General features: G+C 43.1%; 1 protein-coding gene and 1 non-coding gene across 7 annotated transcripts; both read right to left on the bottom strand.

The window, feature by feature from the left end:
- Positions 1–355: 355 nt before the first annotated feature.
- On the bottom strand, positions 356–94,915 carry IARS1 (isoleucyl-tRNA synthetase 1). Of its 6 annotated transcripts, none has more exons than XM_018914946.3 (34): positions 94,776–94,795; positions 90,341–90,460; positions 89,697–89,853; positions 89,128–89,247; positions 86,374–86,456; positions 78,688–78,805; positions 76,004–76,151; positions 74,741–74,828; positions 70,902–70,962; positions 69,286–69,381; positions 64,765–64,887; positions 63,248–63,339; positions 58,862–58,960; positions 48,741–48,867; positions 43,955–44,028; positions 42,326–42,520; positions 37,337–37,423; positions 36,564–36,647; positions 33,012–33,159; positions 30,209–30,329; positions 26,422–26,513; positions 25,649–25,726; positions 25,139–25,260; positions 22,411–22,513; positions 22,199–22,282; positions 18,271–18,445; positions 16,645–16,748; positions 16,267–16,362; positions 15,264–15,440; positions 11,690–11,801; positions 10,615–10,740; positions 5,964–6,107; positions 4,888–5,040; positions 356–948 (listed from the first exon to the last, which is right to left on the bottom strand). In XM_018914946.3, exons 1-34 carry the CDS (start codon positions 94,787–94,789, stop codon positions 866–868), a joined length of 3,804 nt encoding a protein of 1,267 aa, XP_018770491.1. In that variant the 5' UTR covers positions 94,790–94,795; the 3' UTR covers positions 356–865. The 6 variants fall into 6 exon arrangements, with proteins under 6 accessions (XP_018770491.1, XP_018770488.1, XP_018770489.1 ...); XM_018914943.3 differs by lacking the exon at positions 356–948 and adding an exon at positions 93,117–93,206 and having other exon boundaries at positions 4,721–5,040; positions 94,776–94,915; XM_018914944.3 differs by lacking the exons at positions 356–948; positions 94,776–94,795 and adding exons at positions 93,117–93,206; positions 94,500–94,674 and having other exon boundaries at positions 4,721–5,040.
- LOC115484128 (small nucleolar RNA SNORA84) lies at positions 92,434–92,564 on the bottom strand. The gene has a single exon (XR_003944858.1). It is a non-coding gene; the product is annotated as a small nucleolar RNA SNORA84 (small nucleolar RNA).
- Positions 94,916–121,896: the final 26,981 nt, after the last annotated feature.

Genomic DNA, 121,896 nt, shown 5'->3' with positions numbered 1-121,896 from the left:
GGCTCAAACCTCCAGGTGAACCAGGCAGAACCCCCCCAGCAGTGCCAAAGGTGGGCTCTGCCTTCCCCTTCCTTCCAGCAGGTACAAGAGTGAACACTGAGACACTGACAAGCTGCACTGGGTATTACAAAAACCAAAACCCCAACTGTTCTCAGTCTGAAACTGCTTCTGCATCAGAACAACTCTCCCCCCAAGCCCCCAAACCTGTCAGCACCACAATGCAAACAGCCACTGGTGCTCAGCACTGTCACATCTCAGGTTTCTCTGGCTGCTCCTGATCCACATGGAGCTCTAAGAGGTCTCTTCTTCAGAAATCCTGAGGAAGCAAACTACTCTGAAGTCAGGGAAGCAAGAGTCAGGAGATGAAGCAAATTTATTGTTCCAAGTGTTGAAATTAGGGAGTATTTGCAATCAACAGCCACACACTTGATGAAAACCCAGCAATTATGAATGAACACATCCAAATAACCCTTAAATAAGTTACAAAGCTGTTGTGGGAGGGTGGGAATATATCAGAGAGCCTTGTAAGTAAGCCATGGTTTAGAAAAGATGCCCTCTGCACAAAGGACAGGCAGAGAACAGCATCACTGAGGTACAAGTCCCATTTCTCTCAGGCAAATTACTGCATAGATATCTAAGGTTTCTGAACAGCTTTTACAGCATATTAAGATAACATAATGAAAATACACTGTATTCGAAACCAAAGAGCAGCATATTAGACATGCACTGGTAGAAAACATCCTGTGTGCCACTAGAGATGTTAAAAGTACCATACACAACTTGGATGTTCATCTAAAAGCATAATAATTTCCTTTGACTTCATTTTCTCTGGAAAAAAGTCTACATGGTCAGAAATTTGGAATTCTCAACATTCAGCTGTGGTGGGTATGACATGAACATAGAGGGTCTTCATGTTCAGGTTCTTCATGGAAACATCCTTTGTGATCTCTGAAAGAAGGAAGGAAAGGAGAGAGAAACAACAGTTAGTGCTTTTGCTTACCAGGAGAACTATGAATTTTCTTTTTTTTTAATTTACTTTATTCAGACATTTTTCTGGTTGCACCACAGTGGGACTGGGACAGAAACTTCTCAGCTCAAAATTCCTTCCTGTTAAAAGCCCAGGGCATGAAAGGAAGGGTCACCACATGTCACCAGTGTCCCTGCAAGAGCAGGAGAGCCTGTTTTATGTTCCAAAGTAGAACGTTTTGAAAGTCTACATCAGCCCACAGCTCTCACCTTCACATCCTGACAGAGCAGCACCTAGTTCAGCAAACTCTAACACCATTTATGAAGTCAATATGAACAGTCCAACACAATGCACTGAAAGCCAGAGTCCCTCAAAAACAGTTTATATGTAAAGCAAGGATTGTACCAGTACCTGCTGAAGAGCTACTGCTGGGATCTTGCTAAGTATGCCTGAAGACTTTCTTAGCATACAGGGTAATTCCCTAAGTCTTCTGACAGCTACATGCTGTGTGGGAACAGGATTAAGTCCCAACAATCCTCTGAAGGACAGAGCATGCTTCCAAGAGGCTGACTCAGGGGTTGTAATTACTCAAGAAACACAAACACAGAGTAATCCCACTTGTGTCTAGGGAAAGTCACCTGCAAAGCTTGCAGGAGCTGGAAATCTTTCACTATTACCTTGTGAAATGTGATTTTTTTTCCCCCAAGAAGCCTGGTGCTTGCTGACTTTGCTTCCAGCAGCCATCAGCTGCCCCAGGGAGAGCAGAGTGTTTGGAATTCTGGGAACTACAGCCTTGCAACAAAAGTCCCCCCAGTATCAAACACCCCTGAGGCCTCTGCACTAAGAAAGCTCAGAGAGATAAGAAACTTGGCAGGTGTAAGCAGAGAACACTGGTGAAACCCAGATGAACAAGGACTGGGGGCATGGTGTCACTCTCACCCCAAACCCCAGCAAACACAAGATAACACAAAGATCTGGCACCAGTGTTAGCACAAAGGACCCATCAATAGCACCCAGACTGGCTGGGGGTTTTCAGGAGGAACCCTTTTGCAGTGTCCTGCCCCATCCTGCTTAGAAAAATGTTTCATTTTTAGCCTAAACACACAGAATCTTCACTGATTTTAAAAGCCATCTGTTAATTAGGGAACTGAGAAGTCCTCATGGATCACAGTGTTTTCCAGGAGTCCTCTTCCATTGTAATACTACCCTTTAAGCAGCATGTCCATCCACAGAGCTATAATCCAATAGAGCAATTAGGGCTGTACTCCCTCACTACCCTTCCTTCCCAGGAACATGTTCCACCAGGATGTAAAAGAGTCTGAGCTGCAGAAGCTGCCAAACCAATTGTGAACTTGGGTCTCCAATCTCTTATCACAGATTTATTTATAAGATGCTGAAAAATGAGGAACTTAGATGAACCTATTTCCAACTGTATTTATCACAATAATTAGTCTTAAAACCTGGAAATTTGATTTATCAACAGACTGTAGGGACACCTTCCTTTCTGTGCCAGTGGCTCCAAGGAAGGGCTTTGCAGGGAGCATGTGAAGTGTCCCCAGCATCCCCAGGGTGGAACCATCAGGTCCCTGGAACCTCTGTCTCTCCAGCTCAGGAATAAGCAACACTCACCACTTGAACATTTCTTTTTGGAATGTTTTCCAACATTTCAAAGGGGGAGTGAAAACCACATTTGTTTCTGCAAAGCTGGTGAGTGTCTGTGCAATAGACAGCAGATGCCCAACATTTATAAAAATAATTCTTCAAAACCAGTAACTCATTTTCCACCAAGTGATTGTTTTTCCTTTTTATTGAACAGGCACCAACCTTCCAATTCCTGGGTTATTTTCATCAAACATTTCAAACTGTTAACAGCAAATACATTTTTATTTTTAGAATAAACCACAGAAAACCTACTCAAGAGACTGAACTTTGTTGTTCTGAAGGTAAGACCTTGAACAGATTGATCAGAAGATGAATGGGAGATTACAAAGCTGCAACAATGTAGATAAACATTAATTGACCTAATGTTTTCTAGAGGCATCAAAGTCTTTATATGCAGCACTCATTTGTCATACAAAGAGATGTGAAGATAAAATACAGCTATGCCAGTGTTTAAACTTAAAAAAAGTTATTCAAGGAGGTGAATGCTGAGAATTAAATCTGAAATAGCAGAAGTGTGGCTACAAGGCATTAGCTGCACAAATAAACCTCTGGGACCAAGCTCTCTGTGTTCTCAGTTTAAAAGAGACCAAATCTGTTGTTTTGGCCTTGGAGGAGTTATCAAATCTGATCTTTCACATCACTGTGAATTGTCACTTCATAGACTTTAATTAAAGTTTAAACAGTTCTAAAGAATCCATGCTACAAATGTAACAGTGATTTAACCCATTTCCCTTTCAGGTGAAGGCATTTTAAAAATCCTCACTTCAACTGAGCCTTAAAAGCTGTTTTGCCTGTCTGTACATTTTCCTGTCCTGTCAGCTCCTTGCCTCTTTCAAAACTCTGCAGTTTCCTAGAGTGTTTATTTCAGAGTCTGAACAGAATCATCTGGTGCTGAACCAAAGAGGAACTGTGCCTAACATCCCTTGCGCCTGAATCCCTGAATCCCTGAATCCCCAGGTGGGCAGGGCTGCACACAAAAATACTCTTCAGTTTATGCAAACCAAGTGTGGTCCATCTTCTTGGTTTTTACCCTTGTGCTGAAACACTCCAGGCTCCAGTGCTCTGTTAACACCACTCAGCACATTATTTTTGGCATTTGCTCAAACTATCACTAGAAAGTTTCATCAACATCTGAGATCCATTTGAATTACAAAAATGGCTTTTGAATAAATACACTTCAGGTCATACGAAGTAAAAACAAAAACAAACAAACAAACAAAAATCCCACAAAACAAAATAGCCAAAAATCCACAACACCCCTTCCTTGCTCAGATTTCAACGTATCCCACCTGAATCCTCATGGGCAGCTGAGTGACCCCAGCTCTCAGCAGCTGCACCAGAGCTGCCCCCTCCTGCCCTCCCCACTGACAGCAGCTCCTGAGGAAGGCAGTTTGAGCAGGATGTCCAACTTGTGGACAGGTAATGTGTGATAAGCCAATAACTGTCATGGATCCCTCCCCAACAGCCTGTGTCACATCACTGTGACACACTGCAGTCAGAGCCCTTAGCATCATTTCACTCAGAGAGCTGAATTCTCCTGGAATTCTCCAGGGATCCCTGTTTGGAGTTGTCTGGGTTTTTACCATGTAGTCTGCAATCCATTCTCTCTGTCAAATGAAGGCCCCAGTCACTCTGGTCCAATTGTTCAGCACCACAGATGGCTCAAGCTTCAGTCACACCTTCCTCATGAATCAGAGATTTTTGTTTCCCATCTGTCAGTGGGTTTGGGGGTTCTTTAGCATTTCAGACCTGTGAGCATGTGCTGAAGCTTCCTGCTTCCCAGGTAGCCCAAATGGCTGTGCCCTACCAAGTCTGACCTACCCACACTGCTCTAACAGAGACCCAACACTCTTTTCCACCCCCTCCCATCCTCCAAGACAATGCAGCAATATGAGTATTTCAAGTTTGAACAGATTCTTAAAATATTCCTACTGCAGACTCACTTCCAGGAGGAGATTCCCTGTTCAGTCACTCAGCAGGGCACTGCTGACTGACCTTTAGTGCAGGAGGAAAAAGCTTTCACAACAACTTGCCTTGGCCATTCCATGAAGGGAGTGCACCACAGCTTACAACTTCTACATCTGTATGTTTGCTTAAAGGATTTTGTTATGCCAATATTGAATTACTGGGCAAAATTACAAACCAGTGTGTGAACAGTGTGGATTTAGTAATTAAACTGGATCTCATGTTACATGAGCTGCTCCTCAACAATAAATTCCAAGGATTCTCAGATGAGCAAACCAGAAGTTTGTGCTTACCATGAGTCAGTGCTTCATCCAGGAAGAGCTTTAGCCTCCTGCTTCTGAGCCCAAAAACCTTTGCTGTCTCATGCAGAAGAGCTTTGTAGGTTAATCCATTCTGACCAACAGGGTTTTCCATTAGGAGAGTTCCCACTGTTCCTTTCTGGCATTCTGGACAAGATAAAACAGCTGAGTCACTACTGGTGAGAAATGAAATCACTTCATTTATCTGAGTAAACTGAAATTTAGGATTTCTTCTTCCGTTTCACCTCTATTTCTTCATGGTACTGAGAGACAAATTAGCAATACCAACCCACAGATATTCTGTAAGTTCATTAATTATAGAGCCAGAAATGTAAGTGATGACTGACAGCTTGACCAACAGAAGAAAACTTCTTTGCATGGGTCAAGAGGGTAACACAGACTCTGGGAAACATGAAATATTTCAAGAGGACATAGAAACCACTGTGTGCAGAAGCTCACCAAGCACCTACTTATGATCAAATCCCCTGTAAAAAAACCACATCTTTGGCTCCTGCAAGCTCTGCTCTCAGTAGTGTCAGAAAGGGCTCATAGCAGGGCACAGGGTAAGAGCAAGTTACTGAAACAACTCAGCTGCTCCCACATGAGCTTTCAGAGTGCCAGATTGGCAGGTGGGAAACAGAATTACACACACATATATTTATACACCAGACCAGATGAATAATACAATTCCCTTGGCTTTTAAATAGCAGTAAGAAATGTTTCACAGGCTGTTTCCAATGTCTTGGTAAAGAACTGGCTCTTCATTCAAACTTGGTCTGTTTTAGACTCAGCCTTTTACAAGAAGCTGCACAGGTGAGCTGATGGTCAGAAACAGGGAAACAATGCCCAGGGGCTCATGTTTAACTGCTGCCCCTTATCTCAAACTGGCTCTCCTTTTTCTCTCAGGAGAAGAGGGAGAAAAGCTAAGTACAAACATTGTTTTTATCAGAAAGTAAACACTAGGGAAAAAATAACCAAAATCCCCATGTGCCAATGAAAAGCTAGAGCTGTGCAGCAGAACCTGCCTGACAGCAGGCCAGGCTGGAGGAGCAGCCCAGCAACTCACATACCTTGTGGCTTTGCATTGATCAGCTGCAAGTTGATGTACTGGCAGAGCAGGGCACTGGGGGAGCTGGGCAGGCCAGGGGCTGACCCTGCTGTCACGTGCAGAGTCCTCCCACTGAGGCCCAGCAGGTCTGTCTGCTGCAGCAACTCTGCAACACAAAGGGACACCAGTCAGGCCAGCCAGGAGCTGGCAAGGAGGCTCTCACTCCTGCCCCCACTGTCTCCTCTTTCACCATCCTGCCCTCCAGAAAGAGCTTCTCAGTTGGAAAAGTGGCATTTGTGCAGAAATATTTGGTTTTAATAATAACACAAAGAGGGTGCTTCGTTTGCTGTGGAAATTAGCTCCTCTATAACATTTCTTATGCACTTAGTGACTTATGCAATAAAAACAGTTAGCTAACTTCAACCAAGCAAGAAATGATTCCCCCAAGCCAACCATTCAGTAGCCATTATGGGCTACTTCCATGAAAGCTGACTGCAAGTCTACAAGCCTCCCAAACAAGAAGCTTAAGAGATTTTCAACAGTCTAGAGGAAAAAAAAAGTCATAGACAACTTTTTTTACCAGCTTCTTCCCTCTGAATTTTATTTTTTTTAAATGTAGAAAGAGACAAATTTTATTTTCTATTTTCTATCTTATCTCATTATATGGAAAGCTGTGATCATTGCTTGCACCCAAAGCAGCACTGGGAACGTGCTACTATGCAACATCAGGATATTTATTAATAACAACAACTATTAAATATATTAAATTAATATAATATTAATAATAAATTAATTACTATATTAGGTATTGATATTAAATATATTAAACTCCAGAAAAAACCAAACCAAACAATTTCAAGTCATGGCTCATGAATAAAGCCCCCTACATGAGTGTTTGTGTGCAATGCCAGCACAGCTCATGATGCAGCACATGACTCCAGGCAGGCAGATGGAGAGAATGAGGGAGACCCAAACCTGGAGCCCCATCTCCAAGGACATCAGAAGCAATCTCTGGAAGTGCTGGGAGGAGAAGCTGATGAGGTTTCTGTGACAAAAATGAATCCTGCAGCACTGCCTGAGCCTTGAGGTCAAACAGAGCCACTGAAGAGCAAGGTATTAAAGATACACAGGAGTAACATCACTCTGTGCTGCAAAGAGCTCCAGAAATCAAATCCAGGGAGAGCTGATGCATTTAATTTCTTGTCAGAACTGTGTGTTCCTGTACATATGGAACAGGCACACCTGTCAGCTCCAGCCAACAGGTTTTCATTCCACAGCAGCCTTATCCACATGTCAGGCAGCCTAAGCTGTACAAAGCTCATTTTCTATAGTTCACCTGAAAACTTCAAGGGGAATAATTTATAAATGGACACTTTTTGTAGGTTTATAAACTTATAAATTAAAAAAATCTTAAACTGACCACCCAGCCCCCCCAAAAAAGCCCCTAACACCTCAAAAAACCTAAAAGATGAGCAGCAATCACAAGCTCTCAAAATTCTGTCAAGTGCCACACAACAGAGTGAGATGCACTGGGAGCATTTACAAGATTGCTCAAGGAAGCAAAAAGATCTCAGGCTTCACCTAAGATTCTAAAATGTGTGTTTTAAATATCAACTTTTATATATTTGTATATAAATATCTCCAAATTTAAATTTAACAGTTTAAAGAAAAAAGAAACCAAGAACCAAGCACTGCTCTGGCCTGTCTCAAGCACAGGAAGGGGATTTGCTTTTGGTTTTATTTTCAGCAAAGTGAGAAAACAACTGAATTAACAAGTGGAGAGGAATTACCAAGATTCCATCCAAAGGAAGGGAGCCAGGGGCAGGTTTTTCCTGAACCAGCACCATTTGAGGCCATGGGAAGAGAGAGCACAGGGGATGACAGAGCTGGGAACACTTGGCCCCAGGAACTCCCAGTCTGCCATTCCCCAGCTGGCAGCATCCCTGTGGATCCATGCAGGGCAGGGAGGCAGAGCTGCAGCAGTGGGGGTTTGCCCAATTAACAAATGAGCATTTGGCATTGCAGGAGCACTGACATTTGCCAGGGAAGAGCTCAGGCACAGGGCTGTCAGAGGAGTCTGTTCACAGAGCCCTCTCACAAGAGCAAGAAAAAATGGATCATTTCTTCCTGGATATCAACAGACTTGAAGGCAAGCAGGTATTACAAGTGCTCATCAAAATCACTTCAGAAGTCAGTTCTCCCTGCAGTGGGGTTTAAGTGCTAATGCTCTCCCCTAAGGTACCTTACAGCCTCACAGCCTTTTAAAAAATGAAGATTAAAAAAATCAGCCATCTGAAAATCAGAAAGATGAAATAAGGCATGGATCAAAAAGTTTGTAGGGGGATTTTTGCCCCACCTTCCTTGCCCCTCCCTTCTTTTTTAAGCCCTCCATGACCTACAGATGCATTTCTTCCCATAAACATATTGAAAGTGTTTTAAATAAATCTTTTTCATTATGGGCTATTGCCATGAAAGCTGAGTGCAAGTCTACAAGCCTCCCAAACAAGAAGCTTAAGAGAGTTTTCAGCAGTCTAAACGAAAAAAAAGTCACAGACAATGTTTTTTACCATCTGAGTCCAGCTTCTTCCCTTTGACTTTTTTTTTCTTTTGATGTAGAAAGAGAAAAGTTCTATTTTCTGAAGGTCAGTACAAGTCCCAGAGACTTGTTTGGGGGGTGCAGTTCCTCAAAATACCTTGACACACTATTGGGGAGGAAATGTTTATCTCATTCTTCCAATGCTGCACTGAAAAGCAGGGACAGGACCCATCTGAGAACTGCCTGATCCTGTGCCACAGCACAGCCCTAAGGAAACCTTCATTACAATGAGAGAACAAGATAATAAATTAGTGCAGGTCCAATGGACAGCCCTAGAAACCACAGGAAGGGAATGAGGAGGCAGAAATATGGTTTTACTGGGTCCCAATTTTATTAACACATGTGGGAACTAGTCAGAAATTACTTGTCTGGAGTGCACAACCTTTCTCTGCAATTCCTCTGGGACACAGCAGCTGATTCCAAGCCCTGCTCACCCTACAGAGGCCCTGGAGTCACCATCAGACCTCACCTGAGGTTACCCACACCAGAGCTGAAGGATTGTATCCAAAGCAAACACTGGGATTCTGGTTCTCTTCTCTGACACCTTTCAGGACTGTTTTCCTGGCACATGCCTTGAGCTGTGACTCCCCAGGGTACCACACCTGCTGACCAACACTCGTCTGAGATGTGACACACTGCCACAAAAGCCAATTTGATGATCTGATCTTTCCAAGGGAATTTCCATATGGTGAATAAGTGGCCAGGGAAAACACCCTGCTCTGCCCAGACCACTGACATACTGAAAGGTGAAAATCAGCATGCCAAGATGGAACCCAAAATGATTCCTAAGGAACAAAAGTGACATGGAAAGGAAAGGAATAAAGCCTTTGTTACTACAGCAGAAGAAGAAGGAAGGTTTCAACTTTCTCCACTTAGGACTTCAGATTAATGGATTTGTGCTGCATCTTTTTGTCCTATAAATGGCAGAAAAACCCCAAATATTGAATCAAACTACTTCTAAACTTTGAGATGGGAGTTTCCCAACTCTTCTGGGCCTTTTGCAGGTCATCTCTTACTATCTGTGGTGACAGTGAGCAATACAGGTACAGACCCCCCTCTGCAGGCACAGAGCACACTGTTATCCCTCCTACTTGGAAAGGATTTCAAGGAAAACCATTTCCTTCTTCAAAGCACAACTGGAACTTGAGGAAGATGCTGAAGGATTTCCCCTCAATCCCCTCTGACTGAAAGCAAAGATTAATCCTTTTGGATGACAGGACTGAGGACTGTGTTCAGCGGAGCTGAGCACAACCTGAAAGATTTATCACAGGGAGCTAATGGATGGGAAACCCCCCAAATCCTCCTAGAAATATTCTCAGGACAGGACAAGGAAACTAAGGACTGAGATGGCAACAGTGACACACAGACTATTTCTTCAGGGTTGCCACTGGTGGACATGAACTGGTGATCCTCAGCAGCCCTGGGGGCAACCAAATCAGCCAGCTCAAGTAGCTTCCCCTCAGATGTGCTTCAGTAATATTTCTATTTAAAAAAAAAACTAATAAAAGGTTTTGTAGCCATCCAATTAACATTTTTATAGTGTTTTGGAGGTTTTTTTTTACATTCTTGTGCCTTAAAGTTCAGTCTGCAAAAATATTCAATAGGTTTTTCTAAAAAAAGAAGAAATGCAGAGCTCCTCAAGGTTCTCTAGGGTGGAAAGGCAACATTTTTCTTCTACAGATCACAGTTTGCATTCAGCTGAAGTTCTCACCCTGCCTACTGAGCCATTAGGGAAAGCATGGAAAGGCTGATGGCAGCTCGCCATCCAGATCCAGCACAGCCTGGGCCCAGTGGAAACACTGAAATAAATCACATTTTGTCCTGATGAGAACTGCAATGGAAGCAAGATAACAGATGAGCACCATTTAGCAGCAGCTTTTGGAAACATGTTGATGTGACTATAAACACACTCTCATAAGCTAAGGACTATAAAATGGAATATTTCCTTACCCATTTTCTTGTCAATTTGATATAGCTAGCTAGATAGATATAAATTACACAGTAAATAATTATACAGTAAATGACTCCTAGCTGGTGCTAGAAAGACTTTCAATTTTCCTTGTCATACTCCATTTACCTGTGTTTCCATTAAAAACTGTCAGTTTGGAATTTTTAAGACCAAAAATGCAGGAGACAGCATCTACAAGTCCAGTGAAGTTCAAGGTATTATCTCCTTTTGGATTTTCCAGCAGCAACACACCATCTAAAACCAAAATAAAGAAATTAAAATGCAGTTTGGAAGCAATATCCAAGTTCTAATGATTTTCTAATGATGCTAATTACTTCCAGTGAGTTTCTAAGCCAATTTAAAACTGGTAACATTGCATCGTTCCAGATTTTTTTAGTGGGAAAGGGGAAAGAAAACAGAGAAACAGACTGATGTGTACTTCAGATTTATGGTGCAGAAGTTCTATTTGCTTTTATTAACAAGGCAGTTCCCATTTGTGTGTTACTAAGGTACAACCCAGCCTATAATTTAATATTAGAGGTATTATACTGGTTTAAAGCTGAGACTGTGCCCTCTGAGATGGTCACCAGCTTTTCCAGCTGGATTTCTTCTGATCAGGGAGCAGCTCTGTGATCATGTCCACCAAGGAACACTCATTTCCATCCATAAACTGGCAGCACATGCAGGAATAAACCTCCCCAAGTGCATTCAGTTTTCTCCCTCCTTAATAAGTAACTCACCCTTGTAACAACATCACTGCACCATGTCCACTGCCCAAGACACTCAGGCCATTAGCTAGTTTTAAGTATTCTTTTCATCTCTGTACTTCATATCTGAGCTTTTCAAACCATGTCCTCCACATCCAAGCCTCACCTCCTGCACAGTGCTACAGCAGGGATTGCAAATTCTCAAGCACAGCCCAAATCCAGAGAGTGCATCCCCCACAAAGATACTGACACACAAACTCTCCCTGCAGCAGGAGTAACAACTCCTGTGCACACAGGAGTGTTTCCCTCAGAAGAAATCATGGACAAGTGTGGTTTTGCTTTGAATAAACTTATTTTCAATAATTATTTAAAGCTCCTATTGGAGGGGAGGCTGCACCACCTTTCAAATGAATTCAGGCTCCAGTATTCACCACTCCATTTCCAAACTCTCCCTTCCAGCAGCCCTGACAAGCCAAGCTGGGGATGTTCATTCCTACCTTGCTCTGTCCCATTGACACAGACTTTGAGGTTGACATAGGCACAGGCTGGGCCAACAGGCTGGCACAGCCCCCCTCTGACCAGTGTGATTTCCAGCTCTGATCCCTTCAGCTGGGGAAAGACAGAGATTAGCTTTATTTCAATACTGCTAATTAAACAAACACAGCAAAATATTTCCTTTCAATAAACAACGCTAAGATCTTGCCTTGTTGTATTAAATGTGATTTACCATAAAATAGGGATATTTCCTACATCAGCCTTCAGTGACAGTGCTTCAGACATCAATCTGCCTGTACCAGATGTCAGGAAAGCAGGGAACAAACAGCCTGATTTTCACAAGTGATGAGCAGTAGTGATGACACCCTCCCAAAATACAATCCCAAAGCAAATCTGCCTGAGAGGAACACTGTTCCACAGAAATTCAGATTACTGACCAAGCCCTGCTCTCAGTCAGTGTCTGGAGAAGCCTCCACTAACCCTGGGGGAGCACTGAGCACCCCCTGGGTCACAGCTGCCTTGGTACCACCAGCCTTTGAGTATGTCCCCAGGAGGCACCAGTCACCCTGTCAGACCTGGAGGCACTCCAGGAAATCCAGCATGGATCTTCCAAAAAAGATCCAGAAATCACCCATATGAACAATTGGTACTAAAAGACCATTTAAGCCATTTTGTTTTGCAAATTTAGAGATGGTCTTTGGCAAGAGACACAGTCCAAAGGGTGACAGACAAATCTGGAAGTGTCATTCTTTACTGAAGTCCTATTACAAAGTAGGGAAAACCACTTATGCAGCAACAAATGCCATTCTGTGTTTATCCATTCTACCAACAACCCAAAATTCATTTTTCAAGTACCTACTTTTCTGCCCCAATAGTTTCTGAGAAACTGCTTTTTCTGTTGTTGTTATGGCTTGGAGCAAGTCTTTGGGAAAGGAGCTCAGAATTAAAGCCTTGTATCATAAATTGATCCAGGATAATTTCCCAGAAGCAATGACTTGAATGTAATCACAATAAATGTAAAAAGAACAGAGTGCATTTCATTTTTGTTCCAGTCCTCACACATATTCAACATCAAGTAGACTCCTGAAACTCCTCTGAATAACTTCCAGAAATTTGGTGCAATGCTCCTGCCCCAGCTGCCTTAACTGACACACTCACAAGAAGGATTTCTCAGGAAGGACTTTTTCATGTCACTGCTCTGGATGTGACAGAGGAGCTGCAGCAGAACAGAGTCAAGCACCTGCCCTAAGCAATCCATCTCTGCAGGCTCAGCAACAGAAACTCCCAAGGAGCACTTGACAGCTGCACTGGAATCTCAGTCATCTGTTTCCCTCTGCAGCATTTATTCTGAAGTCTAAGTGTGTGACAAACACTTCAGAGGCACAGAAAAGGCTGCAGCAGGCACAGAGCTCCTCCACAAGGAGTTCTCTGGGGTGACTATCCCTGTCCATGGTAGGGCTGGAACTACATGATCTTCAACCCAAACCCTCCCAAACCCAACCCATTCTGTGATCCTATAACAAAATAATAATGAACAAGTGCATTAGTTCTGTTCTCCTGTGCCTCCATTTCCCACACAGAGACTGCATTGCCTCAGCACTCAGGACTGGCAGCATTTTGTAGGATCCTAGGGAGGCTTGGTTGGAAGGGGCTTTACCTTGGTGACCATCTCATCCCACTCTTCCTGCCATGGGCAGGGACACCTCCCACTGTCCCAGGCTGCTCCAAGCTCCATCCAAACTGGCCTTGGACCCTGCCAGGGATCCAGGGGCAGCCTCACCTTCTCTGGGAACCTGTGTCAGGGCCTCCCCACCCTCACAGGGAACAATTCCTTCCCAATCTCCCATCCATCCCTGCCCTCTGGCAGTGGGAGCCATTCCCTGTGTCCTGTCACTTCGTCCCTTGTCCCCAGTCCCTCTCCAACTCTCCTGGAGCCCCTTTAGGCCCTGCAAAGGGCTCTGAGCTCTCCCTGGAGCCTTCTCTCCTCAGAGAGAACAACAAGCCCAATTCCCTGCCCATGGTTGTGTCTGAAACATTCTCCCTGCCAAGGTTTCAAGGTGGCAGGAGGCCCTCTCAGCTGGATGCCCACAATGAGACAACTGAATTTCTCTAAACTGAGCTATCAACACCCCACAGAACTGGCTGGCAGAACAGGGCCATTTAGTTTAGTAGATTTTCTCTGTCTGAAATTCAACATTTGTGCAAATGCATGGCCTGACCTACAAACCTCTCCCAGGGTCACACACTAGCTCATCATCTACACAACTGAAAGGACTGCCTGGTTTTTGCTGACATCCAGATGACAGCCATCAGTTCTATCCATAAAAACCAGGTCAGGTGCCTGCTGTCAGGGGAGGATTTCATGTCCACACACAGAGCATTATTTATGACTAAACCAATACAGTAACCTTTCCACAATGGCTTTCTTCACTAAAATATACTAAATTAGATTTAGGTGAGAGCAAGAGAAGTGAGGGGGAGATCCATACTTGCACAGGCATTAAAGTTTTCATGGAAAGCAACAGTGACCAGCACTAAAGCTCAGGTCCAGGTGGTTTGAGGCAGGCAATCACAAAGGTGATTCCCAGCACTGTATTTCCAGCTGCTTTTACATTCCAGTTCAGATTTGATGTTGTCCATCAGAAATCTCAAATAAGTATTTAGAAGAAACTTTAAGATTTTCAGTGATTTCTCAGCCACAGTATTTACTCAGTGTTTTCCCCCTGTCTGTCACTAGATGAAACTGGTAGTTTTGAAAAAGGCCAAACAGGGCTTTGCTTCAAATCTACAACTTCAGAAGTGCCATTAATAACTATAAAACATTTCCTTTACACACACTATTAAGACAGATGAAATGTGCCCTTTCCTTTCAGCTATTCCCTGCCTTCCCAGCCATTCTGTAAATCAAATTTCAAGTCTGATGGATCCTACACTCTTGTGTGAATTAATCTTTGTGGTCCAGCAGGACATTTATATTGAAGAACAGTTAATTCACAGTTCTGCTAGGAATGTCTTTTGAATAGAGTAAGTTTCAGTAAAACCATGGCAAAACTATCATCAAATATGTCAGAAGCAACAATCAAAGAAAACAACAGAAATTGCTGCTGATTTGAAATATGAAACTACACTTTTATAACAGAAAACTTCAGCAACACAGGGCAGAGGAAGAAACATACTTAAATATTAAACAGGTTGGGCTTAAGCCAAATTTAGTCTCGAAGGAGTAGTTCTAGTACAAAAGACCATTAATCTAAGAAAATCAGAGCAACAACATTTTGGCTGTTCAAACAACACACTAATCCAAGTACAAATAACTGTGTATTAAGTTCAGACAAACAACTGCCTCAGCTGTTTACTTTGGTATCCAAGCAGCTTGATTTTCAAAATCACCACGCATACAGAACCCAACTCCTTTCTTTTATAAACCAAGAAAGATGAATACAGAAAGTTATAAATAGAAAACAATATCTGCTCTAACCCACAAATAAATATTGACACCATTATTCTTTACTGGAGCAGCTTGTTGGGTTAAAAGCAAGTAAGATGAACCATGCAAGCAGTGCTTTTCCTCCTTACTTGGGTTGTTTCCTGGATGAGAACTTCCCTTGAGGTAGGCACTGGGTAAGGCTTCAGGTCTGCCTTTATTGTGGCAAAAATGAACTCAGCATGCTGCTGGATGACAGTGTCCAGGTATTCCCCCTCTGGCAGGGCTCTGTAGTACACTGTGATCTCATCTGTGGGGACCAGGTTCCTCTGCAGGACACACAGACACCATTACTGACAGCAAAACCACACACCAAGACAGCAATACTTGTCAAGTTAAAAAAGTATTTATCAAGTAGTTGTTAAAAGCTTCCACAAAAGACTTAGAAGAAAACAATCCTTCTACAAAAACACCAGGGAACTTAAAACATGGCAGTTTAGGCAAGATTAAGTATATTGATATTCATTATAGTGAAAATAAATTATGGTTTTGTCATTATAGAACTGAATTTAAATCCAGTAACACATGTGAGAGTTTTCATGGCCACAATCCTTCCTGGTTATATTTTATACAGAAATAAATCCTCAAGTTTTATACAGGTAGAAAACATTAAAATATATAAATCTACATAGGTGTAGATTATATATATATTTAAAAATACTACACAGGTATGTATATGTGTGTATATGTGTGTGTATACATATATATATATATATATATATATATATATATATATATGTAAAATCTACACAGAGCTTTTTTTAAATATACATAATGTAAAGAATATCTGTTTTGGTAGAATTTATAATTTTTCAGTCTTATGCTGAAGAAAGCTCCTTTCCAACCCAGACTTTTCTATGAGTCTATGATTTATGCAGCCATAACTGCACTGATCTTTTCCAAAATAACATGTCTCATGAAAATTTCCTCTACACATCATTTAGAGCTCTTGCAAGGGAATCCAATCAGAAAGCCATACATGAGGAGTACACAATACAGGGCTTCATGTTTAATTAAAAATGCAGCCTCTGCATATTGCCCAGACTGTTGGAAAGGGAATGGAAGTGCCTTGTCCCACCCTGCTGACTTGCTCACCTTCTTGCGGAGCTTCTGGATGCGATTGATCACTTCCCGGGCCACGCCTTCATCCACCATGGACTGGTCTGGGGTCACATCCAGCAGCACCAAAACCTGAGCAAGTGCACAAAACATTGATGAACGGGTGACAAACTGGAAACAAGGTGGAAGTAGCACTGTCAGGAGATCAGGATGCCTTGAGAGAGCTCCTCACATACAAAATATAATGGAGGAGAGAGCGTTGAACAACTCCAGGATTCACACACTCCTGGAATGTGCTGAACTACCTGAACTAACAAACCCAAGACAGCTTTTACCTCACCATTTTCCTACTGGTTCCTGAGGAACTCTTCCCTTAATCAAAAAAAGAAAGAGAGGAAATAGCCAATAACATACCTGAGCATCGGAGTGTGCCTCGAACTGGGCAGATCCCTCTGTCATCTGGTACATGAGACGCAGATCTTCCCCATGGAGTTCATGTCCTTCCACAACAATGCTGCCTGCAGGGTTGGCAGATGGAGAGCATCTCTTACCATCCAAGTAAAACCCCCAGTTTTAAATTCAGAGAGCTTTAACCAAGTATCAGCCTTCAAACACGTGCAATGTATGTATTTGCAATGCAGTCAAACAGCAGTTAAGCACTAGTAAGCAGCAGTGAATTATCCCACATTTCCATTTTTCACAGAAGCACTTCTCCAGGCAGCAGAGCTCACTAAAACACAGGCACTTCAGCAACTGCTTGTGTGGAACCATCTGAATGGAATAAAACTTAAAAATAACCTGTATACTCCACCAACTCCAAACTTCCATTTAAGCAGTTTGCTAAACAGATATAGCTGCAAAATTCACACCCACTTGTAGCTCTGGAATCAAATTAGAATAAAAGCTGCTGCACAAATACTCAATTCCAATCTGATTCAGTCTCACAGAAAGCTTATTCTCTGCTTCATCTTGGCTTTACAGTAGCACTTAAAATCAGAGAACATCCTGAGCTGGAAGAAACTCACAGGGATTACTGGATCCAAATCCTGCACAGACACCCCAGCAATCCCACCCTGTGCATCCCTGGCAGTGCTGCCCAAACTCTCTGGAAGCTCTGGCAGCCTCAGGGCTGTGACCATTCCCTGAGGAGCCTGGGCAGTGCCCAGCACCCTCTGGGGAAGAACTTTTTCCTACTATCAACCCTAAACCTCCTCTGACAGAAAGGAACAGTTTAACAGGAGAACAGTTTAAAATCAGTGTCCCTGACCATTTCTAAACTTTTCTTAATAATAAAAAAAAAACCCACCAAAAAACCAGAAATAATAAATGCAATTTTCCTCCTGGTAACAGCTGAAGAGGGATAACAAGAGGGAAGCAGGCCTTAAGCTCCCTTAAGCCAAGGGCATCCTAGCCTGCATTAGGAATGGTGTGGCCAGCAGGAGCAGGGAGGTCATCCTTCCCCTGTACTCAGCACAGGTGGGGTCACACCTTGACTGCTGTGCCCAGTTCTGGCCCCTCAGGTTGGGAAGGACCTTGGGACACTCCAACACATCCAGAGAAGGCAACAAGGCTGGAGAGGGGCTGGGAACACAAACCCTGTGAGGAGCCACTGAGGGAGCTGGGGGTGCTCAGCCTGGAGAAAAGGAGACTCAGGGGTGACCTTATCACTCTACAACTCCTGAAAGGTGCCTGTGCTCAGCTGGGGTTGGGCTCTTTCTCCAGGCAGCACTGACACAACCAGAGCACACAGCCTCAAGCTACATCAGGGAAGATATAGGTTGGATATTAGGAAAAAAATTTTCACCAAAAGAATAATAAAGTACTGGAATGCTCTTCCCAGGGAGATGGCAGAATCACTGTCTCTGGATGTGTTTAAAAAAGGACCGGACCTGGCACCTGGTGCTACAGTCTAGATGAGGGGTTAGGGCACAGGTTGGACTCGATGATCCTAGAGGTCTCTTCCAACCTCATCATCCTGTGATTCTGTAAGCCCCCAGAAGGATACCCCACCATCCCTGAGGGGTCTGCCCCACTACAGACCTGTCTCCTGGAACCTCTCCAGCTGCTCGCTGCTGAGCTCCTTGATGGCAGCCATGAGGGGCTTGAAGGCGCCCTTGAGGCGGCGGCCCAGCACGGTGTGCTCGGGCTCGGCCCGCAGCCGCACGCCATAGCGGGCCTTGTCCGCGGACAGCGTCAGCGCCCGCACGTTCAGCTCCTGCAGGGACACACAGCACACGGCTCAGCTCCGGGGAAGCTGCAGGGGTCAAGGTGCAAGGTTTGTACAGGGTTGTGTCGATGGAGTGAGTCGCTGGGAGAGCCAACAAACCCAACCCTGAGCCCACCCTCGGCAGCAGAGCCCGTCCCCACCCTCAGCCTCCAGGGTGTTCTGTTATTAACAGGCAGCTCCCGCCTCGAATCAGCCCTTTTGATTTCCCCCTCACAACTGCCCAAGCAGCTAAACCCATTCCCTCTGTGGGCAGTGGCCTGGCAGAGCTCAGCAGAGGAAACTCTGCTGGAACAGTCCTTTCAGAACACACAGGAAATCATTGCCAGCCATTTCATGGCTGAGGTTGTACAAAATGGCCTCATTTTGTCTCCTCCTTACCTGCTCATTCCAGCTCCTCACTGCACAGAAAACCACCCAGCTCAGAAAAGCTTCTGGCTGTGTCCTGCAGCCAAAACAGCTTTATAAAACCTGCAGGGACTTTAGGAGGGGCCCCAGACACTGCAGGAAGGCGTGTGCCCATTTTTCTGAGTTGCACATGCAGATTTTGTTCCCATATCTGAAGGGAACATAGCGGTGCTGTGGGAAGTTTTACACAACTGACAGAGAGGAACAACGTTGTTTTCGTATGGAGAAAGACCAAGGCTGGAACTCTTCGGAGAGAATATGGCTGGGGTTGGAAAACACGAGGCACAGACCTGCACGTACATTTCACTGCAATCCAGCAGGTTCTGTCTGCCAGGCTGCCCAGTACTTGGAGCATTTGGTGTTTAATGCCCACTGGATGGTGGTGAGAGCTCCCATCACCATCCTACAGCACCACCAGGTGCACCTGGCAAACCAGCAAGGCTTTTAGGAAGCAGAAGTAAATGGCAGCATCAGCATGACAGGACTAGCAAGTAGCCAAACGTCTGGATTGAGAAATAATGTTTAAATACAACCTCTGAGCTGCAGCCTAATTCCCTAGGAAGTCCTGCTGACATGAGGAGCCAAGAACACAACTGAATCTAATTTTATTTAATACATCTTCTAGGAAATCTAATGAAAATTATGCACTTCAGAAATTCAGTTTCAATGGGGTGCTGCTGGAAATGAGCCCACGAGTTGTAAATGACAACCTCGTGGGGGAAAAGAAATAATAATCCAAAAAATAGCACAAATTGAAAAATTACTTTGGGCCTGATTAGATAAATCAGAGAAGCCAACTCCATCAGGACAAGTTTTCTGTACTAATTAGATTAGGAAATTATTCTTTCGTACACATTATCCATTTAAAAACCCAGAAAGAGTCTTAGAAAAACAGGCAAATCTCTATCTCAGGTCTGTTTACATCAGTCTCAGAGCTTTGACTTAAAATAATTCTTAATTTTATCTTCCTAATTGCTTAAAATTAGCTCCTTAACACATCTTTCAAGTCTCCTGGGGACATACTGAGGCAACCAGCCCTTCCCATGACCAGCTGAAGAGCTGCACATGGAATGCCTGAACACACAAGAGCCTTCAGCTGGTGCCATGTGCCCCAGCAATGCCCAGTCCTCAGAACAGAGACAGAAATGTCAGAAATGCTGTGCTTCAGCTGGGCTGGCCTCTCTAAGCAGGCAGCCTAAAAAGGAAAATAAGTCCTCATTATGTAATAGTGTGAAAAATGAAAAACTGCTGGGCCCCCCAGCCACAGCTCCTGTCAGATAATTCAGCCCTGTCACAGGCTCAGTCCCTGGGTTTGATGGAGAAGTCAATTTTCTGTTTTACAGCAGCCCTACACAGGGCTGGGGGTTGGAGGAAATACAAAGGTTGGATGGAAACAAGATTCTGGCTGTTTTACACAGAGAAAACCCTTCCCTGGAAGCAGCTGGGAAGAAAAGTCCTGACCCAGGCTTGTAAAAGGCCTCAAATAGAAATGAATAAAATGCAACTGTGTCCAGTTGCTAAAAGCCTTCTGGGTTTATTTCATTTCACGAGCTTGGCTATTTTTGCATGACAACTCTATAATCTGGCAAGTTCTAATATTAAAATCCATTTATTTAAATGACTTGCTGCGTTCTGAAGATGAGAGAGGAGCACTGCAGATCAAAGACTACAGCTCTTTCTGAAAAAGCAATGAATGATATTTCTGAAGAATTGACAAGTATATTTTTCCCACTCTTTTGTCAGCAACTACACGAAATTAAATGGTGTAATTCTCCTTACCCATTACCTCTGGCATCTGCAAATTTACTCCTGGCAATCATTGAAGGTACTAAAGCTCTGAATAGGCAGGAGGTTGATGAACAAAGCTGCAAATGCAGCCCAAGCAATGCTGCCCAGCCTGCCTGTAATCACTGACCTCTTTAGCTCTGCACCATCCAGTAAACAACAGGATTGATTGCCATGCAGTACAATAAAACACACACCAAGCTCCAGCAGCAGCTTGTTGAATTTTAAGACACATAATAAAACCAGGACAATAGACAGCACTTTGTGTTTGTGCTTCCACAAAGGCATCTGAGTTTGTTTTAGCTCATCTCTCCAGAAGAGACACTTTTGTCTGCAGTAGCAAAGGAATGCAAATCAAAACCTACTAATGTACAATCCAATTATGTAATAAATTAAAAATTGTTAGCTTCTTTTGTTACCTTTCATTAGCTGTAGAAGCTGACAACAAATTCTAGCAACCACTCTTTTGGAAGTAATTTGAGGAAGCCAACCTCAATTCCCTTAAAACTGGATTCTCTAGAATTTAAAATCCATTTTTCAGATCCAAAAAATGAGACGGACATTAGCCTAAATTTCACAGAATTCTGCTGTTGAAGAGACTCAGATATTGAAATTATTATAATTAATAATAACAGCAATTGTGAAGCGAGGGATCATAACTGCCAAGTCTAAGAGCAATAATCAATAAGTTAACATGACAGAAAAGCTTTACAGTCCCACTTGCAAATCAATTACTATTTTTTAATATAAAATTCCTCTAGTGAATAATTCTTAGGCATTTAAGTCCCACAGTAACTAAAAGCAAGCAGCATACAGCACTGATGTAGAGGTCCTGTGCACTGAGCTGTGACTTCCTGAGCCAAGGCTCATTCCCCCAGAAGAATTTTTCATAGATGTGTATTTAGGCTTGGGGAAAGCTCATGTTGCTGGAATTATATGTACCACAAGTTTCAGAGTCCCTCATCTCCTGAATTCTCTGACTGACATGGCTGCTCTCACCAAGACAAGTGAGGTGAGCCGATCCTCTTTGGGAAGATGCACATTTTTGTTCTATTTGTCAAGGTGAAAGAGCTGCCCTTGACAATGGCAACCTCAACCACAACAGGATGACATATTTTAGGCAGAAGTGCTGGTACAGATGCTTCACTGAAGGGAAGAAAGGATCCTTAAGCTGCCAAGAACAGGCACAGGATAATGAACAAGCACAGAAATGGCCACACCATTTGCACAAGAGAAAACCCCCTCAAATCCTGTACTGCCAGTGCTCAGTGGGAACAGAACAAGAATTGTGTCACAGATCCTTGAAGATGGATTTCATGGCTTTAGAAAATGCAAACAGGTCAGATTCTAGCAGCCTCTCAGTCCAGTGGGGTCAGTTTGTAGGATTAAGTATTTCTCAACACTGAACTGCCTTTGGCACGTGACCCACTGACACCCCTTTATTACAGCTCTGCTGGAAATTCATTTCACCTGGGAGCTGTTAATATGGTCAGCAGAGGAGGCTGTGCAGGGAACCAACAGACACAATCCCCTTCAACATGATGTTCTTACCTCGAGTACATACTTCTCTAAAGACCTGATGTTTTCCAGAGCCTCTGGATCCTGGTGGATAACTACCACTTCTTTCAAAGGATACTGGGGGAAAAAAAAACGAAAAAAAAAACAAAACAGAAACTTAACTATTCAGTTTCCCAGGTTCATCCCAAAGTTACAAAGCTGCTGCACATTCCCAAGGTATGAGAGGAGATGTGAGGAGTTCTAACCTTGACTGGGATGGTTTTTCTGTCTCTGATCACTCGTCCCAGCTCAATCACAGACTGCAAACAAGAAACGGCACTTTCAATTTTTTTGTCGATGAGATCCTCCCTAGATTAGAAAGGAAACATTATAATTGCTGCATTTTCATCACATCTCTTTGAGCAGATGGAAAACATTTTACCCCCTTCTCTGACATTTCCTGCAACAGACCCAATTATGCCCTGGTTGGGGCAATCTGAAAAAGGAACAAACAGGCTTTTCCTCTCTCTTTGTGGAGAAGATGAGGAGGAAATAACTTGCTGAAAACAAATAGCAGAGCTATTTTTACATCTTTTGTTAGCACCTCTCACAAGGTGCAGAGGATTGAGTCATACAACCTGCTCTGGTAATAGCCAATAAAAAATACAATTTACATTAATAATATCATAAGAAGATGCAGAAAGATATTATAAATAGGGTAAAGATATTATAAATAGGGTACTTATAGCAACAATGAATTCCCTATAACAACAATTCACTGGATCTCAATTTATCCTCTTTTCCAGAAGCTGCAGATATTTGAGCTTGATGTTTCAGAGTTTTAACATCTTTCTGGGCTCAATGATTTCAATACCCTTCCATTTTGAGGCTAGGCAGGATTCAGGGTTTTTTTTGGGGGTGGGGTGGAGAGAGAATTGGGGTTGAATTTTTTGGCCTTTTTTTCCTTTTTTTTTTTTTTTTGAGGCAATTGACATTTACATCTTGTTTCAAATGTACAAGCAGTGAAATGTTCTGAAAATGTGTTTCTCCTGATTTGTTGAGTAGATGCACTAATTGGGCAGCTCCTTTAAAACCACTCAGGTATCAAAGCAAGAGCAGAGGTATTGGTTAAAAAGACAGAAATGAATAAAATTAAATGAACACAGACAGTTGCTGTAATCTAGGGAGCAGAAGTACTGGGATGAAAACCACAACTCCAATAAGGACTGGCCAGAAAAACAGAGCTGGTGAAGCAAAACTTATAACTGAAATATGCCCATTGCAGTATTAAGACTTTGAGTTGGTTCTACCTCTTTTGAAGCTTTTGTTCTTCCAAAAGCCAGTCCCTGAGGATGATCCTCCAACAACTGGGAAATGTGGAAATTACAAGATGGAATATTTTGCTCCCAGAAAGCTTCATACAGGATTATGTGACACTATTTCAATATCACTGAACAAGATTGCAGAGCCACAACATGAGAGTATTTTTCAAAGACTAAAGCAAATCCACAAAATTTAGTGCAACCCATCTGTTCACTGAGCAACCAAGCACAACCTCAGTGGGGTTCAACACAGGTGTTGAGTCAAGCTCAGCTGTGAAAGTGGCCAAGTCCTTCAGCTTTATCTGCACTCCCCATACTGGTAAAGTAAATTTCTGTAAATGCATCCAAAATTCTCTCTTCCTATTAATTGACAATATTGTCCTTGTGCTGTATCAGAAAACTTTCAAAGTAAATGCAGTGATGTGCTTTGCAACTCCAAGTGAAACTCCAACAATACTCTGGATTTGAAAAGGCTTTTTTCTAAGGGACAAGGGAACAACTGATACACAGGGGATCCAATAAATTCCACAAACTAGTAACAGACAAAAACTCAAACAAAATGCAATACAGAGAAAAGTGGTGCAAGCCTCAAACACATCCCACATTTGCACGATGCAGCAGCAAGTCAGCACCAACTGCAGTGAAGAGTGACTAAGCCACTTTTAAATGCCTGTGCTACACCCATGCCTGAACTGAGTCCCTGCAAACAGCTCCCCATCCTTCCCTGACTCCCTTCCACAGGAGCCCAGACCTAATCCTGGCAGCTCCCTGATGAGGGTGGCACTCCTTGATTACATATTCTTCACAGCACTTGCCCAGGGAACAGAAAATCAGCACCATCATCATGTCAATCTCCAGCTCCCTGTTGCAGTAACTCTCACTATTAAAGCTCTCACAAAGACCATACACCCTCCTCAAAGCATGCAGCAGCCATAAAAAGACACACCATTAGAGAAGGCTTAAATTTTTAAACTGTGAAGTATCAAGGTCAGGTCCCCTGTCCTTGAGGGTTTTCACACTGAGCTGCAATGCTGAAGGGAAGCTTTTTCTCCTGTTTTCAGGTACCCAGAGCAGAGAGTGCTGCAGGAACTAAATCCACGGCAATAGCAGTGATCTCTCTGATCCTTCAGGGCCTTTCACAGTTAGGCACTACAGCTTGAGCCAACACACAGTTTGAGGAGGTAAAAAGGATATTCCTGCCCACCATAAGAAAATCTTATGAATTGGGAACATGCATTCCTCCTAATTGCTTTCCTTCCTATCTCCAGTCCTTTAAGCTAACACAAATCTACTGCCCAAATACAGAGGGAAAATTCTCGCTAAAATTGAGGGTGGAGTGTGAAGTGTACTGCAAGCAAAATGTTCTCCTACAGCAAAGAGACTAAAATTGATCGGATCTCAATCAAAAAATATAAACATCTTTTCTCTGTGCCCAGAGAAAAGAACATGTTCACTAGCATCCAAAAGTTTTTTCAGAGACAAAGGAATATTTACATTATTAAAGCAGTTTGGTTTCTTGTTATGCAGTTTTAAACACAAGTGAGGGAGCACTGTTCTGTGAAATCAAAAAAAAAAAAAAAAAAAGCACCTAACCCATAAACCCCAAAAATGAACAAAAATCCCCTAACAAACAACCAAACTCCAATTCTGCCACCTAAGAGCTGCCTCTTACCTGACTTGGGGGAGCATGAGGTAGTGAATGCTCTCAGTGTTCTTCTCCTGGACCGAGGCTGGATCAATGAGGGTTTTCAGATTCTGGTACATCAGCTCAGTGATAAATGGAGTATATGGTGCCTGTAATGTTGCATTCAATCACCAGCTTTCCTTTATTGCTTGGACATTATGAATCAGTAATACCATGAATTACATAAGGGCAGTTCAGCCAAAACAATGCTTACACAGTGTCTGCAACTGGGATGTTACTCAAAATGCAGACAGAAATAAATAATGGAATTCAGACTCCTTATTTACCTCCTGCCTGATGGTATTTCAATGTTATTTCTGGGCATCAGGGAAGAAATTATAATGTGTCCTTATCAATTAGGTGATACAGGCCTTCTTTTTACAACCATGGGGCAGATAAGCAAAGAAAAGGGTAAGATGGAAAATGAACTGTGCTACAAAGATGCTTCTATATTAACTGCTTTAAAGTATTATTGAGGGTGGGCTGTGATTCCCTTACCATGAGTCTGCACATGGAGAATAAGACACTAAACAGAGTTTCCAAGGCCATAATGCAGTCCTCAGTCCCATTCTCGCCCTAAATGAAGAATTCACCAAGACAAATAGTGATTTTAGGATCAGGAAATGCTCTTCAATAAGCTTCAAAAGATTCCTATCTTACTACAATACACTTGTTTTCCAAACTGTATTAACTTTGGTTGATTCCACTGAGCAAGTGTGTCACAGACATATTTTATGAAAAATCCTTTCACCAGGATTTTTTCTCCTGAGAAGCTGAGAGGCCTCAGAAATGAAATGCAAACAATGATTATCTGCTGCTGTGGAATGCAACAGGTGAATCTTTGATTGGTCTCATGTGGTTGCTTTTAATTAATGGCCAATCCCAGTCCAGCTGTCTCAGACTCTCAGGTCAGTCACAAGATTTTATTATCATTCCATTCCTTGCTAGCCTCCTGATGAAATCCTTTCTCTATTCTTTTAGTATAGTTTAATATAATATATATAATAAAATAATAAATCAGCCTTCTGAACATGGAGTCAAGATTCTCACCTCTTCCCTCATCCTGGGACCCCTGTGAACACCTCCACACAAGTGCAACAGAATTATTGGGCATTTTGGTTGGTTTTGCCCACAAAGCAGAGAGAACAGTGAATTTTTGTGCCACTCTCAGCATTTCAAGCCAAGATCTTGTGTGGAGCTGCCATGAATGCCATGGCCAGGGGCTGCCAGGGCTCTGCTGCCAGGACAGGAGTGCAGCAGCTGATGCCTACCTTGAGCCTCCTGCGGTTCATCCTGACGTACCAGTTGGTCAGAACATCCACAAACTTCACCAGCCGGGGCACCACCGTGTACAGCCTGTAAGCTGCAAGGGAAAATGGGGCCTGCAGGTCAAATCTGCCCTCTGCCAGCTCCTCACTTACAAACCACACCATCCTTTACAGTCCTGGTGTTAAACACAGCAGAAAGCTCCAAAAAGTGACTAAATATTGATCACTTTACAGCTGCATTTTGAATATCACAGCATTGCTCTCATGCTCAAGACAAACACCTTCCCCCCTCCCAAACTGCTTCCCTAATCCCACACAAACAGACATTATGGGAGCCTTATGCTTTTATCTGACTGGTAAAGAGGATAGTGGATAAGAGACTATTAATGGCAGGAGATTGGGCAAATCCTCCCTTTGCACATGCTGCAAACACAGCCAAGGCACTGCAAGTTGAACAGAAATTATTGCAGAACCAGAAAATAAAATTTTCTTAATTACTGCCAACACTTCCTCCTTTTGATTTAAAATGAGACACCTACTTCAACCAAGTCTCCCTGAATTAATTACAGCTTTCCACTATTTTTCTAAGTAACAGTAAATGTGAAGTAGCAGCAAGGCTGATGAGGTAAGAGATAAACAGAGCTGCATTTTCAAGTTCTGTGTAACTGAAATCATGGAAAGCTGCCAGCAGCAAGGTCATCCCCAACATCACTACACAACAGGGAAACAAATTTCAGCTGTTCCTGAGAAAACTGGGGGATAAGGGGGACAGACCTCACACAGGACTCAATTTTCTAAGCAAAACCTTGTATTTAACTTCTCTAAAAGCCAAGAGCTTCCTGAGCTCCATTCTGAAGCAGTTTCATTAATCAAGCAGCTACTGAGTAAAATGGATCTTGGCTTTAAAAGCTCCACCACACTTTCCACTGTGTTTTGTAGAGCAGAAGTGTTTTTAAAGGCAGAGAATGGGGATTTAAACCAAAAAAGGAAATGCCCAGAAGATTCACACCATGGTGGGGAAGACATTATTTATGGGGGAATTTGTACTTCTAAAAAACCCTAACCTTTCCTCTAGCTATGCATTATTTAGTTAGGAGACCTGTCATAAACAAAATTTTAAATAATCAAAAACCCCACCCTTCAGAGACAGTGCATCTTTAACAAAATACAGTATTAGCCTGGAAAAATGCATTTCTGTTCTCAACAGCTGTGACCAAATTGTGAAATCTGCTTTTTGTGACTCAGGAAAGAGCCATGGATGTACATGGGGACACTACACACTTCTTTTCATTTCAGTCATCAGGAGAAAAGATGTTGTACTAAAATAAGTGCTTGTATTGGGCACTTTAGTAGGAAATAAAAGCCTAATAAGGCTTATTGATTTTTGATACAGAATTTTAACACCCCTGAAACACATCAGGTTTCACCACAATGTAACTTGTGCCATTTTCCAGGAATATTGGGGATGGGGCTGGGCCTCCTCTTCTCCAGCTGCACACACTCCTGGAAGGCAAAGCCCTCCCATGCAGGACCAGCAGAGAGCTCTTCCCCCTCTCTGGAGTTTCTCCAGGCTCTCCCAAGCACCCCAGAGCTGGAGGGGGCCCAGGCTGAGCCCCTTCCCTGCCCCTCAGCCCATGCAGGGGAGGTCAATGCCACACTGACCCCAGCTGCGCTGACACTGCCACCTCTCCAAGTGCCAGCAGAAACTGGGACAGAATTAAGTTGGACTTAATGGAAGGATTTTTCCAGAGGCAGGAGCTGGGTGTAAAATTCAGCTCCACTCTCAGACACTGGATGAAATGGAAGAAGCAGAGCCCAGCTGCAGCATTTCCCTGGTCACTGGGGTCTCCTCAGCACTGCCAGGTTCCAACCTGTGTGTTCTTACACCCCATGACCTCCAGCTACAGGAATTGATATTTTTATTTATCTCCTTTATTGAACATTTGACATTATCAGTCACCATTATAATCTTCCCTTGTCTCTCCCTAACATTCTTCCTACTTGAAGTGATACAAAGTAGAAAATATTAAAAAAAAAAAAATCCCAAAATAGGTTTGCAAAAGAGATTAGAGTATCATGTCACAGTACACAAATTCACTTCATCTCATTAAGATCTGCCTGACTGAATCCAGAGTTTATGCAGAAAAATAAATTGAAAAATTCTGTTCATTAATCCCTTCCACATGAGACTGCCACTCTTTTGCTGAGCACATGATGTTATCTTCATCTAACACAAGACAACAGCATTTCCTACCAACACTACTGCCTTGGAAGTCTTGGCATTGTCATTTTCCAGCAGAAACTCTTTTCTCCTGCTTGGGAGGGTCTTCTTACATTATAAAGATGGTCACTGACACATCCCTTTTTGTCAGCTTCATCTTCCTCTCACAAATCCAGAGCAGAAAATTCAAGTTTCTACCCCCACATTCACCTTCCTACAAATATTTCTGTTTAAACCATGCACTGATCCAAGATCCCAGGTTCACAAACTCACAAATGAATTTTCTGCCGTCCCTCAGAGTTATTTTCCTCTTCACAAGCAGCACATAAACTTGCACAGGCTCTGCTTATTTTTGTTCAGCAACACATGAAGCTCAACACAAACCACCATCGAATTTCAAGGACAACAACTTGCAGGAAGAAGCCACATTTTCATCAATCAGAGCCAGCTTTTATCATATTGCTAGGCTGGGAAGCTTGAGGATTCCTTCTTCCTTTAATGAAATGTTCTTAGATGAGCTCAGTGCATTCTGCTGGTACCAAACAAGCTGGTTGAGCCCCCCCAGCCAGCTAAACTGCCCTGCTCTTGGTGAGAGTGACCATCACAGCAGTCAGGGGAAACAAGAGGGAGGGCAGTGCAGGACTGTCCTGTGTCCTGCTGAACTCACATCTGCCATTCAGCTATTCCCTTATTACCTGTCATCCCACTTAGCACCTTCCTTCCCAAGGCCAAGGCTGCTAAAATTCTTCTGAGGGCAACTTAAGGCCACAGGTGTTAGGGGGGTTATTTGTTTATTCATGAACAGGAGTGACAATGGCCAAAGCCACCTTCTTTCCAATACCTGGGCTTCCAGTGCCCTCAAATGCACCAAAACCTCTTCAAATCCCACAGTGACTTGCTCTGCAAGTTTATCAACTACCTCAGGGGGTTCTTGCAGCATCCCCTCTTTGCAATTAAGTGTCCCAATGGAATGTGGGCATAAAGAGGTATGGGATGATGAAAAAGACATCATGCAGGAAAAAAACCTGGACAGTATCCTTTACAGCTATCCTAATACCATCCACTCTGCTGCACACTCTCCCACAGCATAATTCCAGAAAATCCCTCCCCATGGAACTATACCAGGGAAAAATTTATTGCCAGTGTTCGTGTACCCATCAAAATTATTTTATTCAGCTGACTTGAGCACTGCCCATTTTATCCCTTTTTTTTACAGTTTCTCCAAATTCTATTTGGCTTCCTTTTCACTGCTGTCTTTCAGTGACTATTATAAAATTATTAATTGCTCCAAGCACTGCAGACGTTGTTACAGCAACAAGCTCCATCCCTGAGCTCACAGGATTAGCTGTGACAAAAAAAGCCTCATCACTTTTTGAAATCTCATGAACAAGCATAGCAAAATCTGACTTAACACCCATGAAAGAAGCATTCCATGGATGATGGTAGCTGGTTAAAGATTTCCTTCCTTTTATCAAAGTCTCTCACAGAATTTGGGAATCTCTGTATGGAAAGGCAAGTTCTGCAATCCAACATGAAACACCCCCAGACCCCCTGAGCAAAAATGCATACCTGCCATTTCAGCTTTGAAGAACTGGATGAGGGACTGGGTGAAAGAAAGAATCCATTTATCCATGATGTTATTGCTCTCCTTAACTGTGTTCTCATTGTAAAGGAATTCTCTTCCCTCATCCTATCATCAAAACACAAAGCAGATTTCCAAGTCATCAGGGTATATACTCAAACCTCTGTATCCAATTACCTGCCAGCTAGCACTAGTTTGGCATCTTCCCTGGGATACACTGGTTTCCCAGCAGCAAACATCACATTCCAGACACAGGTATGTAAGAGAAGGAGCTGTGCAAAACCTGTCTCTCACTGCTGCCTCTCCAGCACCTTGAACTGCAAAGGAGGCTGGTGGTTTGGGCCTGTTAAAGCAGGTAAGAAGCAGCACCAATCCTTTCCCAGCCTCTAGACACAGGCCAGGATCCTGGAACTGACACAGCTCCTTCATCCAGGAGGCTCTGAGGCATTCCTAAGGAATTCACTGTGCACAGGGATTCTGTCTGGAGAGCAGGCCTAGAAACAAGACCTTGACTTTATCAAGAACATGGGACAATCTCAACACATTAAACCACAGATGAATGAAACAATCTGAAAAAACAGGTGGAATTTTTAGCCTCCAACATGCACACAGTGGATTTCTGCTGCTTTCCAGAGCACTGATGTTTGCAGCCATCTGAGAAATGGCATCATTTGCTGGTTCTGCAGGGCCTTGCAAGCAACACCATGTCTGACTCTTTCCCACATTCTTACAACAGCTTGGAAACAGGTTTGGGTTTTTTTTTTTAAATTAATAAACAGTATTTAATAGTTGGTTTTAAAAGCCTTCAGACTGTCCCTTCTCTAAGAGTCCAGATGAAAAAAAATCTGTTTGGATTATTAAACCCAGACACTACAGATCCACTTTCACAGTACAAAGAAGAAGATTCATAGGAAAGAAATGCAGAAGAGGAACAATCCCAGTGTGAGGTCAGCAGTCATTAACCAACTACAATTAAAGGGGGAATTACAGTAAGCATTAAATCATTATTATACCTGATCCAAGACACTGGGATTTTACTTGCACTCTTGCAGGAAGCAGAACACAATGAAGAAGTTGCTTAAACCTGTGCATGAAATCTAATTTAAGCGTTATCACATCCACATTCTTTTACCTAATATGGTGCATAGGAAGGATTTCACTATTTAGAAAGAAAAAATTCATCTACTGAATTACCAAACCCTCCTCAAGCACCTGGATTTTCCACTGGGGTCCTCCATCCCCAATTGAGCTGACACTGCAACATTTAATGGGATCACAGCAAAAAGCTATAAAGTTCACTTGAGACAATTCAAAGGTCACACAGGATAAACAAGTGTATTCTGGGGGTAACACCTCAGTTTGTCTGATGAATGCTGTCTAGGGATCCTAAAAATAAGACTTGCTGAACATCAGGATCTGGAGTTAGCAAACTTTCTTCCCCAAAGAGGTTGCTAAAACAGATAAACCCAATTGTTTAAGTCAGCTGTTTACTGTACTGATTTCTGAATTCAGCTGCCTTTATTGATTCAAATGGCAGCTCTCCACAGTGACCAGGCTGCCACTGCAAGTGCAAGGTTTGGACTTTTCATTTAGCTCCCACTCTCCCATAAAATGTCTGCACTAAACCTGCTCTCATTAATTTCAGCTAAAAGATTAAAATTGGTTTCAATAGAAACTGTACAAAATACACATCAAATCTTCAATTTTAATGAAAAATTACTATAAGAAAGAAATTTTAATCTTGCTTTCACACTGAAAGTGTAGAAACTCCTGTCACTCATCCAGCATTTTTAGCAGACTTCAAATGTAATCTACAAGTCTAAAGCATTATTGCTTTTGTGATTTGCCTTTCTTTCCATTCCATTTCTGAATCTTTTTTCTAAGTTGCATTTAAATATAACTTTAAAAAAATTACTGTCATGTTAGAGAAGACAATCTCCTTGCTGTGGCTAATGTATTCAGGACTGAGTATTCCCAAGTTAAGCATTTTAATGCAGATTCATAATTAAAGTTCCTGTAAATGAGTTAGCTCAAGAAACTGTCACAGCAGCCACTACTGCAAATAACTTTGCTGACTGATCTGCAGTTCTGCTCAGTGTGTGTGGTGCTGAGACCGCTCTCAGTGCAGAGGAACTGGCAGCCCAAGTGGCAGATCCTGCTGGACAGGGCTGTGCTGGCCACACCAGACAGGGAACAGCAAGGAAAAAGCAGCAGCACTAAGGCAGGATCAGCATGAACTGCTGCCTCCCCCTGCTCTGGAAACAGGCACCAGGAAAACCCACCCAGGTTCAGCAGGGACATCTCAGAGGGATCCCCTGAAGCACACGTGGCTTTAACTGGTGCTCCCAGGGGGTGAGAAGCAGCAGGTAATTGCTTAGTGTGCCCTGACCCCACAAACACCAGGTCTGGAACTCCAGTTTCACAAGCCTGAATGCAGCAGCAGCATCCCACAGATGTGAAATAATAGGGACTCAACAGCACTCTAATCTGAGAAATGAGAGCTGTCCTGTCTTGGCAGTCCCTCACCTTCCTCTCCTCCTTTCTGTTTAATGATCTTGGTCAAGAAGAGAAAGATGCAGGTGGTTACAGCTTTATAAAGCAAGCTACAAACAGCAAATAACAGATCAAGAGCATGTGTAATAAACAACCTGATCTAACTTAGACAAGGAGGTACGGACCAGATGAGCTCCAGAGCCCAGACCTCCCTTCCAATGTGAATTTCCCTGCCCTGCTGATTCCCTGAACCCTGAAGGAGCAGGCAGGGCCCTGCCCTCAGCCCCAGAGCTGTACCTTGTGCTGCAGGACCTGCACGTTCTGCACCAGGAAGCGATAGGCGTTGTACCAGGGCAGGAACACATCCTTCAGGATATCCCTCACCCCCTCCTCCTTAAACCTCAGGTTCTCTGCTCTTACCACGGGAGAATTGATCAGGTACAACCTGCAAAATAAGAGCACAACACTTCAAAGCTTAAAACTGCACATTCTGAGAGGGTTTCACAGGAAAAACCCCAAAGATGGCTGGACTGTAGGCATGTAACAAACTGAACATAAAACCATTTGTCAGTAACACTGCTCCAGGAGTTTTTCTAAGATGCTGCATACAGCATCTGAACTGAAATTTCCTTTTTCACTCTCTGTGTTAACACATGCTCAGGTGCCATCACGGTGTAAAACAAGCAGAGGTTGTGTGGTTCATCTTTAGGATTGTACCTGTTGTTCTGGTAATATTTTGAATTCCTGAACCACTACCCAGTATCTCTCTATTCAGTCTTGTTCACCTCCTCAATTACAAAAAGCTTTGGCAGAACTAAGGAGCAAAACAAAGCAGGCAAATCCAAGGGAAAGAGCAGAAATCAACATTTTCAACAAAGCCAGCCCCAGAAGGGAACAAAGGATGTGCCTACTGCAATACAAATTGTATTCTATCCAGAGGCAGCTCTGAGGGACCAAAGCAGAGGGTCCAGGTGACACCAACTACTTATACAAGGGACAGAAATGTCCCCCAGCTTCTTTGCTGTCTCTGATGTAAAAAAAAAAGTCCCACCTTCATCCCCAAATAAACATTCTGTCTTCAGAAATAAACTGGAATCTATCAAGTTAACTCAAATAGAAACCAGGCCCTGCTCAGGTGTCAAAAAACCTTGAATACAAACTTGATTTAGATACACTTCATTTAATTTTCCAAATATGAAAACCAAACCAAACATTTTCTCATTTTAAAGATTATGGCATTTTTCAATCCAAATTTACTAACCTATTTTCTCACATTCTTAAACTTTGCAAATCATGATTCTAAACTAATATAACTTTACAGGCACTTCCTTTAAGAGGCTTTAAAATCTTAATGGGGTTTGACACAGCACATTCAAGAATACCACACCATAAATTCTTCAGGCTTCTTGCATTAAAACTAATAGATAAAAATAGAGCTGCCAGAATAAACAGACAGTAATGCAGCACTGAAATGGGGTTTTTCAGTACTGGATTTGAAAGAAAAAAAACCAAAACAACCCCCAAAAAACCCCAACAAAACAAAACAAACAAACAAAAAAAACAACCCAAAACATTTTTTAACACAGATTCCTAGAGCTTGGGTGGGAATGGACCCCCCAAAGAGCCCCCAAGTGAATTCATACCTGAATTCAAATTATAAACTCACAGAAGTACAAAACAATTAATGGCAATGAACTAGTAAGTCCCTAAATGAAACTAGAATCTAGGTCTATCCTTAAACCACACCTTCCTTCTACCACAATTATTTATGTGCCACAGTTTGGTGGTGCTGTAGTATTGCTTTTTGGGGGGTTTGTCTGTTTTAATAAAGCAGCCCTACCCTGCCTTACCATATATAAATGTCACAAGAAGAGCAATTTCCTCAATGACTCCAATTCCAAGATGCATTTATTGTATGGACAGAGAAATAAGGCTCACAAGAAAAGCAGAGTTCCCTCACTTTAGTTACAGCCATTCAGTTCCCCACTGGGCAGAAAACAAAACCTTCCTCAGATCAAGCCAGTGTTACTGAGTTTGCTGACAATGCACAAGCAAAAAGGGAATTACCTCCTCTTCACCCCTCAAAGCAGCAGCTTGCTGCATTATTGCTCCTGCATTTGAAGACCAGGTTGAGAGGAGGATGCAACTGCTCCCTTCTAAGAGCAATCCTCACCCCAGCACAGAGGAAAGCAAAGGCTGGAAATACCAGGACCAGCAAATTCTTTCTGACATAGCTCAGCTTGGAGAGCCCAGGTCTCAGCAATATTGAAATGTAACTGTTTTGGCCCTTCTAACAGATTTCACTCAGAATTCAAATTTCATGAAGCCTCAAGTTGGGCTGTTAAATTTACTGTGCTGTTATTTCTGCTGTTTGCCCTTTCTGCTCAATTCCATATTCATTTCACCAACTTATATCTATATTTTCCACTGATCTATTTATCAAGCTACTGCTGAGAATACTTCAAAGCTGGAGTTAGAATATACATATATATTTGTGTACTGCAAAAGCTAAAGTAACTCTGCAGGGAAACAGAGCCAAGGAAAAAACCTCAGTTGTAGCTTTTGCTATAAACAGAGAACATCAAGCACCTCAGAAAAGGCAGAGAACTGAATTGCAGAGCTCCTTCCAGAAATGAGCCCAGGCTGCAATGCTTTTTTACTCTCTGTGTGGGTGTAGGTATAAATAAATGTGACATTAAAGAATGAGTACACTGGCAGAAAAATGAATTAGCTTCTTAGAAATTTAAAAAAAACCCCATGAATAATGGAAGTGTAACTTCTGGTGTTTGAGATTTTTTTGGTTTGTTTATGAAAAAGACATTTTTTTTTTTTTAACAGAAACATCACCTGTGATTTAAAAATCTCCAGTATGATTAACTCCAACCCTTCTCACTCTTATTATTGCAGCTACCAGCACAGTGCTACCCTGCTATCACACCTTGTTGATTTGTAAAGAGCAACCTTGATTAAATTTAAGAATTCCACTCAACTCTTCATTGCAAACATGTACCAGGTCTTTTAAATGCTAAAGCTTGAAACAATTAGAACTTCACATTGACTCTGTTAAATTATCTAGAATCAACAACCATCTTGCCCAAACACACACTCAGCTCCCATTCAACCATCAGGTCTGTGGGTAGATGCAACACACCATGTGTGAGAGCTGAAGGATTCTTATATACACCAGAATTACAGGGCTCCAGAGAACTGCCCAAGTAGTGCATTCCTGCAGTTATTAAAATGTCTTTTATGCACCTTTACCTCAAGGTACCACCTGATGCATGCAGTGACTGTGAAATTCCTTCATGTGCTCCTGTAATTTTAATGAACCACTTGAACTGTGTTTAATCTCTGTTTGACCAGGACAATTTAGCTACACACATTAGGCTGCTCCACTTCTGCTCTCGTGGTGCCACTGCTGTTAGGTGCCAGTGATGCACTCACACCCACAAACACAAAGCACTTTCTAGAAAATGCATAGTGCAAACAGGGAACAAATGCCTTGTGCATTATGTACAGCCCCTCCTCTAAGCCAATGATTTAACAGTGACTTTGTAGTGTTGTTATCAAATATTTTATTGCCATTTTCAGTGGCTCAGCTCAGATTATCAGTGCTGGAAGAAGCAGATCCCCTGGGCTTTAGGGAGGGAGACATGCACTGCACCCATTGCCAGTTCTTTGGGGTCATCCACTCTTGCAGCCACTTCTGTCACAGTGCTCTAGAAGCTTCTAAAATTAACTCTCCTCCTGCTGCTAATTGTCTAACCCCCCCAAGCAACCTCTTGGTATGGATCTGGCATGAGCAGGGAGCCAACACATCCCACAGATCATCCAGCACAGAAACCCCACCTGAGTGCATCAGCTCCATAACTGTTCACAATGTGCATCGGATCAGGGTAGTTCTTCTTCCTTTTGCTCATTTTCTGGCCATCACTAGAAAATATCAGAATGTAGGCATCAATTCCCAGAGCTCTTCTAACACTTTTAACACTCATTTTAATGGATAAAGAAAAAAGGCCCTTCAAATCCAGCTCAGTTTTTCTGTCCTAGCACGTTCCTGGTGGCACAGACATAATTATATATATCTACATATGAGGACATCGTTTCTGCAGGACTGTTGAACCTACAAAAACAACTGAAACAAACCAAAACCCAACCAAAGAGGCTCCCAAGTTACAAATCTAAGCAGGAAATCTGTCTTTCCAACCCAAGCTGAGGAAAGATGCACTGGTTTTGAATCAATCCCTCCAGCCCACTGATTTTTTTTTTATTTTCATTGGAAAATAGCAGGAAACAAATATAATTAACTTTAAATTACATCTAAAACTACATTTATCATCCCCTTTACTCTGCATAACAGGTACCATTTCTTTGCCATTCTTGTTATTCATTTTCTCTCTCCAGGCAGGACTGGCCCTGCTGGAAAGAGCCCAGTGCAGCAGATGCTGGGATGTGTGAGCCTCTCACTCTCAGATGTCTCTTATCTCCTGCAGCACAGATATCACCCTGGCAAGTCTTAACAGCTCCTAAGTCCATTTCACATTCCATTTACAATTTGCAGGTCTTATCTGAAACATCCTTTGACTAAAAACCTGCTCAGGAAGGAGATGATTGACACCAACCTGGCAAGGACAAGGCCATTCACAATGACATTCTTGAAGGGAGGCTTCCCAAAAAGAGCAGTGGACAGCACCAGCAAAGTGTAGAACCTGAAACAAAGACAACACAAATGTGACTTGATAAATACACCAAGCTAAAGCCTTCATATCTTCATTACAAAATAAACGTTTCATTATGCTGTTTTCCTCTGGCAAAGGTAAATTTTAAGTTTGGGGAACATTCATGTGGCAAAGAGTCAGGAGAGGAGCTTATGGAAAGCAGATCTTCCTATGTGAAACATCTCATGCTGTTTGCTCAGCTGGGATCTACTACTCCAGGAAGGCAGAAAAATTCTAATAGGAAGCATTAGGAAGATCATGAGGAAGAAAACTGCAGCATTTTCCCTCTTGAGCAGAAAAAAGGTAATTCTGCCTCTGAACAAGTTTCCTATTTGCTCACTTCAAACCTGTGACCAGTCAGGACCAAACAGAGCACTCAGGACCAGCACACTTTTGTGTGTGTTTGTGTGTTAACTGAGTGTTCTTCAGCCTGACACACAATGGAACATAGTAGAGAAGTATAAAAGCAAGTTACCAAAAATGGGAGAAGCCTCCTTCCAAGGCTGCCAAAGGATGGATTGGAAGGAGGTTGTGGCTGCCTGCTTAAATCAGCCATCACTAGGAAATAAGAAAATGTTCACCAACAAAGGGCAGCAGTGGTTCCTCCCCATCCAATGTGATGTGTTTACAATCACTCTGTAAACTTGGACACTCTGGAAATCAGTGCTGGAGCAAGCACAGGCACCTATTGTTCACAGGCTGATGGAAGATTATATCTGGGAAATGAAGTGGAAGTGCAGGATGATGTGATAATTTCACACTCAGGAGCCAGAGCCTTCACCAAAGGAGGGCTGTGTGAGCTGCTGGAACTGCACTGTTGGTAATTACTTTAAAGAAAGTAACTGGAGGGTGGGCCACAGCTTTCCTGGCTCAAAACAGGCATCACACTGACAACTGCTTAGCAACCTTCAAAGAGAAGGTGATTATAAAAAAGCTATAATAAGACACAGGAGGTTATGTCTCACAACTATGTATTTGCATGAAGATTTAGGGGAGAAACACTTCATGGGGGGGAGAAAATCCATCTGTATGTTCCAAAGTTGTTTTTATCAAAAGCAGCCTATAATTGCAAAAGCATTATTCTGACACTTGAGGGTCCTCTGCAGAGGGTGCTGTGTGCATTTATTAAGTGACTTCTGTGACAACTCTGATACTTATCTCAGACAGGCCCCTAACTCTCAAAATCACCTCAATCCACACTGCACAATGCAAATTCTCTTTATTAACCTGCAGTTTAATTGCAAGAATTTTAACCAATACTCCTCCACCTGCACACAAACATTTGCATTCAAAATCCCTGTCTTGATTTTTAACTTTCCTAAGAAAACCCCCAAACACAAATATCCAACTGTTTACTCAGGTGACTGACACCTCAAGCCTACAGAGCTGAAAGTTCATTACAAACACAGCAGCTTTTCCTCTGTAATTACTAAGAAATTCCTCACTGACAAAGTCCCAGCACTTTCTGCAAACTAGTCACAAATTCTCCTATCAGAGCACCTGAATTTGAAGGTAAAAAGCACAAAGCAGAACCAACTAGGAGAAATTTCAATGCTCTTTAGGAATTCCTAATTCCCTGTATTAGGAAAGTTGTACAGGCAGACTGTGGGCACTGAAAAATGCATCCAAGGATACATCACAAATTTTATGTTCAAATTGTCAAACCTAAAGAGCCTCAGCATGAGGTGCCTTAGCTGATGACAGCTACAAGACTGTCTCTGAAAACCTGTGATACACATATTCTGATGGAACTCTTCTGATTCTTCCTCAGGTTGTGCTTTTAAAATTCACCTCATTCACTCTGAATATTTTAAAGCAGTGTCTTTCTGCACCTTATTTTAGAAATATCTTGTCCTCAAACACTTGTTTGCTGAAAACTTCCTCGATTTCTCTGCTGCTTCACGTTCCACCACCAAATCTCAGCCTGTTCCTAGGTATGTCCTTGCAGATAAATACCTGTCAGTCAGCCAACAGTAAAAAAGCCGTAACAGGGACAGAAATTCACTCCTTTGCTCTACTTTCCACCAAGGAGAAAACAGGGAAGGAAACTTTTCTCCTTTTTTTCTTGAACAACTGTGGGTAAATCCATGGTCCTGTGGTTCATACCAAACCCTCCAGCTGTGAATTCCCTGTGGGCCACCACATTCTGACCACAACCATCAATCTTGGTACATTTCCCTGTTCAGAGACAGAGCCTTTCCTACCACTCTGCCTGGACTGCCAGTCTTGCAACCCAACTACTCTGAGATTTTGTCCTGTGGCTCTCACAAATATAATTCAGCTGGTTCTCTATCCATGCAGAAAGTCATCAAAAATATCACTTTCCTGGACAATCACCTTCTTCACATTAATTTTCCCCTTGTCTCCCTTAATTTTTTCTCCTCTTCTGTGGAGTGAACCAGAAGCCACCAGACCTGCACCTCCTCAGCCTTTTGCCACCTCCCAGTCCTCACTTCACAGCAGCTGCAGTCACTGACCTGACACAAAACCAATCTCCATTCTCAATCTCACACTTCTAACAGGATGTGCCAAATACAAATCACATCCTGTGCTCCCAACACTTCAGAACTCACCCCTGCTCCTTGCTCTCTTAGACCTCACATCTTAATTCCTGCTGCCTCACAAATCACAAGTGCTCTACTGCAAATCACCCAATACTTGCTGGCAGCAAAGCCCCAGCTCATTAAAAACCTGGGAGAGGTGGGAGCAGCAGGAATTCAGGCAGGTGTTTTGATTTCCCACCACAAACAGGTGAAACACACCTGGCTCTGGGTAAGAGTCCCAGGAACTCTTGCAGTGATGTTAAGAACAAAAAGCAATCTGCCCCAGACTGAAAAGGGAAAGCCTCCTCTTGCACCCTGACTATGGCACACAAGTCTGAGGGCTCACACCAAATGTCTTCATCCTGAGTTCCTCCATTAAAAAAGAAAAAAAAACCACTGTTTTCTAATTTTTTCCAGATAAAAAAAATAAAGAGGGAAAATTAAGTTTTTATTTCTCCTTTTGCTACCCAACAATACTTGGTTGTATACTGATGTATTAGATAATTTTTTGCATCACAATTAAGGGGTTGAAAAATGAAGACATTTCACTACAATCATGAAATTTAGTTGTATTTGGCATCCTGCCTGCTTTGGTGGCTTGGTTTGTTGGGGGAATGGAGGAGTGGGCAAAGGGAAGTGCCAACTGTATTGCAGAGGAATTTATTTAGCTCTAATACCTCAAGTTACTGCATGGAAAAATTCTGCTTGGACAGAGTCAAACTCACTCATCCAGAAAACACAAAAATTCATCTTCATCTGTCAATTTTCACAGTCAACTTCAAACTTCAGACATGGACTAAACACTTTGCAATGCTAGAACTAAAGCTGTATGTAGGCATACAAGTATGTATGAGAACATTAACCACAGAAAATCAGGCAAAAATTTTCACTGATGATTGAAAAGGATTTAACCAGAGTGAGAGAAGCAGATGTAGTTTACAGCTAAAACCTTTGACTTTTCTGCCAACTGTACAATCTTAACAACCTAAGGTTTGATTTAATTTTTTTCTGCAGTCAAAAAACCCAAAATTCAAACTTAATCTTGGGGTAAAAGTTATCAGGCTTGAAATCCTCAACACATTCAATTCCATTTCAACTGACTCAACTGCACCTCTGTCTCTAATAGATAACTCAAGTTCTGGGATCATTCAGCTGCTGAGATTTTTCCCTACCAGACCAAAGATGTGCCCTATTACCTAATGATGTCTCTTTATTTTAATTTTGTGAATTTTATTTTAATTTTCCTAATAAAGAACCGTTATTCCTATTCCCATATCTTTGCCCTAAGTTCTCATCTTATTGCAGGGGTTCCATACTGCTGGTCTACTTATCACAAAAGTTCCACACTTTCTTGGAGTTCCTCATGGGCAGTTCCTCAGAGCACTGACTCTTTCCTCTCCCCAAAGCAGCCACTGACCCCAGCTCCATTCTCACCCACCCACCCCACTCTTTTACAGCACTCTTCTTCTCATTGCTTACAGCTGTGGCCTGGTAAAGTCAGGCCTGCTCCTAATCTTTGATAACTGGCCCAGCTGCAACTCCTTAGGGGTGAGATTACTTTCTACACCATCTTTATTTTCTTAGTCTATCCCCTACAGCCTGAGAGCCCCTAAATTTCAAAATTATAATAATTCAGAGGGAGGGGGTTCACATTTCCCATTTCAGGGAAGGCTCCTGCCTTTCCAAAGGAAGCCACCTTGTCAAAATTCAGGACATCCCTCTGGCTGTCCTCGACTGCCAGGACTCCTACCAGGGGGCTCAGAGACCCTGGCACAGAGCCCAGGATGCCTGTGGTTTTCATTATGACCCATGGAGCAAATTACCAACCTTAGATGAAGATCTGCAAGCCATGACAGTTAAAGTAGAATGATAGGGAATTTATCACTAAAAAAATAGATTTTTGGGGTTTTTAGAATGGGGGTTCAGGGGGCAAGATGGAGGGATCTGGGCATGTCCAGCCTTTCTCCTTCTTCTTCTTCTACTTGGCCTCCACCTTCTGCTGTGATGTTGGCACTTTTGGATTGGTTTAGAGTAGAACCTCACTGTCTAACATAAGCGATAGGCATTGGGAAGTAATTGTAAATATTGCACACGTAGTTTTTAGTATAAAAAGATAACACCTCCCCAGGGGCAGGCAGAGTGCATCTGTCTTGTTGAACAGACCTCAGCAGGAGAGGAGAAAGAATTTTATAGCTAAGAAACAATAAACAACCTTGAGAACAAGAACAGAAGAATCCTGACTTCTTCTTCAAGCGCCGGGCTGGGAAAAGAGACTTTCTAACACATCTTGGGGTGACCCTGACCAGATAGAGACCAGCAAGAGTCCTGAGCTATCCATGGCAGGGCTCACCATCCTCGAGTCTGGTCGATGCCCTCGGCGATGAAGTCGGCGGGGAAGGCGTCCTCGAGCTCCCTCCTGCTCTCGAAGGGGTAGTGCACCTGTGCGTAGGGCATGCTGCCGCTCTCGAACCAGCAGTCGAACACCTCGGGCACGCGGCGCAGCGCGCCCTTCCCGCGGCGCGACGGGATGCACAGCCCGTCGATGCTGCAAACGGGACAAACAGCCCACCTTTAAAAACTCACTTTCCAATTCCACAGGTTTATTCAACTTTATTCAACCTTAACAGAAATACAACAGAAGGACTCAATCGTCTTTGTTTCAGGTGTGCTGTGTATCTCTGGGTTGCCGTTGCTACCATGCCACAGACATATTTTATGAAAAACCTTTTACCAGGATTTTTTCTCCTGAGAAGCTGAGAGGCCTCAGAAATGAAATGCAAACAATGATTATCTGCTGCTGTGGAATGCAACAGGTGAATCTTTGATTGGTCTCAAGTGGTTGTTTTTAATTAATGGCCAATCCCAGTCCAGCTGTCTCAGACTCTCTGGTCAGTCACAAGATTTTATTATCATTCCTTTCCATTCCTTGCCAGCCTCCTGATGAAATCCTTTCTTCTATTCTTTAGCATAGTTTTAATATATAATTTTCTTTTAATATATCATAAAACAATAAATCAGCCTTCTGAAACATGGAGTCAACCTTCTCATCTCTTCCCACGTCAGGGTTGCCTGCAATTCAACACTACCAGAAGTCTTGAAGAAAGAAAGAAGATCTGAATTAAATAATATTCTCCCTCAGACATATTCTTTTCTATGTCCATTGAACAGAAGTGATCTAACATTTAATTTAAAGTGAATCGGTAAAGGAAAATAGCTCCTGGTCACGTGAACAAATCCTCTGAAGAATAAACTGTGCAATCCTAACCTGATGTCCTAACCTGACTTGATTTCCCTGAACCCACAGAATTGCACTTGGTGTCTCATTTCAGCAGAGTTTAACTAACTTCATGCAGATTTAGTGTGATAGGTGGACAATGAGATGATTGGCTCTCACAATTCAAAGATAACACTGTGTGAATATTGGGAGAAGCTTTAGTGATGTACAGTGATGTTATTGTGCTTTAGATGCCCTCTGTTCCCCCATAGTTCCCTTCCCCCTGCATTGCTGCCATCACACAGCCTGGGCTGTCCAGGACAGGTCCAAAGAAGCTGCTCAGGTGTCCCTTGCATGGGGCAGTGGGGATGGAAAAGCTCAGGGGGTGCTCAGGGGGTGGGCATGGCAACACCTGAGCTCCAGTCCAGTGACAAAGCAGCCTGCACTGATAAATGGCACAGAGGAGCTGCCTGACAGACTCTGGGAGGGCCAGGGCTGCCTGATGGAACCCCCAGGGTATAAAAGCCTGAGCACCCATCCTTCAAAGCATTTCCTTTGACAATCTCTGTAATTTTTTGTATTAACTGTGTTCAACAAGTGTTTTTCAACAGAAAAAAAGAAAATTTATATGTGTTAATCATAAGTCCTGTTACAACTTTTCTATTCCCTAAATCTGTTTCCCAGGGTTTGGGCAAAAAAAAACTCAAGGTTTTTTATGTCTGCTTATTTATTTCTAATACCCAGGGGAGAGTCTCTGTGCCCCACCTTTCTCGATGCAGATCTGTCACTTTCACTCCAGACAGCTCCTCCAGTTCTGCCATTGAACCAACACAAACCACCTGTAGGAGAAATTACAGAAATTTACCCAGTTACTTGTACACAGCAGCTATTTTCTTTTTAATATCAGACAGGAGACTTGCAATATCTCTTGTAGCAGTTAATAGAGCTGAAAAAAAAATACAAATTTTGTACAAGGGTCTCCTTCCTCAAATTATATTAAAGACCACTGCCATGTTTTAATACAACTCATGTTACAGGAACTGGAGACTTGGAAGCAGCAGCATTTTGGCAGGTTATTAAAAAATGTGGGACTGGGGGGGGCTTCTCCAAACCAGACACAACCAAAACCCTCTGAAAATTCAAGGACTGGCTTTTACACAAACAGGAATTTCAGATCCCAGGCTCCTCCCCTAAAGTAAGCAGCTCATTATCCAGAAGGGTTCCATCCCAGGTAGACTAAAGGCTTTTGATTTAAAGTGAAGAAAGCATCACAGCTACCAAAGGGGTTGCTAAGAAAGACTTTTCTTGGGTTTGTTGCACCAAAATGCTGTTAAGAAGAATGCTGATTTCCACACCAGACTTGCACTGAGATCATGAAACAATGATTCTGAAACACTGAATGAGAAAGCAGGAAAGCAAAGCTTTCTTTGCTTTAGGTTTTACTCAAATGGAGCCCCCCCAGAGCCCTGTGGCCTCTCTCATCTGGCAGGACTCGTGAGCCACAGCTGCAGTACAGGCCTGGATTCTGGAGATGCTGTCCCACATGCCATCCTTCCCATTTAGAATTGCAACAGAAAAACCCCAGAGTCTGACAGCTCTGACAGGGAAGGAGTTAAATGTGGCACCATAAAGAAGCTGTAAATAGGCCAGACGTTTTTCACATGAAATAACTTTGGAAGTTGTTCTTAAGATACAAAAAATCAGAGCACTGCTCAATTCCTTCAGCTAGTCTTAAACATATGCATATGTATACACATGGAAATTGTGACTAACTGAAAGGTTTTGGTGTATTTAATTCCAAAAACTTGTCATGAATTACAGAAAAGACAGAAACTCAGTCTGATTTGGGTTTTAAGACATGATTTTCCCAGTCTGATTCAAGTGCTGATCTGCATTACTAATCACCATTTGCTATTGTTAAAGTACTTTGGAAATGTGATGTTTTCATTGCTTAGCTATCTTTCTTTTCTGCAGGAAATGAGGCAGGACAATGATTCCACTAGCCAGGTACAAGAGGCTGCAGAATGCACACCAACTACACCAGGGGATTGATTCCAGGTAAAAATACATCTTCATCAACAAACTATTTTTAACCCAGATCTGTTCTTCATTCATGTGGCCCCATAAGTAAACACAGAGGCCCAAGTGAGCAGCAGCAGGTGCTTAGTTCAGCACTGCTGGAGGAAGAAAAGGCATTCATAGAGAAATGGGTAAAAAAATGCCCTTGGATACGCCACTTACTTCACCTTCACTGACCTTTATATTTGAATATGCTTGCACACTAAGCTCTGGGAGAAAAGCTGCTCATTATTTGGTGCTTTTTGAACAAGTACTTCAATTCTAAAGCAAAATTGTGAATATTGATGCAGAACTGCACCCAGAAATCACTCATGGAAGAAATGAAAAATCCACCAACCCCCAGAGTAACAGAGTAACCACTAAGACTGCCTCAGTCCAAGGCAGAAGGAAGGAGCTCCTCTGTCCCAGGGGGAGCTCATTAGATACTGATAGGCAAGAGGAGGAAGCAGCAAGCAGATGCTAATCAAATTCCATCCCTCATTAGGCCCACCCCCTCTTTTCTGCAAGGAGCACAGGCAGGCTGATGCTGCCCAGGTAAATTCCTCAATTCCATGGATCCTGCTCTGGATCCATCCCTTCAGGAGCCATGGCTGCCCCAACACCTGGGCCTCTCCTCTGCCTGCCAGGCATTTGCTCCTCCTCCATGTCATGGTTCACACCAGCTACAGAAGCAGCTCCACCACCATCCCACAGCAGCTCAGGCTGCAGCAGAGGGGCTGTGTCAGCACCTCCAAGACCTAACCCACAGCTCAGGGTTAACCCCTGCTAAGAAAATGAACATCAGATCCAGGATTATCCATGTCCACAGGAGCACAGATCCATCCAGCAGCAGTCATGGACCTCCAGGTTCCTGTGGCACAGCCCTGCAGTCCCTGCTAGATAAAAGTGTTTGTTTTTGTGGGTTTGCCATTTCAGCCCTGCCCAGGACCACAGCTGAGGAGGAAGGAGTGCCCACAGACAGGAAGAAACCTGCAGGGTGGGTCAGAGAGATGTCTGGGATCTCCAGAAAGCATCTCATGAATATTCAACAGGAGAAATGATGGCTACAGTCAGCCAGAAGTGGCCCAGAAATGCACCTGGAGAGGTTCCCTCCCCCTCAGGAGAGCAGAGGCAGAGCCCTCTCCTTCTGCTGGCCCAGACTGAGGGCACCCAGCCCAGGGCAGGGTTACCATGGGGGACGAGCCAGGAAATAATCAGGGAACCTCCACAACATCACTGAATACTGAGCACTATCATTTGTATGCAAGTCCTATAAAATGAGCCCATATCTGCTTTACCAACTTGAGTGTTATATTAAAAAATTTTATTATCTAATCCAAATGAGATGTGTTCCTCCACTGAGGAAATCGTTGGAATTTGAAAGCTTAAAATGATAAACTGTCTGCAAAAATGTGGCAATAAACACAAGCTTCAGAATTTAACTTCCATTATGTGTCTCTACCTGATAATTATGCTAAAAGAAAACTAAAATAAAACTGTGCAAAACCAGTTATTGATCTGTAATAAAATTCACTTTAATACCAATTAATTCACCTTACTGTATATTAAATAAGGAATTGTTATTACTCCTCCAGGATTTAATATGCAAAGCATAATTGCATGCAACCAAGTGTTCTTCTGAGAGCAAGACATGAAGAGGCTGCTGTGCAATCCCACACCAGGCTGCAGCAGCACTGGAGTCAGGGAGTTCTGAGGGAACATCATTACTGAGAGAGCAGATGTCACCTAGGCTCCAAGCTCCACATCAGTTCCAGCCCTATTTGTTTTTCAAGCCATATCTCACATACACAAAAAGAGAGAATATTAAAAAACAAAAAACCTTAACTTGAAATTTAGCTCAGTTCAGAAGCTGTACTCAGCTGTCAAAGCACAGTACTCAGACTCTGGAGCAAACAAAAATGTGTAACATCTATGGAGAGAAATAATAGACCTGCTGGTGTTTCCATCATTATTCAGAACACCGAGCCCTGAGGAATGTTTGCAGCTCGTTTCAAAGGAAAGGTCAATCTTCCAAGTTAGACATCATTTTGTTATTAAAAACTAACAAATCAAACCTAGAAAAGCAAAAAAAAAAAAACAGTACATACAGGAATACAGATATGGGGAGAGTGGACAGAAAATGAAATATTATTAGAGGCAAGGAGTGGAAGTAATGAAACCTTTACACAATCTTTTTCAGCTGTAGAATGAAACACTCAGCCACAACACTGAAAGCCTTTTTATTACCTAAAAGAAATTGTTATATCAAACAAGGGACTTGGCAATGTTGGATGAATGTGAAAAGAAGTGTGTATAAATTGTCAGTCCTCAAACTAAACTTGAACTGTTATATGAGAGACAGAAGCACTTGGTTTGTCAGTAATTTACAAACACACTCACAGCACAAGTAGAATCCAAATGCCAAGGCTTTCTTACTTAAATCCTAATAGCAGGAGTAGCTCCCTCTCCTTCCCAGTTATCTCCCTGCCTACCAAGATTCCCACTGAAGAGGAAATAAAAAATGCTTTATGGTGCACATCTAAGCAATGGCAAGTTGAAGATCATAAAATACTTCTCTCACAGATGTTTTCCTACTCAAGGTCTTTCAGGTCTAAAATGAAGAGTAAAACTTTTTCAAATCAAGAGAGAGAAAAATAAAGGCTTGGGGTGCTGCCATCAGTATTTACCTTCCCTGCACACTCTAACCCTGATTACCATTTCCTACTTCTAGCATGAGGGAGGCTTTTCATGTCTGTCTAATGGAACTAACCCAATGCAAAAAAAAAAAATATAAACCAAACAAAAAAAAACCAAACCCACTCTACTTTCAGAAAGAGTTTTAAAACCATCAAAATTGTGTCAAGTGTTCACTCATGCCCTCTGCATTCTGTTACCAGTGCAGGGTACCTTCCAACTTGACAAAGCTCACTTCTAGCACTACCATTATACACTGTCATCATTCCCCCTAGATTCATATTTTTACGGTCTGCTACATTCATATTTGTGGCACTACAAATATGTATCTTTGCTGTTCTGCTGTGGTGGACTTGCTTTTATGCCTTCAGCAACTCATTTGGCTTGAACTAACCAACCACCAGAATATCAAAAGCAGACTTAAAGGAGTTACAAAAAAAATTAAAAAAAAAATCTCCTCCTTGCCATTTGCTCACTGCATTTATTATTTCCTTTAGATCTGCCATCACTGCAAATTCTTCTGGGAAAGACAAGATTAATTTTAATGTAAAAACCAAGAAAAATTGCTTGCAGTTCTCAAGCAAAAAGCAAGGAATACCTGTCCAGGCACACAAGTGCACCCATAAATATGCACAGATCTATCACCTATTACACACATACAGATGGGGCTATACAGATCTTCTGCTCAGACACGTAAATAGCACTTCAGGCTGCAGCAGCCAAAGATACACCACAATAAGCAAACAGCAAGTCCAGGCAGGGTTTTTGCCAGCTGGAAGCTTTGATGCTCCTCACTCACCTCTTCCAAATCCTCGCTGACCCACAGGGGGATGGGGGTGCCCCAGTAGCGGTTGCGAGAGATGGCCCAGTCGCGAGCGTCCTTCAGCCAGTTCCCAAAGCGCTTCTCCCGCACGAAATCCGGAACCCTGGCCAAAACAACAGCAGCAGTCATGGGTCACTAGGTGCCACTGCAAAGAAAGCTGGCAAGAATTGGTTATATTTCATTTTATCCAGCAAGAATTTCATTTCAGCACTGATTGACTTGGAGCACGTTCGTGTTACAGCTGTGGTTGCTGCAAGGCCGGTGGAGGTGCTGCCAAAAACACAACAGTGCCTTCTCCTGATCTCAAGGGACAAACACCAGGTTCATTTTACCATAAAGCAACTCAGGGAAACATGGCAACATTAAATAGATCCCTCAGGGATGAAACAACAGCCAAAGTCCTCAGGACAGTCCAACACTGGAGGATTATGGCTAAGGGGATGAGCTCCCTACTGTTAAATTACACACAGAAAAAAGAACAGCCACTGATTTTGAGGTTGAATGAAATTCCCATGATTGAAAAGCCTGGAGCAATAGCATCAAAAGGCACCTTGGATTATGTGTGAGCATCCAGGTACATGCACATTAATCAGGTTGATAGATCTTACAAAACATCCTTTCCAAGCTATTTATCATCTCACTTGAATTACCCAATTAAGAAACAAAACACGCCCCCAACCACAGAACCCTATCAATGCTTGCTGAAACCTCCTTTTGAGCACTAATGGGCACTGAGGGATGCCAAGGACAAATTTTCATTGTATGAAAGTGTCTTGGAGCTCACAGGTTATGCCCTGCAAGGTTCCTGGTTGTGCTGAGTGGCCTGGTGCCTTGATTAGAACCATTTTCTCCCAGGATGTAAACAAACAATTAACTATTTACCCAATGATGATATGGAGATGAAGGAAAGCAATGGATTTCACAGTCAGCATGCTCCCCTCATGCCTAAAGGTGCATTTCAAAAGACCAAATTCAAATGAAATTCACAAAAAGAACAACCTTAAGACAGTGTCAGACACACCAAAGCTGTGAATGAGCAGCTCACAACAACAGAGCAGCTCTGGAACTGAGCTTTCAGCAATCCATGGCAGGTTTTGCTGGGTTTGTTTTTCCAGTCTAACTGGAAAGGCCCTTCCCAAAGTCTGAGCTGGATTAGGAGAGCCATGGTTTCCAAAGGGGGAGCAGCCAAGCTACAAAGCACACAGGGTCTCTTCCACCTTTTCTTTCTGAAGCTCTTGGTCCTCTTGTCAAGTATTTCTTTTTAAAGAAGATTTTTAATCACAGATCAGTCCCAAGAGTAACAAAGATCAAAGGCTTCTTTAGAGGAAAAATTAAAAGAATGGATTCATATGACACATTGAGGTAGGATTTGGCCCAGTAGTAGATTTATGAAGTAAGTGTGGACAAAAAAAAAAAGTCAAACTATTGATGAAAATAAAAGCCACTCTCTTTTAAAAGTTTTACCCATGATGATGCCATGTGGAGATCTAAAGGCTTCTTGATGCCAGTGTTGTCTCAAGTGGATAAAAAGTACCCTAAAAAGCCTCACTCAATACCAGCCTGAGGTTGCACAGCTTCCCTTCCTATTTCTGGAGTTACTTTCAGCTGCAGAGTTGTCTTCTGTAACACTTCTCAAACAAAAATCTAATATAAAAACATTTTAAACAAACTCAGTGACTCATGTTTCACATGACATGTGCAGCCCTGCTCTGAAATGTAGAATGTATACAGGCTTTCCCAATTTGGTTCAGCGTGGGACTCATTACTATTAACTTTCTGTGCTGACCTTAGGAGACCCTCTCTCCAAACACAAGTGGAAACTGTACAAAGTTCATTAGCATTTGCCCAACGTTCCACTAATGTGGAAAACTTCTTTACATCACTCCTAAACTAGTTTCCATTTTTCAGAAGTTGTTAGACACTGATTAGCTGAAATTATTAGTCCTATTTAACATAGCTAGAGGCTGAGACAATCCCCCAGTGACATTAAAATGCTAAGAGTTTCAACTCTGCCTCCTCAAAACACGCCTGAAAAATTAATTTTATCCCCAAAGTGGACATTAACCACAAAAATGTATGTGGTGTGATCTCTCTCTCTGAGCTATGAAAGCATATAATTTACCTCTTCTGGTAAAATTGCCTGACCCTGCTGCCAGTTTTCAGTGGAACATGAAACACAAACCACTTCATCTCCTACCAAGCACATCTGCAACAATGATCTGTGGCTCTTTAGAGGTACAAGGCAGGAACACCACTGGCACAGCCATCAAGCCAAACAAAAAGAGCCTGGATCTAACCCATTCTGAGCCCATCACTCAAAGGAAGTGTTACTTGAAGCAGTTGGGTTTTGCCTCTGCAGAGGTGCTGCCCACGGGTGCTGCCCAAGGGCAGACACAGCCTGCAGCAGGGATCAAGCTGGAAGAGGGATCTGCAGCAGGAACAGCCATGCCAGGCTCAGCCCTTCCAGTCTGGAGCCCATTTCTTGTAATTGTTCTCACTAGATTTAGATCCAGATAGCTCAGCTTAACACATACCTACATATCACAGGGGGAAAAATAAAATCAGAGGCACCTTTACTTAAATATTTGATTAGGCTGGGAAAAAAAGGAGTATTCTCGATGATGTTGCTATTAACACCTGATCTTTCTTTAAACCAATTCCAGGTTAGTGTTCTTACAGAGTTTTTCAGTTTCTTTTCATCCACTCTTAGCTATTTTCTTGGTATATTTCTCCTGTTAAATTTTCATAAAGACACCATCCTGCCACAGGCATGTATTAGTTGAGGGAGAAATTTTTACTCTTCCATCTACACAAAGCAGCTGGAAGATCCTCAGAAAGGATCAAGCCCCAGCTCCATGAGGCTGCAGTGAAAAATCAAAGCAGCCCCATCTCTCCCAAAGCCATGGTGCTGCAGCTCCTCAAACTGAGCTGTGACAAACGGGTTTTTCTATTTCCCAACTGGCCTACAATTTGTTTGACCTTCAAATTTCTCTGCAAAATGACACAGATAGGATTTCATACTTCTTTCTCTGACATTTAGCAAGGTTAAGGAGACTGCTGCCTCAGCAGGTCAGGGAGCTCTTGATTCATGGCTGTGGAGCAGTGTGGGACAATTGCAATTCCTCCTCTTGGCACCCAGGACAGGGCACTAAATAAACTTCAGCATGCAGACACTGCAGCAGTTGGAAAGTTCAGGGAACTGAACTCCACAACACAAAGGAATAAAGATTGTTTTGCCAAATCATAAATTAAAAAGATTCTGAATCAAAGTACATCAGTTCCAACCTGTTTGAATGCTCATGTCTATCTGACTTTCCCAACTCTATCATATAAGTTAGAGATAATGAAATTTATTCATTTGCTGCAAATTTCCGTGTCCATTTGTGACTGCTTGTTCCTATTTTTGAAGCAGATGTGGGGTTTTGCTTAATTCATGCATTGCTAAGTCCCCTGCACAGTCAACTCCCACATCCTTTCTTGGTAGCTACTCATTTTCTTCGTGTCTAAAATAAAAATTCCATTTGACAAGCCAAAAAAACCCATGAAGGGCAAAGCAAAACCCAGCCTTTTAACAACATTTATTAACTTATTACAACAGGAACCATCATCTTTCCCTTCTCAGTCCATGCACCACTCAGCACCTAAGTCAAACAAGCAATGTGGGCATGGATTTGAAAACAGCAGATATTGAGTACCTTTAACCCCAGAGCAGAACTGAGCCTGCTGACAGTGAGCTACCACAGGCTGAGCCACTGGGTTCTCAGCACCAATAAATACTCCAGGAACAGCAGCAATTAAATAAAGAAATTTGCTTTCTGACTCTTGTCTCCAGAGGAAAAATGTACAGGATGCAAATAAAAAATTATTCTAAATTATCACATAATGCAGAAGGAAACTTATTGAAAGGATGAAGACACCTGCTCCTTTTCTGTAGATATACTTTGAAGCATATTTCTTGTGCCCATAACACAACTGCAAATACAGAACTCAGCTCCTTATTCCATCTGAGAGCTCAGGTGTGCTCTGAGCTGCCTCACTGTGCCCCAGTCACGGGATGCAGGAGCTGCCTCCAAGCAGCACCATCCCCCTCTGCTGTAAACACAAACAGCACTGCCAAAATAAAACACTGCCCCTGCACAAGCCTCGTGTTTTAGCATCAGCTCAACATGAAAAGCTGTTTCAGATATTACATAAAGATAAGGCTGAACCCTTCTCACTGTTGGTTGTTCTTCTCACCAGCTAATTTTATTCAGGATATTCTCTGCAAAACCACAGCACCTTTATGTATTGGGTAAGATTTACTTCATAATTGCTAATTAAAGGAGTTAAGACAGTTAAGTTGATAAACAAAATACTACCTTAAGCAGTGGGAATTAGGGGACCTAATACCAGATTAAGAACTCTAATACAGCTTTGGTTCTGAGAGGATGGTCCCAGATCTGCCCTGTCCTTTGACAAGCTGGTAACTTTTTAAGTGCCACCTGAAATCAGAATCAGTTTTAAGTCTGAAAAAGAGAAAGTTACTCTTGCAGAAGATGGCTGAGTTGCATCAGCAACACCAAAGGTGATGAAGTAGTTATTCTATGTCATCTAATTAAATATGTATAGATTTATTTAAATTCCTAGCATACCAACTGGGGGGTTTATTTTAGGTGTAGATTTTGGCTTTCTTTTTAAACATTAACCAACCCTTAGAAGACAAAGGCTTAAATTCCATTATGTTAATTTACTCTAATAACAAGCCTCCTTCAACATGCCCTCAAATTGATTTTTAATGGTTTTTAATTCAAAGAGATAAAATAAGCAACTATTCATGCCCTTTTGACACTTTAATTAGCACCAATCTATATCATGGACCTAATTAAACATGGGGGGTGGGGGGGAGGGAGGAGAGGGGAAGGGAGGAAAGGTCAGTGTGTGCCAGGCAGAATTTCCACTGCAGCAGCTCTGCTCCTCAGCCCGGGAGAGATGCAATGGTGCAACCCCACACACCCCACAGAGCCTGGGCTGCCTGCACCGCTGCCTGTGCTGCTCATGCTGCAGCTCACAGGGGCTAGCCGAGCTGTGCTTTCAATCATTTTCATCTCCCCATGTTTCTCTTGCCTCTTTTCTCCTGGTTCCCATGGCAACCCCCACGTTTGGTGTGACTGCAATGCTGCTGCAGCCGCAGTCCCGTCGCCGTCACCGCTCCGGACGCAGCCCTGACCTCCAAGGCTGGCACACGCCCCACTGGCAGCCCTGCTGCACCTCCCTTCCACAGCCAGGCACCTGCTACCTGCTCCAATTCCTCATCTTATCAACAATCCCTGCAGCCCCAAGCCTGGGACAAGGGAAGCTTCCACTCTTCTCCTCTCTGCACAGTTTCCTTGGGAATGCTCTAAGGTTTGCTGGCACAAAGTACTTTTGTAGGGCATCAGCACCCAGGATCCATTTCAATGCACATGGATCAGTACATTTGCATTCCTGTGGCAGAGGCAGACATTCAACACACTGCTCAGGTCACAGATTTATCAGCTGCCCAAGGAAATCGTGCTGGAGTTGCTTAAAGCCCCAAATGCCAGTTCACTATTTCATAAGCTTTTCCTTGAAGCAAAAAATAAGCTTTAGGTGACCCTGCAGTGGGGCTGGAGAGGCACCTCTGCATTCATGGCATCATCAGCAACCTCTGCACAAGAGGCTCAGAGAGCAAACAGCAAAATGAAGGCACAGCAGAACAGTAGCCATCAAAATCCAGTGAACAAGCCTCCAAATTCACTTCTAATCCTCAGCCACGTCTGATAACAGACGGCAATAAAGCCCTCTCTAAATCAGACAAACACAAGGCTAACCCTGCAGCAATTTTTGCACCTCCTGCTGTAGGCAAAGGCAGTCATTTGGATTTTTCCTTGGGAAATGTTGCCATCTAGTGACTCCACGCTGCTGTACACATCACAATTGCTACTGGAGGAATGATCTCATTTGTAGTCACGATTCCCCAGTAAGAGAAGTGTGACTGATGACTCAAAAAGAAGAGTTACAACTGCATGGTGATACTAAAGAAAAGGAAAAAAATGAAAAAATCTACACACAACATACATTTCAAACTTCTCAGATGAAATGTATTAATATTAACAAACTAAGAAAGAAAATGTCCTGAGACTTTCTATAAAACAAAAATAAGCAGCAAAAGAAGGGAAAAGGTCTCACTGATTTTCTTCCATGGCTCTACAATCATGTTATGATTTAAAATTCTGTTGCCCTGACACAGACTCAGATTCCTCATCTGAGCAAAAATGACAAGTTCAGTAAAATAAACATTTGCTTTCTACTGTGGATGGGCTCCACAGCCCATCCCCTGCTCAGCCTCGGGGTTTCTGACACAAACAGGATTTCTCCTGATCTCATCTCACCTTTCCACAGGTGGGAGATAGCTTTGTGGCCAAAGATTAAAATGACCAGGATGAAAAGCTTCTCCAAAGCTTGATGGACACATAAGAAGACACCTGGCTCACCCAGGAGCTGCAGGTAGTGAGTACAAAACTCAATTTCATTTCACTCACAGAATTGTGCTGTGGGTGGCATTTCCAGCAAGAACAAACAGCTTAAGTGATGGAAATCAGGAAAATAATACCTTCAACCATACATCAAGCTCTTTATTACAGCACCTGAGCTCTTCAGTGCTGAGAAGATGCCAGAACAAAAGGTTTGGTTCTTTGAAGTCCCTGTCTCCCATCACTGCTTTCCTTCCACTGATGCTCATTTTTCCACTCCTGCAAGGGCTGCACTTCTTATGCAAACAATGTCAGAACTGCACAATGTCTTTAACATTAGAAACTTGGTAACAGTCACAGGTCAGTGTTTCAGGAGTTACTGAAGGAGAACTTTAGGTGAGGGAGGTTTAAAAGAAAAAGAGCTCAGAGCTGATATTTACATACAGAGTCTTTCCTATCAGTCTGCAAGAATGGAAACATAACATCCACTGCCAGAAGGATGGGCTCCAACAGTTTGGAATTCTCATTAGAAGTTGTACAGATTTATTGCTTACAGTAACTTTAAATTTTCAGTCTAAACCAACTTTGAACACTAATGACAGGAATTAGTCCTATATTGAAATTATAATCTAAGGTGGCCTGGTTTAGTCTGTGAGTACACAAAAAATGCTCTTTCAACAAAGCATTTGAGAAAATGATGGTGGCAACAATTAAGGCTAAAATCCAGACAGCACCTTGGTGCTGCATCCAACTCTCCTTATCAAGAGAACAGAAAGCCAAGATCTGACAAAGTCTGGATTTTACAGCAGCCAAATCTGCCCCTCTTCATCTCAAATACAGCAGCAGTGGGTGCCTGAATGCCAAACAGAAGAGAATCTGTTTAATTTAAATTTTCTTTAAATAAGATCTCAGTTACACAGTAAAGAACATTCAGTAAGGGAACTTCAATGAAGGGCTGAAGCACAGCCCCCTAAATACTGTTCTAATTGTGCATTTTCATCAACATCCAACACAGGTTAATTCCCAGTCTGACTGAAATAAGGATGCAACAGAGCAGACAGGGTTTCTTGGCTTCTGCTTTTACAAAAATGCTGGCACATTACTCATGCAACCATTATTGGAAGTGATAGTTAAATTCATTTTGAAAAATGAAAATAGAGTTACTGGTTTTAATAAATTTTGAATGACTGTGGCCTTACAAGTTGGATAATTCACTAAAAAACTAATTAGAAATGCAATCAGGTTGCAAAGTTTGTCCAAGTATGTTTAATCTATTTCATCAGAAAGGATATCTATCAAGAGGGCAACTATTCTTAAGGGACAATATACCTATCAGTCATTTGTAGGAATAAAAAAAGCAATGCAGTCAAACCCATTTTGTAAAGGTTAATATAGTCTGAAAAGCATTTATCCCAAATTTTCTCATTTTCAGGACATGCTGAAGCCCCAGAGAGTCCAAAAATAAATTTTTAAAAAGCTACATATTATTCCTGTGACACTTTCAGGGATCAAGTCTCTTCAAAAGCAGAAAAAGTAGGTTTTGGGAAGGAAAGAGTTCCCAAAATTGAAATAAATGAATACTGCAGAGGCCAGCAGTCTCAATGCCAACTTCAGAAGCTACAGCCCAAACAAAACTGGCATCAATGTAGAATGCAGGGAAAAAACCTCAAAAACTCTCCCTTATTCTCTATAAAAACTGGATTTTTAGAGCCAACTTCAAGATTACCCAGTAGTCAAATTACCATGAAATCACATACTGGAAATACATATTATTTATTAATAATTCTGTGGTCATACATCTCTACTTGTAGCTACATTCCCAACAAAAGGCTTCCCAAAATCCTTAAGGCCACATGATTTTAAGAGGAGTCCTGAGGAACCAGTTTTATGTTGAATTATGGAATTGTGTTCAGGCTCAGGAATTTCCTAAAGGACAAATGGTTCCTGTAATTCCAAGCATTTTGGAAATTGCCAAATGAGGGCATTGCCTGCTCTTCTCACCCAAGCTCTGCAAGAGCAGCTCCAACATTTGCTTCCACTGGTATCCCCATTACTCAGCACTTCAAAAAGCACCACTGAAACCCCAAATATGTGCATGAGGCAGGGCTCACACTGAGCAGAAATTCTTACTAATTAGTGTCTCCTGGATGAATGGAGGTCACTTAGCAGCTCCTTCCTGAACCTCTGCTTCTGGAAAAGCAAAACCCATCCATTCAAGCACTTCTTAACAGGATCATTACATTTTTTCTTCTGTTCATGTGAAGATTAAGTATGCAGGTCTACTGTCATCCCAACAGTGAAAGCATCTTGAGGCAGCTAATTAAAGCTAAGAACAAACACTTTCACCCCCTCTCCAGCTTATTTTTGCCCCAAAGGAGGATCACAGTATGTTCAGCTGTGGAAAACAGAAAACAGCACTCACTAATCTCTAAACTCTCCTGACACAGGCAGCCTGGGCATGTGCTGCTTGGCAAAGCCAGGCTGCAGCACTGCTGGGCAGCTCCATTCTCCATCCTCAGATCCCAGGATTTACACTGCCTGCACCACCTCAGCACTTATGCAAAAGCTGCTCGTGGACAATTTAATTGCCAGCTACTGTCCATGAAAAAAAGGCAGCACAAGCTGGAATTGCCCACTGAAGGTTGAGTCACCTTCTTTACAAGAGGCACATGAGGTGGGAGAGGGGTGGAATCCCAGCTCTCCCTGCAGCCCTCAGAAGGAAAGACTGAATGAGGTTGTGCTCTCCAAGTTTTCCTCACTCACTGGGAGGTCTCAGCCTCCCAGGCACAAGTGATGGATGACAGGAAGGGAAATAAAAATGCAGCTCATAAAAGTGCAGAAGATAAGGTCCTTTTGTTACTAACACACCACAAACCCAGGATGACTCCCTAAAAGGCCACCAGCACCAACAATCCCCTTTTACTGCCCTTAATAAAGCATTTAAGTTGTTATCTAAAGCTCATCTGCTGTTTTCTACACAAATCTCACACAAGTATTTTTACACTCCATATATAGATGTCAAGATTTAATTTTTGCCATTAATATAATTTATTTCTTTAAAAACTGTGTAATTGAGTTTAGCTACAACAATTAGGGCAGCTAGGTTGAGCTTTTTGTGGCTGTTTGGGGGGAGAGTGAGTATGGATTTTTTCTTCAAATGCACCTATGATGAAGCAATCAACCTTATGTGTAATAACTAGATGAAAAAACCCACAACTAGTCTAAAAATTAGTTTAATTTGGAACAATACATACACAGCCCCAAGCTGCCTCTATTGCTGTCTCAGGTGGAGCCTTTTGGGAAGCACATCTCTTCTTCTGCAGGATGATTCTCCTCTACACTTTCTCTCATGCTGAATTGTTTAGGTTTGCATACCATGATTGGAAGGCACTTTTAATGACCCTGCAGTGTATTTCCCTGTAAATTACTAGGAAATATTCAACCTTGATGGAACTGAGATAAAACACTGTTTAGAACTGGTCCCAGTAGCGCTGGCTGAAAAGGAGTGGAAGTATGGAGCAGAGTGAGCATAGGAACAGAGGAAGAGCTTTGGAGAGCTCCAGCACACACCCCCTACACCCCAAGTCCAGGGAAAGGAATAAATCAGATTTCTGCAGGCCACATTACCAGTAGCACTGGGCATTATTCTCCAGCAGCTTCTCCACCATGTGCTCCACCCTGACAAACCAGCTGGGCACAGCTTTGTAGATCAGCGGGGTATCTGACCTGTGCAGGGAAGGGAATAAAACAAACAAACATTTTTAAATGCTACATTATTTATAAAGTGCTCTTTAATATTTATTTTTGCACGTGACAGTCTCCTTTTCACAGACTGAGTTGACTGCTGCTAAAATATTATCACAGTTAAAGGCTGGGGTTTGTTTGGTTTGTTAAATTACATAAACTGTTACACTTATGTGAGCTACTCTTTTGAAATCCAGTCCTGAAAAAATATTTTACAGCCTTCAAACCCAGTAATTCAAGGAATTTGTACAGCAAGAGCAATCATGAGAATGTTCAAACGATACCTGAATTTGAAATCTGTGCTCCTACCTAGCACAACATGATGAACTTCAGTAACTATTAAAATGAGTCATGTTTCAGTCTTCCACATGAGCTCATTCTGCATCACTTTTTATGTGTACATGAGCCTGAAAAGCCAGGGAACATTATGCTGTGTTTTTACTACTTGCAGTTAAAATAATAATCACAAATCATAAAGAAGTAACAGCACCTAGGGTTAACCAGAAGAAAGTTCTATTCCAGGAGAGGGAAAGCAAGAAATCCAGATAAGCACATAAAAGAAGTTTTAAATATATCTTAACATATTCCTTACTTCAATAAGCAATAAAAGAAAATTCTTGTGGGAGGAGAGCAGTTTCACAACTTGGGATTGCTTAGAAATGGAGACACAATTGGCCAGAGCACAGATTGAGCAATTTCCTAAATTACTTGGGAAAATCAGTATCTCTGAGCATCTGACTGCAGTGTCCCAGGCCAGTCTCTGATTTCTCAGTTCCATAATAACTGCTTAAGGTCTTGAATAACTGTTCAGGCAGCACATCCTTCTAAAGGATCCTGGGATCCAACAGTGGGCACTAGCAGGAGCTCAGACATTTCTAACCCTTCACATCCATCCCATTATTCCATGATGAGGATGGAGAAGAGCCCTAAGGGACAGGATCTGTGGGTACAGAGGAGCAAACAACACTGAGACAAGGAGCTCACTCTCCCTCAGCATCAATCCACCTCACAAAGCATTTCTGAGAAATATTACTTTTGTTTAAGTCACTTTGGTTCAGAACTTGGCAATACACAAAAATTGACCAGCAAAGACCCTGAGAAACTCCTGTTATCTCCCATGTGCAGTGAGCACTACAAACAGCCAAAGTTTAATTCATTTTACTTATAACCACAGCAGGAACACATTTGAAATCCACCAACTACTGCAGATTATGATGTAAATTAAAACTGCTACTGTGCCAGCACTTGCTAAAGGTGCACCTGCCTGACCCACAAAAGAAAGAAAACCTACAACAAAGGTTGTTCAGACCTTAAAAGTTGAACTCACAGCGCACAAAGCCCAACACTAAAATACACATTGTTTCTTTTAACACTGTATTTCAAAAACTTTTCATTTTAACTATAATCTGTATGTTTCCATGTGCTTAAGTGTTAAAGTGCCTATAACCTTAAAGGAAATGGTGAAAGTTCAAATAATAATAATAATGTAGCTGTGTCCAAGCTAAATGCAAACCTACTGATGGTTTGCTACACAAATTTAACTCCTAACAACTAAAAAATGGGAACAGTTGAGTTCAGTGCTCACACAGCAGCAAGATCCCAGTAAAAAAAAGAATGCATTCCCCAAGCTACAAGGTGTTTTGATTTCACTGAGTGTCTTGTTTCAGATGTGCTGAAGAATGATAAATTGCCATCACAAGATCTTGAGTAACTGGAAACAAGGAGAATAAAAAATTGATATTAAAAATTTCTCACATGGTCTTAACATGTTGGAAGAGGAGAGCTGGGACAATGGTGGCAGCCCAGCTCTGTGAGCAGAGCAGCAGGTGGGGCTGGCTGGTCCAGGGGCAGAGTGGCTTCAGGCGGGGAGATCCATGAGAAGTGCCCAGCAGGGGAACATTTCCCACCCAACACTGAGGTTGTAACACCTGATAACCACTCCAAGCACCCACAGGGCTCTGTTCCTCCTACACAAAGGCACCAAGAAAGGTGAGAGGGCAAAGCTTCCCTGAATATTTTTCTTCTGGCTGTACTACCAAGCAGTGCCTCAGCAGGAGACTGCAGAGAACAAAACAATAAAACCTGCCCAAGCAGTGACACCTCCCAGGTTCATGCCCCTCATGACTGGTGAGAAGGTTGAGGAATCCAGATTCAGCTGGATTTTAATGTAGAATCAAATGAGAAATACTCACTGCTGGGTTTTGTTTTCCATCAACACAAGGGGAAAAACACCCAGACTGACCTTAAATCCAAGTCTGATGCTCACCAAGTTCCTGCCTAACCATTTCTCTCTGTCCCAACTGAACAAAGTTTTGTTCCCCTTACAGACAGATCCTTTAGAAACACATCAGAAGAATCAAATCACATTAATTGTGATCCTGTTCCATTGTCTTGTAATTTAGGAATGAAATGATCAGTAATTGAGCCCGTGCTATAAAGATGCTTCCTGGCTTTGCCTTCTCTGGCTTGGAGAAGTCAAAGCTCCACATCTGCCAGTGGAAGAGCTTCCCAACACAGTTCCCAAGGAATGGCAGGCAGGAGCTGTGAGGGACACCCCAGGTGCTGAACTGCTGCCCAGACCCAGCCAAAGACTCCCAAGATCTCCAGTTCTGACCAATGTCCTCCATTTTCAGCAGTTCCAATAAAGACAAATTCTAACTGAAAACTATCTACTGTGTCCTTACCAAGCTGTTGTACTTTTCATGTTTAAAGTTTAGTTGCCAGAAAGTTACCACACAGAGAAGGACCCTGACTTCATGATATGTAAAAAAAGAAGGCAAATTTCTCAACATCCCAAGGATTCAACGACCGCTTGGTTTCAGGGCAAAGCAGCAGTACATTAAGAAGAGTCTGATTGCAAAGTTCTCTTCCATTAATCAATATAACTTCTAACTGTGTTCAAAGTTAAGAACCACTCTTCTACTTTTAGCATATTCCAATTATGGTTTGATTTGTGATGGCAGTGAAATGAGCTTTTCAAGTAGAATCCATTGTTCGGTTCTTCCCACCGGATAATTTGCTGCTAGGTGCTGCCTGCAACTTATCATCCATCAACAAAAATGTCAACAGAGTGGCAGCATTAAGGATCTTCTACAGAATCAGCACTTCTACAGCCCTGCTTTTGTCTCAGAAGGCCATGACTGGATATTTGAGTTGCTGCATAAGAAAGACACAAGCCTTGCTTGATTTTGGGCCTGCCATTTTTCAAAGCCTGTCCCAAATCATCAAGGACGGAACGCTTGAAGAGCAATTTCCCTCCTTCCTCCAGGCAGCTGCTAGAAACAAACAAATCCTGCTGCTCAAGAGCAAGCAAAGGTGATTTTTGCTATAAATTAAAGATAAATGTACCCTGCTAGAACACTTCACCTGGCAGAGTCAGAGGCAGAGAGATGAGCTTTTATCACAGCTATTTCAGTACAGGTGTTGTATACATCAGGTAAGAGTTAAAATCTTCAAGCCATTTCAGATAATTAAATTAGATATTTTAATTTAAGCCTGTCTTTGCTCATAATAAGAATTTAATACTCTGCTAAAAGGTTACTGAAGATTCTTTTTTTTAAATTTGATATTGTTTGGTGATTTTTTACAACAGCTACTGTGGAAATTTCAAACCAGGGAGGACACTAATAAAAACAAGCTTCATTTCTAGATTAAATCTGTCTAGCCTGTATTCCTCAGAACCAAAACTTGTTTGTTCACTGATACTGAAGGTCCATGGAGAATTCCACATGGAGACTTCCCCCAGAGACATCCACCCAGGGAGATGTTTTTAAAGAAATAAGTCCTCTCACAAGGTTCAAAAGAGCTGCATTTTAGCCAATTTATTCAAAACATACAAGGTTTTGAGACTAGTATATGAAGACCTTCTGTGATTGTGATATGCTTATTTGGATGCAATTCAAAGGGTACAAAAAAAAATCCTTTCCCATCACTCAGCTGCTTAAAAATCACCTTTTTTACAAGAGGTGGTTAGTTAGGAGCTCTAGACCGAGAAATGAGCCACACAAACTACAAAAACACACATTTAAAATCATAAATAGAAACTAAATTTCAACACTAGACCTAAACTCATCAGTTTTATGGCATAAAAAAAGAATTTTTTTTTAATGACTGAACCAAAACTGGAGCTCTCCTGAATTAATAATCTTGGTTTGTGTTAATTTTCCTGACAAACTAAAAGTAAGTAAAGGAGGGGGAAAGTATGAGAGAAAGCTGAGGAATTTCTCAGTGAGAAAGCTCAGCTGAAGGCAGGTGCAGGTGTGAGCTTACCTCCAGCAGAAGGGGTAGCTGTGCTGGAAGGTGGTGCTGTGGATCAGCCGGCCCCTCTCCTTCAGCCATCTGATGATGTGCTTGTCTGCATCCTGAAAACACACACTTGCCTTGGAATGCACATTTCACTAAGCTACCACAAGATTTGTCTCAGATAATCAAAATAATTTTTTAAAAAAATCTCTGCATAACCCAGCATTTACACACATACACACAAAATGTTGCTCTCAAGTTTATACATTTCCTGCAGGGGCACTGTAAAACACCAAATTTGCAAAGTCATTTGCTCTCCTAACCCAATTTACAGTGTTTTCAATGTGTCTCTGCTATATGGAGAAATCAGAATTTATAAATTAAATCATCAGTCCTTTTATACCCTTAACTCTCCTTCCATTTACACACAACTGTGTGTAAAATTCAGATTTTCTGAAGCACCAATACAAGCCAGAAACCACATTATTTAATATCCTAATGACTGAGTCTTCTAATTTTGTGGCAGGAAATCACACAGTGCTTTTTACCTAATATTTAAAAGTCCTGATACCACATTCCTCTAAAGTGACTGAATTTCAGAATTTGAAGCATATTTCACAGTACCTCCCTAAGTAACTGGGATTTCATGCTAAGTTGGAAGAGAAAGCTGTAAATTGATCATTCAAGACAATCTACTGAACATACAAGTGTCAATATGACATTAAGGAGAAAATATACAAATATCCAGGAGTGCAAAATTCAGTATCATAAGAAAATTTCCCAAGAGCCTTAAATCCAGATTTTTACCAGCAAGAAGCTAAACATGGAGCCTCCACTGTCTTCTTATGTGCCTTAATGCATAAAGCAGGAAGGAAAGACAGCTGATTGAATCCTCAACTTAACTGGAAAAGACTGTAAAATCTTGTATTGCATTTGTTTACAGAACATGCTTTGCTATCAAACTGGAGCAGCAGGGCTAAAAGCAATTTGTTCTCTCAGGACCCAGAATTTAAGAGGCACTCCCTGCTAGGGATTTGTATCTGGAGCAATGTGGAGTTCCTGGGGGTTCCTTCTCCAGGGATTCTCCTGCATCTGCTGGCAAGTAAATTCCCACTGCAACACATCCCACAAGTGGGGAAATGACTGAATTTCTCCCTTCTAGGGGGTCACGTTACATTAACTGGCTGAGAGCAACTTAATGATGGCACCTGGAAATTCAGAGTCATGCAGAGGTGAGGGAGGCCCTGCACATGTGCCTGGAGACTCTGGACATGACTTTTCTGTCAGGAAAAAGCTCAGAGTGAGTGAGAGTCTCTCTGGAGCAGCTGCAAACAGAGATTCTCCTTTGCCCTCTCACCACAACATTACTTGCATTTCAACTTTTTTCTCAGCTGCTTAATAAACAAATTAAGCAAATGTTAAAACAAATTTTAATTTATCCAGATACCAGTCACACGTTGAAAACAAGCCCACACAGGGAAAGAAAAGAAAGCTTCTACTATATATAAAATGTATCTTGAATGAAGTATTTCATGCCCACTGACCTTCACATACTGCCCAGCAAAGTCAGCCACTTCTGCTGTGAAGCAGCCTGATGCATCAACAGGACACACAGGCACAGAGTCCTTCTGAATGATGTTAAAATCCATGCAGACTCTGTAATCATCCTGCAAAAGAGACAAGCAGCAGGCTGTAAGAATACAAAATACTGGGTAAGCTATCCATCCCTTGAAACAGAAATGAAATATTGAACAGAAAATGTGATGACTGGACAAGAATAGCAAAATACTCAGCCTTCACTAATCCCAAATGCTTAGGAGGAAGTCCTTTTTACAGGATTGTAGTTTTAGTCATGCAGAAAATTATGATTTCTTCAGACTGTCCCCTAGTACAGGGGATATGTGCATGTGTTGCTCTGCACATCAGTGCATACACATACACACACATGTATTTTATGTGTCTGAGCACACACACCCCCATGGAGTGAACAGCTTCAGGCAACCCTTGCATGGCAAAGGAGCTGCAACCACTCCATCCTGAGCCTGATCTGCCCAGCTCTCCAGCCACAGGGCATGTTTCAGAAAGCAGGTTGTTTTAATCAATCCAATTCTGGCATAAGCAGCCCCATTTTCTGAATGTCTCAACGATCCAAAGCCTTTAAACCTGTATTTCTCAATCATTTTTGGCCCATAGGCAATGCTACTGACCAAGAACCACACATGGACAACATCATGGTTTTTTTTTCCTGGCAAGTCTCCATTTAAATTTTTAATTTCCTGTAGCAGTAAGGGAAAAAAAAAAAAAAAAGGAAAAAAAAAGTTGCTTCAGACTTTCCTGAACATGACTGAACAAAAATGGCATCAGAGAAAAGCTAAAAACAAAATAAGTAGGGGGAGAGAAAAGCTCAGATTTGACCTTGCAGGCTGAAGTGCCATTAAATCTGCACCTTAGCCAGTCACAGCAATGGCTGGCAGGACACACAGCAGCTGTTTCACAGGAGCTGCAACTAGAGCACCCTCTGGGGCTGCCCAAGGACTGGGTGTAATGCACATTTCACAGGCCAGTGCTCCCCAGCTCCCTGAAATCTCCTTGCCTGGCCCTAACCAAGCCAGGTGAGCCAGCTCTGGGGTGCCAGGGCAGGGCTCCCATGTCCTTTGTGGCCTCATCCAGCCCCTCCAGCCCTCCCCACTACCCTGAGGCTCCCAGCTCCCCCCAGCCAGACCTGCTGTGTTTGACAGGGATGAAATCCATCCACAGATGAGGAACTGCTTCATGGACCAAATCCTTGCACACAGAAACAACAAATCCCTGCAGCCCCAGCCCTCCCAGCAGAGCAGAGCCCTGGCCAGCAGCTGCAGAGAGCATCCCAGAATTATTGCCCCTGCCCTTGTGAGCCAGCTCCTGCACCAGGACATGACTGAGAGCAGCCCTTCTCTGCTGGCCTTCTCTCAGAGGCACTGGGGCTTGGAACAGATGACAGAGCTGAGGTCAGCCCTGATCTGCAGGGAGCTGCTCAAGGCTGGGAAGCAGCAGCCAGCACAGAGCACAAAGCCTGGCACACTCAGAGCCCTGCAGAGGGAGGCAGCCCAGCAAACCCTGCCCTGGGCAGCCTCAGGAGGTGCTTCAGCCCCACTGCAGCACTGCTGCAGCCAGGGCACCAAGGGCTGCACTGCTCTGCCTGCCTGCACTCAGCTCCCTGCTCCTCAACACCCATGGGAGCTCTCAGACTGAGCTGCCATTTCATTTCATGAAGATTTCCCTCAGTAACCATGAGGCAAGAATATATTCAGGCACATGAAAGGAATCCACAAGTGCTAAGCTCAAATAAAAGCTAAGATCAACATCAGTTTTTTCAAGGATAGGAAGTTACAGTGGTCACTCCTGCACCTCAAAATCCCTCAAAAGATTACACACAGAAGTTGTAATACACAAAATTAATAAATACAGCTCGTTTGTGACAAGTCCAAAGCTTTTTTTATCTGAGATTTTAACAAAACAACAGAAACACAAAGTCAAATGTTCACCTTCAGCACCTCTTAGCAAAACCAAACATCACTTTTGCCAAAACTGTCAGGTACTGAAAAAAAAGTGTATCAGTAACAGATCTATGAAACTTGTGTGTCACAATCTGAGCAGGCACCACCAGTATTGCAAATTAAAAATCTGTATGCAAATTCAAGTGTTATTAAAGCTTTTTAAGTTGACTGCAGGTACATCCACATATGTTGAAATGCCTGAGCAGCTGAATTTTAATGCCATGTTAATCTGGAGGTACAGTGAGTTTACAGTGTTTTTAATACAGGTTTGTCTTGTTCTGTGAGCTTTAATTTGGATGTCTTTTGAACTGAAATAATAGAGTGCTCTGATATGGTGTGGCAGCTTGCATTTGGCAAAGGCATCACACAAGACAATGAAACTACATCTGGAACTAAATGAAACTGAATTTTTACTTTCAATTTTTTTGGAGAAGGATACATGGCTGAGCTATCAGCAATACAGAACATGTATCAGTAAGTAGAATTTTAAATAAATAAGTAAAAAAACCCCTGACTTTCCAACTTTATTTATCAAAGGGGCTCACTTATACTGACGGGAAGGAACAGAGACAAGACTGGAGGCTTGCTGTGAAGGACTGTGCTTTATTTCTTCACCTGGGACCATCCTGGTGCAGTTATTCCTTTTCTATTCACCTTCACCTCAACAGGAAGGTGCAGAGGAGCCAATTAAGCAGGAACACAACCCTGTCTGCTACCAAGAACCATCTCCCTTCCTGCAGCTAAGCCTGTCTGAAGGCCAACAAGCAATACCAGCAGCATTCTGCACAGAGCCCACTGTGTCATAATGAAACCCTGAGCTTACAGCAGCACCTCTGGCAGCTTTTCTGAACACAAATAATCCAGGGGCTGTCAAAACAGAATTACATGCACCCCAAAAAGAAGGCAGCAGCTTTAAATGCAACACACAGGGTGCACTTTCCTTGTGAAGGCAGCACAGCCCCCTGACTCAGGCCCCTGCACCAAAAGTTATCCACTCAAACCTCTCCTTAGCTGATGACTGCAAGGTTTTGTTTGTGATGCCTGTGCACTTTTTCCTCACAAATTGTTTTATAATTTTTTTTCTTTGTGAAGCATTTAACTGTTACTCTCAGGTTTTTCCCTAAAAAAAATGTTTTACAAGTAATTGCTGATTTCCCAGGGGAGAGAGAGAGAAAAATATTTTTTCCTCTGTGTTTACAAAACTCAGTGGGCTTATTAAAAAAATCAAATAAAAGAGGGCAGATAATGCTTGCTCTAAGAGGCCAGTCAAGCTTTCCAACAAGCTGTTTCCAATAAGTTGAAGTGGACTGTGCAAATACACAATCCACTCTTAGGGACTTTGTGATTCTTCCCTGCCCAGGGAAAGCTTCTTCCAGAGCTCCTTCCCTGCTGCAGCCCCTTCCCCTCCTTCCCTCCATCTCCCACAGCAAGAGCTCCTGACTCCAAATCAACTCCCACCCTCTGGAACATCCAAGATTCAGCTCCAGGGGAGAGTCTGAGGAGCAGAAGTGGGACAGGATTTACCCTCCTGAGGACACCTGACCAGCCACCACCATTTTCTTCATTAACTGCTAACACAACCCACTCTAATTTTCTTTATTCAGAGCTATATTAAGCTGGAACATCTTTTCATATCAACCATCATCCTGCCAAGGGAAACACCACCACAATGGATGTTCCCTTCAGCAAAATGCAGGGGGAAAAGGATGGAAGAGGATGGGCTATTTCACAGGAATACAAAGAGGCCTGTTGCTAATGCCAAGTTTCTCTGGAAATTATGACAGAGCTCATGGTCCAGGGATTGCTAATTGCTAGGCACTGCAAGTTTTTGGAGGGCATCTTTGGATAATGGCTGAAGACAGGACACTCTACAAAAAGGACAATGAGCCTAAACCAGTGCATTTAATTCAAGAGTCTAAAAACTGAAATTATTAAATCCATGACAAATTATTCCTCTTAGCCTTAAAAAAGAACAGACTGAGGGAAGGGACAATAAAGGCAGGAAAAAAAAAAAGGATGGAGTGCAACAAAATCCTTTCACACCAAGGGATAAAGTCTCAGGACAAAAGTAGTGAAAGCATTTTCTCATTCTCTAAAAGCCCAGTGGGTAATGAAATTGAAGCACTGAAGAGGGGCAGTGTGCTGAGCAGAGCTGCTGTTCCCAACCAAAATCATCACTTAGCAAAGGCACTTTTCACTGCCAGTGCCACAGAGCAGCCCTTCCCAAAGCTCCAGCTTCAGCCTCTGAGAAAAGCTGAGCCTTGACACCCAAGAGATCCAGTGGTGAGTGCAGCTCACACAACACTAAGCCAAGCAAGGGACACAGAAATCTCCAGCCCAGCACAGGCACCAAGTGGAAGAGCTCATGAGAATACAAAGCTACATGACATTCCTCCGCTTTGAAGCAGCAAATGGGAAGATTGTTGAACATCAATCACCCTGAGAGAGTCCCCAGGAGCTGGAAAGCCAAGCAATGTGTGCTGGCCAAAATGAACACCACAGATACACCACAGTGTAGTTGATACTTACAGCACCAAAATAGGGAGCCTGATGGACAACCCCTGTGCCTTCCTCCTCCTTCACATAACCATCCACTACCACTGTAAAGGCACCTTTTTCTTTGCACTGTAACACAAAAAATATATAAAAAATATATAAATATATTTTATATATTTATTTACACACATACAGCAAAACAGAGCTGTTCAGAACCTGACAGAGCCACACAAAAGAGGAAAGAACTGCATCAAAAATCAGTGACACAGTAAAATGTGACATCCCTGACATGACTTAATGACTTCCCATAGCCCAGACACCTGAGTACTTCATTTAAAGAGTGTCAAGTGTGATTAAATCTCACACCTCTCCAGAAGGCCTCCAAGTCAATTACTCTTCAAGCCACAGATCTTCACACAGTTCTGTGCTGAACAGACTGCAAATCAATACACTCCTGAACACGAGGACACAACCAAGGAAAGTACAAAAGTTTCCCTGCATTTCTATATGTCCCCTATACATCTGAATTTAATTTAAAAAATTGGTTTTATAATCACTCTTTTCCCTTATTTCCTCCAGAGAATAAGAACATGGTAAATACCAACTAAAAAGAGAGAGAACACAAAATCCAGAAAAAATTTGCTAAGAAAACACATGACAATTTTCAGCGTGTTCAATATACAGATAATGAAAAATAAATGGTTATTTACTATTCCTTAAAACAAAAATAGTAAAAAACAAAAATTACTGCAGACACAGCTGAACCAAATATGTTACAAAATATTAGGTTTGGCTTGTTCTGAAGGGAGCTATTTTGAGATAAGATCTCCATGCTATATAAAAAATTGTGGATGCCCCCATCTGCTCTTTACAAGTACAGCAGAACTCACAAAATTTATCCATTCCAAACCTCAGATGCACAGTCCAATATTCCAGATTCAGCTGTGTTTGACTTTCCTCTAGAAATATCAGAGATTGCTCCCTGCAGAGGTTTTCCCACCTTTGCTGACTCCTGCACATCTTTGAGTACAGGAAGTGTCTCAAATGAGACAGGAGTTCCCAGCTGCCTGGCCAGCAGTGCTGCACCTCTCCTCTTTGAAAAATGTCATCTGGTTTTAATCAGATTTTTTTAAAAAAATTAGAAAAACTCTCTAGGCACTCTCCTATTGCTACATATTCTTTTATCGTCTATGATGCCAGACCTAATGCAGCTGAAAAGCTGCATCCAGATAACTCTGATACATCAGCAGGTTTTTAGCAAAGGATTCTAACTCTTCAGTGGGAAACATGACATGTCTGTGATTGTTATCCAAGTCATTCCCTTGAGAAGACAAAGCTGGACTCAGGAGGTAGCAACACTCACCAGATGAGAAAATGAGAGAATATTTGTGAATATGTATTGAAGCTTCTCTGCAATCTGAAATCAAATTTCTATTTATCATCCAGAGTTTACTCTGAGTATATTGAAAACTTCAAGGCAAAAATTAGAGAAAAAAGTCAACACTGTTTTTCAAATTTCACTATTTAATACAATCTGGAGTTTGTTATTAGAACCTAAGATCTTTTTATAATATGAACAAGGAATACTCAGAATGGGTTTTATTTTTGTCTTTATATCCTGTATCAAACACCAAACTGGTCCATCTTACCTGAATAAAATATTCAAAGAGTGGTTTGTATTTCTTCCCTTTAAGAACAATACCAGGAAACCTGAGGAGAAAGATTTACAAGAACATAAATTAACAATTTGAAAACTGAGGTTTTTTTTCTATTTGCTTCAACTCCCTTACAGAATTTGATTTCAGAAGATGAAAATAATTTCCTTAAGTTTACTTCCTACCTCAGTGGTAACTTGGAGAAAAAACAATGTCTTTCATGCCCCTCTGCTACCAGTCAACAACTTGGACCTGATGGACCTCAATCAAACAATCAATGTAAATTAATACAGGAGTTAAGCATTAATGACAGCTCCTTATGGTAAAGCTGGGCAAGAATCTTCTGGATAAAACACAATAATAATAGCAACAACGCCCTAAAGGTCAGCATGTCCAAGAGCACTAAATGAGGACCCAAAGCACCTGAAGCTTTGTGTACAGAAGACAGTGGCACAGGGTACTGCAGCCTGTGGAGCTCAGCTGTCTCATTATTATCCCAGACTGGGCAGCCAGGCTCTGCACAGGCAGCTCAGGGAATGACCCCACACTGACAGAGCTGCCTGGGGAGCCCCTGAGCCACCCCAGGCATGGGAGGCAGAGATGGAGCCTGGCTCCTCCCCTGACAGCAGCTGACAAAGGCAGGGCTTAGGTTGGGATTTGCAGCTCAGAACTCCCCTGAAAGTGCTTAAATTGCCCAATTTCAGGGGATAAAATTAGCTAAAACCTAAGTTAATCTAATAGATGGGCTGGCTCTCTGACTGTGTCCCAGCTGTGGTCTCTCCCTGCTCTGCCCTTGATCTACAACTTCCAAGCAATGGTCAAACCATAAAACACTTGACTCCTTCAAAGTGGGGACTCTCCAAAGCTGTTTCCCTGCACAGGAAGGACCTGCAGCAGCATTTACTGCCAAGTTCAAGAGCACAACTCCTCAGCTCAGCACACACATATATCTTCTAGGAATAGGGGAGATCTCTACTTTAAGCCTCAGCTTTGCAGATGGTTTCTGTTTTTATATTACAAACAGCCTTAGGAATGTTTGAGGGGCTTAATCAGGATCAGATGAGAGAGAAGCATCCCAGTGCTCAGCCACACAGATGTGGGAATGCTCAGGTACAGAATGTGAAGCACCAGAATTGGCTTTAAAAAAAAAAAAAAAGTAGTTACATTCTTATTTAACACAAGTAGAGAAAGGTAAAGGTTGTTGATCACATCCCTGATTTTCATTTTGGGATCTGAAATGCTTTGTTTGTCAAAGTCCTGAACTTCAGGTTGAAAATCTATGCAATGGTGCCTTCTTGTGACCTAAGCTATAGCAGTAAGATTTGTTTAAAATCACTTCAGCAATCCTTCACTCTCAGGAGATCAGAAATCTCTGGTTTGGATTCTTTACAATTCTAAAAGAGAAACCAGGGAAAACAGTGTGAAGAAATTAAATGCTCAAAGGACTGAAATCTCACCCATGGGGAGGGAAATGCTCAACAATCACATCCTACCTCTGCAAAATAAAACAGGAAACCACCAAAAGGCCAAAACTGGGGTAATACACCCAGACCAAGTCATGAGTGCAAAGCAGCCAGTTCAGGGGACTTCAGACACTGAACATTTTCAATCACACCAGCCCCTGACCTCAGCCTGATCCTGCTATAGATTAGGTTCCATCAATTTCTCCCTCAAGGGCCTGACTGCTTGAGAATTTAAAAGTGAGCTAAAGGAAGGAAAAAGCAAGAGCAGAAGTGGTGAAGTTCATTTCCATGAACTCAGATACTTGTAGATCTAAATCTTTCACAGATCCATTCAACTACCAGCTACCTTTTAATTGTCTCACATTTGAGAAAATTCATTATTACATAACAGAAAAACTGGAGCATGACCAAAACCAGAAAAGAAATCAGCTTGAGAAGAGACCATAGCACTAATACAAAAAGAATTAAAATGTGCTGCTCTGCAAAGAGATTTGCTAGCAGCCTTATAGATGAGCAGAGGTTTAAAAAAAAGGGAAATTTAAAAAAATAATCAGAGACTGAAGGGGGCAAGTGGTGGTGTTAGAAATACCATTAGTCAGGGACATAAATACAACACCTGAAATGGGTATGACTGCCTTAAAGAGCAGGCTCTCCAAATTTCTGAGGAAAACACCACATCAAAAGAAGGCCAAAATGTTCTGTGCACTCCTGATATAAAACGACTGCAGTCACAGTCTGAATGACTGAAGTTAAATTTGTAGTATTGCATTAAAAGAAGAATTTGGAAATAAAAGGCAACAGATCAACAAATTTATTATATAAGCTAGCTTGCTTCTTTTTTAAGCCTAAAGCAAATGTATTTCAAAATACTTAAGAACATAAAATGTTTTTGCTAGAAGTTTTTAGACACTCTGAACAGGTTTCAAAAGACTAAAAAGGAACAGAGTATTTCCCAAGAGAACTGAAGCACTGCTGGACCTAAAAACCACTGAGACAGGTCTAACAACCTGACTCAGCTTCAAGTGATGGAGTCTTTACTAAGAGAAGTGCTAAAGAACATAAAATGTGAATTTGTCAAGAACAAGCCACACAAAGCCAACATTTTTGGGGCAGACTTGCCAGCTTAGATAGCAAGCAAGCAAATCAAATTTAGGTCTTAATGTTAGTGAGAGCTTTGACACTTGATCATTCCAACACACACAAATCCTGCAACTGGAGGATACACCACCACTTCAAGAGAAAGCTGTTGTTAATTCAGTATCAGACAAAGAAAATTCCCAGTGGTGGCCTGGCAGGAGCATCCTGACACTGTTCAGTGATTCCACTGATGACTCAGAGGGGAGGAAAAAACTCCAGAGATCAGAAGTTCAGCCAAGCCTGAAGAATGAGAGCACTGAACATCATCTTTAGAAACTGAACACCAGCTTAAATTGGTACAGACCAAGTGACAGATTAAGAGCATTCTCATGGGGGGGAAGGGCAGAAATCAATGCAGAAATCTAAAATTATTCAACTGTCACAGTATGAGCCCTCAGAACAGGAAACATCTTAAACATTCCAGCTCTGTATTTCCCTAATTTAATGATTACATGCAACTGCTTAGCTGAAATAGCCTCTGCTTTTTCAATTTACAGCTTTCAAATGCTTGATAAAAACACTAAAACAGAAATAACTGATGCCAGTGAAGAAGAGGTGTTATTCTCAAAAATATTTCTAGCCTTTATTTTTTTTTTATTGTGCTTATGTGGGGTTTTATAGGGTTTCCTGGTTTGCTTGTTTGAATAAAGTGAACAAATATTGGTTGTATTTGACCTCTTTAACAGGCTGCTGGTTTATACAAAATGTTTAAGAGAAGCCAAGACACATTTTGTCTGAAAGAGCTACAGAATTTAATACCTGCAGCCCCTGCCCAGTCTGACTTGTTAAACAATTCCTCTTTTTCCACCTAATCAAGATGAGTAAACACCCTGCAGAAAGCAATGACTGCCACTAATGAGAGAAGTAAGATTTATTTGCTGAAAACAAAGGGATTGCTTTGCCCATTTCCCTTCAAATCTTTACATCATGTGTAGAAGAAGGCATCTGGAGCACACCTCCAGCATTTTCTCAAACTTTTACCTTTATGTAAACACAAAGGAGAGGGGGCGACTATGGAACCTTTTTTCCCCACCACAGTACAAAAACCCAATGAAACTTTTTTGTATTTGTAGCTTCACAAACAAGACCAATTTGTTCCAGGAAATTTCAATTCCTGTTACAGATTTTTGCAATATAAACACAGATGCAGGGAAATCCATCTTCTTAACAACATTTAACTTCTGATCTAGAAAAACACTGAAAGCTAGCAAGTATAATAATTTATGGACTTGCCTGTCAAGAATCTGATATTCACTGTCAGATTTGTACAGTGCCACCAGCCTGGACTCCATCAAAATGTAAATCTTCCCTGTGGCTTTATCTAGAATATAAAATAAAACAGGACTTTGACAAACCTCAGTTTAATTCCCTCATTTGCACCATTATGGAACCTTTCAATATATGCAAGATATTGTAACAATAAAACTGCCCAGAATAATCCCTTACTACTTTCCAGCCACTTTTTCCCCACACAGCCAGTTAAGGAACACTTTCCAAAGGCTAAGTTTAAATAGAAATCACTGGATAAAACCCAGGCCACTGATTTTCAGGGTGTTTTGTTGTAAAGGCAGAAATACCTTCTCTATTATTGCTGAGTCAAATTAAAAAGCAATTGAGAAATTGCAGTAAATTGTAACTGAAACAGAGGGAAACAACTGGAAGATGGACAATGACTGCATAAAATCAATATTCTTAAGTTGTAAGGTAATGATTACACTTCATGCAGCCTTCTTGAGATCTGCTACTTCAATTTCATGCTTGGATTTCTTTACTTAAAAAGTATATACCAACAAAGGAAGTTAACACCAAAAATGAGTGAAATGTTATGAAGAAAACTCATTTTCTATCCCAAACCTCCCAGATTCCTTAACTTCAATGACAAATTTTTTTCAGGTTGCTTCCCTGCCAACTCAAGGTCACTGTCCCAGAGCAGTGAGCCAGAGACATCCAAACCCAACTCAGGGCCTCAGGCAAGCGAGGCTATTTCTGCAAATATCCTGTATTTCTTTTAAAGATGACCAAATTTATGTTAAAACTTTTGAAAATTGAAACATACTTAGTTCTCTTCAAAGAAAGAAACCCCAAACAGGTGCAGTTCACTGCAAAGGCCTGCACAACCTCATGTTTAACACACAACAGATTCATGTGGTTATGTTGCAACTGGAAATTCCTACTCACTATTTTATTTTCTAAAAAAAAAAAGGAGAGGAGGTGTTTGTACATGAAGGTATAATTAAAGATTACAAACACACACACCTTTTTTATTATTCTTTATTTCATCTATCAGTATTTTGTAAGGAATAGTCTCTCAATTCATGTTAAATAACAAGAGCAGAGCAGCTGGAAATCATCAACCACATGCAAAGTGAATCTCATCCTTCACACTATCACTGGTTCAACCCCAGAAAAGTTCTGTAAATTTCACATAAACCAGTCTAAAATACAAATATAAACACATATGCACAGGCCCTGAAGGAAGAGGTGTTCAGCACTTGCCTCTCAGTTTTACATATTGCAGCTCTGGGTTAACACACAGGGCCAGGTTGCTGGGCAAGGTCCAGGGAGTCGTGGTCCAGGCAACCAGAGAAACATCTGGATCTTCCTCCAGAGGGAAGCTCACGGTCACTGAAGGATCCTGAACATCCTGAAAAACAATTTAACATGCCATGGTTATCTGTGATTAAAAGGTCAAGTGGCAGCATTGAAGTCAGAATAGAGCAGCAGTCACTGAGTTCCTCATTACACCAGTGCAGCCTGCCAGTCCAACCAGGCCACAGGGTTAAAATGCCCCATTAGCAGGGAGATTTGGGGGATTTACTGCCAAAACACCAAAGAAAGACAAGGGCAGTTCCTATAGGCACCTCTTATAACCCCATTTTTAAAGTTTAGAACCAATCTCAAGGGTCAGGAAAATGAGCAGTTTCTCAGACACTGAGAAATACTTAGATACTGCTAAATAAAGCCTTTCCCACATTTTCTTCTGCAGCCAGGCATTAGGAAGAACAGCCATCACATAAAATGATTTATCTCTAATTAAGAAGGGGGAAAAACATTTGGGGTACTTATAAATAAGAGTGTGTCAATATTTAACAGTAAAAAACCCCAGGGAAGGAGATCTTTGTCAGCTACTCTATAAAACTTCACCTTCAAATGAATCCTAAAAAATCCCCTAAAAAGAAGTTTATCTTTCAGCCAGCTACAACCCTATTCAGTCACTTCACATTTCACATGTGATGAAAAGCTGCTTGTAAAAGCAAGTCTAGCCCTGCAAATGTGAGATTTTCCCTCTGAAATTCCACATGCCAGCTCAGAGGGTGCCATGCACACCGACCCTAAGCCCTAAAGAGGTCCTGTGGCCCTGGCACGTCTCGTGCGAGGCGCTCTGCTTTCCATGCAGCATCATGGAACACTTCATGGCATCATGGGACAGGCAGCTATTTATGGCTGAGCTGAGGGCTGCTCCAGAGGGAATTTTCTGTGAACATCTGGTGCAGTCAACAGTAAAACATAAATATTACATAAGCCATGGCCCAGGCTCAATACCAGGCAGAGCTGGAGCTCTGGGTTCTGGCGGTACCAAGTGCCAGAGGAGGCAGCACTGCAGGCTCCTCACTCCTCACTTGGCTTTCTGAAGCACTGAGCTCACCCAGGAGACAAAAACAACTGAAAAGCATAAAAAATACCATCCAGACTGACAGGTAATGGTGTTGTGCAGTGTCTTAGCTGTTAAAATTTCACCTGCAGACATCATTTCCTCAGTGTAATGCAATAGCAGCGGCTGGCACTGATAACTCAGGGGTGCCTTGGACACCCAGCTCTGGTTCTGAACGTGCCTCTTGTGCTCCTGATCTGTGTCCCAGCTCTCAGAGGATCAATAAACAGTAGCCAAAGGCTGCTTTCCACTGTGAGAAAGGCAACAGCTGCCTCACACCCAGAAATGACTGTGCTCACTGACAATAAATCCTGCCAGCTCACAGACCCACCACTTCCAAACACCATTTCTGGCAGATGAGAAAGGTAATTTTTGCATGGAGTGGCAGAGCAGCATCCCACCCACACACACCTCTGGTTCTAGAGTAGGAAACAGCATCTAAATATTTCATTAAGACTCAAGAAGAGAAAAGAGCTTCAAGCTTTATGGAAAAAGAGAACACAGATACACATACAAACTCTCAAAAAAAGTCTCTGTTCTAAAGAAAGCTCATTTATCTGAGCCTGTGTGAAATGGCAGCCAATAAGGGGGAAAAAAAGTAATTATTTCAGTTGTCAGACATTCACAAATACCAAGATCTCTTTGTAAATCTCTCTTTCATAAATCACAAACCATTTTTTCTTCAGTATAAATACCCTTCAGCAACACTGAAAGCTCTGGTAACTCTCTGGTATCTGTGGGCTGCATTGTAACTCCAAGTCTATTTAAACATTTGTTTTAAAATCACTATTCTTGGCCAGAAAACTGGCCTTTTTTAGGCAAGATATAGAGACCAGATGTACAATCTGTGCTAGCTCTCTGCTCTCACAATGCAAGTGGAAGGATATGGAGGCCTGGGTCAGGACTGGAGGGGATACAAAACCTCTATCTACAAACTAACGTGGAATTTGGAAAATTGGCACACAAGTTCTGCCTTCACATCCATGAACATGAGTTTGTTGTAGGTGAGAAGCTGCACTTGCTTCATCTTGTCACTCATTTTTAAAGGAACATGTTATGAACCACAGTAAATCCTGCCTTCTATTAGGTGGAACATTTTCTGGTGTTTCCCAATGTAAATTCATGATTCTTAGGAGAACCATTCTCCTACAGCTACAGAGTCTTTGCATTCCTTACAAATCTCCTCACAGAAGATTCAAACCCTGCCAAAGACCCTCTTCTTTTCAGATGTGCACAGACAGGGACAACTGCAGCATGAAAATCCACCAGTGCAATAAAGCCTTGAGAGCACAGAGAGGGAGGAGTTTACCACCACAAAAAAAAGTGTACTTTAAACATCTGTAAGGAGTAACCAAGGAAGAAGTCTAAGATCAAGTGATCCAAACAAATACAGCAAAATATGATCAAAATTAACCCATTTACCTAGATTTTACCACCAATTTGGAGTGTAATGACATGCTTAGGAACCACCAAGTGAAAAGTACTAAAGCTTTACAGAAGAAAATAGAGAAATCTGATTGCAACTTACCTTGTAGTTCTGATGGGACTCAAAGTTGGACAGGGGGGTGTTGCATGCAGTAGAAAAAGGCATGACCTTAACCCCTCTGTACACCAGGCCTTTGTCATAGAGCTGCTTGAAAACCCACCTGGAAGTACACAAGGAACAAGGAATGACTTGGTGATTCACATTTAGTAAATAAACTGTAAAATGGGGATTCTGCTCTAGCTGGAGTTTCTTTCTGAGTAACACCTTTTTTTTAAAATTCACCATAAACTTAAGACAATATTTGCAAGTCAAAAGGCAGAGAGATAATTGATTGCAATTGCATTTCTGGGAGATTTTTAGCTTTGGCTGGTACTAGCAGTTTGGTATTCCATGCACTGGCTGCACAGCCCAGAGATTAAGCAGCAATATGGATTTGTGTTCCATCTAAATCCCTTCTCAGATTTCCTGCATACAAAGATCACCTGAAATCTGAACAAGGCTGAAATCAGTCACAACTTAGAGAAGAGCTGTAGTGACATGGCTGCTCACTTCTCACATGATCTTAAGTTTCTGCTGCAGCAACCAGTGCTACAGCAGAGACACAAATACAGATCAGAGCCACCTGCAACCCAGCCCAAGTAAATCCTGATCATCTGAGAGCATTTTCCACACGAGGCCACACGAGGCCACAGTTAACCATGAACTCAGTGCTGCAATTTAATGCCCTACTTTGAGCTCAGATCCTCACCAAGACCTCAGTCTCACACCAAGGTCTATCTCTGCTTAGCAGATCATCAGTTCAGCCTGGAGCATAGCTGGATCTTTATGTTCTCTTGAAATAATGAAGACAGCACTTAATACTGCAAGTGACAAAGTGAGTCAAAGCTCAAGGTGAATGGAAGCTGGAAGAGAAACTCTTCACACAACAACCTGAGGTGTCCATGTGATGGACAAACCCTGAATGCTCCAGGGTTTCCTCAAGGATCACCAACATTTATCAGCTTCTCATGCCTTGCTGACTTGCACACTCAGTGGCACAGCCTGCAGGCTGTAAGGCAGGAGAGGCCAAGCCTTAAATAATCCTGCCAACTTCAACTCACAAATCAGAGCTGCTGCAGAGCCTCCTCTTTTTGAATTTCACAGCAAAACTGTTAAACTCTGCTGACTTTAAAAACTCCTTTATTCAAACTATGTTTTCAAACCATCCTGATCCCTTTTCTGGGTCCCTTTGCAGATAAATAGCTCATTGCTAAGCAACCAACCCAGTCCTGGCAAGCAGCACTTCTTTCTGCAGGCTGTCATTTTGTGCTTGAGAATCTGGACCTGTATTTCAGTCAGTGTCTTGTCTTCTATGAAATTATCATCTTCCACAAAAAACACAAGTAGACTATTGCACTGCTTTTATATGTGGCCCAAAATAAGACTATCAAAAGACATGCCCTGGCTTGCTGACATGGAAGTCCTGTGATGCCTTAATCAGAATAATTATTACACTGCAGATGAGGCAGCTGGAGAAAATACAGAATGTCACACAGAAAAGATGTGCAGTCCAATCAGATTCATCCATGGGCCTCCAGTAGAAGTCCAAAACTCTCCTATGAGTGGTCATTAACATCAGAAAAATTATATAATCCAAAGTCTGAGATAGAAAAAGCCTCTGAGACCTTCAGCAGCATCAAGTTCTGCCCCAGAGGAGCCAAACCCAGGAGTCTCTCAGAGCTGTGCCCTCCTACAAAGGTGCTTACCTTACACCCAACTCCAAAGAAACCTTGTTAACACAAGACATGTCACCAACAGCAAGATATGGCTGCCTGACCCCCAACCCAAATCTGAAACACAGCACTGAGTGACTGCTTTACAGTGGAGATTTTAAATTTATCAACTTCAACTTGTATAAATCTAGATCAGTCTTTTATAAAAATGATTCCTGAATATAGTTTCACCAGCTTTCAGCATATAAATTTGAGCTGGCTAACTGCACAAGTTTTTGTGGGAGTTAAAGTAACTTTAAATGTATGCTTACCCCCTCAGAGCATAATTAATGCAGCCTGTGACAAGTGACAGCATTCCTACTGAAGGTGTTCTATTTGCCTTTCAAAAACAGTAAGTGAAACACCTATAGAATAAAGCTCCACTTTACTTTCTATAGAACACTGCCTACTAACAGCACACCAAAACTACTCAGAGAAACACTGAATATTTAATTCAGCTGTAAATATAACTGTAAACTCAGGGAGCTGCTCAGGAAAGGTGAGCACTAGTGGAGCTGCCAAGCTCCCAATGCAGGCCAGCATCTCCCTCCTGTGGCAATCCCATCCCACTGCACAGCCCAGCCTCCAGCTGTGCAGTCAGAGGAGGATGGGCTGCAGAGGAAATCCCTGCCCTGAGCACATCCCAGCCCTGCCCTGAGCACCACCAGCCCTGCCCTGAGCTCCTCTTCCTTTGGAGTTTGTCACAACCTGTCCCCTCACAAAGCCATTCCAGCAGAATAAACAGAATTATAGTTGAGTCAGGACTGCTGTTTGATGCCATAGCTCTCATTATCATTACACAAGCTCTTTTGTTATCTTAAAAAGCACCTAAAATGGTTTTCTTAACAAAGCTGCTGGGGTGTGACCAGCAGAGCTGTAGAGCTGATTCCCAAAGAGCTCCCTGCAGCAGAGCCCACCTGAAACACAGCACCTGCCAAAGATGAGATGGTTCTAACAGTAAGAGTCACTGACAGGTGGAGATCATGTTTTGATTTAAAAGTCATCCCAATATTTTAGACAATAACCTCACAAAACATGGTTTAACCCTTATGTTTGAAAAATGTTGACACTTTGCAAGAAAGAGCCCCAGGTTTGTAAGCCAAAATTGAAAATGCAGTGCCTTCTGAAAAAAAATAATAATCTAAGAAAACCACAGAGCTGCTTTCTAGTGACAAACAAACTATTTACCCCCAGAAGTGAGAAATCAAATCCTGTTCCTCTAATTCTGCTACATTTCTCCTCACACATAAATAAATTTAGTTGCATCCTCTTGGCTGTGGGAGCAGCACTCAGACCTTTACTGAAGAAAAATACAGTTTGGGAAAAGGTGAAATTCAAGATGCATATTTCAGCTTCTTGATAAGAGAGAATCTGGTCCCTAAAGGTGCAGGGAATGTTGAACTTCCAAAGTGATAAGAGTTTGTTGTTCCTGAAGTGTCATGAGGTTTGAGCCCAGTCAATAACAAAGCCTTGCTCTCCCCAGAATTCCCAAAAAAACAGAACCTTCCTGCATCATCCAGGTCACACACCCAGAACACAAACAGCATATGGATCTAACCAAACTCCATCAAAGGGAGATTTTGCTTCCAAAAGATACTGAATCAGTCAATGCAGCACTGCAAACACCCCTGGCATCCCACACAGCATCCAGCATCTCTCACTACCCAAAAGCAAGCTGCACTTCTCAAACACCTACATCCAGCTCCCATCAAAGAGAAGGGTTTGATCTTGGAGCTTCCCAAGCCCTTAATGCCATCCCTTGGAGGGATCAAGGGGCTCTGTCTGCAGTGATCAGTATCTAAGGGTTTTCTAAGGGTTTGAGAACCCCAATCTTTCCAGAGAACTACCTCACAACTAACACTGAGATTTATTTTCAAGCACATATAAAGTGGTTTTCCCCCTTTTTTACTCTTTAAAGAAAAAACAGCAGAAACTGTGAACAGTTCTGTGGCCATCAGGACAGCAGGATCTGGAGGTCTATGATTTCAACATATCTGTGGTACTTTAGGTAAATGGATAAAATTATTGCTGTGTGACTTCACATCAGTTCACAGCAAGATAAAAGGACAATTTTATAGCCTCTGTAGAGCTACCAAACAAATCCAGGCACAAACAGCACACTATGCAAGAAGCCCTGTCATTTTCTAGTTTAGCAAACACTGCATCCTCACAGCACCCTGGGAAGCAGAGCTCCTGAGGAAAAGGTTTTCCTACAACTCATGGACAACGCTTGAAAAACAAGAGGGAATTAAAATGAAAGCAACATGCAAAAACAGAGGCTGAGGGACAAAAAAAAAAAAGGAAAATAATACTCAAAAAACACTGATGTGAATCAGATAAAGCATAAGCCTAAGTGGAACATGAATTCCAATAACAAACACAACCTATCTTTAGAATAGCAGCTTGGAAAGACAGCTCCTGAAGAAAGTCAGGAAAGTATTTCTTTGTTCCAGGGTCTAGAAATTGTTGAGTACAGAAGTTGTCAAATTCTATGTTAAATTACCACTGAAAGCTTTAAAATCCTGGCATACACAGATCATCCTGTTCCAGGTCTACCCTCCAAGCTGTAATCTTCAGAACTGTGTGACTGTTGAGAGATTCTGGATCAAGCCAGAAATGCAAAATACCTGCATAAGAATAAATCTGAATATCTAAAACTGATGCTAGACTTATCCCAAAGGTCAGCCAAAGGACTGCAGTTTTCCTCCTCCAAAATACAGGTAAGGAGATACAAGAAGACTGGAATGGTGAGAAGGTACCAACAAGGGGACTAGAGAACTTAATGCACAAAAGAAATACAAGAATGAGGGAAAAAATACAAGTAGCTCATAGAAAAATGGACAAACCACACTTCTGATCACCAGTATCTCTCTAGAGAATCATTAGTCATGGAATGCACAGAATACAACAGTGATTTCTATCAGGAGAAATCTATTTCTAGAAATCTACTGAGAGAATTTCTATTCAGAGATCTGTTGCTCTGAGATCATTCTGGTTTAGTGCTGAGTGCTGGGCCTGTCTCAGGGCAGGCTGGGTGTGAGCCCAGCTCCCCCTGGCAGCTCCTCCCCAGCTCTGTCACCAAGGGCTGTCTGCACCAGGCTCAGCCCGCAGTTGCTCATTTGGGCACTAGATGGTGACAGGGATCTGCTCGAGCCACCCTTCAGAGGAGCAGGAGGAAAGGCCAAGCCCTGGCATCACCCTGGAACAGCAGAGCATCCCCTCATCCCTCCAGCTGCTTCCCAGGGGTGAACTCACAGCCAGCCCACACCTGTGCAACAACCCAGCACTGAGGACAATCATTTAGAGTTATCCCAACTCCCAAAGGTTTCTTTCAGAGCACCTCAGTAAGAAGTGTAGGCTCCCATCAACTCCTCTCCATTTCACTGATGTGCCTTGTGGCTGTACAGAAAAGGCAAGAACATATTCCATGTTTGTGCTATGCCAGCTCAAGAACATCACTCACTCCACTGTTCCAGTGAAGGGCACTTCTTAACTGAGATCCAAGCTGGCTGCAGGTCAAATTGTACAGAATTAGAACTTAAAAGTTCTATTGAAGTTATTCAATATGTGCAGAGCTGACTGGATCTTAACATGCAAAAGCAGGGCAGTAGTATCACCTCTCACTGACACTAACTTTCAATCCTCCCCTGAAAAATTCTGCCAGGATACCACAATTCTACCAATGAATGTTTTGTTGTAAGTCAAAATTTAGCAGGCTAAAAATTCAGTTTAGTCAGTCATCATATGACAGCACCAAAATGCCAACAAAGTAGTCATTTCCACCAGACCAATTATGAAGAGAAAGAAATGCTCTCTAGCACTCTGAGCTTATTAATATTGTTGTGTAGAGATACTGTACAACAGATGTATTTGGTGTCTGAGTCCTAAATACTTCAAATCTAAATTATTTGGATCAAATCAGCCACCACTGAAAACAATATTTATTACAAGTATTAGATTATCTCACTGAACCCAACAGAAACAAGGAAGAAAACACCACATGTCACAAAGAAATTCCAGTTGAGGCCACTCCAGAACTGCAGGAAAAGCTACAGACCAGAAAAAAAAAACCAACCTCCACAGACTGGTTTAGCTGATTATATGACTAAAGACAAACTCCTCACCATATTTTAACCACAAAACCTACAGCTGCCATGCCCACTCCCATTTTCATAACCAGTTTTGGTTTTTTTCTGGGCTTAAAAATCAGCATTGCACTCCCACAGACAGAACAACAAGGTCAAACCACTGGACAGGCCAATATGGTCTCCAGGGCAGTCAATGCAGAAATTAAGCTGTAGTTTCTCTTTTGTACATAGCTGGACACTAAATTTTAATTTTTTTTTAAAGAATTTCATAAGGAGCTCAGAAAAAAAAGGAATCAATTATGAGAGAAGCATTCTAGAACCTATAGCTCAAATTAACACTCTTGAGGGACACAGAAACCAACTTCAGTAACACCTTGTGGGTCTGATGATTGACTGGGTAACCATCCAATTGATTTAATTTTTAGGAAATTGTGCATTACCCAGCCAAAAGCACCACTCTAAGTGCAGTGACAGAGATCTCTTTAAGCATTATCTCCTTCAGACCTGAGACAGTCCTAGGAGACTCCAAAAAAAAAAAAACCCAATTTTTAAAACCCCTAATTTTTAAAAACAGAAAATGTTTCATTACATGATTTAACAGAAACTTAACAGTATCAGGAAGTAAAAAAAGTACAAAATTAAAAGGCTGTCTGCCTACATGCTTCCTGAAATCCGAGTTTTCAGATCCAATATAATTTAGAGTTTGTATCAAAGCTGGCATTAGGGGAGGTGATCTCTGTAACACAGGTCACAGACCAGAAACTGCCTTTTAAAGAGCTGGGGGGAGAAACAAACCACCAAAAAAAGGCCTGGGCTGCTGAGAGAGACCCTGCAACTAGCTCAAGGCAGGGTTGGTTTTCAAGCTGCCAGTTACACAGGATTTGAGATGCCACTAAGTATTTTTGTAATTTACAAAATGAAGGTTTCCTGTCAGTTTTGGCTTTATAATTATGCAGGGTTTCTTCAGCTGAGTGAGTTAAACATCTGCTGCCTTCCCTTCCCACCATCTCTGCACTGCTCACTGAAATCTCACTGCCACTTCAGCCCTCTGCAGTGGCTGCAGGGATATCTAAAAGTCTGTCAATCCAGTGTCATAACCTTATGAAACTAACCATACAATTGAAGCTGATTAGTAATGCTAATATTACCAAATATTCAATAACACTTTATTATGCACATAATTTGCTTTTCAATGGTTTTTTTTGTCAGCATATACTCTGCTAAACCTCCCCCTGAAATTCACCTTGTCATTCTATCACCTAGAGGGCTCACAGCTGCCATTTCTTCCCTGTGTTAAACCAACCTGATCATCCTTAACCTGGAAGGTTTTCTTGTCTTTTGAAATCCCAACAGGAACCCTGAATACACTGCCAAAACCCCAAACTTTATTAAGCTCTGCACCAGGAGTCCAAGACAGTTGTCAAACTGTGCTGCCAAGAAAAAGATAACAGCAGATTCACAGCCTTGAAGAAGAGGTTTGGAACTAAACTGAGCTTGGACAGTTTGCCATTTACAGCTGACAGTGTGAAGAACATCAAGAATGCAGAGCTAGAATGTAATTTCCTAAACCAACCAAGGACCATATTAATAGATCTTCAGAACTGCTTTGAAGTTGGCACGGAGCAGAGAGATTTCAGGGCTCACTGAAGCCAGTGCTGCTGCACTTTATTTTGCAAAGCCCTGCTATCCTGGAGAAGGAAAAAATGGGACAATTCATTCCATCACTTGGTCATCAAGAGATTTCACATCACTTGAATTCCTCTGCCTAATGTTTTATCTGCATTTGCCATTTTCTGAACAGTTCTAGTGACACAGGGACCAACACATGCCTGCAATGAGTGAAACCCTTCTCACATTTCAAACCCCCAAAGCAATGTGTGCTCACTTACCACACTGACTCCATGAACTCGGGGTAAAGAGTTTTATAGTCATTTTCAAAGTCAATCCAGCGTCCTAATCTGGTAACACTGAACTGTTAAGACACAAAAACAGAGATTGAAAGGCATCTTAATAATGCATCATCACATTACCAATATTTATTCTGTAAAATAAAAATCAGCTGGGTTCTAAGGGCAGTGTTTGAAATACATCTATAAAGTGTTTTAGCCTGATAATAGTTGCAAACAGCGCATTCATACAGGCAGAAATAAGGAAGGAATGAAACCATGAGATGGTTACTTAGAACCAAGGTCACACAACAGGCAAATGTGTTCAACAAAACACAGTAGATCACTTGGATCATTCATCAGATAGAAATGGTGGATCACTCAAGGTTCAGCCAAGGTTCAAATGCCTGAAAATTGCTTTTCATGACAGTGGTCACACTTCTATTTTTAAGACTACTTGCTGCAGGGACAGTGAAAACCCAGAAGTCTATCAGCTTTCAGTTCCATGAAAACATGATGTAACTTGAAGACAAAGCAATGCTGAAAGAAATTGATACATGACAAGTTATCAAACTCTTCCAGGGCCAGCTGCCTTCTCTGACTTCCCAGAGCCCCAGGAGTAACAGGTGCCAGCCCCTGTCTCAGGACAGGTCATGGTCACATTCAGTCACTCACAAGGAATGAGCCAGCTGTGGGATTCACTGGGACAAGTGGGATTTCACAGCCCTGCAGAGAGCCAAGGCAGGGACACCTGTCCTGACACTGTTACAGCCCACACTGAATGTCAAACCAGCCAAGAGAGCACAAAACACATTCATGCCCTCACCTCTGCATTTTCATACAACACCTGAGCTCCTGCCATGGATCAGTTTCCATCCTGGCCTTTAAGCCACTCTGACACTCCACTATTAAGATCCATAGCCTAGGACTGATTAGCACAAGGAGTCACAAAGTTGGAGAATTATGTTTGGTCTCAGCATTGTAAGATCTCCCACAGCCAAGGAACCTTTTCTATTTTTTCATAAGGCTCAAATATTTGCTAACCACTCCAGGTAGAAAATAAACACTATCTAACAGGAATGTTGGTAATTCCTCTCCCAGCACTATTCCAAAATATTTGAATTTAAATAAATTTCATTATTTATCATCTAAAATACACACATACATGCACAAGGTTATGAACAAAACAAAATACAAAATGCATTCACCACCCAAAAGATCAAGTGCTTGGACTAACCAGCACTGCAAACACACCAGCTGCTGAAGCACAGCGAGGTAAAAGGTATGGAAAATGAACCACAAATGTTCCAGGTGTGGCTGGGATAGAGTTAAAACTTTCTTCTTCATAGCTGGTACAGTGCTGTGCTCTGGATTTAGGATGGGAATCATGTTGCTAACCCACTGCTGGCTTAGGTGCTGCTGAGTTGTGCTTGCCCTAAGCAAGGAGTTCTCAGTTTCCCAGGCTGTGCCAGCCAGGAGCTGGGTGGGAGAAGAGCCAGGACAAAGAAAAGCCCGGACAGCTGATCCCAGCTGGCCAAAGGGACATTCCACAGCACAGCACATCATGCCCAGCAGAGAAATGGGGGACTTGAAGCACTTTGAATCACTGGGCTGGGCATCACTCAGCAGCCAGACTGGGCCTCACTTGGTTTTCCTGGCTTTTATTCCTCTTTTACTATTAGCATTAGCATCATTATAGTATTTTATTTTAATTAAACTGTTCTTATCTCCACTCACTGGTACTTGGCTGCCAGCTGGGGTTAAACCACCACAACCAACCAGAAAGAATCTTGCTATTTTTATTTCTAAAAGCAACAAAGAATTATCAATGATGGGCTTGAAATACAACATTTCAGAGTGTAATTTGAAAACAAACCGTCTGCTTTTCATCCAGCCACTCACTGAGGTTCAGGCCCCAGTTACTCTACCCAAGGCACCTCTGGTGTCTTCATGGTCCCAAAATGGTCCCAAGGGCAAGAGGCAAGTGATACTCAAGTAAGAAACTCTTATTTCCATTAAAAGAAATACAGCAGGACTAGAAACATGCAGAGGAGTGTGATGAAGTAGAAGAGCCTTTGCAGGAGGAAGAAATTAAAATAATTGGGACTGTTCTGCCTAAGGAAAAAAAAATATGGTTAAGATTAAGCTTTATTGGAAATCTTTTTAGAGAACTACCATTCTTCAAACTTGCAGATCCCAACGCTCTCCCTGTATTCCTGGGATGAAAAGCTGACACCAATATTCTCTGGGAAGACTTAGGGTTTACCCACACCTCTTGTGACAAAAGCAGATGTGAGAATTTCTGTTCTTCCAAAAATACAAGCTGCTGCCCTGCACTCTGGCAATGAAAAGAGTGTGGGGAAGGAGGAGCAGAAAAGCAGTGAGGTTAATGTTAATTTTCTTTAATGGCTCCATCAGAAAACCAAAGTCAGATCTTCCAATTTCCTATACAAGAGAAGACACAAAGAGACAATGCTCAACATATCTGTTATTTGTTCAGTGTAGCTCATCAGACACTTTGAGCTGCAGGTAATCTACCAGTAACCTTCTCTTGACAGCACAGCAGTGTCTGTTCCAAGCCACAAAGAGGCTTTTTTTATTCCCCTTTCAGGATCACAGAGGAGAAACACAGGAGCCTAAAGACATGAGATTTATGCACACAATCAGACAAAAGGATGAAGCTCCCCCCACCTGAAACACTTCTGCACAAACACATTTAGAAATGCTCAGCAGAACGTGGACTGAGGCTCCACTCACCTCCCACTCCTTGGCGTATCTCATGACAATCCCTCTGCACTCTTTGTTGTAAGCTTCAATGCCCATCTTTGCCACGTCCTCTGGCCCTTTAATGCCCAAGGTCTTGTCAATCTCATATTCCTGGGAGCATGGAAAACAACCAAACAAAACATCCTGTTAGCGAAAGCCTTCAGGATTGCCCTGGATACTTCCTGTGTCCTGTACATTCTAATGAGGCTCAGGGGCCTCCTTTAACCTTCTGGGATTTCATGGGACCTGCACCTGAACTAGGCAGGGATTTCAAAGGCTCACCCTGGTGTGACTGTTTCTTTAGTTTCTTTAGAAAAACAAACAAAGCACCATTTTCTGAAATATGAACCAATTAAATACAAGTTCATAGCAATGACCAGTAGGAAGGTCCTGAACTCACCACACACAAAAGCCAGAGCAACACACTGGCCAAGGAACTTCCATTTCTTTTCTAGCAACAATGTCAGGTATAAAAGCAACAGAAATAGGAGTGATGAGCAGGGAACAACAGGGCAAGAGGAACCTACAGAAGTATCTGCAGGTAAATTCATGACACATACCACAGGCAAGCCGTGGCAATCCCAGCCAAACCTCCTCTCAACATGAAAACCACTTTGATGAGCAAATCTGGTCACAATGTCTTTGATGGTTCCTGCAAGAATGTGGCCATAGTGGGGGAGCCCCGTGGCAAACGGGGGCCCGTCGTAGAAGTTGAACCTACAACACAAAATATTCCTCATTAAAGCAAAACCCGAGCAGCAGGCTCAGTGACAGGTGACCCCATGCTTACATTACTTGTGTTTCACTTGGAAAATGTCCATTCCCTCCTCTGCCATCATCAGCCAGCACAGGTGCCACGCTGGCAGTGGCACTGAAGGGAACATTCCAAGCTGCTCAGCTCCTACCACTGCCAGTCTTACCAGGATTCCCATGGCACACCCAGCACAGTGGAAGAGCTCTTTGCTTACCTCCCCATTTCTCTTACAAACCCACCAGGCAGGAAATTACAGGTTTATTACAACTGCTTGAACACTGCTGATTCCTCACCAAGTGAAATATAAAGGGACAGCAGCATGAGCCAGGACTGCTGCTGGCAAAGGGAGCAGCTGCTGTTCACAGAACCAGGGAAAAACAAAGAGCAGTAACAGCCAAGCCAACCCTGCAGTGCCACACACAATTGCTACAGCTTTTAACAGATTCTTACCTAGGTCTGTTCTTTGATTGCTTCAGGCATTCCTTGAAACAATTCAGATTTTTCCAGAGTGTCAATATCTTCTCTTCCTCATTTGGAAAATTTATGTTTTCTGGAACTTGTTGAACCATTCTTTCCCAACAAGGATCAATAAGAGAAAGATACATATTGAACAGAAGTGAGAAAAAATAACTCCACAAATAGAACTTTTATCTTTCAAATCCATAGCACCAATCCAAAGAGTCTGATTCATTGCAGGCATGGAAGCAAGCACTCCATCCTAAAAAAGGCTAATTTTGACTGACTCACACCAAAGTTTTGGAACAGGAAAAGGATTCTCCATTCAGTCAACTATGATTGTTTCCTTTTTTATCATGTTTTTATTTCTGTTTCCTAAAGAAAACAGTCAAAGGGTAAATTATGTTTTGGTTACAGGGTTTTTTTTCTTCAGGAAAAGCTTCCAAGTCCAAACTGACCCTTCAGCACCAGTTTGTATCAGAGAGTTTCACTTGAAACTACTGAAGAAGGGGCTCCTTTTCCCTGTAGATCTATTCACAAACTGTTTAGATGTTTAAAAGAACACTTTCCATCAGGCTGTGCCAGCAATCTCAGATGGCCCTAAGAGCACAGTTGAAAAACTGCAAAGATGAACATGAGTTTTATAAGTACATTAAAACTAAGCTCCACCAGGCCACTTCTGTACAAGCTGTACAAGCAACACAGGGAAGAGGAATGCTCAACATAATTAGGAACACACAGCAGTTGCCTGGTTCCAGACCTGCTATGAGATAGAAATGGGTCATATTTCAATAAAATGCCACAGCAAGAGCTAAACAAAGCTCTGGGGTTTTAAGACAGCAGCTCCCTAACAGGAGAAAATTGGTTATGAAGCTTGTAACAGATGATGCTAGAGAATAAAAGGGTTCTTCCACCTCTCACTTTAGTGCTGCTGCTCCTGAGCACACTTACACCAGAAGTAGCTACTGCAGCTCTGAGCTTTACTCAGCATTAGAGAACTACAAGTAACAGCACAAGGCCTGAGTCTTGGGATTTACTCAGGTTTGTAAATACTAACCATAAAGCTGCAACAAAGGCAAATGCATGAAGACAATTCTTCCAGTTACAGCTGGACTCCAAAACATTTGCTTAAATGGGGCCCAGAGCACCACAAAAACTGCCAGCTCAAGGCTTGAACCCCTATGAAAAAAATGTGCTACAGACCATCTCCATCACTTTTGTATTCATGACAAATCTTCTCTCCACTAATAAACCCAAATTATCATTTGTCATATTATAATTGAGAATCCCACAACCTGGTGCACAGGCAACACAGCATTTGGAGGGGAAATCAGGGGCTGGCAAGGAACACATGGACATGGTCTGGATGTATTTTAAAAGGTAATAACCACCCTGAGCACAGTGAGTAACTCTACACACAACCTGTAGGAGAGTTTTCACCATTCTGCCTCAGAGCACTGATTAGGCTGTGTCCTTCCCAAGTGACTTGATCACAGAGATGATGGAAATGATAAAAGAATTCAGCCTTAAAGCTTTTATCTCCCACAAGCCAGCTGACCTGAGGTTTAAGGATCTGCATGTCCTACACAGCTCCAGGTCACATTCACATTCTCTGAAAAATCCCTTTACCCAGGATTTTTCTCCTGGGAAGCTGAGAAGCCTCAGAGAAAAGGGAACCAATTCTGATCTCATTTGATTCTCCTGGGCTTTGTTGTTCTGGAATGTGTTTGGAGATTGGTTTCTGGTGTGAATTATTTTGACTTAATGGCCAATCAGTGGCAAGCTGTGTCAGGACTCTGGAGAGAGTCACGAGTTTTCCTTATTATCTTTTAGCATGCTGTAAGTACCATTTCTGTATTCTTTAGTATGGTTTAGTTTAGAATCCTTTAATTTATGATACTATATTATATTAACCTTATGAGATGGAGTCAGATTCATCATTCCTCCCTTCATCTGGGGGGAACTCAAATACCAACTCAGCTGCAGGATCTGCATGCTCTACTCAGCCCTCCCAGATCAGTGTACCCACAAAGGGCTGGGAGCCTGGCCAGGTGCCAGGTGTGAGGAAGAGGAGGCAGGCTGGTTTGGGGTGTGCCTGAGGCAGGGCTGAGGAGGCTGCTCAGGGCTCACAGCCTCCCTGCGTTGCCACAGAGTCACTGTGGGCCCATCCTCCAACTGAAGCACTGCACAGCACAGCAGTGTCCAGCAACCACAGGGCACAAATCATCCACGCTCTCAGCAACAGCACAAGTTTATTGCATCAGAGGCAGGGGGGAATAAATACTGTTGGGAATTAATGTGCAACCATCACTAGCGGTTATTTTCTTCAAGTTACAAACCAGAATTTTGTGGAGATTTAGAATTTTAAACAGATTTTTAAACAGACTGACTTAAAAGGCAAAAGCACATTGAAAAACTTGCCATGGCTCAACCTCAGCTGAGAAAAAAAGCCAAGATCTAACAGTCATTTTATAGACAGAGGTATGAATATCTCTACAGCACAGAAGGAAGCTTATTATAAGCAATCTAGGTAATTTCAATCACAAAATAATGAAGGACAACTTCATTACTTTGAACACAGACTGAGCACAAACATCACAAACCATATTACAGAAATTACACAAACACATCTAATAAAACCCCACTTCCAGACAACACTTCACATTAAGTGAGATCAGTAAACACATGAAGGGTTCTCTCTGCATTTTCTGCTGATAAGAAGTGTTAAAGACAATGCACCATGAAGCCAGTTTTTATTAAGTACACTCACTTTTCTAGAGAATAATAGCATTCACTAGCAAAGGTGTCAAAGTTTGGAGATTGTACTACAGCAGTCTGAGACTTAAGCTGGGCTTCTTATCTACAAGAAAAAAAAACAGGCATTAAAACCATAAAAGCAAGCTCCCATGTACTTTTAAAAATATTAATTTTTTAAAAACCAATAAAAATTCAATTAAAACACCACTATGAATTAAGTGAACCCACATTTAAGAAATATTGTTCTACTTCCCATATATCAGATACATGATTAAAACAAAGTGGATTTCATGATATTAATAGTTTTGTTGACTGAGAAATAGCAAGTATAAAAACACAGGATGAACTAAAGGTGTATGAAAGGTTTCTGATTTCCAGGGGCTTATGATCAGTCTCTTACTCTTGCTCCAGGCACCTTCTCCCACAAACTATTTTATAAAAGAGTCCAAAGCCTTCTCCAAAGACAAGGAGCTTCCTTTCTCCACCTACAGCTGCTTTCTCCAAAGTTAAATGATGCTCCACTTTCCACACACAGCTGGCCCCCCATTTCTGCCTTTTTAGGTACTGTTCTGGGCTAACATCAGTCTAAACCATTCACCTGATAATCAAAATTCTCCATTTCGAGATGGGGAGGAAACAACCAAGTTTAAAACAAACGGGAGGATGGGAACAGAATGCTGGACTACAGAACAAACATTGCTTCTAAAAACTCTGTGCCGGTGTCTTATACAGGGAATAAAACTGCAACACCAGCCCAGGTGTCCCCCTGCAAGGCTTTCCCTCAACACTAAAGGCCAATTAAAACGTAGCTAAAGCAATAAGTGCACTCATCAGTTAATGCTGTCCTTAGATACAAACATTTCATGTTTGTCGTCATCATGCTACCTTGATTAAAAATGTAACATATCACTGTGAACAGAAGAAATCTAGGTTATCTTGAAATAACTTTGAACTACGTCTTTTTAATAAAAACTCAGAAACCAGTGTCAGCTGAGTTACTGAACACTGCTTTTATGTGACAACTGAATTCTACTATGTGACAGCTGCTTTCTAAGCATGTCACCACCAAACCGAATTCAAGTCTCCAAAAGGCTCCCGGGGTGTGGAAGCCAAGGTTTGCTGGAGATATCAAAGTCACCACAGCTGCAGCAATAAAAAGGGTGCATTCATCAACCCCCCCTGTCAAAAGGATGCTGAAGGGGATGCTTAAGACACCACACTATTGTAAGGAACCGTAAGATCTTTGTACAAATAACTAATGAAACCAAGACTTGCTAACTATTAAGCCCCGCAATAAGGCATCACGCTAACCTTTAATAAGTACCTCCTATAAGTAATCCCTAAATTGCCGAAAAAGCAAAGGATCCGCACAGCACCCAGGCAGTAAAACACGCACATGAAGGTGATGCTGTACACACAAAACACGAGCTAACAACGCCCAAGGCCGCAGGGAGCTGCCAGCCCGGCCGGAGCCGCTCCCGCGGGGACAGCACCGGCACTGCCGGGCCGGGAGCCGCCGCTCTCCCGGGACACCCTGGACGTGCCGCTGCCCCGCCAAGCCGCTGGAGCCGGCCCGCCCTCGCGTCTCGGAGCCGCCGGCCGCCCGCATGGAGCGAAGCTCGCCCGGCCGGGCCGTGAGGCGCCGAGGGTCCGGCCGGGGGCCCCCGCTCACCTCCGTCCCGCCATGATGCAATCGCGCCCGGCGCAGCATGGCCGGAAGCGCCGCCAGCGCCGCGGCCAATCAGCGCGCGGCTCTCTGCGGCCGCACAAAGGAGCTCTGTAAGACGGCCGCCCATTGGGCGCGAGCTCTCCCTGGGCGGTGCGTCAGGGCGGCGCGAGGCAGCTCGGGAAAATCTACCCGCGTGCCCGCCCCGCGGCTCCTGATTGGGCGGGGGCGGGGCGAGGCCTGAGGAAGGGCCCGGGCGGGACCGGGAGTTCCCCTCACGGCTCGGCGGTGGAAGGAGCGCGGTCCGTGGGCAGGGCACCTTTCAGCCGCGGGCCCCGAGCCAAACCCGGGCAGGAGCTGTGCTGGGTGGCCTGAGAACCCCCCCGGCTCTGACCCAGCGAGACCAGGACGCTGGGCTTCTCCCAGTAACTGGATACCAAGGCCCTCTACCGAACTCCTCTCGGGAGTTCGACCTTACCTCCGTTAAAGGGATACTCTTAAATATCTCAACAATTCTTAAGGCTGTAACTACAACAGAAGTTCCTCCTTTACTGCTAAAAAAAAAAAATAAAAATAAACTTGTAGATGGGTTCTTGCATGTCAAGGAAACTTAAGGGTTTGAAAAAATATTATTGCCGGCTGGCAACCACTGAGAAATTACAAAACATTTCATGATACATTAAAAAAACATTTCCTCCACTTTCCTAGTGCTGAAAACGGCTGTGAGAAGGCTCTCGACAAGGAAAAATAGAAGTGAGCCAGGAGGGTGAGGGAAGGAGATTTCCCAGCCTGTACACCTGAACCCAGCCCAGAACAGAGCCTGGGCACTGAAGGCCAGGTCAATAATGGCACAAACAGTTCAGCTGCCTCCAGGTAATGACTTCAAATTGCTCTAAAAACTTATTTACTCACAGAGATGTAGGTACCAATAAAGGTTTCAAAAAAAGCTTTAGGTTTTGATTTGCAGGACTGGGTACAGGATGAATTCACTGGTCTGTGCAGGGCAGTGTCAGTGTCTGGATTAGAGATAATCCAGATGTGAAGGGAGGCACATTACCTGGAATCCTCTCCTGCACAAAGTAACACAAGGCTCCTTTCTGCACACAATTTCCTACATCCTTCTAGAACAGCTAAAAGAAATGCAGACTCAATCTGCACCAAGCTCAGAGAAACAGAAGAGAAAGTGGGAATGGAGGCCAGACTGAGCTGGGCTGAGCAGCCAGACAGGAGAGACAGGGTGCATGTGGTTGCCAGGGCAGTCCCCTGTACAAACACAGAGTTCTGGGATGTTCTGTATCCAGGAGGGAAGTTTGGAGTGGCAGAAGTTTATTCAAGCCACACTGCTGCTGAATACATCTGTGAAAAAGCCTGTGACAACTCGGGATGTGGATTCTACCCCGTGATGGGGCATTTCTTTGTAAACATTCTCATGAACTCTGAAAGTGCTGCAGCCTCCCCCTGCTCTGACATGCCCTCAGATCTCAGGCTGCAGATTTTAGACAGCTGCTGCTTGCTCCAGTGCCAACCCCTTCCATTTTGGCCTTTAGTTTGTAAAACACACAGGTGATAACACCAGCTGAGTTTAAATAGAATACCGTATAATTCCTGAATGGAATTTGAAACAAACACTGCTTAGAAATACACACTCTAAAGCAGTGAAACAGACAAATGTGGGCAATTTGGTTTTGGCAATGTTGACTCCATACTTAGCTCAAACCCAGACTTTTACCTTGTCTCTCCCTGTATATTTTGTACTTCTTTGCCCTTCACTGTTAACTTGTAATAAAATGTTACCTGCATGGAAGTTGCTGCCCTTGTTCATGCACAGCCTTTACTTGGGAGCATTTGGGCAACACTGAGCTTGTTTCCCATGAACAGATTGGGAGGGAGTGAACAGGGAAGTCACTGTCACATTAGTTATATACAGGGCAGAAAAATGCCGCCCAAAACAGACTGGAAAATCAGGGGAAATTTGTAGTAGAGGGACCAAGGGTGAGCACAAATAACTGGGACATTCCCCAAGTTACAAGAATGAATGTCTCTGCTCTCGTTTTTCACTCTAGACTGGTAAAAAAACCACCGATTCAGCCTGAGAGGTTAAAGGGAAGAAAAAAAAAAAAAAAACAATAAAACCACCGTGAAGCCTCAGGTGGGGACCCCCCCTGGCGTGAAGCGGCTGAGGGGAAGGCGCGGACACCATTTTGTGGGACCTGCGGGAAGGTCACCGCTGCCCGGCGGTGGCGCCGGCCGCAGCCTGGAGCTGCAGAGGAAGGACGGCCACGGGCGCTGGCACTGAGCGCCGCGGCATCTCCAGCGCCCGGTGCCGGCCTCAGGCCGTCCCTTCTCCCTCCCCGCTGCCCCGCGGCCATTTCACCAGCACCCCCACCCCAGCGCCCCTCACGGGCGGCGTACGCGGTTTGCGTAGCGGTTGGCGTAGCGCCGCTACAAGGGACGGGCGCCGTACGCGGTTTGCGTGGCGCTGCTGCAAGGGGCGGGCGGGCAACGGTGCTTGCGCGGGGAGCTGAGCGTAAACGGCCTTCGTGAATAGGGGATGAACAAAATCCGCCCGCAGCTCTGAGCCAAGCCAAAGCGCGCCCAAGGTGGAAGAGATCCCGGGATAACCCGGGATAACACGGGAGATACGAGCGCGCAGGCTGCGGTGACGCAGAGCCCTAGCGCTCCCGGGGCGCGGAGGGCCAAATTTGCCGGGAACGGGCCGGCTGAGGAGCGGCTGTGCCGCCCGGGCCCCCCCCGCGGAGCGGAGGCAGTTGGACTGCGCCGGAGGCGATAAGTAGGGGCTGCGCGGGAGCGCGTCGGCAGTGGGCGCGGGGCGGCGGGCGGTGCGCGCGCTCCCTGTGCGGTCCCTGAGCCTCGGCGCCTTCCCCTCCCCTCCCCTCGCTCGCTTCTCTCCCGGGCCCTGCCCCGGCCCGCCGTGCCCGGCGCAGCGCTGACAGCCCGGCAGCGCCCGGCCGGGGAGTAGGCGAGACCATCTCCGAAGAGGCGGCTTGGAACCCGTCAAGCTGCCCCGCAGCCCGCAGCCGTTCAGCCAGGCTATGCGCTGCCAACGGGCTCCGCTCAAGAAAAAAACAGAGCGGATCGTGAAAAGGTAGAGGCGCCCGCAGAGGCCCCCGCAGGGCTCTTGGGAAGCGGCCGCTCAGCCCGGAGAGAAGCGGAGGACGCGCCGGAGAGGCGACGGCGCAGGAGCAGCGCGGCGGGGGCGTCCCGGCGGCTCGGAGCATGTGAGAGGCCGGGGGGCCGCGATGCTGCGACGCGCGGAGTTCATCGTGTGCCCGCCCTGGGAGCCCGCCCGCGGCGAGGGAGTGCCGGGGGGCGCCTCCCCGACGCCGCTGAAGGGCGGCGAGCCCCGGCGGGGCGGCAGCCGCTCCCGTTGGCCGCCCGGGCGGCGCGGGAGGCTCCCCGGCGGGGCGAGGAAGCTGCTGGGCAGCCGCACGCACAGCCACTTCCAGCACTACCAGCAGCTGCAGCAGCAGCACTGCCGCGCCTTCCGCCGCTGCCACCGCCCGGCGCGGCCGCGGGTGCTGCTCTCCCTGCGGCCCGTCAATGTGCTGGGCCGGCGGGCGCCGGGCATGCGGGCGCCCCGCAACACCAACCAGTTCCTGATGCGGGAGAAGTACCAGCTCATGCACCTGCGCTCGGACTCGGTGGGCACCGAGAGCGGCGGGTCGGACTGCGAGATGGACCCGCTGGACATGGACTCGTACCTGGGGGTGCTGGAGAACGCCCGCGGGGCGCTGATGGAGTGCGCGGGGGAGCCCGGACCCGCCGCCCGCTCCTCGCCCGCCCGGGCCGGGGCCGGGGCCGATGCAGCCGCGGGTTCCCCGCAGGAGGAGAGCCAGCAGTACTTCCCCTCGGAGGACGATGTGATCGAGAGCGAGCTCTTCATGGAGAGGGACTTCGACGAGTTCTGCAGCAGGATCGCCTGAGCCCCGGGCCGGGGGGGACAGCAGAACCCCGCTGGCTTGGAGCCTTTCCGCCTCGGAGCGGGGGAGAGGTTTATTTATTTCTCAGCCATTCCTTTGCGTTTTTGTCAGGGGGTTGGCTAACTTTACAAATGAGCGTGTGTAAACAGGGGGGAGCCCCCCTTGTAAATAAAGTGAACTTTTCTGAAGGTGACATCAAAGCGGATCGCGCTTTTTGGCTTTTGGGGGGAAGCGGGGGGGCCGCAGGGACAGCCAGAGCCGCCGTCGGGGGCAGTGGAGAGAGAGACCGGCGGGGCGGGAGGGGACGGGCAGGGGGGCGGTGACGGCCAAAGTCGCGGCGGAAAAGTTTCACGCCTCTCTGGCACTCGCCCGGATTCTGGTTTACGACGGCAAAGTCGTCTAATTATCGCAGAGGGCGGCCGAGGAAGCGGCTCTTGACACACGGACACGGGGGGAGCGCAGGAGCCGGAGGACAGCAGCTCGAAACTCGGCAGCTCCGAGCGGGAGCCTTGCCGGGCCCCACCGGCCCGGCTCGGTGCGGGCACAGCGGAAAGGGAAACACCAAAGCCATTGATCGGCCCTGCAGGTCTTTATTGACCCTCCCTCGCTGGGGAACGCTGGGGACACTTTGACCGGAGCTTCCATGGCTGCCCCGTGCTCCCGACGGCAGGTTTATTTCTCTTTTCCCAACTACAGCAGGGGGAGGAATGTCTAGAAAGAGGTTTAAAGGGCCACCAGCTGAAACAACTTGGCCAGCTAGGATTAAGTTCAAGTACCGTGCAGGGAGCAGATCTAATCCACATTAAACTCACCAACTCGCTGAGAAGGGAAGGAGGAAGCATCAGTTCCACTACAAACAGTTAAAAATTACAGCAGGTAGCTGGAACATTCCTGGAACTTGTTGCCAGGGGAGAAGAGAGGGACATTGTTTTAACAGGTCTGAAACAGGAGATGCGGGGCCATCATTTCTCATGGTGCCTTCTGCTCCCTCGGCTCCCTGTGTCGGACCCTGTGCTTTCCCCCACTGCAGACACGGTGAAATCAGTGTGCCAGAAGGACAAATGGAAGATAAATTTGCAGATAAAGGTGTCCCTGCCCATGGCAGGGGGTTGGAACCGAATGAGCTTTAGGGACCCTTCCAACCCAAACCATTCTGGGGTTCTGTGGGATGTTTCTTGCAATTACAGATACAGAGACAGGAGTTAACTGTTATCCTTACAAAGGAAACCATTTTAAGACAAAATATTCGAAATTTATAGTACCTTAGTTGCAAACCTATAGAAGGAAATGTCCAAAGACACAATTTTCTTCACCCTTTGTAAGAAACAAAGCTGCTGAACACATTAAGACCAATATCATGTTTATTTCCTTTGGAATTAGACAAGTGGTCTATACATACAAACTTCAGTTTGTTTGAAGCAGGGTTGCATTACAGCCATGCTTACTCTGGGAATTTCACTCCATGGGAACTTCCAGGAGAGGCACAGGGAGAAATAAACCTTTCACACGTGGAAATGAAACCTAAGTTTGCACCAGTTTGTATTTTATTAATGAATCCAGATCTGCACTAACATGTTAAATTAATGGTTTGAATGCATGTTTTCTTTTTTTTCCCTGACTCGTGATTTGAACAAGCATGACAAAAACTCCCTAAGGAACACTTCCTTGGAACTTGGCCTTCATGCTGCTGCTGAATTTGCATCATAATATGGATGTGCTTGGACACAAGCAAAGTAAAGCAGGAGTGTAAATTAATAAAAGAGCACAGGGCCATAATTACAGGTCCCACAGAGCCTGACAGTATTACAGAGGTTTTCCACTGGGGAAGGGAGCCCTGTGTTCTCTCCACCAGACAGAGACTTGCCATCAATGACCCGTTCGTGTTGAAGCCCTGGAAGTTCCTCCAGGCACCAGCCTTGCTCCCCTCCCAGAGGGAATTCCCTTACAGACCTTTCCCTCCTGTGTTACTTGTGTTACTCTGATCTGGCTGAAGTGTAGGTTTTTTTCCTGTTTCCTTCCCTTCTCACTTGAATTAGGAATTTCCCGAGTGTTTGGAAAGTGTCTGCCTTGTACTGGCTGCAGACACAAATAACACCTTCCTACTAGATTTGAAAGTACTTAACAAAGCTGAAATTGCAAATATAACCAAGTTCCTCAACATCAAGCCTGGGAAAAGAAACCAAAAGCTGTTGCTGCAGAAGATCACCCATCAGCCCAGTGACCAACCAACTCTCTCAAGTCAAACTTTACAAAAACAAGTTTTATACATTCCTAGGATTTTTCCTTTATAGACACACTTCTTATGCAGGTGAGCTTTACAAATTTAAGCAAATGTGATGACCAGAACCTTATACATCAAGTCTTCTCACTGGTGAATTTTTGTTAGGGGTCCAGCTGGAAGTCACTTCTAAATAAATCCAAATGACTGGGAAGTCCAAAGGAAACAGGAAGAAAAATTAAGGCCTTTGTTACAACACAAAGGCTTCTGTTGTAACCTGTGTAAGGTGTTTTTATGGCCAGCTGGACACAGGATGACTTAGGGTTTTGTAAACCTTCCTGGAGAAAAGAAGGGTTTGGTGATGTTCTGAAGGAGGCAGCAGCATTTATTATTCATTATTGCCATTCCAGCACACTGCTGAGCAGGTGCATTAGCAGTTTGTGGGGCTGTTTGAAGTCTCCAGCACGGCAGAAATGCTGATCTTTGCTGAGGGACAGTGATGCTTCCCAGCTCCTGAAAGGTCTTTGGCCACATTCCTAGAAGAAAAGTAACCATGAGTGGAAGAAAATGGTCAGCCTGTCACCCCTCATTTCCAGCTGTGCATTTGTCATGGATCTGAGCATGTTCAATTCAACATGGGGTGATAAAAATTTTTTTTTTTACTATCTGCCGTAAAAGCAGTGACCATTTTGCTGTCATATGTTCCAATTACATTCAAATGTCTTTGGTTAATTTCTCTTAGTTCTTGTATTCTTTTCCAGGCAAAACTGATGGCTAATAAAATTCACATTAGGTGTAATTTATTGTAGCTGGGTGAGGATACCCTTTTTCACCATGCAAAAAGAAAAAAAAACTTCAATCAAACTGGGTGCAGCTCACCACCACTCCTGGCTGTAGTGCTGCTACATCACAGCCACTTTTAGCTGGGAAACAAGAAAAATAAAGTATCACATGAAGAGAAGCTTCTATCTCCTCTTCAACAAACACTTTTGCATTTCACATTACCTTTAATGTTAATGATTCTTCTACCCTGAAATCTCCTAAAAATTAAAATGTTTAATTAAATCTCCATAAAATCAAATGTTTTATGCAATTCAGAATAAGGCAATGAGTTCAGAATAAAATTTTGATTTATGTGCCACTCCTCCCCGTGTTTCTTCAGGAAAAGAAACCCAAAGTCTAACAGCAGCAGATTGAAACTGCAATAAATAAACACACTGTCTAGCTGTTATTGCCAGCCAGTTAAAGGTCTTTTCCAGATGATTAATCCTTTATTTAATAGCAACAATTTAATCAAAAGTTGATTCAAAATAATTAAAATTCCAAGCTCCAGAATGGTTCCTTTTAATACAACCAGCAACTTCTGCCAAGAAAAAAAAGAGCTTCCTCAGGCCTGCCTGAGCACTTCAGGCAGGGTGAGGAGATCAAGGAGGGAAGTGCTACAGGAGCTCTGCCCCACCTTTGCTTCACTAAGTGTCCAAGGCCCCAGAATATCAAGGAAATGTGTTCATTTTGCTGTTTCCAGGGCTCTTGCAGGGGTAAAAAACGTGCCAGATCCTCCCCAGTGAGTCAGGGCAGCAGTGCTGCTGGTGCTGCTGCCAGGAGCAGGGCACAGCGGAGTTTCCTCCTGGCTGCTACCACAGACACTTGTGCAGGCCAGCATTTCCCAGTTATGGGGCTCCACCCCTTTTCCCTCCACAAATGAACTCTGTCATGCAGTTGCTGTCCTTATCAGCCCCAGAGCAGGAATCCTGCAGGCACAGTGTGCTGCTCCAGCCCCAGGCCAGATCCCCAAGTGCCCCTCGGGCCATCTCCAGCCAGGTGTGCCCACCCTGGGAAGCGAGGCGTGCCCGTGGGAGTCACAGAGAACATCCTCTGCCTCCTGTGTTTGCACAGCTTGTGCCACAGGATCCTCAGCACAGCTCTGAATGGAGCAGGGCTGTCAGCTGAGCTCATTGACCAGATCAGTGAAAGATTCTGCTGTTCCCCTGCCAGGCACAGTGAAACCATCCCTGTCACCCTGGGGCTGCCCGCAGTGCCCACCCTTGCCCATGGAATCTGTCAGTGGAGAAGGAAGATGGATGATCACTCCCCAGCTATGTGGCACCTACTTGAAGTCTCACTGTGTTTACTGCAGTGCAAATGCCCAGCAGTCTTTCTGCACAGCAAAACCAACAAAAGCATGCTCCCAATCATCTGTGTCCTCAGCACATTTCTATTTCCTGTAACACCTCACTCCCTCAAAGCAAGGAGACTTTGATATCCTTTGGGAAGAAGCTCCCCAAGTTCACCCTGGATTTGCCCACACACTGACTCCATCAGGCTTGTGCAATGCCTCCAGAGCTCTTGTATGAGAGCTGCTGAACTGAGCTGCTGAGAGCCAGCCTTTATCTCATCTCACCAATGGTTTTATAACCTCTCCTGCATTCCAAGTTGTCTCTTCTCTGAACTGAAGGCTTCTGCAATAATCATCTCTTCCTCAAACTGATCAGCCCTGGGATCCACACACAATTGTTGCAAGGGTTGCATCTCCCTTGCAGACTCTCTAATCAGTTTCTCTCTGACTCACCGATGCTATCTAAACCCTCACTATCTACAAATGCAATCTTTGGGTTTTGGCTTGTAAAATTACAGGTGACTTGTACCTGAAAATGTCTTGCTCCTAGGCAGGTCATCTTTTATAACTGAGATCACTTCATTCCAGCCAAAAGTTACTCAGTTGGTAAATTAGTTTTACCTACCTAGTTTTAATTCATCTATTGATCAATTGCAATTGGATCCCTTTTTTTTAACTGTCTCCAAGAAAATGCAATAAATACAATCCTAAATAGAGAGAATTTTGGTTCAGTATTGGGAAGGAAGGAATATTTCAAATGTTGCATGCTTGCCAGGTAGAAAACTTCATGTGGTTAACTGAATATAGGTGCTCAGTTGGATTTACGATCTTCTGGTTGTTGACTGAATTATTTTCAATGTTTTTATCACAAATGTTTCTGCATCACCAGTTCATCCCTCTCTGACGACTGAAAACTGACAGAGAGGAGAAACTTTAACTGAGAGGTAAATCTGGGGCTTTGTTTTTGGGTTCTTTGATGCACAGGTTGAGCTCATATTACATTCTCTAATGCAGCACCAGTCTGTGTATTTCCCTGTACAGAAATATGACTGATGTGTTCTACCTTTGAGATCTCTACATTTGACTCCATAAATTATTATAAGGGACAGATGAAAGGACACATGGAACAGCATGATCCCTAAGAGACAAAGCTAGGAAAGAAAAAGAATCAATAATACATATTTCAAAACATCTGCACAAGTGTTACTGTCCTGTAGCTTGTGTTCAAGTACTTCCAGTGCTCAGCTTTAAGAGCACACACAAGGAGGTGCCATCTCTACTGAAACCTGCTTTTTCCACGGATTATTTCATTATTTAGTCCTGATCCATCTACACCAGTGTTATAAATGAGAAGCTGGACTAGGCCAATATTCAAGCAGCAATCAATTTATTAATTAATATGGTAAAGTATGAGCAACACAGTGCTGGGTACAGTGGGGGAAGTTTTCCCTCCAACTGCACACCCATAGTTGGGGCTTACAGGTGTTTATAGGGGTACTCCTAAGCTTTCTCAGCAGTTTCTCTTCCCAATTTTTACTCATCAGCAGTTTCTAGTCCCAATTTTTACATCACAATTCTATACACTATTGTGATTTCGTTTTTCTCAGGATGTATCCCAGAAAAGGAGCATCCCCAGATGGTGGGGGTCCAGCTTCTGAAAGAAGAAAGAATTCTCCCAGCTGGTGAGGTCCAATCTCCAGATGTGGGTCCACCTTTTGATTGCAAGGACTATAAATCTCATACCAGTGATGTCCAGCTCCCCTTGGTTGAGGCTATTAATCCTTGAGTTGATGTCCACCTTCCTTTCTCAAGCTGCTTTTCTCTGTTTTGTTAAGGCCTGAGATAAGCATGTTTCCTTTTTATATATTCTAAAGCTATAGTTTCAAAGATCCTTACTACAAGCAGTATTCTAAAATTATACTTCAAAAGGTTATTATTGCAAAACTCTTTAAGGCTTAGCTACAAGCAGAAAGTTCCTGTCAAACAGCAACATCCTTAAAGCTTTAATTCTAATACTCCTAAATCAACTGAAGACTTATAAGGGTTAATTGCAAAGAAAGGGTAGGTTCAAAGGTCTTCTTCCATGCTTTACTTTCCTCAGTTATTATTAGAATTTGTCTTTCTAACTGTCCCATGGTTGGTTTGTACACATATCACAATCACAAATACACACCTTGCCTGTGTTTACCTGACACCAAACACAGCTTGGTATTTCACTCAGTGCCAGAGCAGCTGCATGAGCACAGGACACCTCACACAGGAGTAAAGAAACATTCAGAGTGCGTCTCTCAAATACCAAGGAAATGTTGGATTAAAAGAGATTCTTTTATGCTGCTGGCATCAGTTTTCCTGCATCCCTATTTCATTGACACATGTTATGAGAAAAGACAAATCATATTTCCAGACCTGCTTCAATCCATTTTGGAAATAAGAAAAGCCCAGCTGCACATTTCAGACTATCAAGAAATTCTCTCTGTGCACAAGAGAACACATTTTTTTTCCCCTCCTGTAACCAATTACTACAAAATCCAGCAAGTATCAGATATCTACCTCAGAACATCTACATGAGAGAGCAGGGTAAAACTACCAGAACATCAGACAGCCTCACACAGAGGTTTGATGTCTCCTATTTTTGTTCAGAGAGAAGAAATGAGTCAGGCACGCTTGACTCTGGTTTGCCTTTGGATCTCAGACATACTATTTAATTATCATTAAAATCATGCAAGCATGAAAGAATCCTTAAGCATGCATGGATTATTTCTTTGCTAACACTTACATGAGAAAAGTTGGTCCTAAAGGCTTGGAAAAGTAAAGCCAGAGATTTACTCTGCCTTTGCCACTCACACAATGCAAGTGTTGCTGTGTTCTGATCCCTTTATAGGCCAGGATTCAACAGAGCAATCAAAATTCTATCAATTACAAAAAAACCTGAGCTGGACACTCACAAAATTAGAAGATGTCCTTTTAGTACTGATTTTACACTCATTGATTATCTTGGGGTACATTTGAAGAGGAAGCTTAGAAGTAAATTCCCCCCCTTCCAGGGCTCTCTTGAGGGATAACTGCCTAAATGTGTGCCATTGTAGGGGTACAAATCCAGCCTTAAAAAGCTGAAGCAAGCCTTCTCATAGTGATCAGAAGGGATTCCTCACATCTCTGATTTCTGGAAATCATTTCTTGAGTTCACATTACTCCATTTGCTTTAGCATCCTCCTGCTCCAGCCTTCTCCTTTCCCTTCTGTTCCTAAAGTCCCCATTTCTCCCTTTTCCTGCACATCTCTTGTCTTGTCCTCCTTACAGTTCCTACACACTCAACCCTTCTCCCAGTGGGACTGTAAGAGAGGGTGATCATCAGAACAAGAAACAGCTTCCCCTTCCCACTATTTGGATGTGAGGATCAAAAATAATCACGAGCCAGCCAAGTTTAAGGTAGAAACACATTCCCGGTGAGAGCAGAGCTCCTTCCAGCTGGTGTCTGACTCTAGGAGGAAAGCACACATCTGCTTCCTGCCATTTGTCTCCCCATATCCCCCCAACATGCACACTGTTATGCTAAATGTTCCCATTAGTTTATGGATCTGTCATCACAAATGTGGCTCATCCCTGATTAGGCCAACTGATGCAATCTGTCCCCACCTCTCTTCCTGGGCTCTGTGTGTACACTGCTTTCCCTGAACTAGTCTAAATTTAAGCCCCCACTCTGCTCTGCTGTTTTGTGATTTAACACACCTGACAACTACCAAAAACATGGAAAATTTCTAAAGCTGCTTAAGTATCACCCATTTTCCCTCAGTTCCTTAGGCCAGAGAAGCTTTGGCAGTCTTGCAGCATAACCTTGTGCAAGGCAGGTCTGCACTGGTGCCAGGGCAGCCTCACACCAACACTTTGGACCTTGTTCAGCTCTGCCAGAGCCAGGCAGAGGCAGCAGGAGCTGTGTCTGCTCATGTCAGGACAGAGCCTGGCCCTGTGTTCCTGCAGCTCTCCAGGCTCTGCAGATCCTCCAAAATTCTCTGGGGTTTGGGCTGGTTTTGACCAGGAGGTGAGACCTTGTCCCTGTGTCTGTCAGCCACAGCCTGTGAAACAAACACCACTGCAGAGCTCTCCTTTGTCAAAGAATATACAACTAACTTCTGCCAGACTTTTTTTTTCTCTTTTTAGAAACAAATCCATACTTACATTACATTCCCAACCCCTCAGCTTCTACTTCAACATATTTTATATTGCTCCCACTTTCAGGAAATATAAGAACTAACAAAAGCAAGAGCCTAATTGTGCAGTAATATAGCAGGAAAGGAAAAAAGTTAGAGATCTACATTTAAGCCCTTTCAGCTTTTCTGAAAACTTTTTTAAACCAAAATCCTTGCACAAACGATGAGTGTGGGTGAGTGTATTCTAGACAATTGATGATGGCCCATCTAGTCCTATTAGAATTACAGAAGAGATCTAGGCAAATCAATTTCTGAAACAACCTCGAATTCTCTTTATCTCTAAACGACTGCTCTGCTTTTCCTTCATAAATGGTGGCCGAGCCCAAGACCAGCTGAATGTTCCACCCACCAGAACAGAACCTCTGCAGGCTGTCCCTGGAGCGCAGAGCAGTTTGCTTGCCCTGGGACACGGCAGGGCAGAGCCACAGGAGCTGCCTCGGCCCTTCGCCGGTGGGAAGGAGCTGCCCCTTCCCCCTTGCCCAGTGCTGCAGGCAGGGGCACAGGGCTGGCAGCTCCTACCGGGGGCAGGGTTTGTCCATTTGTCCGTCTGCACACAGAGCAAACCCGTCCCCTCTCAGCAGACACCGCGTGTGGCACAGCTCCGTTCCAGGTCAGAATCCACTACCCCTCCTTCTGGAAACAGCCCGTCTGTCACACCAACAAAAGAACAACACAACCTCCGATTTTAGAGGGGCCCTGTGCGCTCCTGAGAGGTGACCTGCTTTTTGTGTGCTGGGCCAGGGCTTCCTGAGCCCTGGGTGTTGTTTTGGAGAGGTTTTAGAGACACTGAAGTGAGATGGCACAGACAGCAGGGAGGCGCCGGGACCCAGCTGAGGATGGGTGTAGAGGGTGATCTTGCAAGCCCAATGAGTTGCAGCTGGGTCAGTTGCTGAAGATTGGAGGTGGGCCTGATCTTAACAGGCCACACCTGTAATCAATAAGAACTAGTGCTATATAAGAGTAAGGAGAGTCAGATTACTGTGAGGACCTGGAGAAGTCAGTGTGTAGAGGAGCTGCCTGTATCAAGAAGGTATGAAGCTCTGATAATATGAAATTCTTGTACTATGATGATGATAGAACCTTTGCTATCTAAGACAACAGATGGGAGATCTGCTCCCCCAAGAGCTGCAGCTCTGAGCCCTCCATGCTGAGCCATATCCTCCAGCCTCTGCTGGGAAAAAGGGGGAAAATATCCACAGTGCTTTAACTTACCTTAAAATATACCTTTAAAATCTAGTTTAAGCACGAGCAAGAAACAGTTAAGCTCACACAGGAAAAAAAAAAAAATTGGCTTCTGATCAGAAGGAGGAGCTTGGCTTTCAGTGAATTTGAATGAGAAGTAATCCAGGCTATGGTGAAGCTTCCTGCCTGAGCCTGGCTGCTTCAGGGGTGCCCTCAGCAGCTGCAGGGTGGCTCCTGGCACCCCTCTTTAACAACCAGCACCCCTCCTTAGTATCCAGCACCCCTCTTTAGCAGGCAGCACCCCTCCTTAGTATCTTGCACCCCTCTCTATTTCCATGGTCAGGAGCACACAGTGAGCCCCCCAGCAATCCTCACTGCCCCAGGCAGAGGCACATTTTCAAGCCATTATGGCTTTGATCACTAATTTATTTGACTTGTGTAATCTGTGAAGGGATTGTCTGTGCTGTAAGAGGGGGCCAGGGGAGCCTGCACAGAGTCCCCCACTTAGCCAAAGCTCCCAGGATGGTGTTCTGTGAGACACAGAAAGACCACAGGTTTTGGAAGAGTCCAACAGGTGCCAAAAGGCCTCTTCATGGCAGATTTGTAGAACCACTGAGGTTGGTAACACCTCTGAGGTCAAGTCCAGCCATTTGACCCCTGCAGATGTGACCCCAGTGAAGTTCAGGTGCAGGTGTGGGGTCAGGAGCCTTGACACTGGGCAGGGCAGCACCGGGGGTAGGAAAGGCTGTTCCGGCTGCTCCAGGGGAACTGAAATCCCGCCACAGGGATTCCTGCCAGGAACCCCTGTCTCGCACACAGAATGCAGCAGAGCTCAGTGCTGTACACCACCTCACCTCCTGACTCGCTGCCCCTGCCCTCACACCGGTGTGACCAGATCTGTCAATGTTTGGAGGGTGTTTTTTCTAGAAATAACTCCTGTTACTGCTGAGCAGTGTTACCCTTTGAACACCTGCCTTCACCCTCTCCTCCCTCAGTAGCTCTGTGTTTTTCACTCTCACATCTTCATTCCCTTTGCCCTTTTTGACTTTTCAGTCATTAGCCTCTGCGCTGGGTTGTTCTTTTGGTTTTGGTTTCTTTTTCTTTTTTTTTTTTCCTTCTGTGATTTTGTGAGGACATGAAAGCCAATGCTGAGAGGTTTACAATACAAATGGCTTAACAACCTGAACCTGATTTTTTGCCTCTGATTTAGTGGTGAAAAAGGCAAGGCAGGACATGGACTCAGTAGGGCCAGAAGGAGGATGCTCATCAGCTGAGACACAACAGAGGAAAGTTACACTTACTGAGACCTGAGCTGTTTAACCTTCCTGAGCTACTGAGAAGTGCTCTCCAGCATTAACTTTCTATTGCCTGTTTATTTCTCACATTGTACCCATTATTTTGACTGCCCATTATTCAATAATCTACAGTTCCTCTCCTTGCATTAGCCTGGATTCTACTTTGAAAAAATACTTTTGAATAGCAGAAAAAAATGGCATGCAAAAAAAAGGGTTAAAATTTAGGCAGAGCAAATGTCTAAAAGCTTCAGGAAGCATTTCCTTTCGAGTGAAAGAAAAAAAAGCACACAAAGAAATGAGGTTTCTGCTTGTTTCTCTGGCTTAAGGTTTATTTTCTACTTTTTCCAGTTTTCCAGGATTCCAATAGCCCTGGAGGATTCAGTAGTACAGCTCTGTCCAGGTCTGTCTTAGGTGCACAGAAAGTCCATTTTGACCTTCCAGTACCTGCAATGAGCCCACAAGAAAGATGGAAAGAAACTTTTTACAGGGGCCTGGAGAGACAGAACAAGGGGGAATGGTTTCAGACTGACACAAGGTCAGAGTGAGGATGGGCAGGCCCTGCACAGGTGCCCAGAGAAGCTGTGGCTGCCCTTGGATCCCTGGAAGTGTCCAAGGCCAGGCTGGACAGGGCTTGGAACTACCTGGGATGGTGGAAGGTGTCCCTGCCCATGGTAGGAGGGTGGGAATGAGATGGGCTTTAAGGTCCCTTCCAACCCAGGCCATTCTAAGATTTTCCAATTCTGTGCTGGCTGTGAAGAGATCCTTCATGCCAGGGAATCTCTCCAGTTCTGGAAGTCCTGACCTCGGTCACGCTCCCACAGCACACCCTCCAGAAGGGTTTTGTTCAAGAACACTTACAGAGAGAAGCAGCCCTTCTTTGGCTGCACAGAGTTTGCACAGCAGCTGGGATTTTATAGCATTTTTACACCAGAACTGCTGCCCATCTGTCCCCTCTGCCGTGTCCCTGACACAGGTGCTGGGTGTTCCTGCAGGCAATGGCTGCACATGTGGCACTTCTGCTCTGGGGTGGGCAGCACAGCCAGCTCCTTCAGAGGCACCAGCCTGCTGCTCCTGCCCCACACAGCTCCTCTGCTCACCCTTCTGGAAATTCAGGGCTGCAGGACAAAAGGGTTGTGTTCAGAAAGCAGCAGAAGAAAGATTTTGTCATTAATGCAACAAGTGATTAGGTAACAAGTGGCATCAAATGCAGTGTATTGTAAGAAATCAGAATCCCATCTTTCCAGGTGTTCTGGACTGGACAGGAAAGGATGGAGTATTCAGAGACTGAGAGTCAGTTGTTTCCATCTCTGCACCCTGTGTTCAAACATTGGGTCTACAGTAAAAGTCAGAAAAATCTCCCCTGAGTGTTTCTCTCTCTTCACTGAGGAGGAGATGTACATGTCTGAACACAGCCCCAGGAATCAAGAATTAATGAGAATGTTACAGTCACATTTTAAGGACATGCACATAAATAAAAGGCTGGCCTAACTAATATTTATTCAGAGCTGCTGCCTTAATAGGAAGGAAGCCAAGTTAATGAAAACCATCAGCAACTATAGGTAACAGGGGAAGGGGGACAGATAAATACAAAATGTACACAACTGTTACTGCAGACTTTCACTCTGACAAAGAGAAGCACCACTTTTCCAGCCTACAGTGGCAGCCTAGAACATTTTGATGTGGATTAATTTACCCATCAAATTAATTTACTCAGCTGTTAGTAGTTTGATCAAAATGTTAACAAAACCCTGTGAATAGTTCAGTTCAGGAGGGCTCTGTAGCTCCCTGGTAGAGTAATGAAAACCAAAATTCCAACTTGGTTAGAAACTGGAGTTTTGTGAGACAATTTATATTACCAGTGTTGCCTCAGATGGTATTTGTGACCCTTAAACATCTCCCTGAACCTCCCCAGGTCCCAGCTGGAAGGCATGGAGGAGGTTATTTCTGGGGAAGAAACACTTGTTCCAAGCTGGGATCTCTGAATGATTATTTGTGAAAGGCTTTTTTTTTTTTTTTTTTTAATAGGTTTGGATTAAAGCTATTCTCACACTACAGTACTTTTTAGTCCATTCCAATGCACCTATGAAACAAGTTTGAAAAATGCACTCAGAATTACAATGCAGTAATTTGTAACAGAGCTAAAAAAGATTCTCAGGTGACAAAAGAAGGGGGAAATAGGGAAAACACAACTTCCCTGCTGGAGGACTATTTCTTAGATATTTTCCCTCACTGATCATGGGACAGACCTTGCCACTGCAGAGCAGGAACCTGCTTCCTAGAACAGCCACTACAAATATGACATCACATTAATTAACCTTTTTTAAATTCCTCTGCATGAGTGACATTACAGTGGAAAATCTAAGATAATGTGCTCATTAACTTTTCCATTCTTTGAAGCAGTAAACTGAAACATTCAAGCAGAAGTACTTGAAACAAGCTCCACTTGTCTCACTTTTTCCTGGATTATCTGCTCAGCATGAGAGACAACTTGTTTCTCATGCATGAAGCAACGATTCCACGGCAAATACTAACCTGAAATGTTCTCATCTGTACCTGTTTCACCCTAAAGTGGCTCATTCTATCACAGGGGGCTTTTAGCAGATAGTGGAGCTGCAGCCATGACTAAGTGACAATAATGAGACCAGACAGTTTAAAACCTTGATATTGTTTCTGCCTCATAGCCAAGCTGACACCCCACTGAGATCCTTCCACATTTGCCTCCCTTTATGATACTGCAAAAGGCACAGCTCATCAGAAACAACAACATTAATGAGATTTCTATTGGGATTGCAATACATTTTTCTATGGGGACCATTTGGACACTACTATTTGCCTAATTATTCCTCTCCTAATTAATTCTGCTGGCAGTTGCAGATCTTCAGTTACGTAAATACTCTCCTGTGTTTGTTCAATTAAGTGGAAAGATTCCTGTAACCCAATATGTTAACATTAGGATAAAATAGCTGCATAACCTCCACCCAATACAGAAAATCCTGGAGTTCTCTAAAGAAAAAGTCTCTCAAAGCTCCTTAGACCTCTTATTTTTTTCCCCTGTAGTTTCTCATGATTTTCAAAAGTATATTCCAAATATTTTTTCTATTCTTCAGAGCTGGTAAAAGATATTAGACTACCAGTGAGTAAAAGATTGCATTTCTTTGGAGAGCTACATGGCAAAGAACTTTACTACAACTTTACCACACAAATGATACCACTTTAATCTTTAAAGCCTTAAGGAATAAGAGTTCAGCACTTTGCTACATTATCCATCACCCACACACAGAGCAGGGGATGACAACAAAAGGTCTGGTGTATTTTGTCTCCCTGGCTTCCATTCCAGTGGGGACAGAGAGAACTCATTCACCCAGTTCTTTGGAGGAGCCCCTGTCAGTCTTGTCTCAGCAAATGGGGCCAAAATCCACAGGAAAAAATGAAATTTTCCCAGCAGGAGAAATAATTTAATTGTGCAAAAGAACAAACTCTCTACCAGTGCCCACGTGGCCCGAGTCAGTGTTCCCTGACTGTTCCAGCTCCTGTGCTGACAAGCCACTTCCCATGCCAAGTTTTCCTACCCAGATAACCCTTCCCACCCCAACTTCAAGCTATTTCAGACTGGCACCTTTTTAAACAATCACAAATAATGCAGAAGAACATCCTCAGTAATTCCACGTCGGTGGTTTCTGTGCTTTCCAGTGTGTAGAGAACAGCCTGTTTGCTTTGGTTTATGATTAGTGATTTACATTGAAAAAAAAAAAAAATTGCCTTTCAGGGCATGAAGGACATGCCAGCAGGTAAACACTTAGCACTACAGGCAGAATTAGCTTTTAGGAAATGACAATCTCAAATTTAGGGATGTATTTAGGACAGCCAGAGTTACACAGAGTGTTTCAGGGGGCCAGCTGCTGGCTGCAATTCAATTATACCATGGATTTGGTATCTAAATGTTCTTATCAGGAAAGTCTGCCATTTCAGCAAGGCAAAAGTAGAACAAATGTTTTAACTCCAGAGGATTTTGACAGTTCTCATGATTACTGCATTTCTAAAACAAACACCTCAGGGCACATGACAGGCTGCTCACAATGTCTGCATTGGCTCTCCCTTATCACAGACTTATTTAAGTTTCCAGTTGGAAGCCATCACCTTGGAGAGAGATGGTCTGGGGGTATTTTAATGAGCTGCTGACTTGGAAACCAATTTTAATACTCAGAAGGAGCAACAGCTGGTAAGTACCAGCCTTCAAGGCTACATGACACACATTGCTTTTCAGACTATAAACAGGATTATTGAGTGTTACAAAACAGAATTAGACTTTTCATTCTCTGGGACTGTAAAATTATTTCAGTGTGGATTAGCTCTAGGTTTTTCAAACATTATCAACGGTATCAATTCTATTCAATGCAAGAACTTCCAGCTGTGTCACTTGAGACAGCAATTAATAAAAAATCATGCCAATTAACCAAAAAGCCTCAGAAGATAAAGATGATACTAACTTCTATCCAAAAGACACATCCCAGTTAATACAAAACTCCTGTTCAATTGTTCAGCAATGAAGTGCCTCCTATGACTTGGCATTCCTGCTTATTTGGAGCTGTACAAAGAGAACTACTCCACAGCAGGTTTGGCATGGATTTGACGTTAGTAAATAATTTATGTTAAATATTAAATAGGGATGCAGCAGATTGCACTCACAAGCTAAAAAAAGAAAGCCTTGGATTTTTATCTTAATAGTTATGAAGCAGGAGAAAACTTTGATAGGAGAAGGATCAGGATGGCAGATGGCAGTGAAAATATGGTGGTGGTTCATATGGTTCAGAATGTCCTTTGGTCTGTCTTCAGCACAAAGATGCAACCTTGTTTCTGAAATCCAGGTGTAGATACTTCTTTCCCCCACACCAAATCTAATCCCTGGTATTCAGGACACCAAGAGAATTTCTCTGCAGACTTCCTTTCCACCTTTTAACTTCTGCAACCACATTTTTCCTTCCAGTTCCTCATGTTTGGAACACAGCAGGTTTCCAGTGCAGTGCAGAGCTCAGGCCTGGTGCCCTACATGCCAACTTCAGCCTTCCCCCCAGAACACAAACCCTCTCTTGAACCCCTTCCCTTCACCCTGATCAGCACATAATCCTCCAAACACATTTCAGCAGGAATGACAAAACTCAAACTCAGCTGGAAATTTTAAATTAGAAGGCTTATGGCAAACACCTGGGCACTCTATTAAAATATGCACCTTTCTTGCCAGCCTCATCTTGTGCCTGAGATAGTCTGACTGGAGTACACCTAAATAAAATGAGCTCAACTTGGATTTGATCTCAGCTATTACTTAACTTTTAAGTAACAAAGAACCATAGAAGGGGCTGGGTTGGGAAGGACCTTAAATACCATCCAGTGTCACCTCCAGTGCTACCCCCTGCCATGAGCAGGAACACCTCCCCAGGTTGCTCCAAGCCCTGTCCAACCTGGCCTTGAACACTCCCAGGGATGGAGTGTTCCCACTCCCAGCTTCTCTGGGCAGCCTGTGCCAGGGCCTCACCATCCTCATAGGGAAAATTTTTTTTCTAATATCTAATCTAAAACTCCTCTCTCTCAGTGTGAAGCCATTTCTCCCTGTCCTGTAACTCCAGGCTCTTGTAAAAAGTCTCTCTCCATCTTTCTTGTGGGCTCCCTTCAGGTACTGGAAGGCCACAGTTCATTCACCCTGAAGCTTCTCTTCTCCAGGCTAAAGTACATTGATTTTGTTAAAGAGTGGAAGGGCTGAGGGAGGTGGATGTGAGAAGACATTGGTGTGTTTTTCTAATTATATCAGCTGATTTTCTTTTTCTGAAGACATATCTCTAATTTTAGAAAATGTTGTCTCCCCAGTACATGCACTGGGCATGTAGTCAGTGAATAAATAAGTACCTGGGCTTGCTTCATTCACTACTGAGGCAGAAGAGGCAAGGATCTTCCCTTGTGCTGTAAAACCTCAACCTGAAAACTGCAATTCAGGCACAGTTCTTCTTTCTTAAAGGGAAAAGATGAAAAATCATTCATCTGATGACCAGAAAAGAAACCAGCAATTTGTGCTGGGATAAAACTAGTAGAAGACATTCAGATATATCCTGAACTGGAGCTCCTGCTGTCCCAGTCATCAAAATGAAAACGTGCATGCTCCCAGAAGGGCAGTTCTTATCCAGCCCCAAAATATGTCCTGTCCTACCCGTCTCCTCTTAAGAACAGAGAACAATCAGTGGTTAAAACAAGCATGGGTAAGAATGTAGCAGCACTGCTATAAAACAAGCTTTAGCATGGTCATGTGATAAATCTGCTGCAATACAAGATGTAAGAATAGCCCTTCTCCTAAAAACATGGGAATAAGTAGATCTAAATCTTGTACAGAGCAAAGCTGAATTAGAAAACAACATGGACCATGTGAACTTGCCACCTGCCTCTCACCCAGGCCCTGCCACCTCCACCTCAGAGGCAACAGAAGAGCTCTACCTCATCACTCAGAGACTCACCCAAGTTAGCTCAGATCACCAATTTCAGTCACAAAGCTGCTCTGGCTCACTTTGCCCAGAGCAGGACACTCACATCATCCCTCTGCATGCCTTGCAAAAGACAGCTGTTACCAACAGGGAGAGGATTAGGAGAAGCTGCAAGTCAGGGGGAAACAAACATCCAATTCCAGCTTTATGTATCAAATGAACATTTCCATAGCAACCACTGACTCCATCAGCCCAATTTTCAGGGTTGGATTTGTATTTATTAAAGAAAAGAAGCATAAAATGTTAATTTGAGGCTCTGGAAGCCTCGAGTCTGGGTCTTGGGTGTCTTGGAATTTGGGGCCTCGGGGAAGCTCTTATCAAATAAAGCTACTCCAGTTCCACCCTGAGAGCTGTGTTGCTGTGTCTTTGTTCCCACTCTGGACCATCGCTGTAGCTGGGATCTGCAGAGCTTGCCCAGGGTCTGTTGTGCCTTGCTGTCACCAAGCCGGGTCACCTTAACCTCAGCACACCATGCCAGCTCTCTCTTTTTTTTTTTTTAATTCCCCTAACAGCAGAGATTAGGAAGAAGTTAAAAAAAAAAAAAAAAAAAAAAAGAAATCAAGAAGGGCAGTTGGGCACAAAAGTCACTGGACAGCCTGCAGGAGCCTGACACCTCAGTTTTATTTGTATTCTTAAAATCTACTCCTGCTGCCAAGGCTACAGAGTTGATGTGCTCTATTTACAGCAGGAGAAGCCAGAGCCCAAGACAACTGCAGCACTTCCAGGCCTGGGGTGAAGGCACTGCTTTGTTCCAGGGGCATTCCCATGCCCAAACCTCAGTGAAGGAAGAAGATCACCAATGGCAACACCGCTGAATAGGCACAGAGCACATTTCCATTGGCAGCTGAAGTGCCCAGCAGAGACAGACATTAGCCACCCTCACCCTCATCCTCAGGACACTTTTGTGTCTGCATTTGACAGTTCTTCCCTTGAATGTTTGGTTTGTTATAACTCAGAAGCTTAAAATAACAGTGCCCAGTGTCGTTATTAAACCCCAAAACAGCCCTCTGACAATTGCTTAACTTATTTCCCATTGTCATGTCCCAATACTTTTATTTTAGGTCAGAAAAAAAGAATTCCAGCCTCCTGCCCATGTTAGACAGACAGATTTTGAAAGGATATAAGGACAGACATTATTTGTTGGGAGGTTATTTATGAAGTATAGGAAGTTCAGGGGAGATGGAAAGAAGTCAAATTACTTTCCAAGAACAGGAAGAAAGGCTGTTTAAAACCAGTATACTTTGCCACTTTATCTTTGCTTCTCTCCCAAGACAAAAGATTTTCAATTGTTACTTCACCACTATTGGTTTTGTATCTAGAAAATTAAATGTCATTGTTCTCTAAAAGGATAAAGCTGCAAAATCTAAAATTAAAAAACAATCCAAACAAAGCTAAAGTATTTGTCAATTCAGCTGCAAGATAGATAAAATGCTACCTGCCAGCAGGTTCTGCCAGGGTACAGTGGCTTCCTAACCAGCATGGCATTCTTGAAAAAGTCCTGTGCAGATTCATCATAGAATAGAAGTTTAGCAGGACGTGAGCAAATTCAGAGATCATTGTTTCAGAAATCAGATACAGGAAACAATTCCTTCAAAGCTCTCTGCTATGGTTTCAGTTCATTATCTACCAGAAGAAAAAAGTAAAACAGACCTGTAAAACAGACTATCAAAGCAATAGTGGAGTTTTCAAGAATGAGTAATTTTCTCTACTCCATGGGACTTAAGCAGATCCCACCCTTGAAGGGAGCCTAGGAGCACAAACACAGAACGGGCAATTCCACCCTGTCAGGAAGAGGAGCTGCTCTTTCCACTCTCTGTGGTCATACTGTTTGTCTTTTCCAGACTGGGAGGTTGGAAATTTGTTGTTAAATTACACTTCTAACAAATTTAGGAGCTTTAGATATGCTTCAATACAAGTTATTTTTATTACTTTACTTCTTTATTTTTATCTCCTTTACTATATGAAAACTATTGTCTTTAAAATTAAGTTTGAAGCACTACTGCAATATAAAAGAAACTTTTTTTGAAAAGTGCTTTATCCCCCAGAACTCAAATAAGGTTACATAAACAGAGATGAATTTGTTACCATACAGAATCTAAGAAGCCTTTTGTCTCAGCTATTGTCTAATTTTTTTTTTTTTTTTTTTTTTTTTTTGGTATAAAATGCTGACACATTTGGTAGGTGCCAACAGGTTGAGTAATCCAACAGGCAGCTCTCTTTTCACTACCCACCATTCCCTTCACACCATGAAGACTGGTTTTTGTCAAAATAAATGAGGCTATTCCATATGACAACACATTTTCCCCCACTAACTCCAACAGCTGTAACCTGAAATAGAAAAAAAAAAAGTTAACTGCCAAGTTAACCCCAAAACTTCTTATTCATTTAGAATTTAAAACAGTGTGACTGCAGTCTTGATTTTATGCTTTTCTCTCCCTCATCTTGTCAGTACAAAACACATACCATGCATACTTAGAACCTGGTATGTTCCCAGTTAAATCAAAAAACATGGCAGCATCCAAGCATTCACAATTACCTGCACTGAGACATAAATGGATCATCATTTATCAGTCACTTTGCTTATGCAAAGTAGGTATTGAAGAGGGGTGTGTGCAGAAGGTGTCTAGGAGATAAAAATCTATGTGGATCTAAGGCAGAAAACATGCTTTTAATCTAAAAAAAAAAAAAAATCAAACCTCACAGCTGCCTTTGGGAAACGACAGCATGTCAAATTCAGCTTTGCTTTTGCTTAGATCATCTCTCTTGGAAAGGCTGTAGATGTTGGGGGTTTTTTTCTTCAAATTTAAGCTTTTTCTAAAACTGGGCTAGGAAAAAACTGAGACTGCACAGGTACATCTTTGACTAGAATTTCCTAGAGGAAACAACTTCATGTGAGAAGCCAGTGAAGAAGATGTTGACATCAATGGCTTCCCTGCTCCCTCTGCCCTTTCCCCCCACCGTGACTGCACCATAGTTTACCTGTATAACAGCACAGATGAGAGCCAAGATAAGAGAAGGAATTTAAAAAGCTGTCATGGTTTCTATGCCATTACTTCAAGTGCCACATGCAAACCCAAGCTAACAGCCCTCTACTAGACACAGGGGAACTAAAATAAGATCTTGCACACTGGATGTCACATAGGAGTGAACATATTTGTGAAAATTACTGTAGAACAGTACTGCATCACCAGTGGCAAAAATTCCTTCCCGGGGAGATTCCAGCAGGGAGAAGGTTGCATTGAATTAGGTTGAATTAGGTTTTCAGGTACTGTGCAGTTTGTTGGCATCTGACCTAAGGGCACAGCTCCCACACACATATACTTTGAAACATTTAAGCATGGGAATAAGTGCTCTAGCTTGCTAAAGAACTCAGTGTTCAGTGCCTTGCAGTGGGGGGTGTTCTTAGGGTGCACTCAGAAATAAACCAAAATTAGGCCCATTATGGCTTTGGGAGTTAGTGTTCCTTGGGGCTTGGTTTGTTCTTTCAGGGGTGGCTTTTTAAATATGTGTAGAGAAATTCTAGTGGCAAGCACTTTATATTATTAGACCACACTAGTTGTCTTACCACTGAGCACAATGAAAAATTTATTATTTTAATCCAAAATTACTGGTGATTCAAGATGTGACAACACAAATATCGTAGCCTTACAAAAACAAATATTCTATTCATAGAAATGAATGATAAGTTCAATGTTTGCACACTTGTTTTTAAAAAATCAAAGGGGCAAAGGACTAACTTTCAACTGATACTCCCGATTCTTAAAAAGAAAAAAGCTACCAAAGGACAAATATAATACTGACCATTAAACAGTAAAGGTTCCACTTTTTTTTCAGATAAGCACTGGAAACACCACGCATAATCAATCTCTCAGTGAGCTTATTCTTTGGAAAGGAGACTCCTCATTCCCCAAGGGTGCCATGGCCTGTTGTGTGCCCACAGGTCAGTGTCCTCACCTGCCTCCCAGCTTGGCAGCTGAGCAGCAGGGCTTCTGGCTTTGGGTAAGGCAATGTTTGAAATATAGATGCAAACAAGACTGTTTGCAGCTGAATTCAGGAACTTGTCAGACACAGCAGGTCAAGTTACTGAGCAGCACAAAGGGTTCTGAATTTAAGAACCTGTCTTGAAAGAGATACTACGTGTGTCTTACCTGGAACTCAGCTGCTGGTATTGGACATTGGACTCTGGCATCAAAGCAGACCCTGCCTGCTACCACACTGTCAAATGAGGCTGGAGATGGATGGAGGGGTGAACAATCAACAATTTTCTTAGCAAATAAGAATTGAATTTAAACAATTTTTTTGCCTTTTCCTCTGTTCCAAAACACAAAGTAATAGAGAGGAGATTCAGAGATCCCTTTCTTCCACTGTGGTATTATACAGTGCCTCCAGCTGTTTTAGATACCTGGAAGGTGGGGCCAGAGTTCAGGTCCTCATTTTTTGTGAATTACAGTCACTGCTCAACCTCCTCCCAATTCCTTAGGGTGCCAGGCTGCCTGGCAGGATCCTCACTCCAAGCCCAGCATCCTCACTGACACCAGCATTAGCCACTTCTGATTGTGCAGCCACAGCTCGGCACCATTTGATGCAGCTCTCCAGCTCTTCTGTCCCCTTCTACTCCAACCTCATTAATCAAAATGGATGTTGGCAAACTGCAGTAAATGCCAGTGAAATTTCTTCAGTGTCTCCTAAGTCCTCTTGAAAACTGTGTACATGGAAATTCAGATGTTTCACTGAGCTGCACTGCACAGCTGACACAGCAATGTAGCTTTTGAGAAAGGCAAAGGAAAACAAAATACAGAACCTTCTCCTGGCTTATACAGGTCACCACTAAATGACTGAACAGAAAATGTTTGGTTTAACCAAGTTCTACTGCACAAACCAGAGTGAAAGCTTCAGGACATCACCTTATGTGGGGGGGAGGGAAGAGCATATTGAAAATAAAAGCAGAGAAAGTGCCACAAATGCTTCTCTGCCATTGCCACGAGAGCTGCTGCTGCACAAACTCTGCCTGCTCCTGCCCCACAGAGTAAGCCCTGGTCCCTGTTACAACAGGCTGAAACACAGCATGGCAAGCTGTCCCCAGTTACTATCCCTGATGGCCATCCCCCCTCAAGCTAACAGCAGTAACAAACTTGCCCAAGATCCTAAAAATCCCTCAGACTGAGCTGTGCACAGGCGGAAAATTGTAGTCCACAAACGTTTCATGCTAAGCCCAGCAAACTTGTCTTCTGTAACTTCTGGTTTCCAAAGCAACAGAACATGGTTCAAATCCCTGCTGGGGTATTGTCCGATAAAAATCCCTTTCAAGTGCGTCATCACTGTAAGAAGGAAAGCAGGGAAACAAAGGTGAGGCAATTTCAAAAGGTACTAAACTGAAGGCAGAAAGTAAATTAAACCCCCTCTTCAAAGAAAACAAGCCTTGTGTTTACAACTAAAATACCTTTACAGGGGATTATTTTTGATTTTTAAATAAGAAAAAGAAGACGTTTTCCCTTTGTGTGGGACCCGTGTATTAAAATTAACACAGATAAAACTGTACCTGAGTGTCTAAAAGTCTCACCTGTCCCAGGAGTAACTCTTTGTATTGGAAATCAAAGGTGTGCCACAGCCTGGGGAAAAGTGCTGCAAAAATACCTGCTGCTT

The sequence above is a fragment of the Serinus canaria genome, chromosome 12, assembly GCF_022539315.1.
Source record: "Serinus canaria isolate serCan28SL12 chromosome 12, serCan2020, whole genome shotgun sequence".
NCBI classification, from domain to species: Eukaryota; Metazoa; Chordata; class Aves; order Passeriformes; family Fringillidae; genus Serinus; species Serinus canaria.
This window is presented reverse-complemented; position numbering and strand designations above follow the sequence as displayed.

Excerpts from the sequence above, each read along its gene's own strand:
- IARS1 (XM_018914942.3), bottom strand. Across the intron at positions 70,963-74,740 it reads GAATATCAGATTCTTGACAG|GTTTCCTGGTATTGTTCTTA; the intron begins GCAAGTCCATAA and ends CTTTCTCCTCAG. Across the intron at positions 33,160-36,563 it reads TATGGAGCTGATGCACTCAG|GTTGTACCTGATCAATTCTC; the intron begins GTGGGGTTTCTG and ends CTTATTTTGCAG.